This window comes from Budorcas taxicolor, chromosome 21 (genome assembly GCF_023091745.1).
Source record: "Budorcas taxicolor isolate Tak-1 chromosome 21, Takin1.1, whole genome shotgun sequence".
Taxonomy (NCBI): Eukaryota; Metazoa; Chordata; class Mammalia; order Artiodactyla; family Bovidae; genus Budorcas; species Budorcas taxicolor.
In genome coordinates this window covers 11,281,703-11,425,881 of record NC_068930.1, presented here as the reverse complement: position 1 = coordinate 11,425,881, position 144,179 = coordinate 11,281,703, and the positions used below count along the sequence as shown (strand labels likewise).

Genomic DNA, 144,179 nt, shown 5'->3' with positions numbered 1-144,179 from the left:
GGTTGGATCTCCTTGCAGTCCAAGGGACTCTCAAGAGTCTTCTCCAACACCACAGTTCAAAAGCATCAATTCTTCAGCGCTCAGCCTTCTTCACAGTCCAACTCCCACATCCATACATGACCACTGGAAAAACCACAGCCTTAACTAGACAGACCTTTGTTGGCAAAGTAATGTCTCTGCTTTGCAATATGCTATCTAGGTTGGTCATAACTTTTCTTCCAAGGAGTAAGCGTCTTTTAATTTCATGGCTGCAATCACCATCTGCAGTGATTTTGGAGCCCCCAAAATAAAGTCTGACACTGTTTCCACCGTTTCCCCATCTATTTCCCATGAAGTGATGGGATCAGATGCCATATCTTTGTTTTCTGAATGTTGAGCTTTAAGCCAACTTTTTCACTCTCCTCTTTCACTTTCATCAAGAGGCTTTTTAGCTCCTCTTCACTTTCTGCCATAAGGGTGGTGTCATTTGCATATCTGAGGTTCTTGATATTTCTCCCGGCCATCTTGATTCCAGCTTGTGCTTCTTCCAGTCCAGCGTTTCTCATGCTGTACTCTGCATAGAAGTTAAATAAGTAGGGTGACAATATACAGCCTTGATGTACTCCTTTTCCTATTTGGAAAAGTCTGCTGTTCCATGTCCAGTTCTAACTGTTGCTTCCTGACCTGCATACAGATTTCTCAAGAGGCAGGTCAAGCGGTCTGGTATTCCCATCTCTTTCAGAATTTTCCACAGTTTATAGTGATCCACACAGTCAAAGGCTTTGGCATAGTCAAAAAAGCAGAAATAGATGTTTTTCTGGAACTCTCTTGCTTTTTCCATGATCCAGCGGATGTTGGCAATTTGATCTCTGGTTCCTCTACCTTTTCTAAAACCAGCTTGAACATCTGGAAGTTCACCATTCACATATTGCTGAAGCCTGACTTGGAGGATTTTGAGCATTACTTTACTAGTGTGTGAGATGAGTGCAATTGTGCAGTAGTTTGAGCATTCTTTGGCATTGCCTTTCTTTGGGATTGGAATGAAAACTGACCTTTTCCAGTCTCATGGCCACTGCTGAGTTTTCCAAATTTGCTGGCATATTGAGTGCAGCACTTTCACAGCATCATCTTTCAGGATTTGAAATAGCTCAACTGGAATTCCATCACCTCCACTAGCTTTGTTCATAGTGATGCTTTCTAAGGCCCCCTTGACTTCACATTCCAGGATGTCTGGCTCTAGGTGAGTGATCACACCATCATGATTATCTGGGTCGTGAAGATCTTTTTTGTACAGTTCTTCTGTGTATTCTTGCCACCTTAAACTTTTGCTAAATGAATGCATCTGCATTAAGCCCCATGTTGAGATATTCTCTTCTTTTCCATTGATCCACTCCATTGATTCTCATGCCAATGCCCCTTTTCAAAGAACTATCAACTTTAAAAAAATTAATATTTACTAGGGCAAGGCCTCCTTAATTATTCTTTCTTCGGTGTGTTGTATTATTCAAGCTCTTCATTTATTCAGTGAACTTTGTAGTTGCACAAAGAAGTGCCAAAACAATACCACTGGACTTTTGATGACTTTGTTAAAACTGTAAATAAATAAGCATGACACTGCAATAGCATGTCTTTTTTTTTTTTTTTTAATGGCTCCTCATTTACTCAGGGCTTTGTGTGCCCTTCAATTAATTCTCCCTTTTGAATTAGATGTTTCCATTATATTTCCAAATGTTTATTTGGAAATGTATTGCTTATATGTAGACAAAGTTTGGGGGTTTCACCTCTATTTCCTTGGTATTCAACTACCTTAATGAACTATCTTATTAATGTTAATGTTATTTCTAAATAATTGCTTCTGGTTTTGTGGGTTAAAAGTTATTATCTGAAAAATTAAATCTGCATTTCTCATTTCTCTTTAAAACTTACTTATTTACTTATTTGGCTGCAGCACGCAGAGTCGCTGACCTTCACTGCAGCACGTGGGGTCTTTTTAGCTCTGACCTGCGAACGCTTAGTAGCACCATGTGGGACCTAGTTCCCTGACCAGAGGTTGAACATGGGTCCCCTGCACTGGAGCATGATTAGCCTCTGGGCCATCAGGGAAGTCCCTCCTATTTCTGAGTTACCCTTAGACTTCTAATGCCTTTTGTATAATACATTAAACCATTAATGTCTGTCTTATTTTTCATTCTCATGCAAGTACATGAATTATGTTGTCTATAAGAATAGGTCTATTAGTCATTTAAAATATGTAGCCCCAGTTTAATTATCAATTGCATCTGAAATTGACAGTATGTATTCTTTTTGCATTCTTGGGCTAAGCTCTATGCTGTATTCTTTATTTTTCTTAATGTATAAGTATTTACTTCTGCTTTTATATGTAAGCACAACAGGTCAATTATTCATCTCAAACTAATAGCAGTATTTTATATTTTCTGAGAAACAAAATTATTTATTGTTCTAAGTGCTTCAGTTTGTTTAGCAAACTTATAGAGAAAGGTTTTATAATTTTTATCATTATATTTGTTGTTAGACCACTTATCGATTCTAGTTTTGTTTACTTCCACTATTTTATTGCCTTGAGGAGAATTCTAGAGGTATGTCAGGAATTGCTTTCCTCAAAGAGTCTTTTAGATTTATTCATCCATTTATTTATGGATTCTGCTCTTACCAATATTGTTCCTTGATAATTATGTTTTTATCTATTTTTTTATTTCAATGATCATCTCTTTTCATTTTGTCTCATTAATAACACTATGAATTTGCTTTCTACTACAGTTTTGGAAGCATCCAACACTTTTATAACAGTATTGTATTTTGGCTTTTAAAATGAGGGTATTTATAATTTTTCTTGATTTAATTTTCTAAATGGATTGTTTTAATTTTTTTTTTTCACCCATGTAAGATTTTTGGAATTTTGTGGAAGGAATCATTTCTAAGACTTAGGATATGATTTTTTTTCCTCTTAATTTTTCGATAGATACCTAGAAAGGAAGTATCTTTACTGGCAGAGTAAAAACATTTGCGCTTGAATAGTGTTTTAGTGTTATCCCTAATGATACTCTAAGCCTAGCAGGGCTAAATGATTAACAGCTAAGACACTTTAAGTGGTTTGGGCATTTTACATGCCAAGGTAGCCTTATTTCTCTTTGTCTTTCTTAAATTACATTTTTCTGTAGTTTCACGTACAAACACTAGTAATTAGTGCCTGGTGGAATATTTGTCTTGTTGCTTTCATACACAGCTCTGTTTTGTGGGAAACCGTATTCATTCACTGCAGAGAGATCAAACTAGTCAATCTCAATGAAAATCAACCCTGAATACTCATCTGAAGGACTGATGATGAAGCTGAAACCCAGATATTTTGGCCACCTAGTGCCGAGAGACAACTCTTTGAAAAAGATCCTGATGCTGAGAAAGATTGATGGCAGGAGGAGAAGGGGGCAGCAGAGGATGAGATGGCTGGATGGCGTCACTGACTCAGTGGCCATGACTATGAGCAAAGTCCAGGAGACACTGAAGGGCAAAGGAGCCTGGCATGCCGCAGTCTATGGGGTCGCAAAGAGTTGGACTTGACTTAGCAACTGAACAACAGCCACAATATTCATGTACGGAAATCACAAAACTGTTTAGACTCCCCTTAGTTTATCTGCAACCTTAAAGACCCTCATTAGCACCACTTCCACCTGATAGTCATTCTCAGAATTACAAACAGAAGGTCTCAACATGAAAATCAACATCTGTAGGTTTCAGGTCTTTCAAATGTAAACTGATTCATAAATGGAAAGAATCACAGTAACGCTTTAGGGAAATAATTCTCTACATTAGAAGGATTGCAATTACTTAAGCCTATCACAGTATGTTCGGAGAAGTCAATGGCAACCCACTCCAGTACTCTTGCCTGGAAAATCCCATGGACGAAGGAGCCTGGTAGGCTACAGTCCATGGGGTCGCAAAGAGTCCGACACGACTGAGCAATTTCACTTTCACTTTTCACTTTCATGCATTGGAGAAGGAAATGGCAACCCACTCCAGTGTTCTTGCCTGGAGAATCCCAGGGACGGGGGAGCCTGGTGGGCTGCCATCTATGGGGTTGCACAGAGTCGGACACGACTGAAGCGACTTAGCAGTATCATAGTATGTTAGGCTGAAGTACATTCTAACACTCAAATTCCAGAATAGTTTTTTTTTGTTTTTTTGTTTTTTGTTCCCTGCAGGGTTAGGAGAAATAAAATCACCTACTTGAGACGAGATATATCATAATAAAACAACCGGATGTAGCTCAAATATTTGTGTTAGAAATCCTCAGGAGCAATCTTTTTTTTTTTTTTTTTTGGTTTGTTTGTTGTTGTTATTGTTGTTTTTAGGTTCATCTAAATTTCAGTATGCTCCCTGTCTGGTTTCTCCCGATCACCAGATTATGGTTGAGAACTGGCACATCCGGCAAGGCACGTAACAGCAGAAGTGGTTCCACACGTGGATCATGTGTGAAGAATCATGAAGGGAAACGGCAGTTTTTATAATATTGCAGCAGCCATCAAAACATAATAATGAATCCCATTTATAAGACTGATGGTGATAATGTGATGATATCTGTCTGAGACAACTGGAAAGGAATATTTTAATGTTGAAAAGTGATTTGGACACAACTGCGATGGATGTCCAATAGAAGAAATAGCTTAAAGTATTTCTTCCAAGTTTGTACAATCAGCTTGACAACTTGAAAAATCACTTCTATCCTTTCCATTAGCCTCCTAACATCTATCTACCAATAAGTTAACTTTTCAACTAAAATCATTCCTTATACCATAAAACTTATAGAATAAAATTATCTAACGTTCTAAACTCCCCTGCTGCGTCTGCTGCTACGTCGCTTCAGTCGTGTCCAACTCTGTGCGACCCCATAGAAGGCAGCCCACCAGGCTCTGCCGTCCCTGGGATTCTCCAGGCAAGAACACTGGAGTGGGTTGCCATTTCCTATGAATTCCTAAATAGAGACAGTTTTGTATAGTAAGGCCCTCCAACGTAAGAAACGCTTTTGACAAGCTAATGTTTTAATTCTTCTTCAAAAGAGCATATTCTCACCTGGGCTGTATCCTGCCTTCCTTCAGTATTCATCTCAAAAGAAGTACAACAGCCTGCCCCAATTGTACCTTAAATATATAAACAAAGGCAAGAATGTGAGGTTCTACTCATGGCAAAGTTATCATCTTAAAATGGAAATACTGAAACATAAACAATTTTTTAAATTGCTTTTCATGTTATATAAGAAAGCAGAGTGGCCCTTTTGGTGTTTTTGTTTGCTCAGTTTAGTTTTTTTTCCCCTGTAGTGGGAAAATCTAGGTTGGATCTAAACAAAGAAACAATTAAACAAGACGCATGCCCATGGTTCAGTTTTAAAATGGGAATCAACAGAGAGCAACAGAAATTTAAAAACATAATAATACAGAGACATCAAGCAGATAAATGGTCAGAGTTGGCCACCTGTCATCACCAAATTCTAAGGCATTCTAATAACTCTCCAGATCCCAGCTGTAACAAATTGTTCTAAATAAAGATATTCACTTAGCCATCTAACTCTAGCAAATGAGCACATCATATTAACTGTATTTATGGACGCATTCCATAGCATAAAACAATAATAAAGTTTTTGATGGATGCAGATACACACATGCAATATACAAATTGATAAAGCATTAACTAAAGCTAAGAAGCTGCTGTTGGCATTTTTGGCTCCCAGCATCCCTCCTTGGAAGCCTGGGGACAAGCTCACTGGCAGGCCACAGACCCAGCAATTAGAGAGAGGCCAGGTCCCATTCCCACACAGCAGGGGCCCAGGTGACCTCACTAGGGTTGTGACATGTGGGGGAAACAAGTTGCACGTGTGAGCTAAGTGACTTCAGTCATGTCCGACTCTTTGTGGCCCCACGGACTATAGCCCACCAGGCTCCTCTGTCCATGGGATTCTCCAGGCAAGAATACTGGAGTGGGTAGCCATCCGCTTCTCCTGGGGATCTTCCCGACCCAGGGACTGAGCCTGCGTCTCATGTCTCTTGCTTCGGCAGAGGGATTCTCTACAAGCTGCACACACAACTTTAAATGCACTCAAGCCTCCTGTGGAATGAACAAAGAACTCCCCGATGTGTGTGACTACTTCCCTGGGCAGGCTGGGGAGGGGGTGCATCTTAAAGGCCTGAGCCAGACCCAAGAGGCCTCACTGATCCACCCTCACCTAAACTCCCAATGAAAAATTGCCCCAGAGTCTTCTACAGCTTTTTAATCATTATTGCTAATATTATTAATATTTCTCTATCACCCCAAAGTATTACATTTCAAAAGTATGAACATTGCAAATAAACCAACATGTGGGGAGAAGATTCTGTGGACTCTTAACCCGTCTGAAGGAAAAGAGCAGCAATTTCTCAAGGAGCCCACTCCTTCTGTTTACCAGTTGAAATACTGCAGTCTTTCAAATAATTTAATCTTAGCGTTAGGTAATAGAGTGGGACCAGGACAACAAGCCAGGCATCAAGTCCCTTTAGAATATTAGAGTTTGCAAGGGAAAAAGGCCGTAAAACCGTGAATCAGGCTCTGGCTCCGAAAGCAGAGCCCCCTGCCCCCCTCTGTCTGGTCCCCAACACAGCGCTGTCCTGAAAAGCCCCCAGAGTCCTCACACCCCCACCCTACTACCTCCCTCCCCCTCCTCCCGGGATGGAAAACAAATTGTTTTCAGCTACAATACCGCAGGGCTTCACTCTGACCTGCGTGGTACAGTGACACTGTGCGGCTTGAATTCTTACATACAGCTGCATAAAGCAATTTTCATGTAAATTTCTAGGTAAATCAGCCTGCAGTTGGTCTATTACATGGACGCATACACAGAAACCATTAAGACAGACAGATTAGAAGTTGCCCTCGTTTCTTCAAATGCCTTTCCCTGGGCCTTCAACAGTGCCTGAATTTGGGGAAAAAAAAAAAAAAAAGAGGAGTGAGAGAAAAAATGCCTCAACTCCACACACAAACAGGGTGCTCGGAGGCGCCTGTAACACCCCAAGGCTTGGAGCCAGTCAAGTCAGAAAGGGCCTCTCCAGGAGAGAAAGAAACCTGGCGTGAAAATCAGCCCTCAAATGAGCAGAGAGAGAGTCAGGTAATTCCCTCACCCTGCCAGGGTACTACCAGGCCAGCGCCGGTACCTTGACTTTTTCTTCGAAGATGCAGGAGATGCAAGCAAACGGCGCCCGCGGTTCCCTGCATCCGCGCCACTCCTGTGGGGCAGGCAGGCTGGCTCAATTAGCTAACAGCAGGGGGAGAGGTTTCCAGGGTCAGAGGACCAGATCAGTCCTCCAGAGGCATCTTTCCCTGGGAACCGGTAGCCAGGGCCCTACCCACCCAGCCTGCAACAGGAGTTCAGCAGCACTCCAGCCATCTGGCAACAGTCAGTCTACCTGGGCCTTCCCTCTAAATGCATTCTTGCCCAGAGGAGGCATTTCTTGAGCATGTTCTTTTAAGGCAACAGCCTCCACAGAGCACAAAGGGAAAGATGTCACTGACGCCTTGCCCGGGATGTTTGTTTATGCAATCTTTAAATAATTCATCTTTATCCCTATTGAGCCCATCACAGCACGTCAAAAATAAACGTGTCGCCTTGGCCTATTGTTTGCAGCTCAGGATTGTCAAGCGAGAAGAAAATATTACAGAGACGGAGGGAGATACACGCAGGAGTGTGACCTTTACCTGCACTACCTCTAACCAATCTCATCAAATTAAAGCACTGTATATTTTCCTTAATAATCTCTGATTAGGCTGGGGCTATGAGTGGACACGAACACCCGCCATTGCTATGCAGCGGGATGTCTGCTTAGCACCAGCAAAGCGTTTGGGAATAAGTGAGCAAAATGCTTTAATTTGATAGGGTTAGAATCCTGCAGGCTCTGGGGTGAAAGGTCCCCAACAGCTCCGCTCACACTGAATATGCAGAAATAAAAAAGTAAATTGCTTACATCTGCTGCAGGCGGCAGGGAAAACGATCTGATTGGACAGTGCAAGGGCTCTCCATCTCTTTTGGGTTAGAGAGAGGGTTTCAGAGCATCAAAAGCTTGTAATTGGAGTAATTCTGAATTAATGGACACACACACACACACACACACACACACACACACAACATTTTGAGGCAGCTGTTTGCAGAAGCCTGCCTGTTCAGGAATGCTTACAGATTACAAAGAAGCAACTTTCAGAATAATCCTGCCCGCCCCAAAAGAATCCTAAGTACAGGTTTGAATGTGACAACAGGTAACAAGTATAACATTCTTATCTGGCTCGTCCTTCTGCCACGAAGCCTGGGAGCTATCAGACCTACATATCTCCTCGCCCACTTTGTACATCTTCCTGAAGTGTGTGTGCACCCTGGTTCTCCTTCATGCATAAAAAGATGACTCGGAAAGGGCTGCACCGGGATTCCTAGAAGTTGACACAGAAAGCTCAGGTTTTGCCTTGCTCTGTGATGTGGGATTTCATCTGCGTATTTGATCAATACGAATCAAAGGCAGGACTCAAGGGCTTTGGGGCACAAGCCGGCTCAGTTTCACTTGGGAAGTCAGGAGGCAGCCTGCCATGTCACCTTGATGCGTTTGCAGGACCGCATTCAAGACCCCGCTTCCCTGATCCTGTTAAACCCGGCTCGATCTGCAGCTCTGTCTAGGGTTTCATGCTAGGCCGAGGGTGCCGTTTGAACTTTGTTTTCACGTTTTATTTTATTTTTCTTGATTAGCTCCCACCAGCTTACAGATCTAAATACCCCCTCTCAGTCCCATTGTCGGCAGACTCCTGTCACGCGCTGAAAGCAATCGTGGCCTCTGCTGGTGGAGCTAAGTCCCCCCAAGGAGAGGAATTACTGAAAGTGAACCGACTGAGGGAATGCGTCTTGCGAGGCCAACTTTCAAGAGCTATTTCTCAGCCAGGCATTGATCTGGGAAGGCAGCCTTGGCCAGACGAGCACGGAAGCTGAGATGGAGGTTCCCGAATGCCCTTGGATGCCCCCACCTTATAGGAACAGCCCCAGGCCCCTCTGATATCCTAGGAGTAAATGGGGCTGATGGCCAAACACAATTTTTTTTTTCCATATTCCTATCACTGTTCTCTGAAATCAACAATAGCCTATTGTTTGCTGTGGAAATGAGGTTGATAGGTTGTATAATGCCATGAAACTAAAAACAGTATGAATATCAAAATGTATCTATGTGCATGTGTATATATGTATATTTTATATACATATATATGTATGTACGTACACACACACCTAATTTTTTAAGGTAGGGAAATCAATAGATGTGACTCCAAGCCACACAGAAAGAGGTCTAGGTTTATCCCTCCCCAGCAAACTCCGTGATCCACAGAGACAATGAGTCTTTTTCGTTTCTCGATTGAGGCAGGATGGCTCAGGGTCTGTCATGGAGATGCCGGGAACTGCTTCCTCTTAGAAAGCTTCTCTATAAGCAAAAGTCCTTTCCAAATCTGAGCTTCTGCCTATACCAAATGGCTGGCTCTGGTCTCTATCATCCTGAAACCTTCTTTGTCTGCTGCGCGCTGCCACAGTCTATTGGAAGGTATTTGTCAACAATTATATGTCTATTAAGGAGTAGTCAATCAGTGTGGGCCCAAACAGCCAGGCCTCCAGGGCCCAGCTATTGATAGGAAACTGTCAATATCCCATGCCTTCTTTTCTCAACAAAACACACAGTCACCTCACCCAAATCATTGTCTGTGAAACATCACAGACATGGCTTTCCTTGCGCATGTCTGATTTCTCTACTTTCTAAACTAATATTCAGTTTGAATGAATAAAAGCTGCTTAAAAAATCTGAATAAAGGATACTGATTAAAATGCTATATCAGCTGGGTGGGGGGTAGATATTTAATATAATTAAGAACATTATGGGAGGACTGTGCACGTAGGTGGCTGCAATTACTACTGAAAATTGGAAAACCGGAAGAAAATTAATAAGGGATAGTTTATATTAGTTTGATGGTAATTAATATCTATAAATACTTTCCATTCCACCAACACCAAGTTTAGAGTTATTTACTCAATCTAGGACAAAAGGTTGTGATATCAGTCAATATATTTATTCAATTTACAAATCTTTCCGGGGATATTGTAATTATCATGGAGGATTTGTCTTTTTCTGAAAGAAGAAAAACTGGGAGTTCCATGTGAATGCTTTAAACTGCAGCCCCCAGCCCCTTGCCATCCCAGGAAAAACCACCATGTGGGGGTGGGGGAAGGGAGAAGAAAAGAAAGAAAGAAAAGAAGCCCTAAGTAAGGCTGCATCCTTTGAACAGGCGACCCTCCTGCATCACAGAATACGCTAGTCACCCTACAACAAAAGACGGCGTCAAACCCGCTCCACAAAGACCTCAGACACCCAACGATATTTAAAGCAGATGTAATATTTAGTGTGGCCGCACTATGGAAGATGCACTTTTAAGATTTGTTACAGCCAAGTCTTGTTAAGTTTACAAAAACGAATGTTTTCTTCCTTCCTTCCAATGTGTTTCTGTGGTTCTTTGATTCCTCAATCAGATGGAGAAATTACCATGAGGCACACATGAGAGCTCAGGGTTCAGGTAACAGGCAAATGAATCCAGGGATAATGCATGATTAAACTTGCCCTCCAAGTCGAGCCTTCTCTCATTCCACCCCACCTATTTCCACCAAAGCCAAATAATTCAGACAGAGCAAAGAAAGGTCCAAAAGAAACACAAATGTCAAGAGAAAGTTTTTTGGGAGGGAATGGAGTCAAAGAGACAAGAAAATTTCAAAGCGCTGAAATGAACAGAGATGGTTCAGGTCTTAGGTAGAAAGGCCTTTTTGTTTTTTTTTTTCTTTTTACAGTCAAAACAGAGTGGATTCGAGGTACACTAATCAAATTACTTATCTTCAGTCTTAAGAGTGTTCCCCACAACAGAGGAAGCTTTTTTGTTGTTGTTGCATTTTATGGCTACGAACTAATGGCTTTTAATGCATATTCAGTTTTACAGGTGCTGGTGATGTTCAAATCTACTTATAGATATTCAAATCTCATCTGCCATATAGATTTAAAGGAGACCTGCAGTTCATTTTGGATGCTCGCTCCAGGAAATTATAGATGGCCTTAACAAAATGTTCCACGAGCATAAATAGTGAAACGGACCAGGTCAGGAACTCACGTATCCTAAGGTCCGTGAGCCGTTACTTCCACAGCAGACAGTCATAGTTGCAAGGGGCAGCTGATCCCGCTTTCGAAAGGTCCATTATGTGTATTTACAAAATAAACAATGCATGCAAGTTCATGATTGTCATCATTAATAATATGCCTCATAGCAAGCCGTTAAATACGTATACGTGCCATAGATGTCTACCGGACCCATCACGCCTTTTTTCTATATCAGATCCAAAGCTTTGTCTCTGTTTTGTTTTAAAAAAATTACTCTTCATGAGGCTGCAGCGACAACAGAAAGAAATTAGTATTTAAAATAACTCACCAGTGTTCAGATGCTCCGATTTTAAATCAAAGAAGTAGGCAAATGCAGAGTTAGGGCAAGAACTTGGTCTCATTAGACCCAGGTTTGCAAAGCACAATCACAAACCAGGATACAAAAATGTTCTCCATGCTTCAATAATGAACTACGTCTCACAGGAAAAGGCAAATAAATAAACAAACAAATAAAAAATGCTTCTATCATAACATTATCCTCAAATTTTTATTTTATGAGCATGAAAATATTTGCTTATTGACAAATGCTTTTACATCAAGATATTGCTAAAAAATGACAGGGATTATCTTTATGAGTTTCAACTCCACAATCTAGAAATCAGTATACAAGTGCGCAGCAGTCTTAGCAATATCCGTAAGTTAAAGCAAGTTTCTAAGATTTTTAAATAACATATTTTTTAAAGGAGGCATTACTCCATCCTCTCATTAAGTAATGTTCAGTTCAAAAAACTGAAAGCAAAAATAAAAGTATCACCTTCAAGCAATACTCTAATTATAGAAGAATTATATAATAAAAAATTAATGCTTGTCAGAAAAAGCTTGAATTCTACTTGGCTAATTTTTCTAACAAGCAGAAACATTGAAGCAGGAAAAATATGAGGCATATTATTTATATGTTGTATCTACGCATGTAGAAGGAATGTATATATTTCATGGAGAAAATATTACCACTATTTGCTAAAATAAAGATCATTTAGTCTGCTTTGATTTTTCTCCTTTAAAAGGGTGGCATAAAGGCTTAATAGGGAAAATACATGGATGGCCATTAACTATGCTTATTTTATGGGCCAAAAAGAAACTCTTTGGCAGTTGTAGATTAAGTGCATATTATTCTGATGTAGAGCTTTTTGTTGAGTCATAACAAAACTTTTCAGACGTTTATTTCATAAATCTTTGTCAAATTTTGATCAGCAGGCCAACAGTTATGCTGATCAGTAGGCTGGCTCAGAAAGTCGAGGGTCCTGGCAAAGGTCACACAGCCTCTGTGCTGGGAGCCGAGCTTCCAGTTCCCACTGACTGCACAGAGGACTGTGACTTTGTCTATGATTCCCACCAGTTAAAATAAAAATGAGAATCAGAAGAGAGAGAAAGAGAGAGTGAATGAGAAATTTCACGTGTAGTAGAGATATTCATTTTTTTGCTTGGTTTTTGTCTAGAAGAGTCATCTTAGAAAACATCTGGCTGAGACACTATCAGGGGCCTCTCAATACTTTGAAATTATCTCCCAGTCCTGAAGAGTCCCAAAATGTTAGCAAATTACAACAGTTTGTCTCCCTGGGAGCCCAGGGTATGTTTCACCACTTTGAATAAGAGAGGAATAAGGGAAGCCACGTGTGCTTTAGGACTAACTGCTCTGGAACTCTTTTTGGACATGGAACCAGCCTAGAATATGTAAAATTGACAGAGTATAAATACACTGTTCAGAGGTAGGTAGTTATAAGGTGTTGCTATGTTACATACATGTGAATAGCGTGAATGCTATGTTTTTTTAAAAAACCAAAAATTAAACACACACACACACATACGAAAAGGGAGGGAGTGAAATGACGTTATCTTCCTCTTCCCAGATTAAAGACTAGTATGCTTTATTTTCCACATGCTTTGAACACATATCCATTTCGTGCCTAAAAATCCAGCCCCTTTATTACGGAGCTTCCAAAGGTGTCCAGAGGTGGGACAAATTCTTGCAGATGAAAATCTCCCAAGATGAACAATCTGTAACAAAATATATTTTTTAAAAATCCTAGGAAAATTGGCTTGATTCAGTGTGCTTATGAAGAACACTTACTTTGTTTTAAAATGCAGAGACATCCAAGTACACAAATGTGCCTGTAGAAGGAAGGGAAGATTTTTCAACAAATGATTTGTACAAACACTTTCAATCCTGTAAGGTGTTTTTTTAAGTTTTGTGAAAATTTACATTAAATTTTGGAACTATTTAAAAACAAACTATACCTTTTATCCTTGCATTCACATACCCATACACATGTGCGCGCATGCACACACACACACACACACACACACACTACGCACACTTCCTTCCATGAATTTTTTGAGGCCAATAAAGAAACATTGGTAGTGTAATATGAAAGTATTTGCTAATTATTCCTCTCCATTTAATTAGAAATTATTATTTCCTGCTTTTCAAATCAGCGATTTTTCTCTGAACAATGGATTAGGACACACCTTCAAACAATAATTAGAAAAAAAATCATCGACTTCCAGAATATTGAAGGGTGAAATTCCAGATGCTACTGGCAAAATTCATGGTATCTTACCGCCATCTACTGGCCATTGTTTAAATACAACGATTTAAAGGTACAGGTTTAAATTTATAGAATTAAAAGAAATTTAAAACCAAAAGCTTTGAAAAGAACTTTGAAAACTCTACTGGAACCACTCATTACTTTGAAGCTTGCTCCAAATGTCTGAAAATATTTTCCTAATTTGAGCAGAACTCTATCTACTTATAACTACCACCTCCCACGCTTCCCTTTAACTTCTGAAGCTCTAATGAGATTGTCTATTCAGTTCCCTTTAACCCTTCAGAATTCTGAAGGCAGGACTTGAGTCCTTTCTTCCCCTCACCACCCCAACAAACACACTCAATCTCGTCTCCAAACTTCTTTCCTTTACCGGCTCCAAGCATGAACAGTTTCAAGTTCCACTGCAAGCCAAAGGAGCATCCTCTAAACATACATCTCATCATGTATTTTCCTCTTTAAAGGTCACATCTGCAAGAAACCCCTATGCAACACAGGCTGATCGCCTCACTTGCTCTGCATGCTGCCTTTGTCAGGGCCACCAAAGATCTGGTAAGATATTCCGGCAGCCACAAACACCACGGAATGATTTGTCCTCCAGAAATCTCCCAGATCTTTTCTGTCTGTGCTGCTTGCCGCTAAGCCAGGCCTTCCTAGATGGCTTTGCAGTGGTTTTCTTAACTAACAAGACATCCTTACATTCATCCATGACATATATTCATCTTAAAAACGGCCCATGGTTCCAGCCTGCCAAAGTATTTTTGTATCCTTTTACCAGTATATTTTCCAATGTTGTTATGGTCAAGCATTTGTTATTTAGCAATCTTATTATTTAATTAGCATAACATCAACTGCTCCCTCTCAATCCGTTTCTATATTTCTATAGATGCCTTCCAGTTTGATCAGGTATCTTATGGAAAAGTTTCAAGGATGTCATTCATGTGCTTAGCACGGTGCCTAGCATATTATAAAACCTTAACACGTGATAGCTATTCTTATGATGATCGTTAATAAAAATAATTAGTACAGACGTACGATATAAATGTAACCCTTCACATAAATACCCATTATGTTCTTATCTGTTATAATGGTAAAGTCATTCAGTTAGTTACAATTCCTAACTTGAAGCCCATCTTTTTCCTTTTCTAATCTTCACCATTCCTTACAAATAGGCAAATGATTAAACCTCTCCTCCAGCAGGAGACTCAACTCCTAGAGGATAATTCGTCTTCAGGAGCCTCAGCACCTTGGGAGGGATTCACTCACAGAGCCCCCTTCCTACTGCACCCCAGCCTGGCTTCCTATACAGTCCCCACATGTATTCTTTCTATTGAAAAAAAAAAAAGGAAGGTTCTAAATCAAATAGAAGGTGAAGCAAAAGAGCAGGGATTGGCCCATAGCGTCTCCCTCGGCTCTGTGCCGGTTGCTGGGACCACGCGCACTGGGCCAGAGCGGCTACTCACTGTGGTCCCCACTCTTGATCTGACTGTAACCAGAGCATGTCAGTGACACTTGTGTCCCTGAGCCTGGCGAGTTTCAGGTCATTCTGGGACTGGCATGGACTGACACAGTTCCCGTATCCATCCCCGGCTTTCTGCTCCTTAGAATGACCCAGAATGGATCTATTTAGGCCAGGACTATTCCATTTTAATAGAGCCCTGTACGTACTGGGGGTCTAATAACCCACTTTCTAAATCCTGAAAATTGGGCCAAAATAGTATCTACTAAACCACAACATCTCTAAAGATTTTATTGGAGAAGAGACTAAAAAACTGTAATATATATATATATATATCAAACCATTTACCAAAAGTTAAATCTTGTATACTCTTTAAACACTAGCTTTCAAATATTGAAAACAATTCAATTTTTAAAATTCATTAAGAACTGAAAACCTGAAAAATGACCCAGTGAGTACAACAACCATCCAGATAAATGTCACAGGGAGCATCTAAATCATTCAACTTCTTGCCAAAAAATGTTAGGCTCTGGAATGTCAAACTTTTATGGCAAAGTTGTAGAAGATGATGGAGACAGAACTTAGCTAAACAGACACCAAGATAGATTAATCCAAAGAGCTTCCTTGTCTGTGGTTAGGAGTTTTGTTAGAACCATCACCCGTTCTCCTGATTTCTAGGTTTCTAAACCACTGAAACTGGGAGTCTATATGGAAATTGTGACTCTGACCAATTAGACGGCAGGATGCTGCAGACCAGATACACGGGACCCTGCTGACAGCAATGCGGTGCTGAGATTAGAGTAGAAAGGGGAGCAGAGGCATCTGAGCAGTCCCACCGAGTGCGCTCTCCTGCTTTGATCTCCCACCACAAGGGCACGCATCTAAGCACAATCGTTCTGCATGATTCTCCTCGACCACCGCTTCTCTTTTCTTCATCTAGAAGCTTCTCAAAACCACAGCCTCGTCCACGGCCTCCAGTCTCTTCTCTCTCCATTTTCTCTCTCTGCCTGTTCCTCCTCAGGTTTTCTTTCATTGAAGTTTCATTTTTAAATAAATGTTTAATGATATCAAGGTATAAATTGAAATATATTTTTAAAAAGCAACTAGTATAAAGGGCTCACAGTGTAATCAAGATCTGAGCACCCTGGCTCACCCCCAGTCTATTTCCCAGAACTCTTCCAGACCCTTTCCTTCTTTACTTTTTGTGATGATTTCTATAACTTCTAAAGAACTGCCTATACTGCTATTTATTATGTACTTAAAACCTTATCTATTGAATTGTGTGTCATTTTTTTTCTAATCTCCCATCTTCATTCAAACAGAAGCTTGGTGAGAGCAAGCCCTTGTCCATTGTGTTCCTTGTTCTGTTTGTGGATACATTTGCCACTGGAATTTCATTGTATCTTTTCCATTTTTCTCAGAGAAGTAGCAGCATGGAAAAGCTGATTGCCTTACTATCATCAGAATATCTAATGAAATATGAATCTTTTGCCTGAAGTGCTTATTAAACTAACCCTCTCCATCTCATCTCTCACCTTCACCCACTCCAGTATTCTCGGGCTTCCCTTGTGGCTCAGCTAGCAAAGAATTTGCCTGCAATGTGGGAAACCTGGGTTCGACTCCTGGGTTGGGAGGATCCCTGGAGAGGAGAAAGGCTACCACTCCAGTACTGCGGCCTGGAGAATTCCATGGACTTTATAGTCCATGGGGTCACAAAGAGTCAGACAGGACTGAGTGACTTTCACTTTCACTGCCCCTCATCAGCCATCAGGATCTCCATGTTTATTTCAGGGGAGAAAAAGTGAGCAAAGGCAATTTTTTCTACCATTACATCAATCATAACTGAGATTACTCAGTTTTTCTGGCTTCAAGTTAATTTTCTATGTTTTAATTTGTAGAAGAAAAAGTAGATTACTATGAGACCACATTTCAAGTTTCAAAAATATTAACTTGGATTACTGGAAATAAGCTAGTTCAGTTTATTTCAGTTCAGTTCAGTCGCTCAGTCATGTCCGACTCTTTGCGACCCCATGAATCGCAGCACGCCAGGCCTTCCTGTCCATCACCAACTCCCGGAGTTCACTCAGACTCACGTCCCTCGAGTCAGTGATACCATCCAGCCATCTCATGTTGTCCCCTTCTCCTCCTGCCTCCAATCCAATCCAGCATCAGAGTCTTTTCCAATGAGTCAACTCTTCCCATGAGCTGGCCAGAGTACTGGAGTTTCAGCTTTAGCGTCATTCCTTACAAAGAAATCCCAGGGCTGATCTCCTTCAGAATGGACTGGTTGGATCTCCTTGCAGTCCAAGGGACTCTGAAGAGTCTTCTCCAACACCATAGTTCAAAAGCACCAATTCTTCAGTGCTCAGCCTTCTTCACAGTCCAACTCTCACATCCATACATGACCACTGGAAAAACCATAGCCTTGACTAGACGGACCTTAGTTGGCAAAGTAATGTCTCTGCTTTTGAACATGCTATCTAGGAAATAAGCTACACAGGCATCAATCAAAGCTGATCCAAAGATCTTCCTTGCTCAAGGAGGATCTTTGTACAGAAATATTTTTTAAGAACTCCTTTTGAAATCAAAACCAAAAAGAGATTCCCATCAGCTCTGAACTGTGTAGGTGATTCTGTTGGGAAACACCGGCTTGCTCTCACACTGGCATGTTTGTGGGTGAAGAGACTCAGAGAAGGGGCCGGGGCACTGCTCATCCTTCACTTCTCCCTAATGTTCTTCCCTGCAGGACATGTAGCTTGCAGACCTCACACCTGCACTCTCGTGTGCCCCAGGCACACACCCAGATACAGGCAGGACCCCAAATACACATAGACAGGTGACATACACCGCATCTGTTTAAAAAGTCAGATTTGTTTTGTTTTAGTAAGAGTAAAGAGGACGAACCAGTGAGAAACAAGAGTATACACACAGAGACACAGGTTTACGCCTGCGTGCATATGCAGGCACAAACATGCACTCCTACGTCCAGTTTATGACTCAGCAGAAATTGCGGCTTGAGTAGGAGAAACCACGATCTGTGCGAAACATTTGAAAAAAATTAAGCACTTGAATCGTTAAGGGGGTTGTTTTCCTTATGACCATGCCTCACCCAGTGACTGGCACGTGACGGCTTCCCATGTATAGTTGCCTTCCCTGTATTTCTTTCTAGAAAAGTGACAGTGAAAATGTTAGTCGCTCATTGTGTCCAACTCTTTGTCACCCAAAGGACTGTAGCCCACTAGGCTCCTCTGTCCGTGGGATTCTCCGGGCAAGAATACTGGAGTGGGCTCCCACTTCCTTCTCCAGGGGATCTTTCTGTCCCAGAGATCGAACCTGCGTCCCCTGCATTGCAGGCACATTCTTTATTGTCTGAGCCATCAGAGAAACCCTTCTTTATAGAAAAGCCAGTTTCTTTCGTTCATGCTTTCAGGTATTACACACGTCTTGTTTTGTTATAGGGGGCCCAATATATTAAAATAAATCATGACTTTAGGAATAACTATCTAAACTTGAGATTTTTCCAAAATACAGTCTCCCTGACACGGATCTCAGCCTGTCCAGCAGGTGCCTTCAGCCCCTCGCAGAAGAGGCAGGAAGCACTGAGAGCAGCTGCAGAGGCCCTGAGCACCAGCCACGTGCTGGTACCCTGGCTCGGAGCACATGTGGGAGCCGGCAAGACCAGGGTTCAGGTTGCCCCTTGACACTGTGTCTGTGTCCTGGGGTGCCCTCTCTCTCTAAACCGTACTTGTGACGTCTCTGATAAAATGGTGAGGAGTAAATGAAATGTTGCGTGTGAAACAATACCCTGCCTCGCACTTGGTAACCTCACCAACAATATTAGCAGTCATGATCTTCTCAGGCCAACAGTTCATTTCTGGATGTTGTCACTGATTGATGTTCTTCTTTTTTTATGTCAGTATGAAGCTTGACTTACTTGGATCTAGGGAATTGACAAGAGGGGGGAAATCAAATGCCATAAGATGTGTGAAGGTGTTATTTCATCACATAGCAATGAGCAAACGTAACTATTTGGAATTAAAAGTAGAATTGTAAAGCAGATGTTTCCTGGAGTCCTTTATTTTCAAAACTTCTTTGAGACTGTGGGAAATATCTGATCTCTCATTATACAGGGGAGCAAGCTATGGGAAGAATTGCTGCTGGCTCATCATGACTCAGATGCTAAGTCGGAGGAGGCCGGTAAGATAGAGAAAGATGGAGGTGATCTTGTTCAGTCTCCCAATTTTCAGTAACAAAGAAATGAAGCCCAAAGATCTACAGATCCATCCACTTTGCTTGTCTGTTGAATGTTCAAAAATTTTTACATGGTAATTAAACTTCAATATAATTGTTCACCTTCAAGAACAATAATACCCAGTGTTAGCGAGGATTTAAGAATTTTCCTAGAAAACCATTCATTCTCATAGATCTTTAGTGGAAGGGAAATGCCACAGCTTTTCCTAAATGCAGTTTGGCAACATGTTCCAAGGACTCCAATGTATACTTCCCCTTGAGTCATATAATTTTAATATAAATTTATAGGAAAAGAATAATCAGACATAAACAAGGATTTGCATTCAAAGATGATTTCTATGGAATTATTGAAAAAATAGGAAAGGCAAGATACCTATCTAACACAAAGGGTATTTGTAGCACATCCTGATGATAAAATACTTCACAGCCAATATATAGCATGCAATATCTTTTTTAAATAATAGAATTTTATAGTATTTTGTCAACAGTGGAAAGGAAATCACAAAATAGTATGTCTCATATGATTTCTGTTTTGTTGAAAAATAATGTAATATTTTTATAAACACCAAAATGTGATCCTTTATAGAAAGTTTTAAAGACTTATTTCTTCTCTTTTGATATATGTTCCAGATCGTCTCTGATAAATTTATATAATTTTCAATCTGAAAAATATTACTAAATAGAAAATATAAACATACACTATTTAGGCTGAGAAGTCAATTGGGAACCAGCTTAAATATTACATGGGAAAATATCAGAGTGATGGGAAAAAGCTGGGTGGAGGCTTCACTTTAGATTTTTGGAATAAAGCCAACACAGTCCTCTACTTAAAATTATGGCCAAATTTTAAGAGCTCCTTATCCTTCTCAATCTCTCTTCCTTCATAGACTGCAGCTGTCTTCAGAAACCTATGAGCAATTAAAATGTGGCCTGTGGATGAGTTTCCACATTTTGATAAATACATGTTGATAAAAGCAGACAGCGACATGAATATGGGTTTCTTGTGAAAATAATCCTCTCCAAATACACTGTAGTGTTCCCTGTAACTATGCATTTATGGTAGATTGCTAATATACTTTTGATTAAGAACAATATTTGTACCATATATCATCCACTTAAAAAAAAAAAATCTGGCCCCAGAAGGCAAACCTACATAGAAACCTTGCCCTTGGTTGTTGTGGATTAGAAGCCCTATCTCCAACCCTGGGGGTGGAGTCAGCAGTGCTCAAAAAGTCAGAGCAAGAACAGCAGTTTCTAATGCATCAGGAATTCCAGAACCTCCAAATGAGTCACTATTTTAGCCTAAGCAATCCCTGTGAAATCTCTGTCTCCAAATTATCAAAGTAAAGTCTTTGATGAAATAACGAAGTCAAACTTAGCCCAACATGTCTGCCTGTGGCCTGGGGAGAGGTTGCTGCTGCTGCTGCTGCTAAATCGCTTCAGTCGTGTCCGACTCTGTGCGACCCCATAGATGGCAGCCCACCAGGCTCCCCCGTCCCTGCTGGAAAATGGTAAACAAAGGGCAGTTTGTCAAGGTAACAGGATATTTCAATGAAATATCAGGCGAAGCACTGAGTTAATAGGTCTTCCACAGGTATGTCCCAAGGATCTTCCCAAGTGACATCTCAGACTTGGATGCAACATTTTCCAAAAGGTAGTCAAAAACTGGTTATAAGAATATTGAACACCTCCCCTACAGGGAGTATATAAAAGGACCTGGAGCATTTCTGAATCTGACCAGCCCCGGGCTGGGGGATAAAAAGGAGGATGCCCAATTAACTTTGCACTTCAGACAAATATAGAATATTTATAGCATAGTCAGTCAGTTCAGTCACTCAGTCGTGTCCAGCTCTTTGTGACCCCATGAATTGCAGCACGCCAAGCCTCCCTGTTCATCACCAACTCCCAGAGTTCACTCAAACTCATGTCCATCGAGTCAGTGATGCCATCCAGCCATCTCATCCTCTGTCGTCCCCTTCTTCTCCTGCCCTCAGTCCCTCCAGCATCAGAGTCTTTTCCAATGAGTCAGCTCTTCGCATGAGGTGGCCAAAGTATTGGAGTTTCAGCTTTAGCATCATTCCTTCCAAAGAACACCCAGGGCTGATCTCCTTTAGGATGGACTGGTTGGATCTCCTTGCAGTCCAAGGGACTCTCAAGAGTCTTCTCCAACACCACACTTCAAAAGCATCATTTCTTCAGCGCTCAGCTTTCTTCACAGTCCAACTCTCACATCCATACATGACCACAGGGAAAACCATAGCCTTGACTAGACTGACCTTTGTTGGCAAACTAATGTCTCTGCTTTGCAATATGCTATCTAGGTTGGTCATTACTTTCCTCCCAAGGAGTAAGAGTCTTTTAATTTCATGGCTGCAGTCACCATCTGCAGTGATTTTGGAGTCCCCAGAAATAAAGTCTGACACTGTTTCCACTGTTTCCCCATCTATTTCCCATGAAGTGATGGGCCCAGATGCCATGATCTTTGTTTTCTAAATGTTGATATAAGTATGTCCCAAATATTGCATGGGATATACATAAACTAATTTCCCCTTGTTTATCTAAAATTCATTGTGAATGGGCATCTTCTTTTTCATTTTCCCTCTAGATTTGACAACTCTTTGTCAACACCTCAGGCAGAAAGGTATTCCAACAGCCGAACTCAGACACCTTACGTGTGTCCAGAGGACATAAATGCAGGCTGTCTGAGGGCACATAGCAGCTTCTCTGGTGGCAAAACCTGGAGGAGGCAGATGCTGCTTGCTACAGGCTTACACTCCCAGAGTTCATCCGGAGAAGGAGTGCTTGAATGTTTTCTGTGGTCCCGATGTGAACCGCACAGGAGAAAGAGCTGGGCTCACCTTACAGCCATCCCAGAGGACAGCCTGGGAAGACAGAGCTTCAGCAGAAGCTAGCGGGGGCTAGAAAGGAGTCACAAGTGTCCAGCGGGAACTGGGAGGGATTTGCTCATCAAGAGAACTTCAGGTGAGAGATGGCCAGGATCCTGGTGGGTACACACACACATGCACACGCACACACACACAAACACACACACACACACAGAGGCAGGAGAGAGAGAAAGAGAGGGAAGGACAGAGAGCAAAAGAGAAAGGGAGCAATCTCAGAAGAGAAGGTTAGTTTTCAAATAAATGTCAAGGTAAAGAGTACAGAGCTTGCCCTCTAGAACAACTCCAGGAAGCAAAGAGGCTTCCTGCTCTGGGGTTTCCCTTCAGTGTTTTCCTCGCCTGAACTTCATTCAGCCTTGTAGGTTTCGTATGCCAGGCTGAGAAAAATCAGGGAGGAAGCATCCGATGAAGAAGTCAGGCAGCAAGCCCCCATTCATCCTCCCAGCAGCCAGCATACAGAGGCATAGCTGGAAGCCAGAAGCAATGATGAAGAGAGGATATTTTCTTCTTATTAATAGGACTAGACATTTAAATTGTTCCACTGAAGCAGTGTTTTGTGACTTGAGTGGTGAATCTGATGGTGATGAGAAAAGCCGGGGATGAACCTTGGATCAACTATTGAGAGTGGATTTGAAGGTAAATGAAAGACAAAACAAATATAGCTGCTTTACAGTTGCACCCATGAGTCCTGCTTGTTAATGTCAGACTTCATTAATTTTTTTTATTAAGGTTTATGTGTATCATTGGGGCTTCCCAGGTGGTTAAGTGGGAAAGAATCTGCCTGCCAAAGCAGAAGACGCAGGTTCAATCCTGGGCCTGAAAAATCCCCTGGAGAAGGAAATGGCAAGCCACTACAGTATTCTTGCCTGGAAAATTCCATGGGCTGAGGCGCCTGGCTGGGCTACAGTCCATGGGGTCACAAAGAGTTGGACACCACTTAACAACAACAACATGTATCATTGGAAAAGTCATTATTTAGATGTTACTTTTTGTTATTACTTTAAGTGTCAAGCTCTGAGTAAACTAACCAGTGATTAAAAAAATATATATCTTGGGTTTGGATGATGCAGGTAACATGAACTTGGAAAAAAAAATGGTTGCATAAATACCAGATTGGTTAACACTGGGCTCTTCCCTGTTAGTGTAACTATCTGCATTTTACTTCAGGAAGGGTTTGCACTCAAAACTTCACCTAGAAATCTGAGGGGAAAGAAACTGAAAGTTCTTTGACCCGAGACTGTTTATGCTAAGTCTCAACTTATTACCACAACAACCTGTTGGGTTGGTCATGATTCCCAATTTACAGAGGCCAAAACTAAGGCCCTGAGAAGCTTACTCAGCTACTAGGGCACGAAGCCAAGATTCAAGGCCTGTGAAACTCTTTGAATGCTCTGTCCAACAGCCCTGCTCAGGCCATCTTTAGCTACAGGAACGGACCACTGTGGCCTGAGCACAGCTCCCCTGCAGGGACCAGCTGGAGAGGTTTCACCTGCACAACTTTCCATCTGTGTCTGGCTTTAGTGAGACTAACTCTCAGAAGTGCTGCTGTGTGGACGACCTTGCCTCCAGGTCACCCAGTCCGTGAATTTGCGGCATTGCACCCCACAAAGGGGTCCCTAAGAGGTCATAGCTCATGGCAGAGTAGGGTGAAGAATCTGTCCTGAGCTCTGGCTCCTGAACCTTGAAGAGCGGACACAAAGCAGTGGCCAAGACTAAACTGCCTTTATCCCACTCACCTTCTAACCAAGTGAGAAAGGGTGGTGGCTGAGGCCCCAGTGCTGTGGGGCCTCCACCTCTTCATCCAAGAATGAAGTGGTCAGGCTCCGTGTTCTCAAAGTCATTCCTGCCATAGAGCTTATGCTGTTCCTCTCCTCAGAGCACCGGAAAGATCCACTTACAACTCAGCGGAAATAGTATAACCCAAGGCCCAACATCTAAATCCTCTGATCTTTCTGGTAGGGAGAGGGTCAAGAGCAGGAAAATTGTCCTTGAGCCCCCGCCCCCAGGGCTCAGAAGCCCAGAGAGGCCTGGGACACTTTATTTTGATTTCTAGTCATTTTTTTTTTAATTTGAGAAATACCAAAATGGAGTTATAAAAATGAGTTTGGAATTAACACACTACTGTATATACAATAGATAAATAAGAACCTACTATATAGAATTTCCCTAGTAGCTCAGCTGGTAAATAATCTGCCTGCAATATGGGAGACCCCGGTTTGATTCCTGGGTTGGGAAGATCCTCTGGAGAAGGGATAGGCTACCCACTCCAGTATTTTTGGGCTTCCCTTGTGGCTCAGCTGGTAAAGAATCCACCTGCAATGCAGGAGACCTGGGTTCGATCCTTGGGTTGGGAAGATCCTCTGGAGAAGGGAATGGCAACCCACTCCAGCATTCTGGCCTGGAGAATTCCATGGACTGTATAGTCCATGGGGTCGCAAAGAGTTGGACACGACTGAGCGACTTTCACAATCACGTATAGCTATATAGCACAGCAAACAATATATTCAGCATCTTGTAGTAAAGAATCTAGGAGAAGGCAATGGCACTCTACTCCAGTGCTCTTGCCTGGCAAATCCCATGGACGGAGGGGCCTGGTGGGTTGTAGTCCATGGGCTTGCTGAGGGTCAGACACGACTGAGAGACTTCACTGTCACTTTTCACTTTCCTGCATTGGAGAAGGAAATGGCAACCCACTCCAGTGTTCTTGCCTGGAGAATCCCAGGGACGGGGGAGCCTGCTGGGCTGCCGTCTATGGGGTCACACAGAGCTGGACATGACTGAAGCGACTTAGCAGCAGCAGCAGCAGTAAAGAATCTGAAAAAGAATATATATATATATATATATATATATGAATTACTTTGCTGTGAACCTGAAACTAATAACCCCTGGACTGTAGTGTGCCAGGCTCCTCTCTCCATGGGGTTTCCCAGGCAAGAATACTAGAGTGAGTTGCCACTTCTTGCTCCAGGGCATCTTCCCAACCCAGGAATCAAACCCACATCTCCTGCACTGGCAGGCGGATTCTTTACTAAGAGCCACCAGGGAAGCCTGCTTCAACTACAATGACTAAAAGGAAAAGAAAAAAAGAATTGCATTCAGTTTGTAGGGTAATTTTGGAGATAACTGACATCTTTATATTCAGTCTTCCAATTCATGAATATGGCTTATCTCTTTTATTTAAACATTGCCAATATCTTTTAATAAAATTTTATAATTTCTTAAAAAATCTTAATAGTTAATATTTTAAAATTAAGTAGAATGCTGAATGCTTGTTTAGTCACTCAGTTATGTTCAACTCTTTGCAACCCTACGGGCTGTAGCCCACCAGGCTCCACTGTCCATGGGGATTCTCCAGGCAAGAATATTGGAGTGGGTTGCCAGGCCCACTACAGGGAATCTTCCCAACCCAGGGATCGAACCCAGGTTTCCCTCATTGCAGTCAGATTCTTCACCATCTGAGCTACTGCTAAGTTGCTTCAGTCATGTCCAACTCTGTGCAACCCCAGAGACAGCAGCCCACCAGGCTCCCCCATCCCTGGGATTCTCCAGGCAAGAACACTGGAGTGGGTTGCCATTTCCTTCCCAAATGATGACTAGTTATATCTGTGACTATAGGAATCGCCTTACTTGGACATGGACCCGCAAGTCTAAAGTTGAGACCCTGTCTAAATGAGAGTCTGTCATGACCCAGGGTCCTCTGTAACATACAGTAAAACATTTAAGGTGATGTCATCACCTCTCAAGATGAAAATGCCCCCTGCCATTCTGTGATTCTTCTATGTCCCACCAACACATTGTACAGTTTAAACATCCGGATTTTCATGGACCCATTCTCTTCCATCATTGGCCTGGATTCTTCAAGTAAGCCACAGAAGACATAGCATCAGGGTCTCAGTCCCATAGAATCTGGTTCTCAGTCCCAAAGAAGGGCTCATTTCCCTGGATTCAGAGGTCATTGTCTAGTATGACAGTATGAAATAAAAATAAGGGGTCGGAAGAAATCTATCTGCGTAAACTGTGAGGCCTGCAGAGAGGTGGAAAGGAGTGGTAGGAATTATGGCAACAGCAGTCTAACTGAATGTCCAGTATGGGTTAGTGAGTATATGTGATGGTTAAACCCACAGACTTTGAAGTCACGCAGATCTCAGCTAGATTCTTACTTGCCAGGGGTATGTAAGTATTTCCATTTTACTAATGACCTTTTTAAAAAAAAACAACAACAACTTTATTTCATATTGCAGTATAGCTGATTAATAATTTGATAGTTTCAGGTAGACAGCAAAGGGACTCAGCTACACTTACACGTATATTCACTCTCCCACAAACTCCTCTCCCATCCAGGCTGCCACATAACATTGACTAGCGTTCCATGTGTTATATGGTAGGTCTTTGTTGGCTTTCCATTTTAAATATGACAGTATGTACATGTCTATTCCAAACTCTCTAACTACTCCTCCCTCTCTGGCAATCGTAAGTTTGTTTTCTAAGTCCATGAGCCTGTTTCTGTTCTGTAAGTAAGTTCATTTGTATCATTTCTTTTTAGGTTCCACATATAAGGGATGCCATATGATATTTCTCCTTCTCTGTCTGACACACTTCACTCAGTGTGACAATAAATAGAGCTACCATTTACTAAGGACTTCCCTGGTGGCTCAGACGGTAAAGCATCTGTCTACAAAGTGGGAGACCTGGGTTCAAGCCCTGGGTTGGGAAGATCCCCTGGAGAAGGAAATGGCAATCCACTCCAGTACTGTTGCCCAGAAAATCCCATGGACAGAGGAGCCTGGTATGCTACATTCTATGGGATCACAAAGAGTCGGACACAACTGAGCGACTTCACTTCACTTCACCATTTACTAATGACCTTTTGTTATCTAAGAAGGGTTATTGGCAGGGTTAGAGATAATGTGGCATGGTACCTAGTACCTGAAAGTACTCAACAAATACTAGTCATACCTGTTTTTGTCACTGAGCACCTCCGTGGTTTTAGAAACAGTAGTAGTAATAATAGTGATGAGAAAAGTATAAGAAAAATGATGACCGTGTTTCTTTGATCATTTTATGTCTAAGGAAGCAGGTAAGAGTCAGACACAACTGAGCGACTGAACAAGTAGAGAAGGTTCACATGCAAAATAATTAGGGATTAAAGGGAGTTCTCCAAGAGGGCACAAAGTAGCTGAGAACATTTCAAGAGTGGTGAGAGGCTGAAGGGTGTGCAGAAACTGGATAAGCACAGAAATGATGGGAAGTATGGTAAACACAGGAAATGGCCGGCAAGAACTCAGGACAATTTGCTGAGGCAGTACCATGAGGCGTGAACGCATGAGTCAGTATCACCCTGCTTCTCAGTCCCAGCTTCAGAACCGGGAATGTGGTGGCCATGTCAGTGAGGGATCCTATCTGATCACAGGGATATGTACTCCTTACTCATCTGTTTGCTCACTCAGCAGAGGTGGATTTCCAGGATGTGCTGGTCCTTGTACTGATAGGAACTGTACAGAAGCAATCCAGTGAAAATGAGGTCATTAGGATGAGTCCTAATCCCATAAGACCGGTATCCTTATGAAAAGCGGAAATTTGGACACAAAGGCGCACATAGAGGGAAGAAGATGTGAAAACACACAGGGAGAAGACGGTGGCCAACCAGCCAAGGGGATAGATCTAGAACAGACCTTTTCTTCACTGCCGTCAAAAGGAATCCACTCTGCTGACGCTTTGATGGCCTCCAGAACTGGGAGACAATAAACTTCTGTTCTTTAAGTCACCCAGCTTGTTCTCCTTTGTAATGGCAGCCCTTAGGAGGCTGTATCTAAAAGACATTAACGGTGCTTATTTTAAATTTTAAGAAAGCCAGCATAGCTGTGACACAGAGGCTGCAGAGACACACGGCTCTAACTTGGAAGTTTTTTCTGGTTCTCTGCCTGGAATGTCCTAGTTCTCCTCTTCTCAAAGATCTTTTCTTCTTCAAAACCCAGTTCAGGCAGTCTTATGCGCTAGGAGACTTTCCTGGATGCCCTCACATCCCGTAAGTAAATCCCTTCCTCAATACCCAGATTCTATCAATATCTTATAGATTCCATTTATATATTTTCTCAGCTCAAGAACCTATTGAGGTCCTATTTCTTCATCCAGTTTGTACTTCCAACACAAGATCTGTTAACACACTAGGCACTTAATAAAGATGTGCTATCGAAGTTTATCTGTGAATGGACCATTAGAGACCTCCATTACCACAAGCCAAGCTACAGCTAGACCCCCAAAATTATAAAATAATAACCAGGACAGGATAAGTAAGCATATAGCTTCTCCACAAATTCCTGAACAATACAAATATGAAGACACCATCTAAACCATGACAGAGGTGGATCAAGAATACATGGAAAGAGTATAAGCAGTTACCTGCTATATTGTATAAGCAGTTACCTGTTGCGGCTGCTTCCCACTGAAATAGGAAGGTGAAGATTTTTAAGCAGCCAAGTATCCACACCTCTACTGCATATCTCCCTAAGGCAGCCAGACATCAAGTTTCCTTCCCAGTTCCTCCTGCCAGATGCCCCTCAGAAACTAAAATGCAATAAAATAATTGCTCCCTTGGGAGAGTGATTTTCACAAATAAAACGCAATAAGGAAGAACAGAGACAGAAAGAGCATATGGCCGAGTCTGTCATATTCCACGTAATTTATCTGTTTAGAATGCCAGATAACCAGGCAGTTGTGGTAAAAGCAATGCCGAGGTCAATGTCACAGCGTTCAAATACATCCTGGGAATTCAGATAGCCATTTGTCTAAGATGATACCAAGGAGTCATGTCTTGGATATTCTATAGAGTAGAGGTGGAAAATTTGACTTGCTTCTGACAAGTATGGAAATGATGCCACTACTATAATTACCTTACAAAATTATACACACACACACACACACACACACACACACACACACACACACACAATGTGTATAGTGAGAGCTCTGAGTAGACTAAAGTAAGAGGGACTCTCCTGCTGACCTTGAAGCAGCAAATTCTCATGCTTTGAACTGTGGGGAAAGTCACATGGCAAGAAACTCTGAGCAGGGGCTGGGGTCGGGGTAGGGGTTACTAGGAGCAGGGGAGACCTAGGACTTAAGGGATGCCTCTAGCCTCTGGTTAGTAATAAGATAGGGCTCTTTGCTATGTGCCTGAACTAACTTAGAAATTAATTCAGATTCTTCCCTACTCAAGCTTCCAGATGAGAATGGAGTCCAGCCATCAATTTGATTGCAACCCTTTGAGACCCTGAACAGAAAACCCAGTAAAGCCAAGCCCAGAATCATAAAAATTTGATTATAAAGTAATAAGTGTACCTGAACCACTAATTTGGTGGTAGGTTTCTATGTAGCCAAAGAAACTAATCTGTCACAGTGCATGTCAACCCATTTTTAAGCCGTAGATCTGAGAAGGCACCCAAGTTGCTGAGAGGGATCAAGCCTAATCACAATGCTTTTCTAAGCATAGTACTGAGAACCTAAAGAAAATTCTTCATTCTAACTGAGGGAACAAAGCAAATCATAAAACTCTTATCAGCCCTATAGGAAATGATTCATAACAGAGGACAGAGACTGGGGAAAAAGCAGATCTCTGAGGATAATTTTCTGTAACATCAGGACAATAAAGCTCAAGCAACTTGTCAGCAATCCTAAATACAATTTAAAAACAAAATGTCCTTTATAAAATGGAGCAGAAATCAAAGCAGAGATAGGAAATCAGGGGAGACAGGGAAAATAAGAAAGGATTGCAGGGAAAGCAAGTGTGCAAACACATTAATAACAGCCACATCACAGCAGTAAAGAGAACAAATCCTTTCATTTAGCACATATTTTTTGAGTATCTCCCATATATTAGATGCTAGGAAAACACAGAGAACAAAACTGAGAGGGCCCTTGCATTCATGGAGTCCACTTTCCAAAGTGAAAGATAGCAATGAGCAATTAAGTCAATAGATGAAATAATGGTGCCTGTGCTTATAATGAAAAATATGTTTCTGCGATAGAGAATGATGGGGAGGATCTACTTTGCATAGGCTATTTGGGGAGGAGTTATTTAAAGATGAAAGGAGCCAGTCATGCACAGAGCCTAGAAAAGAATGTTACAGATAGAAGGAAGAAATAGACAAACAGTAATAGTTCAGTCTTCAGTATAGCACTGTCAGTGATTAACAGAACATCTAGGAGAAGAACAGCAAGGAAAGAGAATATTTAAGCAACACAATAAACCAGACTTCAACAACGTCCAAATATGTGGGAATTAAGCAACACATCCTTAAACAACCAATGAGAAACTCTTAAGGGAGATTAGAAAATAATTTTAGATGAATTAAAATGAAAATACATATAAAAACTTATAGGATATAGCTAAAGTAATGCACACAGAGAAACGTATGCATTTCCCTGCAATATGTAGGGTAAACTCCTACAATATGTATACGTGAAGTAAGTGAAGTAAAGTTGCTCAGTTGTGTCCGACTCTTTGCAACCTCATGTACTGTAGCCTACCAGGCTCCTCCCATGGGATTTTCCACACAAGAGTACTGGAGTGGGTTGCCATTTCCTCCTCCAGAGGATCTTCCCCACCTGGGGATCGAACCCAGGTCTCCCGCATTGTAGGCAGACGCTTTACCATCTGAGCCATATACCCCTACAATAAAAAAGAAGAAAGATCTTGAATGAATAACCTAATTTTCCACCTTAAGAGACTGAAAGAGAGCAAACTATACCAAAGGAAACATGAAAAAAAGAAATATTTTTATTTTCATAAATATTTTTATATGGATATACATGAAGTGGGAATAGAAAAAGAGTAGGGAAAATTAATAGTATCAAAAGTTGGTTCTTTGGAAATATCAACAATACTGACAAACCTTAGCTAGACTGATCAGGAAAAAGGGAAAAGATTCAAATTACTAAAATTAGGAATGAAAAAGGGGGCATAACTTCCAACTTTACAGAAATAAAAGGAATTATAGAGAAATGTTATGAATAGTGTATATAAATACATTAAATAACCTAATGAAATAGAGAACTTCCCAGGGAGAAACAAATGACTCAATAAAAGAACAAAAATATATGAATAGGCCAAAGTGAGTTCAAGATAAAATTAGTAATTTTTAAAGTCTCTGGAAAAGAAGCCTTGTACCTTATGACTTGCCTTGATTCTAAAACTAGGCAAAGACATTACAAAATCAATGCACCCTATTAATATAGACACAAAAATCCTCAACAAAATCTCAGCCATCCAAGTTAAGAAACATATAATGGATTATACATAATGGCCAAGCAGGATTATCCAAGGAATGCAAAACTGGTTTAAATTAAAAAATAATAATAATAAATAAATAAATAAATATATCCACATGTTACTAAAAAGACAAAAGCACAAGATGATCCCAATAAAGTGAAAATATTGGACAAAATCCACATATGTTCATGATAAAAAGAAAGAAAAAATTAGGAGTAGAAAAATTACTAAACCTCATATGGAACATATTCAAAAACCTACAGATAATAGGTATGATAGAATTGTTTTCCCCTACAATCAAGGAGGAAAACAACAAGATAAGAACATCTGCTTCACTTCTATTCAACACTGTACTGCAGATTCTTGCAGAGCAGTTAGGAAAGAAAACAAAATAAATGGCATCCAGATTAGAAATGAAAACTTAAAAATCTCTCTATTCTCAGATGATGTATTCTTGTATATAACATTCTAAGGAATCCAGATACATACACATAGTTGCTTGTGTGTGAGCACACATGGGCACATGTGCACACACGCTACAGTATTAGAACTAAGAAACAATTTCAGCAAAGCCATGGGACACAAGGTCAATATTCCAAAAAAGATAATGTAGTTCTAAATGCCATCATTAAGCATTCAAACTAAATAAATAAAGCAATTCCTTACATTATCATAAAAATTTGAAGAAATTCAACCATGTAAGTTTGACTTATACATGGAAAACTACTAAACATTGCTAAAAGAAATAAAAGAAAAACAGAAGTGAGCAGAAAGATACATGGATGCGCTTGAAAACATTATGCTAAGTGAAAGCAGCCAGTCGCATGAATTTATACTCCATGATCCCAGACTCCATCTATATAGAATATCCAGAATAGGCTAGAGAAAGAGACAAAAAGCTTACCACTGTTGCCAGAGGCTAGGGACAGGGGTGATAACAAGCAATTGTTAATGGATATAGAGTTTCTTTGGGGGGTAATGAAAATGTTCTAGAATCAATGTCATAGCTCCACAACTATATGAGTATACTAAAAAAAATGAATTGTACAATTTAGAACAGGTGAACTTTATGATAATTGAATAATATCTCAGTAAAATTGTTCCTTTTAAAATGTGCTATGGAGTTTTTTTTTTTTTAAAGCTGAAGAGGCTGTATTATATCCAAGTTTATTTCAGTAAAGAGAATATTGCCAGGCATGAAAGTGATTTCATTGTATAAGCTCTCAGTTCATCTAGAGGACCCAACATGTCTAAATGATTATGTACTATCTTAATCTGTCGGACTGCTGTAACAAACTGCAATGACTGGTTAGCTTATAAGCAAGAGAAATTTATTCCTCACCATTCTGCAGTCTAGAAGTCCAAGATAAAGGCACCAACAGATTCTCTGCCTGGTGAGAACCTGCTTTCTGATTCATAGACAGTTTCATGTGTATGTCTTTATGTGGCAGAAGGGTCAAGAGACTTCTTTGGTGTCTCCTTTATAATAGCACTAAACCCACTCATAAGGCTCTGTCCTCAAAAGCTAAAGTTCTACCTCCAAATATCATCACATTAAGAATTAGGTTTCAACATACTAATTTTAGGGGGACACAGACGTTCAGACCATAGCATATCCTTAAGAAGAGATCTTCAGCATACAGGGAGCAAAACTGATAGCATGCCAGAGAAAAAGGCATTTACAGCCGTTATCAGAGATTATACTACTGCTCTCTCAATAATTTATAGAACAATAAAACATCAGTAGTACTACAGATTTGAATAACACAATCAACCACATAGACTTCATTGATATTTATAGAACACTCTGCCACAGAGCATAGAACATACATTCTTTTCAAGCACACAGTGGAACAATTACCAGGATATACCACACTCTGCAACATAAAACAAGTCTCAATAAATTTTAATGTTATCTTGCCAAAATGGAATTAACTTAAAAATCAGTAAGATAAAGATCTCTGGAATATCCCCACATATTTAATAAATAATATACTTGTAACTAACATAGTTCAAAAAATTCAAAAGGAATTTAGAAAATATTTTTAATGAAAATTAAAACACAACATACATTAATCTGCAAGTTGTCTTGAGGCATTACTTGCAGTTAAACTTACCATACTAAACGCCTGACTTAGAAAAGATGAAAGGTCTCATTTAGTGACCTCAACCTCCACCTTAAGGAATTAGATTAAAAAAAAAAAAAGAAATCCCAGCAAACAGGAAAAACAAATGAAATAATACTGACCAAAGTAGAAATCAATGAAATTGAAAACAGAAACAGTAGAGAATTTAAGAAGTCAGTAATTCGTTATTTAAGAAACTCAACAAAATTGATAAATCTCTAGCCATACTAGTTAGGAAATGAACATTTACTAAACTCAGGATTGAGAGAAGTGACACCTCTACAGATTATACAGTTATCAAATGGGTAACAAATGTGTTTTTTTGTTGTTGTCAAGTTTTTTGGTTTGGCAAAACAAACTGACAAATGTGATGAAATGGGAAATTTCCTTTAGAGACACAAATGATCAAAGTTCACTCAAGAAAAAATTGATTAATTGTAATAAAATTCTACAAAACAGTTAAGAAAGAAAGGATATCAATCCTAGAAAAATTCTTCTGAAAAACTGTAAAAGCAGAAATTAATCCCAAATTATTCTATGAGGCCAGAATGCTCTGCTATCAAAATATAATAGAAACATTAAAAGAAAACTATAGACTACCCTTCATTAATGCAGATGCAAATATTTTAAGAATTTTTTTTGGCAAAAGGACTATACCAATATATTAAAACTATAATATATCAAGACTAATTGGGATTTAGCCTAGGAATTGGGATTTAGCCTAGGAATACAAGACTGATTTATATTTGAAAATCAATCTATATAACTGACTATATTATCAAGCAAAAATGAAAAATCATGCAATCAACTCAAAAGGTGCAGAAAAACATTTGACAAAATTGAACATGCAGCCCTATTGAAAGACATCAGCAAATTAAGAATGCAAGGGAACTTTCTTCATGATAGAATACATCTGCCAAAACCTGCAGTTAACATCATATTCAACAGGAATTGCTGAATATGTTCCTGCAGGATCAGAAAGAAAACAAGAATATCCACTCACCCCACCTTTATTCAATATTTTACTGAAGGTTCTAGGCAGTTCGATAAGACAAAAATAATTAAATAAATTAAAACCACTAATATTGGAAAGCAATAATTGAATGTCTTTATTTGTAGACAACAGAATCTTTTACATTGAAAATCCAATAGAATCTACCAAAAGAGCTAACAGAACTATTTTTCATGAGTTTAATAAATGTCCAACATGTAAGATTAATGAATAAAATCAGTTATAGGTAAATACCATATCCCAATCATGAAAAATAAATTTGAACTTTAAACAAATCAGTAACATTTACAATATTAAAAATATGAAATAGTATGAGATAAATCTGACCAAGCATATGCAAGATCTGTGCACTGAAGTTTATAAAACAGTTCTAGGAGAAATTAAAAAGACCTAAATAGATGGAGGGATGCACCATATTCACAATTCAATAGATTTAATATTGTTAAGCAGTTAATTCTTCAAAATTTTCTGTAGAATAAATGCAAGCCCAATCCAAAGTCCATGATAATTTATTTTAAAAGTTGGCAAATTGATTCTAAAATTAATACAGAGATAAAACAGATAAAGAACAGCCAAAACAACTTTATATAAGAACCAAACTTGAGGAATAACACTATCTGATTCTCAACTTTATTATGATGTTACAGTAAAAAGATAGTGCAACTTTGGTGTCAGGTTATGATATAGAATAGAGAGTCCTGATATGTAGCCAACTGATTTTTGAAAAATGCACAAAATCAATTCCTTTGGAGACTACTGTCTTTTCAAGATATGGGGTTGGACAATAGACACATGAATAAATGTTCAACATTGCTAATTATTATGGAAATGCAAACCAAAGCTTCAATTAAGTATCACCTAATTTATCACCTAACAGTCAGAATGTCCACTATTAAAAAATCTACAAGTAATAGCTGCTAGAAAAGATGTGAAGGGAAAAAAAAAGAAACCTCTTACACTGTTGGTGGGATTATAAATGGCTGCAAGCAGTATGGAAAACAGTGTATAGGTTCTTTAAAAAACTGGAGTTATTATACAATCCGGCAATCTCACTCTTGGCATGTAACCAGAAAAGACAAAACCTGTAATTTGGAAAGACATGTGCTCCCCAGTATTCACAGCAGCACTATCTATAATAGCCAAGACATGGAATCAAACTAAAGATCCACCAATAGATGAATGAATGGGGGCATAGATGTATAATGGAATATTGCTGCTGCTGCTGCTGCTGCTGCTAAGTCACTTCAGTTGTGTTCAACTCTGTGTGACCCCATAGATGGCAGCCCAGCAGGCTCCCCGATCCCTGGGATTCTCCAGGCAAGAACACTGGAGTGAGTTGCCATTTCCTTCTCCAATGCATGAAAGTGAAAAGTGAAAGTGAAATCATTCAGTCGTGTCCAACTCTTAGCAACCCCAATGACTGCAGCCCATCAAGCTCCTCTGTCCATAGGATTCTCCAGGCAAGAGTACTGGAGTGGGGTGCCATCGCCTTTTCTGGTATAATGCCGTAAAAAAGAATGAAACAATGCCATCTGTAGTGACATGACTGGACCTAGAAATTATGTAAGTAAAGTAAGTCAAAGACAAATACCATACAATATCATTTACATGCGGGATCTAAAAAATGATACAAATTAACTTAGTTAATGCAAGACAAAAAAAGACTCACAGACATAGAACACAAATTTATGGTTACCAATAGGAAAAGGGGGAGGGGTAAATTAGGAGTTTGGGATTAGCAGATACACACTACTATATGTAAAATAGATAAGCAGAAAGGACCTACTATATAACACAGGGAACTATAGTCAATATCTTATAATAACTTATAAAGGAAAAGTATTTGGAAAAAAGCAAGGCTGTATATTGTCACCCTGCTTATTTAACTTATATGCAGAGTACATCATGAGAAATGCTGGACTGGAAGAAACATAAGCTGGAATCAAGATTGCTGGGAGAAATATCAATAACCTCAGATATGCAGATGACACCACCCTTGTGGCAGAAAGTGAAGAGGAGCTAAAAAGCCTCTTGATGAAAGTGAAAGAGGAGAGTGAAAAAGTTGGCTTAAAGCTCAACATTCAGAAAACTAAGATCATGGCATCTCATCCGATCACTTCATGGCAAATAGATGGGAAAACAGTGGCTGACTTAATTTTTTGGGCTCCAAAATCACTGCAGATGGTGATTGCAGCAATGAAATTAAAATATGCTTACTCCTTGGAAGGAAAGTCGTGACTAACCTAGACAGCATATTAAAAGGCAGAGACATTACTTTGCCAACAAAGGTCCGTCTAGTCAAGGCTATGGTTTTTCCAGTGGTCATGTATGGATATGAGAGTTGGACTATAAAAAAAGCTGAGCATGGAAGAACTGATGCTTTTGAGCTGTGGTGTTGGAGAAGACTCTTGAGAGTCCCTTGGACTGCAAGGAGATCCAACTAGTCCATCCTAAGGAAGATCAGTCCTGAGTGTTCATTGGAAGGGCTGATGTTGAAGCTGAAACTCCAATACTTTGGCCACCTGATGCAAAGAGCTGAGTCATTTGAAAAGACCCTGATGCTGGGAAAGATTGAGGGCATGAAGAGAAGGGGACAGCACAGGATGAGATAGTTGGATGGTATCACTGACTCGATGGATATGGATTTGGGTGGACTCTGGGAGTTGGTGATGGACAGGGAGGCCTGGCGTGCTGTGGTTCATGGGGTCACAAAGTCAGACACGACTGAGCAACTGAACTGAACTGAACTGATATATATATATACATGTATGTATAACTGAATCACTTTGCTGTACATCTGAAACTAACACAATATTGTAAATTAATTATTCTTCAATTTTAAAAAAGATATGGGGCTGGAACAATTTGATGTCCTTGTGCAAATAAATTTTATAAGATCTATATCTTATACCATGTAGAACTATTAACTCAGAACGGATCATAGGACTAAACTTAACTAAAAAGTCTAGGAAAAAACAAGAGAGAGGAATTCCCTGGTGGTTCATTGATTAAGACTCTACCTGCCAAACGGTGAAAACTACTAAAGGGGAAATTGACAGTAACACAATAACAATGGGGAACTTAACACCCCACTCACACCAGATCATTCAGACAGAAAATTAACCAGGAAACACAAGCTTTAAACGATACGTTGGACTAGCTGGACCTAATGGATATCTCTGTGGCATTTCATCCCCAAACAGCAGATTTCACATTTTTCTCAAGTGCACATGGAATATTCTCCGAATAGATCACATCTTGGTCATAAATTAAGCCTAGGTAAGTTTAAAAAAGTTGAAACATCTTAGAAAACATTCTAAACATCTTTTCTGACCACAACACTATAAGGTAAGCTAAGAACTACAGGGAAAAAAAAATTTATAAAAAATACAAACACATGGATGCTAATACACTTCTGAACAACCAAGAGGTAGCTGAAGAAATTAAAGAGGTAATCACAGACTACCTAGAGGCAAATGGCAATGAAAACGTGACAACTCAAAACCCATGGGATGCAGGAAAAGCGGTGCTAAGAGGGACGTTTATAGCAATACAAGCCTACCCTAAGATACAAGAGAAACTTCAAATAAACAACCTAACCCTAGACCTAAAGCAACTAAAAAAGAACAAAAAAAAAAACCCTGAAGTTGGCAAAAGGGAAAAAATCATAAATATCCGGGAAGAAATAAATGAGACGGTATCAAAGATCAATAAAATTAACAGTTGGTTCTTTGAGAAGATAAACAAAATTGACAAACCAATAGCCAGATTCATTGGGAGAGAAGGGAGAAGACTCAAATCAATAAAATTAGAAATTAAAGAGGAGAAGTTACAACAGAGAATGCAGAAATATAAAAGATATAAGAGACTAGTATGAGCAACCATACACCAATAAAATGGACAACTTTGAAGAAATGGACAAATTCTTAGTAAAGTGTGATCTTCCAAAACCTAACCAAGAAGCAACAGAAGACATGAGCAGACCAATCATAGCCATGGAAATCAAAACTACAATAATAAAAAAAAATCTTCCAGCAAACAAAAGTCCAGAACCAGACAGCTCCACAAGCAAATTCTATGAAAAGTTTAGAGAAGAGCTAAGACTTACCCAGATCAAACTCTTCCAGAAAATTGCAGAGGAAAGAAAACTCTCAAACTCATTCTATGAGGTCATCATCACCCTGATACCAAAACCAAAGATGCCAAAGAAAAAGAAAATTAGAGGCCAATATCACTGATGGACATAGATGCAAAAATCCTCAACAAAATTCTAGCAAACAGAATCCAGCAACACATTAAAAGGATTATACATCATGAGCAAGTGGGCTTTATCTCAGTGATACAAAAATTATTCAATATATGCAAATCAATGTGATACATCATATTATGGGTTGAAAGATAGAAACCATATGATCATCTCAATAGACACAGAGAAAGCTTTCAAGGAAAGTCAACACCCATGTATAATAAAAATTCTCCTTTAGGCACAGAAGCAAGATACCTCAACATTATAAGGACCATGTATGACAAACCCACATCAAATATTATTTTCAATGGTGAAAAACTGAAAGTATTCCTCTAAATTCAGGAACAAGACAAGGGTGTCCACCCTCACCACTATTATTCAACATAGTTTTGGAAGTCCTAGCCATAGCAATCAGAGAAGAAAACGAAAATAAGAGGAATCAAAATCAGAAAAAAAAGTAAAACTCTCATGCAGATGAAATGACATAGAAAACCCTAAAGATGCCACCAGAAATTACTATAGCTAATCAATGAATATAGTAAAGTTGACAGATATGAAATTAATACACAGAAACCTCTTGCATTCCTATACATTAATAATGAAAAATCAGAAAGAGAAATTAAGGAAGCTATCCCATTCACCATTGCAACAAAATGAATAAAATACCTAGGAATAAGCCTACCTAAAGAGACAAAAGACCTGTATGCAGAAAACTATAAGAAACTGATGAAATAAATAAAAAACAACACAAACAGTTAGAGAGATATACTATGCTTTTGGATTGGAAGAATCAACATTGTGAACATGATTATGCTACCCAAAGCAAACTACAGTTTGAGTACAATCACTATAAAACTACCAATGGTATTTTTCCCTGAAGCTCAAAATGGTAAAGAATCTACCTGCAATGCAGGAGACCAGGGTTCAATCCCTGGGTGGGGAAGATACTCTGGAGAAGGGAATGGCAAGCCATTCCAGTATTCTTGCCTGAAGAATCCCATGGACAGAGGAGCCTTTCAGGCTACAGTCTGTGGGTCTGCAAAGAGTCAGACACGACTGAGTGACTAACACACACAGAAAAAATAATTCACAGTTTGTATGGAAACACAGAAGACCCTGAATGGCCAAAACAATCCTGAGAAAGAAAAACAGCTGGAGGAATCAACCCTCCTGACTTCAGACTATACTACAAAGATACAGCATGGTACTGGCACAAAAACAGAAATATAGACCAATGGAAAAAGATAGAAAACCCAGGGATAAACCCATGCACCTATGGACACTTCATCTTTGACAAAGGAGGCGAGAACACACAATGGAGAAAAGACAGCCTATTCAATAAGTGATGCTGGGAAAACTGGACAGCTACATGTAGAAGAATGAAACTAGAACACCTCCTAACACCATACACAAAAATAAACTCAAAATGAATTAAAGACTTAAGTGTAAGGCCAGAAACTATAAAGCTCTTAGAGGAAAATGACAGACAGTACACTCCTTCACATAAATCACAGCAAGATCCTCTATGAACCACTTCACAGAGTAAGGGAAATAAGAATAGAAAACAAATGAGACCCAATTAAACTTAAAAGCCTTTGCACAGAAAAGGAAACTATAAGTAAGGTGAAAAAATAACTCAATACCAGAAAAAACAAACAACCCAATCAAAAAGTGGACAGAAGATATACACTGACATTTCTCCAAAGAAGACATACAGATGGCTAATAAACACATGAAAATATCCTCAACATGTCTCATCATTAGAAAAACGCAAATCAAAACTACAATGAGGTATCACCGCACACTGGTCAGAATGGCCATCATCAAACATTCCACAAACAATAAATGCTATAGAGGGTGTGGAGAAAAAAGAACCCTCTAGCATTGTGAGAATGTAAATCAATATAGCCACTATGGAGAACAGAATGGAGAGTCCTTCAAAAACTAGGAATAAAACTACCTTTTGTTGTGCTTGCTGTGTTTAGTCACTCAGTTGCATTCGTGTCTGACTCTTTGCAACTCCATGGACTGCCTGCCAGGCACGTCTGTCCACGGGGATTCTCCAGGCAAGAATACTGGAGTAGGTTGCCATGCCCTCCTCCAGAGGATATCCCCAAACCAGGGATCAAACCCATGTCTCCCCGATTGCAGATATATTCTTTACTGTCTGAGCTATTAGGGAAGCCCAAGAATACTGGAGTGGGTAGCCTATCCCTTCTCCAGGGAATCTTCCTGACCCAGGAATTGAACCAGGATCTCCTGAATTGCAGATGGATCCTTTACCAGCTGAGCTACCAGGGAAGCCCAATCCCACTACTGGGCATATACCCCGAGGAAATCATTATTGAAAAACATACACATATCTCAGTGTTCATTGCAGCACTGTTTGCAATAGCTAGGATATGGAAGCAACCTAGATGTCCACTGACAGATGAATAGATAAAGAAGTTGTGGTACATATATGTAATTGAATATTACTTAGCAATGAAAAGAAACATATTTCCTTCCGTTCTGAGGAGGTGGATGAACCTAGAGCTTATAAACAAAGTGAAGTTAGAAAGAGAAAAACGAATATCATATATTAACACATATATATAGACTCTAGAAAGATGATAGTGATGAACCTATTTGCAGGGCAGCAGTGGAGATGCAGATATAGAAAACAGATTTGTGAACACAGCGTGGGAAGGAGAGGGTGGGATGAATAAACAGGGTAGCATTGAAACATATACATCACCATATGTAAAATAGACAGCCAGTGGGAATTTGCTGTATGATGCAGGGAGTACAAATCTGGTGCTCTGTGACAACCTAGAGGGGTGGGAGGGATGATTCATGCTGAGGTATGGCAGAAACCAACACAATACTGTAAAGCAACTAATCTCCAGTTAAAAATAAATCAATTGAAAAAAAGAATCCACCTGCCAATGTAGGGGACACAAGTTTGATCCCTGGTCCAGGAATGTTCCACTCGCTGCGGGGTAACTAAAATGTGTATGCCACAAATACTGCCCTGTGCCCGAGAGCCTATGAGCCCCAACTACTGAGCCCAGGAGCAGCAACTACTGAAGGCCATGCACCCAATTGCGCACTCACTGCACCAAGGAAAGCCACCCCGATGAGAAGCCCCTGCTCTGAAACTTGAAAGCAGCCCCCGCTCATTGCAACTAGAGAAAACCCTTGAGCAGCAATGAAGATCCAGTGCAGCAAAAAAAAAAAAAAAATATTTAATTAATTAAAAAGACAAAACCTTTAAAAAAAAACGGAGAAAATATTTGGTAAAGTTGAGCAAAGATATCTTTGATATCATATCAAAAGAATGACTCATAAAATTTGATAATTTAAGTTCATCAAAATTAATAACATGCTCTTTTAAAAGACATAGCTGAATGAAAGATTAGTTGCGGAATGGGGGTAAAAATTTGCAAACTCATACTATTAAAGACTTGTATCCAGAATACATAAAGACCTTTCAAATCTTAATAATAAGGAAACCACATTTTTAAAACGGGCACATTTTAAAAGATATGTGGATGACAAATAAAAGTTACTCAACAACAGTAGTTGTTAGATTCATAATAATTGAAACGTCAGTGAAATATCCCTGTTATATTTATTAGATTGGCTAAAATTGGCCATTTCAAGTTTTGGCAATGATGTGAAGGATTGTTAACTTCAATACTGAGCAGAAGGCAGAATGGTGGAATTTGTTTGCAAAAACAGTTTGGCAAGTTCTTAAAATGCTAAACATTAACTTATCATATGATTCAGCAATTTCACTTTCTTGATTTCTTGAGATAAATTAAGTATATGTTCATAAAGGCCTGCATCTATTGTCAAAAACTGGAAATGACTCAAATGTTCATCAACAGATGAACAGATAAACAAATGTGGTAATATCCATAAAATAAGTGGTGGTTATTTTTAAGTCATGAGACTCTTTGTGACCCCATGGACTACAGCATGCAAGACTTTTCTGTCCTCCACTATCTCCTAGAGTTTGCTGAGATTCATGTCAGCTGAGTTGGTGATGCTATCTAAGTATCTCATCCTCTGCTGCCACCTTCTCCTTTTGGGTTCAATCTTCCCTAGCATCAGGGTCTTTTCCAATTTGTCAGCTCTTTGTATCATGTGGCCCAAGTACTGGAACTTCAACTTCAGCATCAGTACTTCTAATGAATATTCAGGGTTGATTTCTTGAAGACTGATGGGTTTCATCTCCTTGTAGTCCAAGGAACTCTCGAGGGTCTTCTCCAGTACTGCAGTTCAAAAGCATCAATTTTTGGTGCTCAGCCTTCCTTGTGGTCCAGCTATCACACTGATACATGACCACTGCAAAAACCATAGCTTTGGCTACACGAAATTTTGTCGCCAAAGTTATGTCTCTGCTTTTTAATATGCTGTCTAGGTTTATCTTACCTCTCCTTCCAAGAAGCAAGTGTCTTTCAATCGCATGGCTGCAGTCACCATCTGCGGCGACTTTGGAGCCCATGTAAAGAAAATCTGTCACTGCTTCCACTTTTTCCCCCTTCTGTTTGCCATGAAGTGATAGGAGTAGATGCCATGATCTTTGTTTTGCTTTCTTTTTAATGCTGAGTTTCAAGCCAGCTTTTTCACTCTCCTCTTTCACCCTCATCAAGAGGCTTTTTAGTTCCTCTTCGCTTTGGGCCATTGCTCTTTCTTTTGTTGTTGTTTAGTTGCTAAGTCCTAGCCACCTCTTTTTCTACCCATGGACTGTAGCCTACCAGGTGCCTCTGTCCATGGGATTCCCCAGGCAAGAATACTGGAGTGGGTTGTCATTTCTTTCTCCAGGGGATCTTCCTGACCCAGGGATCGAACCTGATTCTCCTGCACTGGCAAGATAATTCTTTACCACTGAGCCACCAGGGAAACCCAAAAGGCACCCCTATAGCAGAGGAGTGGTATAATCTTCACATCTAAGGTTGTTTATATTTTTCCTAGCAGCTGTGATTCCAGCTTGTTCCAGATTCATCCAGCCTGGCATTTCGCATGTTGTACTCTTCATATAAGTGAAATAAGCAAGGTGACAATATATAGCCTTGTCATCCTCCTTTCACAATTTTGAACCAGTCAGTCGTTCCATGTCTGGTTCTAACTGTTGCTTCTCAGGAGATAGATAAGTGGTCTGGTATGCCCACCTCTTTAAGAATTTTCCAGTTTGTTGTGATCCACACAGTCAAAGGCTTTAGTGTAGTTGATGAAGCAGATGTTTTTCTGAAACTCCCTTGCTTTCTCCATGATCCAACAAATGTTGACAATTTGATCCCTGGTTCCTCTGCCTTTTCTAAACTCCGTGTGTACATCTGGAAGTTCTTGGTTCACATACTGCTGAAGTCTAGCTTGAAGGATTATGAGCATAACCTTGCTAGCATGTGAGATGAGCGCAGTTGTATAGTAGTTTGAACATTCTTTGGCAATGCCTTTATGATTGGAATGAAAACCAACCTTTTCCGATCCTGTGGCCATAATATAAAACAAAATGAACATTTGGCACACAACGTGGATAAATAAAAAATATTATTCTGACTGAATGAACTGAGACCAAAAAAATATTAATAGCTCCTGCTATAAGATTTCATTTATAAAAAAACTGAGAAAATATGAACTAACCTATAGTAAGAAAATAAATTGATGCCTGTACGAGGGATGGAGGGTGGGAGCAGCAAGAAGAGAGGGAATTCAAAAGAGCATGAGCAGTCCTTTGGAGGTCACGGATATTTTCACTGTCTTTATAATACAATGGCTCCACAAATATATTTGCATGTCAAAAATTAACAAATAGTACACTCTAAATAGATGCAATCTATTGTTTGTCACTTATTTATCAGGAAAGCTGCTTAAATATAACAAAATTAGACACAAATATATAATTTTTTCGTATTAGAAATCATTTGTCCCACATGGCACTGCTTAACATGACATGCCATGGAAAATATGACTACGATATAAACGTCAAGTAAAGATTCAATGTGAATAGGATAAACGTGAGATTACAGGGGAACTATTTGTTTGCTTTTATTGTTAGAAAATACAGATTATTTACTATGAAAATCCATGACTTTCCTAATATAAAAAAATTAATAAAGTATTCTCTTCCTCCACCTTCGACAATAAACGTGTGGGATTTCATTGCCAATCACAGAGGGTTTTCACTACTGAAAGGCCATGGAAAGTGAAGATACAGTTTCAGGAAGACGAGGGCTGGGTTCAGCCCGAATCTGAGACGGTTCCGTGCTGTGCATTGCTGATGCTGTTCACAAGGTCCGCACTGTCCGCTGAACCGGGGGTTGGAAAGCAAGAGCGAAGAGGCTGCGAGGAGACTTGAGAAGCAGGAACTGTAGACACCTTTCATCTCTCCTGGCTGACACAGCAGCCGTAGCAGCAAACACGCTAAATTCTCTTACCGTGGCTGACCCAACAGACACGATGTGGCAGCAACGCCGCCACTTCCTAGCTGGAGCTCACATAACACAGCAGCCCAGGCCCAGGCGAGGGCCTCGTGATGCGCATGCGCGGCACTGCAAGTGCCTTCGCTGTTCCATAATCACCGTTCACAAAAGGTGCGGCAAGAGCGAGAGGCCGTGGGGCCAGAGCCTGACCACGCCACCTTGGCTAGTTGCTCTTTCCCTACGTACTGTATTCCTGATTTTCTGAACTTGAAGCCTTCTCTCACCTACGGCATGGAGAGGCAGCATAACTTGGCTCAGCCAGCAGGCAGCTGGGGCTATCTTACAAATTCTGATTTCTCCAAATTGAAAATGATTAAAAAAAAAAAAAGCAAGAAAAGCCAGATGGTAACAAATTTTCCCCTGTAATTCAGAGAAATTTGGTATCTTGGAAAGAACTCAGATTGGAGATACAGATCTGGCTTCCATAGAAACTGCTGTAGCCTGGTGGCATGACCATAAGCACTTCACCTTACCTGTCACAGCCCTAATTCTCTTGTGGGACGCACACATCAAGACTCTATTGTGAAGACCATGTAGCATTCAGGAAAGCACTGTGTATCCTGTAAGACAAAGTACAAGGTAGCTTAAGTTCCTGCTGTTTGCCAGCAAGCTAGATCTGAGGCTTTCACCGTGATGGAAGCAATAGATTGTAAGAGCAGAAAAAGAAAGCACAGACTCAGGACTCCTGCCAGGAACCCATAGGTTAGCATTCCTGTATACTCTTCTCATCCGACCATCAGCACCTGTGCCCTTCTTGCCTCTCAACCACAAATTTGGTTTGTTTCCCTTGCTATGCTCCAATGATCTCAGCTATTTTAAAAAGACACTTCAGCAATGCAGTTTTCATTGCCAACAGAAGCACTGATTTTTGACCATGAAGCAGAGCTTGATAAAGGAAGAATACAGAGATAACAGTGTGATGAGTTGTGTTCTCTAGAAAAAAAATTTCCCTCCAATATTTATTAATCCTATTTCTCTCCACTTTGATCTCAAGGTGATATGGAAGACAGATGGGTATTAAAAGATTTTTTAATCCTTCTACTGTTAATAATAAGGGTACTGAGTTTTATGGAACCATCAGATGTTGTCTGTAGGGCTTAATCCGCCAGTGAGAGAGAAAGCACCGTCATTTTGTGTATCCTATTTGTTAGTAATGAAACCCTTAAAACTGAAAATAAAATCAATTGCTTGTAGTTAAAGAATCTTCTCCCAGCTCTTCCAGAGTTCAGGCCACTCTGCTTTTCTATTATGAAAGCCCTTCTTCTCTTTCTCCAAGCCTGTAACTCGCTCATAAAATTTACATGTAGCTGAAGGCTGACCTGAGTGTGGGACGGCGGCTGAGAGAAAACGGCCTTGCTCCTGCAATCTCTGAAATACATTCTTTACGCAAATCATGCACTCCAGAAGAAGCAAAGCTGCCTCTGCTGTGAATATTTCCTTTTGCTTTTTCTCAAACATTTGCTATTCACAAAAATTCACATTGAGCTATTTGTGGGGGGCGGGGGGGCCTATTTATAAACATTGCAACAGCTTCTAAACTGAAAAAACAACAACAAAAATCAGAATTGGGAAATGTGCTGGTTTTTTCTGTGAGTATAAAAATACTGCCGCACATAACTCCAAAGAGTGAGCATCTATTTTGTGCATATGCTATACACGGAGAAAGATGTTCTAAATTTCTTATTTCTCTGCCCAATCTTCAGGCAATGTTTCCAAGTGCAGTCAGCATTATGGATCTAGGAGAGGAAATAAGTACACCGCACATGTGCACCCTGAGTCCTCACAAGAGGCAGAGGGGCTATTTGTTTCAGCCCTATCTTTAAACCATCCTCAGAAGAAAGGCTTCCACCTCAGAGTGCAATTAACAAGGTCCTTTGCAAGCCTGTCTCATTGGCTCAGGTGGGACAACTGCACAGCAAGACTGCACCCAACACTCAGTTCATCGTTCGTTATTGTTCTTCTTCACGGATGAAACCTTATGTTTCATGTGGCAAAAGAAAGGCTGGAAATTTGTTTTTAACAGAAACATAAATCAATGCAGGCTTTAACCGGCACCTCTAAGATGACTTAGATCAGAGGGAGCATCCGGCATGCTGGAAGGCCGCTATATTTATAGCCTATTTTCTTATTAGGTAGACTGACACTTAAGAACTAGTTCGAAACGGCTCAGCTCCCCATGTCTAAGCTGAGTGGTCCCTAATCTGGAGAACCATGATGGAAGGTGGAATCTACAGCTCAGTTTTAAAACTCTGGTCTAAAAGAGATTTCATTTCTAATTTACTATCTATAGACCAACATAACTAAAAGCTAAACCAAATACTACCCAACTCTAGAGCGTATCTCAATTAGTAGCTGGTATGCTGGGGGAAGTCCCAAAAGTTTCCCGAAGCAAAGACCAGGCTCATGCTACCATTCTAAGAGCTTTCCAGGTGATTTTATCACTGATTCTATCACTTTCCAGATGATTTTATCTGTTTTATCACTAAATAGTCCCTCCTATAGTCTACCTCCTAATACCTGAGAGAACATAAGACGAAGGATGGATTACTGGAAAACCCCAGCAAGTGTAGGAGGAGAGGATTTTTCAACTCAGCTTCCTACGGGCACATCACAGTTTTGGTCTTCATGCCTATGTGATCCCAAAACACTATGCAATGGGACAGGAAAGCCATCTCTCCAAATTCTGTTTTTCCTCTGTGATCCTCTCTGCAATCAACATGCATTCAGCCTGTACTGATTGAGCATTAATTCAATGCCCATGCTAGGTGCTGGCAAGATGCAGTGACAGGAATGCCTTGATTCCCTCCAGTATTTAAGCTAAATAAGAAAGGAAATTCATTGTTCCTTCTATGGTAACCTTTAAAAAGAAAGATTGTATATTATGAATAATGTACAATTCTTATGGTCATGCAAGATACTTACATGACAAAAGAGAGGGAAAGAATAGCCAGTCTTATGGAACAAAAAGAATTGGGGGAAACTCATGATTCAGTGTCTGAGGGTTACCGCAGTAGGAAATATTTTATAACCATTGATGGTATTGGTTATTTTCTACATTCATATGATGAATGAAGACATAGTCTTCCCACCTTGGAGAGGATTAACTTTTACCAAAGAAGAATGAACATTCTCTAGAACACTAACATGGAAGAAAGTTAAAAGCTTGAAGTTTCTATTCAAAGCATAAAGCATACACTCATTCCTTTCACTTCTTGAATATATCAACACCACCATAAGCAATGTGTAAACCCCATTTTAAAATACAACCCTAACCATTTTCATTTGATATATTGAATGATACATTTGTGAATTGATGATAAAGTGCTAAAATTCACAATTTAAAATGAAATTTATGTTAAGGTAATGTTAGTGTGATAGTCACTGCAGAATTGTTTGGAAAGGGGATGCCACAAGCAAAATTCTCAGAGGAATACTCTGAAGTAAAAACTCTATTAAAAATGCCACTCCTTTGCAGTTCTAAACAAAATGGCCTTTTCCGTAAGACTGGTCAGATACTCATGATGGAAAAGGAAAGCTAGTAACTATCAAGTTTAGAAAAGTAGAAATATGTTTCTAAAATGTATGAAAATGGTGGCAGTGTTAGTTGCTCAGTCATGTCCAATTCTTTGAGGCTCCGTGGACTGGGGCTCCCTAGGTTCTTCTGTCCGTGGGGATTCTGCAGGCAAGAATACTGGCGTGGGTAGCCATTCCCTTCTCCAGAGGATCTTCCCAGCCCACGGATTGAACCCAGGTCTTGCAGTCAGATTCTTTACTAACTGAGCCCCCAGAGAGCCCCATGGAGATAGCATCATAAGAAAAAGAATGTGATTCTGGGTAACACAGCTCTAAAGAATTGTATTGGAATTTTCCACATTCCTAGAATAAAGGATATTTTCTTCTTTTTTTCTCTCTGGAGATACTGTAAAACAGAGTTCTGGGGGAAATTTTTATTGCTTTGAATCAATTGGAAATAGGTTAAATGAATGATTTCTTCTTTAGAAAGAGGACAAAGTAAAACACTGCATATATTAACACAGATGTGAGTTCAGAATCATTAGGATCTGTTAAAAATGCCTTCAAAAATGGGAAAATCATGGCGGGTTGTGCTCTCATGGTGTCATTTATAACTGAATAAAGTTAGGAAAAGTAGAAAGTATTTCTGTACTCTAGTTTTTCCATCCACAAAGAACATGTATCCAACCCTAGGAATGGTGACGTAGAGTATAATTCATCAATATGATTATATCGTAGGTTTGTCTAAATTCAACAAACTCCAAGCACGCTTATAAAGTCTTCTCAGTGAACACACTTGCCCACAAGGTGAAAAAAGACATTTTTGAGTGTGCTTCTTGCCTGTTGATAAACAGTTTCCCTAACAGTCAGCCAATTCTATTCATCCAGGGTATAGGGGAGGCCCTCTAAATAGAGGAATTCTTCATCAAAACTTCAAAGGCTTTACCATAGGCAACACTCTCAGAATGAGACCTGTTCCTTGTGGAGAATACATGCCCTTAATCACTCTAGCAACTAGTTAACGTCATGAGCTGCATCAAGCTTTGGGGGCCAGAAAGGAAACCAGCAAATAAACAATTTGTTATGATGACCTAAGGCTTGACATTTAGAAGTTTCTGTTGCTGTTATTCTTTTGATGTGGCTCTTGGTTCTTCCTCTTCTAGAAGAAAGCTCTCATATATTCCTTCTCAAACTGCCTTCACATAGGATTGTATAAAGTCAAAGCTAAATGATGTTCTATTCAAGACGCAGTTGCTTACAGGTGACGGACCAACTCTCCAGAACCAACTGACACAGTCCTTAAAAACCTGACACTGTGAGTTGGCAAACAGTTCATCCATATAGTGAGTGACAGCTCTGATTTCATGATGGGAAATAGGTGAACAAAAACTGCTAAGTCAGTGAAATACCTAGGTATTGGGACTTCACTAATGATTAAATGGTACAGAAAATGGTTCCTTTTTTTTTTAAACAGTTGTATCTAACAATCCCTGATGACTCTGATGGTAAAGAATCTGCCTGAAACACTGGAGATCTGGGTTTGATCCCTGGGTCAGGAAGATCCCCTGGAGAAGGGAATGGGTACCCACTCCAGTATTTTTGCCTGGAGAATTCCATGGACAGAGGACCCTGGTAGGCTACAGTCTTTGGGGTCACAAAGAGTTGGACACAACTGAGGTACTAACACACGATATATAAACTCAAACTGATTCTAAATTTAATCTACAGAAGCTGGTGACCTGAAAAAATAATTTTGTAGCAGATATTTTGGGACAGAGAAGTCCACTGGCATGGGCATCTTCATGCCTAACCTCAGAGAATGCCCAGAGTGAGGAAGCCTCAGAGATTATGTATCTAAGTCCTTCGATTTCAGACGAGAGGACTAAAGCCAGGGAGCTCCTCCTCCCCGTGACACAGGTGGTCAGCAGCCAGTCTAGGACTAGAACCCAGACCTTCAGATAGGCCCAGTGTATCTCTCAGTCCACCTTGCTACCTTCAAAATGAGTGTGGCACTTAGCCAGTGTCCAAACAGCTATGCTCCAGTGCAAATCTGATAACCTTCAGTGCATTCAGAGGTCATGTCTGCATTATCCAACACTGAATCCCCAGTGCTTGGCACAGTGCAGGGTGTCAGTCAATAAGGCGTTAGTCAAATGGAGTTGAATTGAACTGGAGAACAGCTTCAGCAACCAATACTAACAGCAAACACCAATGATAACAGCACATAATTATAAAATGCCTCTTATGGGAAAGGTACTGTTTCATGTACAGGAATTCGCATGATACTCGTGAATTCTTGTTAGCAGTAACCCATGCTGCAAGTGCTAGGAAGAGTCCCAACCATAGTGAAATGGGAAGGGTGTTTATTTTTGCTGAGATCATGGCCAACACATTGCACAATCACAAGCTCAGTTGTGAAACGAACACTCTTGAGGGACCTGACCACTGCGTCCAGGCAGCCAGATTGGGCACACTGTGCAGGATTGGCTTGACCCACAGTAGAAGACTAACTGTGCCACATTTTGGAAAGCTAATTTGAAAGAACTCAACATTTTAATGTTTTTAAAAAGTATTTGGACAAAGCTGGAAGCCCCCTGAGCTATGAAAGCCCAACAAGCTAGAAGGAGGCCCCAGGGAGCATTGCTGGGCTAGTTTGTTAGCACTTGCAGTTTGGTGACTGTTATGCACAGAATGTCTGTGCCACTCCTGAAATCTGTATGTGAAACCCTAATACCCAGAGTGGCTGCATTTGCCTATGAAGCCTCTAAGGAAGCTAATAAGGTAAAATGAGGTCATAAAGGGTGGGCCCCTTATCTGCCAGGGCTAGCGTCCTTATAAGAAGAGCACTCTGTCATCAGAGCACTCTGTCTCTCTCTTTGTTTTTAATGCATACACAGGAAAGGCCATGCAGTGACATAGTGAGCAGCCAGCTGTCTACAAACCAGGAGGAGATTCTCAGCAGAACAGAATTTGCCTGCGCCTTGACCTTGGACTTCTCAACCTCCATCAGTTCAGTTCAGCCACTCAGTCGTGTCTGATCCTGTGCAACTTCATGGACTGCAGCGTGCCAGACTTCCCTGGTCCATCACCAACTCTTGGAGTTCACTCAAACTGAGTCAGTGATGCCATCCAACCATCTCATCCTCTGTCGTCCCCTTCTCCTCCTGCCTTCAACCTTTCCCAGCATCAGGGTCTTTTCCAATCAGTCAGTTCCTCCCATAGGTGGCCAAAGTATTGGAGCTTCAGTTTCAGCATCAGTCTTTTCAATGAGTATTCAGGACTAATTTCCTTTAGGATGGACTGGTTGGTTCTCTTTGCAGTCCCAGGGACTCTCAAGAGTCTTCTTCAACACCACTATTCAAAAGCATCAATTCTTCGGTGCTCAGCTTTCTTTATAGTCCAACTCTCACATCCATACATGACTACTGGGAAAACCATACTTTTGACTAGACAGACTTTTGTCGGCAAAGTAATGTCTCTGCTTTTTAAGATACTGTCTAGGTTGGTTATAGGTTTTCCTCCAAGGAGCAAGCTTCTTTTAATTTCATAGCTGCAGTCACCATCTGCAGTGATTTTGGAGCCCCCAAAAGTAAAGTCTCTCACTGTTTCCATTGTTTCCCCATCTGTTTGCCATGAAATGATGGGACTGGATGCCATAATCCTAGTTTTTTGAATGTTGAGTTTTAAACCAGCTTTTTCACTTTTCTCTTTCACTTTCATCAAGAGGCTTTTTAGTTCCTCCTCACTTTCTGCCATAAGGGTGGTGTCATCTGCATATCTGAGGTTATTAATATTCCTCCTGGCAATCTTGATGGGTGTGATGAAATAAGAATTTCACCGTGTGGTTGAGACACCTGGATCTGGGGCTGATGGCCTATATTTGAGGTCTTGGATGGAGTTGTGAGGAAAGGTGCTGTTACCTTCTGGGCCCCAAGAAAGGCTTGACTTTTAGGCCTGTGCCAGGCAACAGAGCAGGCAGATCTGAAGCTCAGCAAGCTTCCTAGGCTTGGGGGGCAGAGCATGGGCTGGCCTTTGGGGTCCTCAGGCAAATCACTACACTCTCCGAGACTCAGCTCCTTTCCCTTTAAAGAAGGTTGAAAACATTTCCCAGGGCTCCACTATCTTGTGATTTTGTAAATAGTTCCTTATCTTTTATTGGAGTTTACATTAGTCAAATGTGAGTACAGGGCAAATGTATTCTGCGAACTTGGTCAGAATGATTTGTATTCCACAGTCTCAGCCCCTCGCCGCGAGGTTGATGTGTGTTCAGAATGCAATAACCAAGTGTTTTATATTTCATAAAAGCCAAATTAACAGTGAAAACTCACTGAGGGTGCTTTTCCTCTTTTCAAATTCAAAGGAAATTGGATTCTTCATTGTATCAGAGTGGCAGCTCACCACTGTTAGGAAGGAAGGGATTATTTGAAATCCAGAGAAAGTATTCTAATCAGGGGAGATTTCTAATAGAAGAGACCAGATCACATTTCAAAGCTTGCATACAATGCACCTAGGCCAACTTCCTCAGGCTGTAGTCTTTCCGAAGTGAAAGTGTTCAGTCATATCTGATTCTTTGTGACCCCATGGACTGTAGCCCACCAGGCTCCTCTGTCCATGGAATTCTCCAGGCAAGAATCCTGGAGTGAGTTGCCATCCCCTTCTCCAGGAGATCTTCCCGACCCAGGGATCGGACCCGGGGGCTCCCACAGTACAGGTTATATTCTTTACCATCCAAGCCACCAGGGAAACCCAGTCTTCCTCCAAAGGAGCTACCAAATCCAGGCAAGGCCTCTTGAGTTCACCCTATGAGGATCTGGGCCTGAGGGGGAAACCCCCTAATGGGGTATGCTCTGTGGTCCAGGCAGACACCCCACACTCGGGTCAACTGTCCTTCCTGCAAAGTTGTTTTTATCCTATGAGGGCCACTGTCCTCAGCAAAATGTACCTGAGACCTCCCTCGCAGTAAGAATAAACTCTGAGCTTTTTCTGAAGCTCCCCAAGCCTTGAGAAGTGGAGAGGAAGGGTAAGAGGGAAGGTATAAAGTAGACCCCCAAATCCATGCCCAACCAAATAAATCCACAGGAAAATGATCCTTCACTAGGACGAATGAAATCAAATCCTCCTCAAAAGGAGGAAAAGAAACAAATAATAGGTGATGAAATAAAGTTGAACCACTGAATCCTATATTGTGCGTTTTGCTTCTTTCTCAGTGATAGATGGATAGATATACAGACAGAGAGATGGATAGATAGATATAATAGTTAGATGATGGATAAAATAGAGTTAGATGATAGATAAATATAATAGATAAATGATAGATTCAGTGATTCGATTCTTGATGAACAGGCATAAAATTATAAATTGTTCTTCTCTTTAGGTAGTGGAGAATTCAGATCATTTTCCATTCATTCAACATGCCAATAACTTAGTCTTTGAGTTGTTGGGACTTGGCAGTAAACAAAAAAGAAAATATCCTGACCTCCAAGAAGCATATAGACTGGTGAGTAGTTATTGAACTAAGAAGTTTATCTTATTATTTTGCAGTTAAAAAAAATTTTTTTAATGTTGTATGTTATGTTATGGTCAGTAACAAGTATTAGTTAAGAAAAATGCGTGAAACCTCCCTGCTTGTAATTGTTTTTGCTTTCCCTGACCAAGCACTTTCCAGCCTTCATTTACAAAATCATAGCTTTGAGTTAAAGGGATTTAAATTTAAATTCTTTCCCTCCCACTGGGCAGTCTCCTTGGTCTCTGAACTTTAATGCCCTCATGCCATGAAGCTGAAAGACGAGCAAGAGACATTGCCTTCAGGGCAGACCTGCCGAAAGGATGCAGGGTTCTCTTCTGCAAATGGCAAGCTCAGAGCTCCTTAATTTGAGTGATGGGCTGATCTACTGTACAAAACCAACAGCCATAGCTAGAGAGCTCCATCTCTTCTCCCACAGAGGCCATGTGGGAAAGGGAATGTCAGGTTACTCTGCGTTTTCCTTCCTAATAGAAGTCGAAAGACCACAGAAGGATTCTGAGATCAAGGCTGCTTGAAGCCAGCTCCACCACTTACCAGCTGCTGATCTTGGCGAATCATTTGCTCTCTCCAGCCTTGGTTTCTTCATCTGTGAAATGACATGGCCTGCTCACCTCCCAGATAACATAAGTGGTGGGAAACTGAGCCAGTTTTCCAGACTGAAAAGTATGCATAAATACTGTACAGATGCGTTGAAAAAGCAAATGTATATTCATGATTTCAGCAGAAGTGTCCAAGTACCAGAAATGCAACATTCTGCCAAATACGTGATAGAGAAAGATCAGGAAAAATAGGGTGTGTATAAGGGAAGGACGGGCTGCGATGGTCATGGGGAGGGACGATTAATGTCTGGGATTGATGAGGTGGGTGTAGAAACTCTGCTCTTCTAAAGACTTTTGACCCAGACCCGTTTGAGCTGCCTAGCTCTAAGTTCCTTGGAAACCATTCCAGCTGTGGTCAACTGAACAATCTGCTCCTAAACAGCTTGGCATTATTCCTCTACACCATTAAACTAGGGCCTATACCTCAACAGCAACACCAGTGAATAACTTAGGAAGGGCTGATAACATACATGGGACAGATCAGAAAGGCCTTGGAGGCAACCCCAGGGCTATTGCTTGTCCTTCTGAGCCAAGACCGAATCCATGACTGACGCAAAGACTGGGGACTCAAAACCTGCTTCTTTCTAATCCAAACCCTCTCTGCTTTCAGTCTCTTCTTTCTTACAAGCCTAGGTCTTACCCTGAAGGGTCATTAACAACCCCTTGACTCTTCTTACTTGAGCAGAGATGTTAACCCAGGGGTCTTGGCTGTACCTCAGCCTGGGTAATCACACTCTGCCCGCCAAAGTCATTTCTTGGAAAGACAGTCATTACAGCAGCTTGGACACTCCCTCCCACCATCTCTTTCCACCTCCAATAAAAAGTAAGTATTGTTCTTGGGGTCTTGGCCAGATGCCAGTTCTGGTCAATTTGATTCCACCCACCAGAACAAGAGCTTTTCCAGGAGGCTGGGCAGTGGGGCTGCTTCCTGTTTCATAGGTCACAGGTTCAAATCCTATAGAGGAGCTGCTTTCAATAAGACTTCTGTTAACGTTCAAGGGGTGGGAAATGGCCCTGGGAATGCTTTCCTCACTTTTCTTTCTTTGCCTCAATAACTGTCCTACTGGGAAAGGTAACAGGAGGTTATCTTTCATTTCCCTTATTCTAATATGAGGTCGGTGCCCAGAGCCAAGTTGGCCCTCCACCATCCCATAGGGAATCAGGCTCCATTTCCAAGATCTGCTGTGGTATCACTCTTTCGGCTGCCTGGGGAGAAAAAAAGATGGACTTTCATTTCCTATCCAGACTTATGATTTATGCAACAGTATAAATTACTATGACTCAACATAGTGAAGTTGTATAACAAGTACATTAAATTCAGGTGCTCAGTATAAAATAATACAAAATGTCCAATCAACACTTTCTGATATGGCGGCTAATGCTTAAAAATGCTTATCTCTTGTGAGTTTGTTCATGCCTCCTGATAGAGAAAAGAAATCCTAGCACGAAAAATCACAGGGTGAGAGCTGCACATATCCAGCACTTATTATGCGCCAGGCATGGGTCTGGATTCCCTGCATGAACCATCTCATCTGTTAAATTTGAAAGGTCCAACTCATCACTATGTGGGGCTTCCAGGAGGTTCGAGTGGTAAAGAGCCTGCCTGCCAGTGCAGGAGCCTTAAGAGATGCGGGTTTGATCCCTGGGTGGGGAAGATCCCCTGGAGGAGGGCATGACTACCCACTCCAGTATTCTTGCCTGGGGAATCCCATGGACAGAGGTGCCTGGCAGGATACAGCCCATGGGGCCACACAGAGTTGGACACAGTGGAAGTGACTTAGCACAGCACAGGATCACCAGTGTGATCCCCGAAATATGGCAGATCACACAGCCAGTGAAGAGTGGCGCCTACACTCACACTTCTAACCCCTGGGGCCAGAGTCTGCAGCTCTGAACACTAGAATGCTATTTCTTCCAAAACACAGAGGCTGACAATACAGCAACCTCTGAGAGGTGAGGCTGTGGACCAGTTGTATTTGCCTATTTATGCTTTCCTAAGTTACCCCCATTCTCTATGATGAGCAGATATTATATTTCTAATCAGGAAAAAAAAATGATCTTTTAAACCTTGCTTTTGTAGCATCCCATTTCAGACAAGGTAAAAAAAAATCTATATTTATATCTATTATCTATATCTTAGTACCAAAGAGTCTTTTTCATAGAGTTCTCTTTTCAGTTTCCAGAACTAGACAAAAATGTTAGAATAAAGCAATTTGGCAAGCTTCTCCATAGAGATGGCATCTTTTTATAAACTTATTTTCACTTCTTCTCAAGCACCATGTCTCCTTCCCTCCCCCCAGATTACAGGTCCTCTTGACCCACAGACCAAAGAAGGCGCAAGAAATTGAGGGGCAAAAAGTCATGCCTAAGTACCCATTCCTTCCTGGTTTCACAGGGAGGAACTTGCCCTCTGGGTACTGCCATTGTAAGGGCCTCAGAAACTTGGCAGCATTTTAAAAGCATGAGATAATTCCCCATCTAAACGGTAAGAAATATGGACTTGAGATCAATACAGGGTGAATTAGTAGTCAACAGCAATCAAGTACAACAGAGAAAATATGATTCATTTCTTAGAAGGGCTAAGATCTCAAACAGTTTATCGAGAAACATTGAAGACTGGGAAGCTGAGCTGGGAGGAATGTTTTAATTTAATCGGCGAGTGGGTTTGTGGAGGAAGGGCAGACACTGGAAGGCTTTTGAGACTGTATTTTGTATTTTATTTTACTTTTTGCTGTGGCTGCAGGAATTCTATGGCTGCACTGCTTCCTGCAGTTTCTTAAGCCCCAAGATCAGTCCCTGGTAAGGGAAGCAACCAACCTCACACATTATTGCATGGAAGTTTTCAGCTCAAGGTACCAAACAGTAATTAATCTAATTCACAATTACTCAGTAGCAATGAAGTTAAGAATGTCACATTTCGTGACATACTTTTCATTTCAGATGGGCTTTTCAATGTGATTTTTCCTGACATTTAACTACCCTGCTGTGTCTTTCCTCTCACAGAGAAACGAAATTTATTCATCAAGGATGCAGTTTCCTGTTCCTTGGGTGCTGGAGATATGAACAAATGTGGATTACCTTAATATGAAAAGTGATGGCCCTTGGCATCTGCCTGACAATGAATGTTGAAAAGAATGGAGTAGCCATTTTCTTCGGTGTATTTTGCTATTAAGTTTGAATAGCTAAAGGATTGGTTCTAAGTCTCAGTGACACTAGACAGCATTTTGATAAGTAAATATTGATTTTTAAATAGTTTTAAACAGTGTTTACCAAATACATTTCCCTCTAAATATGTGTTTCTCTGCCTGCATAGGAGAGGATGAAGAATTTGCACAAGAAGCATTTATAAATCCCCAACCCTCCCTTCTGGAGAATGAAATGGCAATCTGCTCCAGGATGCTTATCTGGAAAATTCCATGGACAGAAGAGCCTGGTGGGCTTCAGTCCATAGGGTCGCAAAGCATTAAACAGGACTGCGTGACTGAGCATGCACGCAACCCACTCTTTCCTGCCATTTCGGCCATCCAGGGATAGGAGAAGGCGTGTGGTAGCGCAGAAGTTCTCCAGCAAGGCTATTTAGGTTACAGGCTCTGAAGAGAAACGCGGACGTCCAAATGCCCCTCCCCAGTGAATATTCTGAATCTGGTGCCTTTCAAACCAATGCTTATCAGAGCCACTAAGCACAGAACTAAACTCATTTTGAAGCATCATCCCCCAAACACTACCAAGTCATAAAATGTTTCCTCGGGACAGAGTGTTAAAGAGAGAAGCTGGGTTTGGAGGCTAAGAAGGGAACTGGGGACTGACTTTGAGCTTACAAGGGCAAGGACAGACTGATCCCAAAGTACCCAAGGAGGTCACCCCAAACTCTGTAACTCTAAGAAGAGTTCAGAGCTGACCCACAAACTGACTTAAGGGAGTCTGTACAGATGAACTCCCAGTAATGAATCGCAAATTCTGAAATCTCTGAGTGTTTTTCTATCCTGCCCAAAGCTTAGACTTTTCATCAGGACTCTACGGGCAGAATGGACAGTCACCAAGAGGGTCCATGCTAAAGCATTGCTCAGCTTTCAAGTGTCCCAGAACCAGGAGCCTGGCCCCCAGACTCATCACTGATGGACGCTTCTCCCCTGCACGTGTGGCAGGGACAAGGGGACTATGTTGGACATGAAGCTAGGGGCAGAGAGCATGGAGTCACAAGTCTGTGAAAGAAACGGCATTTCCCTATTTCAGACAAGTTCGATGTCCTAGTAAAAGCAACCACCCAGCTGAGAAATAGTACACACAGGATCCTAACCCAAACGTGGCTGACTGGACCACATCTTTTTCTTACTTTACCAAGTTACATGCAGTCAGCATAAACTTTGCCTTGAGCATCATCTTGACCATTTCTGATCTTTTGGGGTGCTTCAATAATAGCTCAGTTATCCAAAATATTTAGGAAATGGGGCATCCAAGTAAACTGAAATTCTACCTTAGCAAATGTGTTTGTGTGTGTGCGTGTGTGTGTGTGTGTGTGCACGCACACATGTTCAGTCGCTCAGCCGTGTCCAACTACTTGTGATCCCATGGATTGTAGCCCACCATGCCTCTCTGTTCATGGGATTTCCCAGGTAAGAATACTGGAGTGGTTTCCATTTCCTTCTCCAGGGAATCTTCCTAACCCGTCTCTCTTGTGTCTCCTGCATTGGCGGGTGGATTCTTTACCTCTGTGCCACCTAGCAAATGTGGTCCAATGGAAATAACCAGGTTTTTCCATCATACAGCAAGTAGCTGCCCATACTCCTTCATCAAAAATGCCTACTTTATTTGCGACCTGCACTGCCCTTGATCAGAGTAGTTAGCAGGCTTCCTTCTAATTGTTGCTGTAGCTTGTCCTCCTTGTTCAGTTATAACCCAGTCCCCTAGGACAGGGTCTTTCTTGCCACAGCTTATTTCCAGTGTATGGCAAGAGTAAGTCCTCCTTACATATATGTATAGATATCTGTGTACATGCACATATTTGTACATGCATACATGCATGGGTATGTATATGTATCAGTTCAATTCAGTTCAGTCGCTCAGTCATGTCCGACTCTTTGTGGCCCCATGAATCGCAGCACGCCAGGACTCCCTGTTCATCACCATCTCGCATCCATCGAGTCCGTGATGCCATCCAGCCATCTCATCCTTGGTTGTCCCCTTCTCCTCCTGCCCCCATCTCCTCCTGCCCCCAATCCCTCCCAGCATCAGAGTCTTTTCCAATGAGTCAACACTTCTCATGAGGTGGCCAAAGTACTGGAGTTTCAGCTTTAGCGTCATTCCTTCCAAAGAAATCCCAGGGCTGATCTCCTTCAAAATGGACCGGTTGGATCTCCTTGTAGTCCAAGGGACTCTCAAGAGTCTTCTCCAACACCACAGTTCAAAAGCATCAATTCTTCGGTGCTCAGCCTTCTTCACCGTCCAACTCTCACATCCATACATGACCACAGGAAAAACCATAGCCTTGACTAGATGGACCTTAGTCGGCAAAGTAATGTCTCTGCTTTTGAATATGCTGTCTAGGTTGGTCATAACTTTCCTTCCAAGGAGTAAGCATCTTTTAATTTCATGGCTGCAGTCACCATCTGCAGTGATTCTGGAGCCCCCCCAAAATAAAGTCTGACACTGTTTCCACTGTTTCCCCATCTATTTCCCATCAAGTGATGGGACCAGATGCCATGATCTTCATTTTCTGAATGTTGAGCTTTAAGCCAACTTTTTCGCTCTCCTCTTTCACTTTCATCAAGAGGCTTTTTAGCTCCTCTTCACTTTCTGCCACAAGGGTGGTGTCATCTGCATATCTGAGGTTATTGATCTTTCTCCCGGCAATCTTGATTCCAGCTTGTGTTTCTTCCAGTCCAGCGTTTCTCATGATGTACTCTGCATAGAAGTTTAACAAGCAGGGTGACAATATACAGCCTTGACGCACTCCTTTTCCTATTTGGAACCAGTCTGTTGCTCCATGTCCAGTTCTAACTGTTGCTTCCTGACCTGCATACAGATTTCTCAAGAGGCAGGTCAGGTGGTCTGGTATTCCCATCTCTTTCAGAATTTTCCACAGTTTATTGTGATCCACACAGTCAAAGGCTTTGGCATAGTCAATAAAGCAGAAATAGATGTTTTTCTGGAACTCTCTTGCTTTTTCCATGATCCAGTGGATGTTGGCAATTTGATATACATGCATGGATATCATATATTACATAGTAAATACACTACATTTTGTAATAATAAGGTAAAATTATATAGTAAATATATAATATGCATTGTATGTAGTATAATGTGACACATAATATAGAATATAAATATATATATGAGATATAATGTGTATATTATAATATGAAATATAATTTATTTAAGCTTCATATTATATATGGAATATATTACACAATAGTGTATAGTTTAGTGCATACTGTATTATGTTACTGTTGCTAAGTCACTCAGTCGTGTCCCACTCTTTGCAACCCCACGCACTGCAGCATACCAGGTTTCCCTGTCCTTCCCCATCTCCCAGAGCTTGCTCAAACTCATGTCCATTGAGTCAGTGATGCCATCCAACCATCTCATTCTCTGTTGCCCCCTTCTCCTCCTGCCTTCAATCTTTCCCAGCATCAGGGTCTTTTCTAATGAGTTGGCTCCTCACATCAGGTGGCCAAAGTATTGGAGCTTCAGCTTCAGCATCAGTGCTTCCAATGACTATTCAGGACTGATTTCCTTTAGGATTGTCTGGTTTGATCTCCTTGCAGTCCAAGGGACTCTCAAGAGTCTTCTCCAACACCACAGTTTAAAAGCATCAATTCTTCAGCCCTCAGCCTTATAACATACCATAATTTATGTATATACTTCATTATATATTGCACACTATAGCTATATAATGGAGAAGGCAATGGCAACCCACTCCAGTACTCTTGCCTGGAAAATCCCATGGACGGAGGAGCCTGGTGGGCAGCAATCCATGGGGTCACTAGGAGTCAGACACGACTGAGCGACTTCACTTTCACTTTTCACTTTCATGCATTGGAGAAGGAAATGGCAACCCACTCCGATATTCTTGCCTGGAGAATCCCAGGGACGGCGGAGACTAGTGGGCTGCCATCTATGGGGTTGCACAGAGTCGGACACGACTGAAGTGACTTAGCAGCTTAGCAGCTATATAACATACATACATACATATATATATATACATACATTTATATATAATATGATTCAGTGAATGAACAAAAGTACAACAGAGTCTGAGATGAAGGTGGGGAAGAGCTTTACTGTAAATGTGCACATCTCTGAGGATACCCCAAATACAGCCAACACCCAGGGTCTGAGTCCGGGCTCTGTCTCTAACCAGATATTTATGTGGCGGAAAATCTCTTAGTCATCTGAGCCAAGGGAAAATGAGGACAACCCTGCTAGCTGTTGTCAGTACTCTCTATGTACCAGGTCCAGGGCCAAGCACATTGCAGCTCCAAACTCAACTAACCTCCCAGTAACCCTATTAGTCAGATACTACTATCCGCCCCATTCATAGGTGAGGCAGTTAAGGCTCAGTGAGGGTGAGTACTTTGCTGAAGGCCACACAGCATTCTGGACCCAGGACTAACTTGCTTAACATCTTCAGCAGGGACTAAATGACAGAGTGTACATAAACCATTTCACACAGCACCCAGCGCTAAGTGCTCAGTAAATGCCAGCCAGCCTTCACCTCCCTCTTTGAATGATGACAATCTCTGGTTAACCATATGTGCTGTTAAAAGTTGACAATATATTTATTTGCCTTATAAAGAATGGAAGGAGAAATCAGCTTGCATAGATTTTATTTTCAAACTATCTATAAATAATAAGTTAAGGAAAAGTTGCCTTTCTTATTTAAAGGTCTAATTTAAATTCTTTATCAAAATGATTTAAGTGCCCTTCACTGGGAAACCATAATTCAAAGACTTTATTTATTAGACTTCTTGAAAGTGTGTTTTTAATGCACATTCTGACTTTTTGCCAAACCTCTTCTCTGAAACAGTAAAATTAGAGCAGCCCCCTTTTTAAAGAGTTATATTTATTAGATTTTTACATATTGATAATGTATAATTTATCAAAATAAATCTGAAAATTGGCACATCAATCTCTCTCTCTTCTAATATTCTTTATATCCAGAACCTTGACCTTAATTTTTTCTGATATGCACTCAGAGAAGTCTCATGACATGGAATTTCTTTTCTAAAGAGTTGGAGCTCTATCTTTAAGTGTAACTTTTCTGTGACCAACCTCACTTTCCTCTCTACTGTGGTTCCACGTGGCAGTGTGTGTTTTATCTGACACTGATAAGTAAATGCAATTACCTTTTAAATCTAAAGAGTGGTGAACTCTGAAAAATATGCAGGACCTGTAAGCCAAGTCCTAAAACAATGTTTAAATCTCTTGGGAAAACACAGGAAGAAAGTCACTGTTTTTCATTTATTTTGTGCTGTAGCCTCTCTTTGTTGTTTCAGTTAGAGACAAAACTTCAAAAGAAGATAACTACTTCCAAAACGGCAGTGATCAGATTCTGGGTGATTGCAGGTAGCACAGGTGTTACATAAATCGCTGGAGTATTTTGGACATGAGTCTCTCTCTTCTAGAATTCTCAGGTATCAATTGTGAAATGTAGCAGACACCAATATGGATACCCAGGAATGCCAGCAGGATCACACATTTGATACCTGATTGACAGTAAAGCAGGAAGAAATTCTAATGGAAAATAAAAGCCCAAGACCCCTTTCCCAGGATAAAAACATCTTAATCTTCAAATTACTGAGCATTATAAATAAAGATATTATACCCTCTTTCCCCAAATCCATTAAACAGTGCATTACTTGGGGCTCCAAATGCCCTTAACAAATGATAACAGATTTTAAAATTGACAACTTCTATACCCTAATTTGACCCTCTCTGATGACGGGGAGATACGAAGAGTCTGAGTCCATTCTTGTTACACCATTAGTAATGGACCAAATATTTGTGTTTGCCCAATTTCTGTCTTGAAGTCTTAACCCCTGATGTGGTGGTGCTTGGAGACGGGCACTTTGAGAAGTACTTGCGTTTAGATGAGGTCATTAGGGATTCCTCCTAATGGTACAAGTGCCCTTATAAGAAGAGGAAGAGAGAGATCTCTCTCTCCATACGCATGCACGCCCCCCCAAAAAGGCCATGTGAGGATACAAGAAGATGCCATCCATAACTCACCAAGAGAATTGTCACCAGAACCCAACCATACTGGCACCCTGAACTTGGGTTTCTCAGCCTCTTCTTTGCTGATGTTCAGTTGCTAAGTTATGTCTGACTCTGTGACCCCAAGAACTATAGCACACCAGACTCTTCTGTCCTCCACTATCTCCCTGAGTTTGCTCAAATTCATTTCTACTGAGTTGGTGATGCTATCAAACCATCTCATCCTCTGCCATCTCCTTCTCAATTTTCCTTTGAACTTTCCAGCATCAGGGTCTTTTCCAGTGAGTGGACTCTTTGCGACGTGTGGCCAAAGTATTGGAGGTTCAGCCTCAGCATCTGTTCTTCCAATGAAATGAAGGTTCACTATTTAAGCCACCCAATCTATGGCATATTATTACAGCAGTCTGAACGAACACAACCAACAAAACTAGTGTTCTTTGAAAAACGAAAACATAGCTTCACCAGAATCCATGCCTTGATGAATACCCACAGTCTCCCCTCTCCTGTTTCAGTATCCTCTCCCATCTCCAACATCTGTGCTCCACAGACTGCTCTGTGACAGAGTCCATATATCCCAAGGCAGCATCCCAAACATTTTCTCATCAGGCCCCACTGATTTCTCCAGCTGCTTCTCTGGGGGATCACACCTGTACCCGATAAGCCTCCCATCAGCCAGCTCACCATCCATTTCTCTTCTCTAGCAAAAAAGCATCCTGGTGTCCACTGTTTCCTGCCCCATCCATGCACCCTGATTCTGGCCCTCCCCTTAATGCATATGTTTGATTAATGCAGACTCTTCTTCAGGTCCAGGGTGAAGTATGACCCTTAGGTTGCATATAAGAATCTGGTCTCATCAACTGGGTAGGTGCCTTTGGGAGGAAGAAAGCAGGAGGGCAGGCAGGAGGGACAGAGAAGGGAAGAATAGGGGAGGGCGGGCTTATAGGGCTGGCTCCTGCCTCATACACATTTCATCTGCTGCCTCCACTCACATGCCCCTTGGCACTTGGAGGGACCTCACCAAGGCCACCAAGAACTGGAGCATAGCTGAAGGAATCTTGCCATAAAAGGAAGCAGGAAACTGATATTTCTTATGAGCATACTATGTACCAGATGTATGCTAAGTACTTCAATATTCATTTTCCATTGTAACCCTAAAAGGCAGATTTTCTTCAAAAAAAAAAGTGTAGACGTAAGAAAAAAAGAGACCCAGAAGTATTAGCCCTCTTGGTCACAGAGTAGTTCAAATCAGGATTTAAATGTAGACTTTCTTTCAATCAACTCTTTTTTTTCTTTTTTTTGGTCTGTTTTTCTTTAATTTTAAACCTTACTTGGAGGGTAATTATTTTGCAATGTTGTGGTGGTTTCTGCTGTATGACAAGTGAATCAGCTATAAGTGTACATATAGCCCCTCCCTCTTGGGTCTTCCTCCAACCCCCTACATCTCAACCCTCTAGGTCATCACAGAGAACGAGGCTGTGTGCTGTGCTTAGTTGTGTTTTTGTGACCCCATGGACTGTAGCCCACCAGGCTCCTCTGTCCATGGGGTTCTCCAGGCAAGAATACTGGATTTGGTTGCCACACCCTTCTCCAGGGGATCTTCCCAACCCAGGGATTGAACCCAGGTCTCCCGCATCACAGGCAGATTCTTTACCATCTGAGCCACCAGGGAAGCCCCAGAGCACCAGGCTCGTCACTGTGTAAACTACTCAACCAGGCCCTGAGGTGCTGAGAATGACTTGACATGGGGAGTGGCCTCCGGTCTGAGGGAAAGCAGCACACCTACAAACACAATGAAGTCATGAAGAGGAGATCATTTGCAATGACAGGCACATGGAAAGATGCTCAATGGCACTAATTATCAGGGAAACACAGATTAAAATTATAATGAGATATCATATCACACTCTTTAGAATGGCCATCATCAAAACGAACACAAATAGCAAGTGTTGGCAAGGATGTGGAGAAAAGGGAATCCTCGTCCACCGTTGGTAAGAATATAAATCAGTGCTGCCACTGTGGGAAACAGTATGGAGGTTTGTCAAAAAACTGAAAATAGAACTACCAAATGGCCCAGCAACTCCACTCCTGAGCATATACCCTATAAACAACAAAAACACTATTTTGAAAAGATGCATGCACTCCCCTGTTCATAAGCAGCATTATTTATAGTCACCAAGGTATTGAGGGTCTTCCCTGGTGGCTGAGTGGTAAAGAATCTGCAGGAGACCTGCATTTGATCCCTGGGTTTGAGATGACCCCCTGGAGAAGGAAATGGTAACCCACTCTAGTATTCTTGTCTAGGAAATCCCATGGACAGAGGAGCCTGGAGGGCTATAGTCCATGGGTCACAAACGAGTCAGACGTGACTTAGTGACTAAACAGCAACAAGATAAGGAAGCAACCTAAGGGGCCGTCAACAGATGAATATAAAGAAGAGGTGTTACATACACGGAGAATGGAATACCGTGCTGTTCAGTTACCAAGTTGTGTCTGACTCATCGCGACCCCATCACGCCAGGTCCCTATTCCTCACCATCTCCTGAAGTTTGCCCAAGTTCATGTCCACTGAATCTGTGATGCCCTCCAACCATCTCATCCTCTGTTACCCTCTTCCCCTTCTGCCTTCAATCTTTTCCAGCATCAAGGTCTTTTCCAATGAGTCAGCTGTTGGCATCAGGTGGCCAAAGTTTTGGAGCTTCAGCTTTAGCATCAGCCCTTCCAAAGAGTATTCAGGGTTGATTTCCTTTAAGATTGGCTGGTTTGATCTCTTTGCTTTCCAAGAGGCTATCAAGAGTCTTCTCCAGCACCACAATTTGGAAGCATGGAATACTACTCAACTATAAAAGAGAATGAAATTTTGCCACCTACAGTGACATGGACAAGCTTGGAGGGCATTATGCTAAGTGAAATGAATCAGGAAGGAAAGACAAAATACTGTATGATATCACTTATATGTGCAATCTAAAAAATATAACAAACTGGTGAATATAACAAAAAACATCAGATTCACAGATACAGAAAGCAAACCAGTGGTTACCAGTGGGAAAGGGGAATTATGAGGGCAGGGGAAGTAAGAGATACAAACCATTGTGTGTACTGCACAACACTGGGAATATAACCAATATTTTGTACTAACTGTAAATGTGGTGTATTCTCTAATAAGTTGATAAAAAAGGATGAGCAAAACTTTAATGTAAAGAAAAGAGGTCTGTATCATTCATTTTCCTACCATGCCTGAGGCACAAACATTTATTGGGCTCCACTAAATGCCAAGTACTCTCTAGTGACTTTCCTGTTTATATTTTTAGACCCTATAGAACCAATACCACCAGTCTTATATACACGGTGTACAGGGGAGTTTAATTAACATCTCCCTGTTTCCCCAGCTGGTACAAATAGGAAGGCTTAACCTCACGTATTATATGAGTATAATAACTCATACTGCAAACAAGCTATTTGCAGTACCTCATTCAAAATCTAGCACAATGTAAGAATGTTTTGTTCACAGATTCAGGGATACATAAATTCATTGAAAAAGCTCTATAGGCAGGGAGCTGGGACAAAACTTAAATCAACAAGACACATCCAGTGTCTCCAAGGAGCTTCCGAGTTACGGAGTCCTTGGCCGTCAAGAGTGGAAGGACTCAGTAAATCTAGCCCCTGTGAGCCCATGACCTTGGGGCAACAGCTGGGCTAAATGTCACCACCACCTGCTGCCTGAACAATCCTGTTGCTTGACGGTTTATTACATGGATCAGTCACACAGTCCAAGAGTTACTACGAGACACGTTTAGCGTGTCTATGTAAAACCTCATTTAGCACTGTTCTTTCCTTCTGAAAAAAGAGATCACAGTTTAGAGATCTGTATTTCGAAGTTCTGAGAAACAGACCTGAAGACCAGGAGTGCAGGCACTCCGAGGTAGGGGTTTTGATGGTGGAAGCCCTGAGAGAATCCAATAAAATAAGAGGGACAGAGCCTAGCTTTTCCTCACTTGGCATGGCCCCAGGGGAAGGTGTGCAGAGGGAAAATAAGTGGTTGGACTCTCAGGGAGAAAACTGCTCCTGGCTCACTACCTGGCTTCTTATATTATTGATAGCCTCTCATCTTTTTGCTGTTTCAAAGGGATCGAAACTGCATAACCCTAGTATATAGTTAGGTTCTCTTTCTGCTCTCTGTCCTCTCTCTCGGTCTCTCTCAGTCTCTGACAGGCACTAGAATGGATTCGGTGTCAAAAGGTTATCATTAGCCTGGCCTGGTGGCTCAGATGGTAAAGCATCTGTCTACAGTGTGAGAGAACTGGGTTCAATCCCTGGGTTGGGAAGATTCCCTGGAGAAGGAAATGGCAACCCACTCCAGTACTCTTGTGTTGAAAATCCCATGGATGGAGGAGCTTGGGGCAGGCTACTATCCATGGGGTCGCAAAGAGTCGGGCACGACTGCGCGGCTTCACAAGAATGTTCCCAGTGTTGCTGTATTATCTCATCCTTATTTTTTCTCTCTGTTTGTTCTGTAAACCAAAAAGGAAAACTGTCAGTACTAGATTTTCATTTTTAAGTTCTATAGATGCCATCGGGCTTCCCAGGTGGTGCTAGTGGTAAAGAAACCGCCTGCCAATGCAGGAGATGTACGAGCTGTGGGTTCGATCCCTGGGTTGGGAAGATCCCCTGGAGGAGGGCATGGCAACCCACTCCAGTATCCTTGCCTGCAGAATCCCATGGACAGAGGAGCCTGGTGGGCTACAGCCCATAGCGTCACAAGAGTCGGACACGACTGATGCGACTTAGTCCGCAAGCACAGATGCCGTTAAAGGAACTATTTCCCTGAGGGGATGATTTCCATCAGAGCAGTCTGTGTCTTCCTTGATTTTTGAGAACCATCCTGTTATGCCTCAGGCCACATTTCCAAGCCAAAGTGCTGATTCTGGACTCAACATGAAGTGACTTAATGCTGGACCTACCTGGGTTAAGAGGCTCTGATGTAGAAATTACTCATAAGACCTGGTTTGTTAGAGAGGAAAGACTCACAGCGGTCTATGGACAGTACTCGCCACACACCATATGGCAGATACTGTGTCCTGACAAGGAATCAGGGCTTTGCTTCCTGTTTTGATGTTTCCATCAAACACCGTACCAAGGATATATCTCTCCAGCAAATTTTCTTTAATACTAAAGCCACCCAGATCTACAGAAGGAAAATTTTGCCTCATCCTTAAAATACAGTTTTGAAGCTAAATTGGTACTTATGGTGGCCTATATGACGGCCTCCAGTCATTCCCCAGCTCCTCATATACATACTCTTGTGTAAACCCTTCTCTTGAGTGTGAGCTGGCCCTAGTGACTCACTTCTAAAGGAGAACGCATGCCAGAGGTGATGGAGGTGATTTGTGAGATTATTGCCACTCACATGGCTATTGGCAGACATCATCAATTTCTCTCTGGCAGCTAGAGAGGGTGGGGGTCACACACCCAAGATAATGTCAATAACCTAACATTGGAAAGTCATCTGCCACAGACTATTCACTGGAAATGAGACACCATGTAAAATCCACACTCAAGAGAAAGGAAACAAACTGCACTTTTTGAAAGGAGAAATGTCAAAAAATGTTGTGGACCAAAAAGCTACCCTAGGCCCCACCTAACTGGGTTGTGAGGAAATTCTGCCAGTATTTGCGCCATATTCCTTCTCCCAAGTTCACCCTAAAATCCATGGAACTAACTTGGATCCATGGAAAGATAAGGAAAGCCTCTAATCTCTAAAACTGTGTTTAGGATAAACCAATATAATCATGGCTAAAGCCTGAAAGGTGCTTTGCAATCTGACTGATCTCTGATGTGGACCTCAGAGTGGTCCAGGCAGGCAAGACCAGTGCCTCGTCAGATGCTAGCTTCATCCTTCTCTGAGCCCCATTTCCTTCCCAGAGGGCTACCACTGAGCAGTTCAAGCACCACCTAAAGCAGAAAAAGTTGTGTGTTGGCCTTAACACATCTCTTCTCAGTAACCTTCTTCAACCAAAACCCATACTCAAAAGTTCTTGTTTATTTTTATTCTCTACTTCTTTAAGCCCTCTCCAAGAAAAGCCAAGTGCACAAAGTATCTATTTCAAAGGATTGGAAAGATATTTTAAAGGGCAATTTAGCCAATTATTATTTTAAAGTACATCCTTTCTTAGAGCTTCCCAGGTGACTAGTGGTAAAGAACCCACCTGCCAATGCAGGAGAAAAAAGATGTGGGTTTGATCCCTGGGTTGGGAAGATCCCCTGGAGGAGGGCATGGCAACCCACTCCAGTATTCCTGCCTGGAGAATCCCATGGACAGAGGAGACTGGTGGGCTACAGTCCACGGAGTCACAAAGAATCAGACACGACTGAAACAACTTATTGTGCATGCATGCACACACATTCTTTCTTGGAGAAATATCAGTCTCACAGAGAATTTCCTCTGAGAAATGCAAACATGAAAAAGGATTTTCTTTTCTTCAAACCTGAAGGTTTTGAATCATTTTAAAATAAAGCGTAGACATGTGGTTTGTAATCAAGAGTTACTAGTCTTGGTTTGCCATGGCTCACATGAATTTGATGAACTTGAACTTTTCTACAGACAGTCAGTTCATTCAAACACGATCGTGTCTAAGCCTCAAAGGTAGACTTCCGCAGTTGACTCCTTGTAAACCATATAGTTTAAAACTCTCATTTGACTATCTGAGAAAGGTAATTCAGAAATAAAACGTTCGGGATTTGAACAGAGGGAGGGTATTTTTTAAAGTATGGGTCATTGCATTAAAAAATTAGAAATGGACCTGAAAGCATGCATGATGATATGCTAATTTCAACGATAAATAGGGCAAGTCCAATTTGGTTGCTGTGCTAATATAGATCTCCTTTGCAGTCACTTCTCTTACATAAATGTGTATGCTGGTGGGGTATATGCCTTTATTCTTAATTTTTTTTAAATTTGCAACTAATTTTTAACTGGCTGAAAGGAGCCCCTGAATTATATTCTTAAACAACTGAGAAAAAGTGTTCAGGCTGCTTAAAGCACATGAGAATAATATGTTACTAGATATTTTAAAGAATAACTGAAGCAAATGTACCAGAACTAGACTTACTGCTTTTTCATAATGGGATGGACTAAATTATCCATTATACAGGAATCACACATAAAAGCCTTTCTCCACATCAACTGATAGATCAAAGGAAGGGAGGATGAGTGGTCTACAGGCACGAACCACACCTCCCGAATTCTGAGCCCAGGAGTGAGTGGTCTGCACTTTGACTGCCTCTCCTTGACATGAAACAGGATTCCTGTGTCTCCCACTGAGGAAAGTCAGGTAGGCTCAGCTACAAAGATTTCCCTTCCGTCCGCGCCCCTCCCCTTTCCATTCCATCGGCAGGATGACAGCTCCCTGATGGGCCTCAGGTGAATCTCATTTAGAATCTGGACTTGGTGAGTCCCTCCCGTCTGAGCCTTGCAGGGAGGGCACCTGTCAGCATCACAGCGTGGGTCCCTGGCATATTTACAGTTCCAGGGACGGCCTGCTCCTCCCCACCGCAGCTGCGCTGGCTTCCTTGGCCACCCCTGTCTGCAGAAAACTACCCGACCAGATATTCTGACTCCCAGTGACAGATGAAAGCACACCGCATCCTCTTGTCATCTGCCTGCCCCCAGTTCCCTCTTCAGAGTATTCAGGGGCCATTCAAGTGTCATCCCAATAATCATCTTGCCACTGTACTCCCAATTTATCAATATTCCAAGAAATCATTCATTCATCCCCTCGCTCTTTCAACAGACATTACTCAGAGTCTCCCAGGGACCGGTCACTCACCCAGTCATTGCAGCTCCATCACAAGCACGCAGCCCGATCCGTGACCTCATGGCGTTCACTTCTCTCACACTTTCCATATGAGTAGCTTCTTGATCTACTGGCAACCTCTGGGCCTGTTAATTTCCTAGAAATCGACAGGAAATGACAGCTAACCTCTGTCGAGGATTTCTCTTGCAGAGATTCCTAAGCGCTAAAAGAAAAAGAGGGCAACCCAGCAGGACTTTCCCAGGGTACACTCGCTACCCCCGAAACAGGGAGAGATAGAGGAACAGCAAAACCTCCAGACTAGGTCAGGTCAAGACAGGCATTGGACACATCACTCACAGGGCACTCATCAGGCCCAATTCTGTGTGAGCACCGCCCACCACTCTGTGCACAAGGAGATGAACCAGTCAATCAGGTTGCAGCTTCCAGGGGGCTGACCATCTGGGGAGGATTAGAGTAATGTGTAGGGGAGGTGAGAGTAGATAAACAGCAAACAAATTCATAGAAGAAATATTTGCAGGTGACAATAAACTCAGCTAAAGTCATGAAAGTAGAGAAGAAAGTCTGAGAGCTAACTAAGCCCAACCCTTCACCCTTCTGGCCTCAGTGTCCCCATCTATAAAATGGGTATGATTCTGAAAACTCTTCAAGGTCTCTTCCCCTGCACCTAGAACACTTAGTTCAGTTAGTGCCAGCCACTTAAATCTACCTGTCCACTCCCTTTCTGCACTTTCTCGAAACACTCCTAACCTGTCCACGTGTTTGATCACTCATGATCCACGCATGACCCACCAGGAACATACAAATGACTGCTCACATTTGGGAAGCACTCAAGAGTTACAAAGAGCTTACAGAGACCCTGGCTCATTAATCACATCGTCTTTACACACACCAGGATCAGGGAAGATGTTGTTCTTTCCCTTTTATGGATAAAAACCTTCAAGGCTCAGGGAAGGGAAATAGGTTAATAAAGATCAGAGAAGAAGAAACAGCAATTAAATTGATTTTAAAAGCAGGCTTTCTAACGCTAAGCTCCATATCTGTATAGACTACTGATCAGGAGGTAAATGTGAAAGGGAAGTCCTGAGGAGAGAGAAGGAAGGAAGCAAGAGCCCTCGTGGTTAAGGGAATGTCACCATGGGTGACCACGAGCGTCATCACCACGGAGCGGGCTCCTGACAGATGCAGCCGAGGTGAAGGACCCGGGAAGCCGCCCTCCGCTGGGGACCTCAGCACGCCAGGAAGCGGACTCAGGCACGTCTATTTCTACCGCCGACGTCTGGACTCTCGGTTGGCCCTGTGGCCTGTGGAGTCCTTCTCCAGCTCCTGTTTGTGAACCAGCAAAACCTCCCGTGTGTTAGGGGATGGATTAGAGAGAGAAAGACATCATTTGCCAGTAAGTTTAAGAAACTTCTGAGGAACACCACATGAACTGGAAGGGAAATCAAATGCAAAATTGAGCCCTCCTGTCATCAGAGTGTGGCTTCTTGCTCTGTTGACGACTTCTGTGCAAGGGACTCTGAGAAGCCATGTCCACATATGGAGAGGCAAGGAGACCCAACTGACCCATATTCTGCCTAGTCCAAGGTTTCCTTTCCATGCAGGGTAAACTCAAAATAAAGTCCTCTGGAAATCATTGACCTGGTTACTTTTCTTACCCCAGAGCCATGTTCAGAGATGCAAAATTATCACAAGTTTGTCTATGATGTTCACAAGCCAGTAGATGCTGTGTATTGGACATTTATTAACAAAAAAAAGAAAAGGAGAGAATGTGTATGAATGAAAATCAATTGAGTTACATCTTGATAAACTGGCTATTAGATAACCAGCGAAAGTTACTTTTTTATTTCATTTCACTTGAATTGACTTTACTTCAATACTTTTTATTAATATGTGAAAAGTAAAAGTGTTAGTCACTCAGTTGTATCTAACTGCAATCCAATGGACTGTAGCCTGCCAGGCTCCACTGTTCATGAAATTCTCCAGGAAAGAATACTGGAGTGTATAGCCATTCCCTGCTCCAGAGGATCTTCCCAAACCAGGGATCGAACCCAGGTCTCCTGCATTGCAGGTGGATTTTTTACTGTCTGAACCACCAGAGAAGCCTTTTTATCAATATCAGTTCAGTCAGTTCAGTCACTCAGGCGTGTCTGGCTCTTTGTGACCCCATGGACTGCAGCACACCAGGCTTCCCTGTCCATCGCCAACTCCCGGAGCTTGCTCAAACTCATGTCCATTGAGTCAGTGATGCCATCCAATCATCTCATCCTCTGTTATCCCCTTCTCTTCCCGCCTTTAATCCATCTCAGCATCAGGGCCTTTTCCAATGAGTTAGTTCTTCACATCAGGTAGCCAAAGTATTGGAGTTTCAGCTTCAACATCAGTCCTTCCAATGAATATTCAGGACTGATCTCCTTTATGATGGACTGGTTGGATCTCCTTGCAGTCCAAGGGACTCTCAAGGGTCTTCTCCAGCACGACAGTTCAAAAGCATCAATTCTTCAGTGCTCAGCTTTCTTTATAGTCCAACTCTCACATCCATACATGACTACTTGAAAACCCATAGCTTTAACTAGATGGACCTTTGTTGGCAAAGTAATGTCTCTGCTTTTTAACATGCTGTCTAGGTTGGTCATAGCTTTTCGTCCAAGGAGCAGTTCAGTTCAGTTCAGTTCAGTCGTATCCAACTCTTTGCAACCCCATGAATCACAGCACGCCAGGCCTCCCTGTCCATCACCAGCTCCCGGAGTTCACTCAAACTCATGTCCATCAAGTCGGTGACGCCATCCCGCCATCTCATCCTCTGTCATCCCCTTCTCCTCCTGCCCCCAATCCCTCCCAGCATTACAGTCTTTTCCAATGAGTCAACTCTTTGCATGAGGTAGTTCAGTAAGCGTCTTTCAATTTCATGGCTGCAGTCACCATCTGCAATGATTCTGGAGCCCCAAAAAATAAAGTCTGTCACTATTTCCATTGCTTCCCCATCTATTTTCCATGAAGTGAGGGGACTGGATGCCATAATCTTAGGTTTCTGAATGTTGAGTTTTAAGCCAACGTTTTCATTCTCTTCTTTCACTTTCATCAAGAGGCTTTTTAGTTCCTCTTCACTTTCTGCCATAAGGGTGGTGTCATCTGCATATCTGAGGCTACTGATATTTCTCAATATTTATCAATATAAACCCTGGTAAATGAATAGGTCACAATATCACACCTTCCTCCTCATCACTGTCATCAGTGTTAACCTCACGCCCACCATAGGAGTTTAGCCTTATTTTCTGCATTTTACAGAGGAGGCACGCCCAAGGTCTCAGAGCTGCCAGAAGTGCAGAGCACGAGTGTGGGTCTGTCTTCCTGCAAAGCCCACTCCCTTCAAAGTTGCATGTCCTTGGCAATAATCTGCTCTTTGCAGGCCTCATATAGCAAAGGAGGAAGTGGCCTGCATGTCGGGACTTGGAAAACACCAGTAAACCACCCTTGCTCTTGCTCCCTCAAAAATGTTTTTCATACCAGGCTGTGAATTTGAATTAAAGTTTGAAAAAGCTGACTGAGAAAGAACTCTTTGCGGAGTGAAATGAACCACCCAACTATTATTGTGTTTTATTTACCTTTTCATTCTAAGGGGCCGGGCTTACTTACAGGCTCTACTCTGGGGAGCCTGTCTACTAAGCAGGGTCATGTGTGGGGCTGCAGGGAGAAAGCCTCCAGAAATAATGTAGTTCCGGGAGAAGCGAGGTCAGCTGGTGAGGTGCCTTGTGGCCAACCATTGCTCTAAAGAGCCACATTTCTTGGCTGGTACCCACGTGAAGACCCCTTGCTCACTGAATCTTGGCTGGACCTGTGATGTACAGCAATCAGCAGGGTGGGGCAAAGGCCAGCCTGGGCCAGTTCTGGGTCTAACAAATGTGACCACTCCCACTTCCTCTCTGAGTCTTGCTTTTTGGCATCATGGTGAGTGAATGAGGCTTCCCTAAAAAAAAGATGTCCATGTTCTAAGTCCCAGAACCTCTGAATGCAAATTTCTTTGGAAAAAAAAACCAAGGTTCTTGTAAATATAATTCAATTACTGATTTGAGGTGAGATCGTCTGGAATTACCCAGGTGATCCCTAAATCCAACAACAGGATTATAACAGGCAGGCAGAGGGAGATTCAAGACCCAGAGGAGGAAAGTCCACCTGGAGAAAGAAGCAGAGGCAAGACTGACGCTGCCCCCAGCAAATGAACGTTTGAAACCACCAGATCCAGAAGGGGCTTCTCCGGCACTCTCTCCCACAGCCTCTGGAGGGAGTCTGGCCCTGCCTACACCTTGATTCCAACTGCTAGGAGCTAAGTCACTTCAGTCACTTCCAACTCTTTTTGACCCTATGGGCTATAGTCTGCCAGGCTCCTTTGTCCATGGGATTCTCCAAGAAAGAATACTGGAGTGGATTGCCATGCCCCTTCTCCACGGGATCTTCCTGAACCAGGAATCAAACTCGCATCTCTAATGTCCCCTGCATTGGCAGGCAGGTTCTTTACCACAAGCACCACCTAGGAAGCCTGATTTCCAACTTCTGGCCTCCAAAACTGAGAATAAATTTCTGACATTTTAAGCCATACAATGTGTAGTAAAAATGTGTTATGGCAGCCGCAGGAAATTAGGATTGGCATTGTGAGAGTCCACATAGAAAGTGCCCCTTCCTATTGGGAAGGTCATGTGGAAAGGAAAGGCCCTGAGTACAAACAGGGAGGAAGAGGGGCCCAGTTTCCTGGTCAAGGCTCTGTGACCCTAGCTCACATAGCTGCGTGACTATAACCTCCAAGAGGTCACTAGAACACCAGCCATTCATGGGCTCACTGACTGGTGGGAGATAATCAAGTAAGTGTTCTTTAAAGTGGCTAAGTGGAAGGGGGTGTTTGATGGAGCATTAGATTACTGAGAAGGAAACTAAGGACCACTTCAAAGAAAGATAAGTCTGAGGGCCCTGAGGACTAAAATTCAGCTCCAAAGTGGAAGGGAAAATGTCATCAGAAAATGAAAAAAAATCACACTGACCATCCTGTCACAATCCTGACCTGGCCTATGAAATGGAAGTCAATTGGGACCCTGTACTCACATTGAGTCCCCACCCAGACAAAGCCCAGAAGATGTGTCTGGCCAGGTTGGGAGTTGAAGAGGCTATAGTAACCTGGATGTGTAGGCAATGGAAACAGGCTGAATGACAAGTGGGTGCATGGTGATACCACGGGTGTTAGTATCGCCACCTTAGTAGACTACCACCAACATACACCAACATGTTATGCTTTGGAGGTCAGAACTCCGAGATGAGTCTCACAAGATGAAAATTAAGGTGTCAGCAGGATGGGTTTCTCTGGAGGCTCAGAGAACATCCATTCCCTTGCTTCTTCCAGTTCCTTGTTGCCACCTGCACCCTTTGGCTTGTGATCTCTCCCTCCATCTGCAAAACTCACGGCTCCAACCTCTGGTTCCATCCTTATATCTTCTCTCTCTAACTCTGATCCTTCTTCCTCCCTCCTATAGGACTTACAAGGTCCTGAATCACAGATAATTCAGGGTCCTGGATTACAGATAATCCACAATGAGCTCAAGATCCTTACTTTAATCACATCTACAAGTCTCTTTTTGGCATAAACTAACAGATTCACAAGTGCTTGTGTTAGAGTGCAGGCATCTGCAGAGGCCATCATTCAGCCTTACATGTAATGAGCACCAACTATGTGTAAAGCACTGAGTGCTTTCCTATCTTATTTAATCCTCCCAACACCCCTCTGAGAGAAGTACTATTGTTTTCCCCTTTTAAAACCCAAAACTCAAAAGTGAGAATGCATCCATGTTTACACAGCGTACAGAGGCTAAGGCAGGATTCCTGTTAGTGTGTCTAACCCCAGGGCCCGGGCTCTCACTCAAGTGTGAGAGCTCTAGGGCCCTAGCCCACGTGCCCCACCCCTATGGGCAGCACTCCCCAAGCACTAGCGGTAGATTCATTGTCAGCCAGTCCAGTTCTAACGCTGCCACTGCACAGAAACCCAGAGAGGTAAAGTGACCTGGTGTGCCAGCAAGAAGCCAATAAGACCAGCTTCATTCATTCATTTGCCAAATATTTACCCAGGTCCTGCTAAGTGCCTGACACTGGGGACTCCACAATGAGTGAAACAGAGACCTTGCAGAGACACAGCATGTGTAATTGTACAGTGAAAATTTATAACATGAGCCACGGATGAGTGCTATAAAAAAAAGTAAATCTAGACAAGAGGGTGATTGCAGGGGATTTTAGAGGGAATGGTCAAGGCCTTTCTGATGAAGTACAATGTGAATAGAGATCAAATCCCACCTCCAGTGAGCAAAGCCCATACTTCCTCCCTCTAAGAAACAAAATACAAAAGAAAAATCTCTCCCTGGAGAAATTTAAAACTGAATTATGTGCATTTGTTTTAAACAAAGACTCAGTGGTAACTGCATACATTACATCTCAGGCATGAGTTCCTGGTTGGATCTTGTCATACCAGCCAGGGGATGGATGCTACATCATCACAGCGGGGAACAGAATTCTGCTACCAGGCCGCAAAACACCGTGTGTGGTTTTCTACTTGTGCACCACACAAATCATATAAAATGCTATTTCTTTCACTATGAAACTCCTAATTAGTTCCCACCAGGTTCCCAGTAATGCAAGAGATGTCAAAGAGATTTCAAAGACTGCATAAGAGCCCAGGCCAAATAAGGAGCAATGTTTGTTGTGCCCAAAAGCTGCATGAGATCTCAGTTGACTGGGCTTAGAAGGTCTTGAGAGAGAAGGTAGAATTTTAGTTGGTCTCTAAAGTAGCTAGGTCAGGGGAGGCGGCCAAGAGGAGCAACCCCACGTCCAAGGAGTGGCGGCTGCGAAGGTGCAGGAGGGCCAAGAGGAGATACTCCACCTTCAAGGTCATGAGGGGCAGCTGTGAAGAGATACTCCTCGTCCAAGGTAAGGAGCAGCAGCTGGGCTTTGCTGGAGCAGCCGTGAAGAGATACCCCACATCCAAGGTAAAAGAAATCCAAGCAAGATGGTAGGTGTTGCGAGAGGGCAGACACACTGAAACCTTAATCAAAGAAAACTAGCCAATCTGATCACATGGACCACAGCCTTGTCTAACTCAATGAAACTAAGCCATGCCGTGTGGGGCCACCCAAGATGGGAGGGTCATGGTGGAGAGGCCAGACAGAATGTGGTCCACTGGAGAAGGGAATGGTAAACCACTTCAGTACTCTTGCCTTGAGAACCCCACGAACAGTATGAAAAGGCAAAATGATAGGATACTGAAAAGGGAACTCCCCGGGTCGGTAGGTGACCAATATGCTACTGGAGATCAGTGGAGAAATAACTCCAGAAAGAATGAAGGGATGGAGCCAAAACAAAAACAGTACCCAGCTGTGGATGTGACTGGTGATAGAAGCAAGGTCCGATGCTGTAAAGAGCAATATTGCATAGGAACCTGGAATGTCAGGTCCATGAATCAAGGCAAATTGGAAGTGGTCAAACAGGAGATGGCAAGAGTGAACGTTGACATTCTAGGATTCAGTGAACTAAAATGGACTGGAATGGGTGAATTTAACTCAGATGACCATTATATCTACTACTGTGAGCAGGAATCCCTTAGAAGAAAGGGAGTAGCCATCATGGTCAACAAAAGAGTCCGAAATGCAGTACTTAGAAGCAATCTCAAAAACGACAGAATGATCTCTGTTCGTCTCCAAGGCAAACCTCTCAATATCACAGTAATCCAAGCATATGCCCCAACCAGTAATGCTGAAGAAGCTGAAGTTGAACCGTTCTATGAAGACCTACAAGACCTTTTAGAACTAACACCCAAAAAAGATGTCCTTTTCATTTTAGGGGACTGGAATGCAAAAGTAGGAAGTCAAGAAACACCTGGAGTAACAGGCAAATTTGGCCTTGGAATACAGAATGAAGCAGGGCAAAGGTTAATAGAGTTTTGCCAAGAGAACACGCTGGTCATAGTAAACACCCTCTTCCAACAACACAAGAGAAGACTCTACACATGGACATCACCCGATGGTCAACACCAAAATCAGATTGATTATATTCTTTGCAGCCAAAGATGGAGAAGCTCTATACAATCAGCAAAAACAAGACCAGGAGCTGACTGTGGCTCAGACCATGAGCTCCTTATTACCAGATTCAGACTCAAATTGAAGATAATAGGAAAAACCGCTAGACCATTCAGGTCTGACCTAAATCAAATCCCTTATGATTATACAGTGGAAGTGAGAAATAGGTTTAAGGGACTAGATCTGATAGATAGAGTGCCTGATGAACTATGGACAAAGGTTTGTGACATTGTACAGGAGCCAGGGATCAAGACCATCCCCATGGAAAAGAAATGCAAAAAAGCAAAATGGCTGTCTGAGGAAGCCTTACAAATAGCTGTGAAAAGAAGAGAAGTGAAAAGCAAAGGAGAACAGGAAAGATATAAGCATCTGAATGCAGAGTTCCAAAGAATAGCAAGGAGAGATAAGAAAGCCTTCTTCAGCAATCAATGCAAAGAAATAGAGGAAAAGAACAGAATGGGAAAGACTAGAAATCTCTTCAAGAGAATTAGAGATACCAAGGGGACATTTCATGCAAAGATGGGCTCGATAAAGGACAGAAATGGTATGGACCTAACAGAAGCAGAAGATATTAAGAGGTGACAAGAATACACAGAAGAACTGTACAAAAAAGATCTTCACGACCCAGATAATCATGATGGTGTGATCACTTACCTAGAGCCAGACATCCTGGAATGTGAAGTCAAGGGGGCCTTGGAAAGCATCACTACGAACAAAGCTAATGGAGGTGATGGAACTCCAGTTGAGCTGTTTCAAATCCTGAAAGATGATGCTGTGAAAGCGCTGCACTCAATATGCCAACAAATTTGGAATACTCAGCAGTGGCCACAGGACTGGAAAAGGTCAGTGTTCATTCCAGTCCCAAAGAAAGACAATGCCAAAGAATAGTCAAACTGCCGCACAGTTGCGCTCATCTCACACACTAGTAAAGTAATGCTCAAATTTCTCCAAGCCAGGTTTCAGTAGTACGTGAACCGTGATTTTGAAGCTGGTTTTAGATAAGGCAGAGAAACCAAAGGTCAAATTGCCAACATCCACTGGATCATAGAAAAAGCAAGAGAGTTCCAGAAAAACATCTATTTCTGCTTTATTGATGATGCCAAAGCCTTTGACTGTGTGGATCACAATAAACTGTGGAAAATTCTGAAGGAGATGGGAATACCAGACCACCTGACCTGCCTCTTGAGAAACCTATATGCAGGTCAGGAAGCAACAGTTAGAACTGGACATGGAATAATAGACTGGCTCCAAATAGGAAAAGACGTATGTCAAGGCTGTATATTGTCACCCTGCTTAATGCTGGGCTGGAAGAAGCACAAGCTGGAGTCAAGATTGCCGGGAGAAATATCAATAACCTCAGATATGCAGATGACACCACCCTTATGGCAGAAAGTGAAGAGGAACTAAAAAGCCTCTTGATGAAAGTGAAAGAGGAGAGTGAAAAAGTTGGCTTAAAGCTCAACATTCAGAAAACGAAGATCATGGCATCCTGTCCCATCACTTCATGGGAAATAGATGGGGAAACAGTGGAAACAGTGTCAGACTTTATTTTTTGGGGCTCCAAAATCACTGCAGATGGTGACTGCAGCCATGAAATTAAAAGACACCTACTCCTTGTAAGGAAAATTGTGACCAACTTAGATAGCATATTGAAAAGCAGAGACATTACTTTGCCAACAAAGGTCCGTCTTGTCAAGGCTATGGCTTTTCCAGTAGTTATGTACGGATGTGAGAGTTGGACTGTGAAGAAGGCTGAGTGCCGAAGAATTGTTGCTTTTGAACTGTTGTGTTGGAGAAGACTCTTGAGAGTCCCTTGGACTGCAAGGAGATCCAACCAGTCCATCCTAAAGGAGATCAGTCCTGGCTGTTCATCGGAAGGACTGATGCTGAAGCTGAAAATCCAATACTTGGCCACCTCATGCAAAGAGTTGACTCATTGGAAAAGACCCTGATGCCAGGAGGGATTGGGGGCAGGAGGTAAAGGGGACGACAGAGGATGAGATTGCTGGATGGCATTACCGACCTGATGGACATGAGTTTGAGTGAACTCCAGGAGATGCTGATGGACAGGGAGGCCTGGCATGCTGCGATTCATGGGGTCGCAAAGAGTCAGACACGACTGAGCGACTGAACTGAACTGAGCTGAATGAAAGTAGCTAGGGCTGCCTAGGTGGCACGAGCAGTAAAAGAACACTCTTGCCAATGCTGAAGATACAAAAGACCCAGGTTCAATCCCTGGATCAGGAAGATCCTCAGAAGAGGGCATGGCAACCCATATTAGTACTCTTGCCTGGAGAATCCCATGGACAGAAGATCCTGGTGGGTTACAGTCCAAGGCGTCACAAACAGTTGGACACAACTGAAACAGCTTGCACACTAAAGTTGCTAAATTATAGATAACAAAGTCAAAGGAAAGAGGGGAATGAAGAGTGATTTCCCAGTGGGAGCACTGCAGAAACAGCCCAGTGTGCTTTGGGAAGAGAAAGGAGACCCATCCAGCCATCCCAAGCACTTACAAGGGGAAGAACTAGTGTGCTCATCTTGGGCAGAACCTTCAAGGGCATCAGATTAGGAATGGTGGTGTGATAAAAGCAACATTCTTTGGAGAGCAATCTAGAAAGAGAACCAATGGAAATGGAAATGGGAGGAAAATTAAAAACTGGAGAACCACTTAGAGGCCAATGCTCTGATGGAAACTGGAGAATGAAGCCCTGGAGACATATTTGAAAGGAAGGCCTGGTGGCTCCATAGTTGATCCACAGGGCCAGGAGTGTCCAGGTTGTCCAGGTTCTTCCTCCATGTACGCTTCTGGTTTGGGTAGACCACAAAGGAGATTGGGGGCACAAGGGAAGCAGGAGGTATTGTGTGGCTGATCTGCTGGTTGTCCTCCTTTGTGTGACACAGCACCTGGGCCCCAAACTGCTCCATCTTCCCCTGGATCTTCCCTCAGCTTTTCCAACTCCTAAGCTAGGGTCTACAGGACACACCTACCACCAAAGTCCGAGGAAGTAAGAACTGACACTTCATTCCATCTTCTTTGTAGATTCCAGTTTTCTCTCGTTGTCCTGCACTTTACATCCTTCTTACCTTTCTCACTGCATGCCCTGTGGGCTGGAAACTCTAGCATCAAGTCTGACATAACAGCCTTGCACTCACAGAGCCTGTTAACCAGCTCCCATGATTACATAATACCAAATCCTTCTAGGACTTCCCAGGTGGTGCTAGTGATAAACAACCCACCTGTCAGAAGACAGAAGACAGGAGACAGAAGACACGTGGGTTGGATCCCTGGGTCAGGAAGATCTCCTGGAGGAGAGTATAGCAACTGACTCCAGTATTCTTGCCTGGAGAATTCCATGGACACAGAAGCCTGGCAGGCTATAGTCCATAGGGGAACAGAAAGAAAGACAGAACTGAAGCAACTTAGATGCACACAGGCAAATCCTTCTAAGAAGTAAATATACATATATATATATACACACACACATATATACATTAAATATGTAGACATGTACATATTCAATATGTATAATTTATGTATTATATATTATATAATCACACAATGGTTCTACTTTTCTGGTTTAACGCTCACTGATACAGAAAGGCAATGAGATATGATATTAAAGATTAGTAAGAATCATAGTCATTAATGAGATTAAAGCAAATAATTAACATTTTTTGAACACTTCCTATTTTCCTAGTGCTATGCAAGATATTTATATAATCTCACTGATAGTTATAATAACCCTATAAATGACTCCTACTCTCCACAGTTATCAGCTAGAGATCATCTTCAGTTCAGTTCAGTCACTCAGTCGTGTGACTGAGTCGTTGCTCTCCAACTCTTTGCGACCCCATGAATCGCAGCACGCCAGGCCCCCCCGTCCATCACCAACTCCCGGAGTTCACTCAGATTCATGTCCATCGAGTCAGTGATGCCAACCAGCCATCTCATCCTCTGTCGTCAGCTTCTCCTCTTGCCCCCAATCCCTCCCAGCATCAGAGTCTTTTCCAATGAGTCAACTTTTCGCATGAGGTGGCCAAAATACTGGAGTTTCAGCTTTAGCATCATTCCTTCCAAAGAAATCCCAGGGTTGATCTCCTTCAGAAAGGACTGGTTGGATCTCCTTGAAGTCCAAGGGACTCTCAAGAGTCTTCTCCAACACCATAGTTCAAAAGCTTCAATTCTTCAGCACTCAGCCCTCTTCACAGTCCAACTCTCACATCCATACATGACCACAGGAAAAACCATAGCCTTGACTAGACAGACCTTAGTCGGCAAAGTAATGTCTCTGCTTTTCAATATGCTATCTAGGTTGGTCATAACTTTCCTTACAAGCAGTGAGCGTCTTGTAATTTCATGGCTGCAGTCACCATCTGCAGTGATTTTGGAGCCCAAAAAAATAGTCTGACACTGTTTCCACTGTTTCCCCATGTATTTCCCATCAAGTGATGGGACCAGATGCCCTGATCTTCGTTTTCTGAATGTTGAGCTTTAAGCCAACTTTTTCACTCTCCTCTTTCACTTTCATCAAGAGGCTTTTTAGTTCCTCTTCACTTTCTGCCATCTTAGCTGTTCACAAATCTACGAAGTTTCAGCACTTCATTCAAAGCTGTAATTCATCTTACTCTGGGTGGTTGGCCACCACTAATACACTCTCTCTCTATAGCAGAGAGGGAGACGCAGGGGCCCACTGAGTGAGGGTCCAGTGATGGATGGACCTTGGTGCTATGGTCAGAGATGGGACACACCAAGAAAAAGGGTTAATGAAGCATTGGGTGAAGGGAGGGAAAGGACAAACGGAGGTGAAGGTTATCTGGGACATGTTGAGGTGGAGATGATGAGAATTCTTAGGGTTTTTATACTAATATTCAGGTTAGAAATAGTGTATTTATTGTGTTTCATGAAGAAAATGAGTGGTTTTGGCTTAGAAGTAGGTGCCCTACTCTCATAGACAATCTACCTGCGGATGGGAATCACATGGAAAGTTGCCTGGTGAGGTACCATTCTAAGTCTGTTATTCAGTATGGGAAGCAATGTTTCACTTCCCTAGTGGGAAAGAAAAGGAAATCTCCCTCAAGCAGTCAAGCCCTCTAAGTAGCTGGTAGAAGGAGGCCTAGTGTTAGAGAAAGATTCGATGCCTGGTGGAGGTGGGGGGTGAGGGGGTAGACAGCAACTCCAGGGGCAGAAAAGGACTAGAGGCAGCATGGCCAGCCGGTCAACTCTGGGTAACCTGGTTGAAACCAGAAACCAGAGAGGATCCAGGGGCTGGGAGCTGCTTGATGGCCAGGTGTACGGCTTATAAAGAAAGAGGCCAAGAGGCCAGACCATGGGAAATGAAATGGGCTCGTGACAGGTCAGGGAGCAGGCGGAGTAGTAAAAGTTGAGTGATTTCTTGTGTGATTAAGGGTTTATTTGGTGTTATCTGGAGTTAGAGGGAAATACGATAGGGAAACCCAGTGTCTAGGACTGCACATATGCCCACCCCAGTTTGACAGAAAAAAGGCAACTCAAAACAAGCTGTTTGTAGAGATTATTGTTTTAACCTCTCGATCTCCCCCTCCAACAAATAAAAGGCCCCCACTTTCAGGCACTTTCTGTAACACAGCCATTTGGAGAAGTGTTTCCTAAATCTTCTCAGAGAGATATATTGATAGATAAAAGATAGTTGTTGCTGCCTTCATACAAGCAAAAGCAATCATTTACCACTGAAACTTTCCCAGATAAAGTTGCATATTTTTATAAAGACATCTGAGTTCTAAAGCCTAAACTTCTTTCATACTCTAATTTTCATTTTTTCTTAAACACAGACATTTATTTCCAGTAATCATACACACACACACACAAACTCCAGAATTAACAAATTTTCCCTCTATAGAACATGTTTTGATTGGTAACTTCATTAATGTGAGATATACACTTAGCTTTAAAAATAAGTAAATATGGGAGAATCATTTCATACAGGATAGTAGAGTAATTTTAGCCACATTTTCTGGTGCAGTAAATTTACCTATAATCCCCTCCCACTGGAAATGGATATAGTTATTATTTTTCAAGAGATTTGAAATTTTCCTATGTTCTCAGATTTTTAACAAATGTAATCAAATTAAAAGGTCTCGACTCTATTTAAAATCTTAATTACACTTTTTTATATTATTAACTAAAATTTTGACTAGTTCATGCTGGGATGTTAATGCAGTTAATGTTTATGCCAGAATTTCTAGATAGTCACAGATTTGGTTTTAGCATTACAGAAAATATTCAGAGTTAAGTTTAATATCACAAACTCATTTACACATATAGCGAACTATAGGGATAGTTGGAATCTTTCCTCATTATCTTCCAAAATCAAGATTTGAAACCACAAGTTTCACAGGTTTCCAAGATCTTGTGAACCACAGATTTTTGTCTCCAAAACAGCATCAACAAAACCTTGAGAGAAACCTAAGACAGAAATAAAATTCACAATGCAATTGAAGCTAGTATCCTTTACTTCCAAGAAAGGATGGCCTCAGGCTGAGCAAAGAAAACTTGATACTTTAAAAAAAAAAGACTGAGTGCTTCTAATGCATTTGGGAGCAGGTGTTGAGGTGGCCAAACGGAACTTTGGGGTCACTGGGTAGGAATGTCAAAGCTGAGTTATTAAGTTTAAGCGGAAAATACGGCCTGAAAGTTTAGCTTCGAACAAATTAAGGATGTGCCGAGAAACGAGTGAAGTATTTTCTCTGCGAGTCGCGGGGTTTGCAGGTTAGGATCCAGCATCTGGGGCTGATTACGTATGCTTTAAGGTGACAGGTGGCTTTAGGAAATGGAGCCCTAGTGCAGCTTTTAAAATATTTTCCTGGGAAGGGTAAATAATTTGATGCCTTGCTGATTTGGTTTCCCCTCTGCGGGCTGTTTGAAATACAAAAATACATCTTAAGCCACATCAAAGTTGTTTCGTGTGCAGACAAAGACAGACATCCTTAGCTCTGACACTTGGCCACATCAGTTTCACTTCCGGCATTTTGAAATCTGTTCCATGCACAACTGTTAGAGATCAGTTACCAAACCTTATTATACTTATAAAACTAATATTTATCGGTCATCTTTTTAATACTTGATTTTCATGAGCCTGAAAACTTTTATTGCCCAATTAGTTCCTAGGGGCAGCCACAGATGTTGAGCCAGAGAAAATAAACTCAGTTCTGGCATCAACAATTACATGATGAGGAATCATCGCAACTTCTATATAAATAAAAGAAATGTTCTTTAGAGCATTTGCCAAGTCAGCGGTCATTTTGCTGAGATCAAAGATGATGGATGATTTATTCATAAGAAATTTCCCTTGCCTTTCTTTCTTAGTTTTCAACTGTTTGGTTGCTGCTGTTTGTTTTAATTTCTGCTTCTCCTTGCATTTGGTTCAAAACGATGTTTAGTTTAATGTTATGAATCACCTAGAGGTTCCACTTTGCCCTGTGGGGTGCATCTCAATAAAAGATTTATCCATGACTCTAGTACTAAATATTGAATTCTGAATATTCATCTGGATCTAGAAGTGTAGCGTTACTAAGATATTATATTTGCTATTAAAATGCAACTAAAAGTAATTTGTTTTAATTTTAACATTATAGTGTTTATAAAGCACTCAGTTCTTTACAGCCAAATGGATTTTTACATACATACACACTCTGTAATCACCGCCATGCTATTCAAGATAGAGATTATTTCAAGATCCTAAAAGTAAAGAGCCAAGAGCTTTTTAAATGGAATTTTTAACTGACATTTTATTTCTAATAGAAAGTGAGCAAAAGAAACGTTTTCAAAAGTTTTTCCACATGATTGGTCAACCATTTTTTTCTCAATCATCCCATTCTTCCAAGCTAGTCTTTTTTTTTTTTTTTTGCAACACAAAGTCATTCTTCTTTTCCAAATATATACATATATATACATATATATACACATATATACATATATATATACATATATACACACATATATACATATATATACACACACATATATATACATATATACATACACACATATATATACATATATATATATATATGTATATATATATACTGGCTTCCCTTGTGGCGCTAGTGGTAAAGAACCTGCCGGCCAATGCAGGAGACAAAAGAGACCCAGGTTCGATCCCTGGCTTGGGAAGATCCCCTGGAGAAGGAAATGGCAACCCACTCCAGTGTTCTTGCCTGGAGAATCCCATGGACAGAGGAGCCTGGTGGGCTGCAGTCCGAGAGGTTGCAAAGAGTCGGACACGACTGAAGTGACCTAGCACTATATATATGTACACACACATAAAGAGATGATATAAAATAAATATGATATTTATATACACAAATTTCAGAAGTACATATAGCAAGAGATAGATGATAGAAAACATATATATATAAATATATATGTAATTTATATAGCACTTAATGAGTCCAGTTCCCCATTCTTCTGGCAAAAACTCAGATGGAAAAAAGCCTCCACATATCTACTCAAGAAGAAAAGGAAGAGAAAGTCTCCCTCGGAGCCACCTCCCAACAGTTCCCATGGAGTTTCCTGTTCTGCAACCTGGATCCCTGAACTCCCATATTCTTAGATGCTTGTTACCAAACCCATAATTAACATTGGCCTCAAAACACATGTGCTCCAGTGAATGTTTCCCCATTTAACCAGGCACAAACCCAGCTTTAAAGAAAGACTGAAATGAGTGATGAGCATAGAAACAATTTCAATCTCACATGGCGCTTGAATAAAAGGGAAATCATGTAAGTGAATATGAGAATAAGGCAAGATCAGTTCAGTTCAGTCGCTCAGTGGTGTCCGACTCTTTGCAACCCCATGAATCACAGCACGCCAGGCCTCCCTGTCCATCAGCAACTCCCGGAGTTCACTCAGACTCACGTCCATCGAGTCCGTGATGCCATCCAGCCATCTCATCCTCAGTCGTCCCCGTCTCCTCCTGCCCCCAATCCCTCCCAGCATCAGAGTCTTTTCCAATGAGTCAACTCTTCGCATGAGGTGGGCAAAGGACTGGAGTTTCAGCTTTAGCATCATTCCTTCCAAAGAAACCCCAGGGCTGATCTCCTTCAGAATGGACTGGTTGGATCAGTTGTCTTTATTCTGTAGCTCTGCAATAAGATCATTATTCGGTGTCTCAGAGTCACACCAGATAAATTAAATGCCCTTGGCACTTATCCCCCTGGGTTTGTATGTTTGTTTCTTTGTTTTTGTCTTCTTTGAATATATCCAGCACATTCTATATTTAGAAATTTTTAATTGACTTTTTGACAAAATAACATGAATTTAATTGTTTTTAAGATATTACTCCCTGAAGTTATTTTCCTATTTTGATAGAACTGCATAGTGTTTAGTTATACCTGCATAAAGAGCTTCATGATGGAGTGGATGCATTTGCAATTTGAATAGTGTATGTACCTTTTTAACACTGAAGTTCTTGAGGACAGGTTGTCTTTATTTTAGTGCACTGACATTTGCATGAAGTTCTGGACAAGGTACTTAAAAAATTATTAATGAACATCAGAGATGCTCAAAATTGTCTGAAACCTTGCAGATCACCTAAAGCAGAGATTTTCATACTCAAGTCCTTGGATTTGTTGCATCAAAATCAAGAGTTTTAAAGACAATGAGAGAGTTTTGGGACACAGAATCCTGAACCTTCTCACCAGAGAGCACAGTTTCAGTTCAGTTCAGTTCAGTCGCTCAGTCATGTCTGACTCTTTGTGAACCCATGAATAGCAGCACACCAGGCCTCAATGTCCATTACCAACTTCCGGAGTTCACTCAAACTCACATCCATCGAGTTAGTGATGCCATCCAGCCATCTCATCCTTGGTCGTCCCCTTCTCCTCCTGCCCCCAATCCCTCCCAGCATCAGAGTCTTTTCCAATGAGTCAACTCTTCGCATGAGGTGGCCAAAGTACTAGAGTTTCAGCTTTAGCATCCATTCCTTCCAAAGAACACCCAGGACTGATCTCCTTTAGAATGGACTGGTTGGACCTCCTTGCAGTCCAAGGGACCCTCAAGAGTCTTCTCCAACACCACAGTTCAAAAGCATCAGTTCTTCAGCGCTCAGCTTTCTTCACAGTCCAACTCTCACATCCATACATGACCACTGGAAAAAACCATAGCCTTGACTAGACGGACATTTGTTGGCAAAGTAATATCTCTGCTTTTCAATATGCTATCTGGGTTGGTCATAACTTTCCTTACAAGCAGTAAGCATCTTTTAATTTCATGGCTGCAGTCACCAACTGCAGTGATTTTGGAGCCCCCCAAAATAAAGTCTGACACTGTTTCCACTGTTTCCCCATCTATTTCCCATGAAGTGATGGGACCAGATACCATGATCTTCGTTTTCTGAATGTTGAGCTTTAAGCCAACTTTTTCACTCTCCTCTTTCACTTCCATCAAGAGGCTTTTTAGTTCCTCTTCACTTTCTGCCATAAGGGTGGTATCATCTGCATATCTGAGGTTATTGATATTTCTCCCGGCAATCTTGATTCCAGCTTGTGCTTCTTCCAGACCAGCACTTCACGGTTTAGAAGGTCATAATTGGGGTTCAGAAATTTCAGTGTTTTAATTATTCAGATCATTTTCATTTGTAGCTGTGTTTAAGAGTTATTGATTTAGGCTCATCTCTCCCTGATGTAGGGCTTTCCTAGTAGTTCAGTTGGTAAAGAATACGCCTGCAATGAAGGAGACTCCAGTTCAATTCCTGGGTCAGGAGGATCCCCTGGAGAAGGGATAGGCTACCCACTCCTCAGATACGCAGATGATACTACCCTTATGGCAGAAAGCAAAGAACTAAAGAGACTCTTAGTGAAAGTAAAGAGGAGAGTGGAAAAGTTGTCTAAAAAGTCAACATTCAGAAAACTAAGATCATGACATCTGGTCCCATCACATCATGGCAAATATATGGGGAAACAATGGAAACAGTGACAGACTTTATTTTTTTGAGGGGGGGGGGATTCCAAAATCACTGCAGATGGTGACTGGAGTCATGAAATTAAAAGACGCTTGCTCTTTGGAAGAAAAGTTATGACCAACCTAGACAGCATATTAAAAAGCACAGACATTACTTTACCAACAAAGGTCTGTCTAGTCAAAGCTATGGTTTTTCCAGTAGTCATGTATGGATGTGAGAGTTGAACTATAAAGAAAGCTGAGTGCTGAAGAATTGATGCTTTTGAACTGTGGTGTTGGAGAAGACTCTTGAGCATCCCTTGGACTGCAGGGAGATCCAACCAGTCAATCCTAAAGGAAATCATTCATTGGAAGGACTGATGCTGAAGCTGAAACTCCAATACTTCAGCCATCTCATGCGAAGAACCGACTCAATGGAAAAGACCCTGATGCTGAGAAAAAGTGAGGGCAGGAGGAGAAGGGGACGACAGAGGATGAGATGGTTGGATGGCATCACCGCCGTGATGGACATGAATTTTAGCAGGCTCTGGGAGTTGGTGATGGATAGGGAGGCCTGGCGTGCTGTAGTCCATGGGGTCGCAGAGTCAGACATGACTGAGCAGCTGAACTGAACTGACCTGAACTGACCCACTCCAGTATTCCTGGGCTTTCCTGGTGGCTCATACAGTAAAGAATCTGCCTGCAATGCAGGAGACCTCAGTTTGATCCCTGGGTTGGGAATATCCCCTGAAGGAGGAACTGGCAACCCACTCCAGTATTCTTGCCTGGAGAATTCCACAGACAGAGAAGCCTGGAGGGCTACAGTCCATGGGGTTGCAAAAAGCCACGACTGAGCAACTAACTTGCACGCACATACACACACACACACACACACACAGTTAACTTACAATGCTGTGTTAGTTTCAGATATACAGCAAAATGATTCAATATATCCATTCTTTCTTAGTATTTTCCCATATAGGTATTACAGAATATTGAGTAGAGTACCCTGTGCTATACAGCAGGCCCTTGTTAATTATCTGTTTGTTTGTTTTTTTTTTACAGAGTAGTACACATATTTGTTAATCCCAAACTCCTAAATTATCCATCTCCACCCCCAGGTTTCCACTTTGGTAACCATAAATTTGTTTTCAAAACCTGTGTCTGCTTTGTAAATAAGTTCATTTGTATCATTTTTTAGATTCCACATGTAAGTGATATCGTGTGATATGTGTCTCTTCCTTACACAACCCAGCTAGCAGACCACCCCGTGGCTATAAGGCTAGTGGTGACAGAAAGGACAACAGCAGATCCCGCAGGGTGTGGAAGCTGAGGGAGAGGGACTTCTCCATCACAGGAACCATGGTCCAAGAGGGGGCCCCAACCACCGCCCCTGTCCTCATCTGCATGCGTGGCAGCGGGGTCCTCTCAGCTGGCTCTCCAGCCACCAGGCACCAGCCATTCCAGCACACCTTGGGCGAGTCGGCAGCTGGCTTCTAGTTTGTTTCCCTCTTGGAGATCATTTATGGAGCCTCCAAGTCTGGAGCAACTCAGACATGGGGAGAGTTTGGTCAGTTCTCTGGTATTAGTTTGCATTTAAAATTTTATTTTGTAAAAGTGGCACCCAAAAGGAAAAGTTACAGTAAATGTAACAAAAGGATGGTTTTCTGCATACCTAAACATCGTCTTTAGTGAGAAACACAAAGTAAGACAGGGACACAGAAATGACCAATTTATTTCTCCATCGCATGGAAAACTATCAAGCTGCAAGAAAACGTCTGTTCTAGCTGTCATAGAATTTCACCTTGGCCTTGCTTTCTCCTTTGACCCACAGCTCAGAAGAGGGGGGCTAGTCATGATCAAGTTATTCTGTTCCAGCATGAGCTTGTGTTTCCCAGAAGGAGAACCAGAGGGACAGCTAACAGAGATGACAGTTTGATGCTATAGAAAAAACTGTAGCAAAAAGTGAAAATGCAAAAAGGCTCACTTTTTTTTATAGAGACAATAATAGCTCAAAAAATACTTAAGTTGATCAAGCTAGATATCATTCTATCTGGCTTTTAGACTGGAATTTCCCTGGAGAGGTCCTGAAGCCTTAGGATCACAATCTCATCTGGTTAGGGTTAAGGTTAGGGCTAATGTTAGGTTTAAGCTTTTGGAGAACTTGGCCATCTTGCTGGGCACCATTCTGTCACCACAAGGCCAGATTTCACCTTGGGTAACTTCAAACCCCATGCAGGTGACCATCCAATACCCCGTCTTCACCAGTCCTTAACCTTCTCACCTCTAATGACCGTGACCCAGATTCCATATAGTCACACCCTAGGATGTGCTCTCACTGCAAAGAAGATACATTCCACTTTTCGAGCATAATTTCTGGCCTTTGTGGCACATTCACTTACTTGCTGGGTAAATCATAGCCTCATTCTTGGGTTCCTTCACCATCACCCTGTTTAACTGTCCTTGACTTCTGGCATCTTTCTTGACCCTATTAGAAGCACGGAGCTGATGGTCAGAACCTGCCTGGAAACAGCCCTCTCCAGGCCTGGACCCCGTCCTCCTACTCCTCTCTCCACCAGAGTTGGAAGTATTCTCTTCACTGGTTCTGTCTTGTGTCTAAACATTGCATAATGAGAGTCACACCAACTGTATGGGTTGGGCTAAGACACACTCAAGATTTCTAAGCTCAGCTGGGTCATTAGCATCAGAAACTTCTACCCAAACACATCATCCTCACTCTCGGCAGGCAAACTGGTTTCCAACTTTACTGAAGCTCTAGATTACTGCCCTTTCAGCTGAATTAAATGTTCCTCCCTCCAAAAGATGTCCCCTTGTTTATGCCAAACTCCTCCACCCGTTTTACTCTCCTGCAGCCAATGCTTATCTACTTCTAATCAACCTGTCTACCTCCCCACCTCCTATCACTTGACCCCAGGCCCTGTCAAACTCCCATCCCAAAGTTTTTTCTTCCTGTTTCCTCGAAGAATCTAGACATTCTATGTCCTTTCTTCACTACAAATTCACTTTCCACCCATGCAAGTCATAGGCACTAGCTTCCTAATACCAAAGGGGTAAATTTTTCAGTTTTCATTTAACAAGAGCTTTGCGACATTTGACACTTTGCCTCACTCTGTCATTTGTTTTACTTAATGCCACAGCACTTAGGTTTAGTTTTTACTATTTAACTTATAGTTAAGTCAGTTCAGTTCAGTTCAGTCGCTCAGTCGTGTCTGACTCTTTGCAACCCCATGAATCGCAGCACTCCAGGCCTGCCTGTCCATCAGCAACTCCCAGAGTTCACTCAAACTCATGTCCATAGAGTCAATGGTGCCATCCAGCCATCTCATCCTTGGTTGTCCCCTTCTCCTCCTGCCCCCAATCCCTCCCAGCATCAGAGCCTTTTCCAATGAGTCAACTCTTCACATGAGGTGGCCAAAGTATTGGAGTTTCAGCTTTAGCATCAGTCCTTCCAATGAACACCCAGGACTGATCTCCTTTTGAGTGGTCTGGTTGGATCTCCTTGCAGTCCAAGGGAGTCTCAAGAGTCTTCTCCAACACCACACTTCAAAAGCATTAATTCGGCACTTAAATTCCAAAAAATTCAAATATATATAAAAATCGAGAAACTAATATAACGAACTCCCACATGTCCATTCCCCAGCTTTAAAAACTCTCAAGTTGTCATCAATATTGTTTCACCTATTCCTTCTCCCACCAACTCACCCCGGGTTGTTTGAAGCAAAGCACATACATGGTGTCATCAATAAATATCTCTCTGTAAACCTCAAAAGATAAAGAATGCCTTTGAAAACCATTTTTAAATACTGCTGTCAAATCAAAATATTAATAAGTCCTTCAGTTCAGTTCAGTTCAGTTCAGTTCAGTCACTCAGTCGTGTCCGATTCTTTGCGACCCCATGAATCGTAGCACGCCAGGCCTCCCTGTCCATCACCAACTCCTGGAGTTCACTCAGATTCATGTCCATCGAGTCAGTGATGCCATCCAGCCATCTCATCCTCTGTCATCCCCTCCAATAAGTCTTTAATAGCCTCAAATATCCAAGTAGTGTTTAAATTCTCATAATCACAGAGATATTTTATAATAACCTTATTTTATAAATAAGGTCAATACATTGCAAGTAATTAAATACATCTCCCTTTTTTTCTTGTAATTTATTGAACAAAGAAACAATTAAAGAACAAACAAACCAAGGGCGATTTGTCCTGCAGTTGCCCACAATCTGAATTCTGACGACTGTAAAATTTAGTGTCACTTACTTCTCTCTTTCTTTTATTTCTTGAACTTTGTAGTTAGATCTAGAGAGTTGATCACACACACACGCTCCATAGTCTATAATATGCTCACCACCAGGAGGTGCTTAAATGCCAGACTGTCTCTCATTTTAGATGTTAGCAGATATTGTTGTACACTGCCTTGATCCATTAGTTCACCTGAGACTTCAAAATGATAATATTCTAGTTCAATCATTACTTCTCACCCTTTTTCTCGCTCCCTTGAAACTAAACTTTCTCAGCTACAACCAGAGACTCTTCTAGACACCAGTGAACTCCTTAGACAAGAGTCCCCGCTTTCTTGGGGCGTATATTTGAGTGGCACACCGTTTCTGCACATAGTAAGTGCTCAACTAACATCAGCTATTGGAATATCCATGGTTTTTGTTCTGGGTGGCCTCTTGAATGTTAATATCCCCATAGTTTTACCTAGAACACATGGCTCGTCTTACTATACTTTTATTAGATGGTCTTATCCACTCTGTTTCAAAGATGATTACTAATAATAGTAAATATTTTAGTGGGGATTTTATCAGAAAATGCTCCAGACACAGTGTGTATACATGTATAATAATTTAATTCTCAGAACAATCAAATGAGGCATTTACTATTGGTATCAGTTAGAATTTTTGATGGCCATAAGAATTCTTTTCTCTAATCTATGCTATTGACTAACAGCCCAACTTCTGGGCCCTGAAATCTGTCACAGCTCTTGTCTCAGAGCTGAACGTTTGAATGTTGGTGGGATACCAGGGTAAGTCTGATACTTGGAGACCTGAGACTCCCCCAAAACCTTGCTGAACTTTCACTAGAAATGTTCAGATCTGCCCAAACTTCCCTCTTTCTTCTCTTTCTCTTTCCCTAGGGACCAGACAGTCACCATGGCCTGATGGCTCTCCATCATGGCTCTCCTGGTTTATTTATACTTTCCATTTCAGGCATTTCCTCTAATAAGCATCTTGAAATTTAATCCTTTTTGGGTGTCTGCTTCTCAGATGACCCAGACTGATGCACTACTTCTGTGTAACAAATTTTCTCAAGTTCATTGAGATAATTATTTTATGATTTCCGTGAATCCTGAACTCAGTTAAAATGGCTTTTTTCTGCTCCACGATGTCTAGGGCCTCAACTGGGAAGAGGGACAGCAAGGGCTAACTCGACAGCAGGGGGCTGGACTCACCTGGAAGCATCTTCACAGATGTGTGGCAGGTGCTGCTGACTGTGGTCTGGGGCTTCATTTAGGGCTATTAATCAGAGAACTTACAGCTATCCCATGCTCTGGGCTTCCACGCAACATGGAAGCCTCAGGGTCTCCTGGTTTCTCCCATGGACTTTCAGGGCTCCAAATGTGAGTCTTCCTGCAGACAAAGTAGATGCCACGTTGCCTTTTATGCAGCAGCCTCTCAAGTCCCATCCTGTCACTTGGGCCTTACTGTATTGGTCAAAGCAGTCATAAACTTGCCCAGGTTCAAGGATAGGAGAAATATACCCAACCTCTCGATAGAAAGAGTGCCAAAGGACCAGTTAGCCAATTTAAAAGCCACCATCCTCTTTGGATATTGATGCTCCAAATGAAGAAACTGAGGCACAGAGAGAGGTTATTGACCCGGGATCAAATACTTGACACTTTTCACTTCCAAACACTGCTGCCTCCAGGTTTACGTGAATCCACTGTGCGCCTCACATTAATGCTCTCAAACCAAACTTCCACCAAACTGAGTTTTCAAAAGAAAACTCACATTTTCTTTTGCATTATTTTCCAATGGCATATAATTTCACCTAACCATTGACTCAAGCTAAAAACATGAAAGTAATCTTTGACTCACCCCCATTCATGGATCTAATCGATCACCCAGGCATGAACTGTTGTTCACAGCATTTGAAACACTTGTACAGTTGCATCTCTTCTGTGTCCATCGATGATATTAGCATCAGCATAAACTTCCATTTGCTTTTTGGGTAGAAAATCCACTATCGCTCCCCTTTCACTGCCCACCTTCTGGATCTTCTAAAACACTAAGAGGGGACGTCTGCTCAAGCACTGAGCAATGGCCAGTTCCATTCAGGGACAGGCCCCGGTGGTGGCCAGCCTAAGATCTGGTCACTGCCTTCACTCCTCATCACCAAATGATGGAGTCGTGAATACATATCTCCCCTCTTCCTGAGCAGTTCTTGCCGTGACAAAATTTCCATTACTGAGACCCTAGAAAGAGCCAACACTGTCCCTGGTCTCAAGTGCTGAGTTCTTTCAGTTACACACAGGAAGGACTCTCTGGGGCCCCTCTGCCAACACAGTCTTCAGAGTTTAACTCGAGTCATATAAAGTCATGGCCCCTCATTCCAATTTGAGGAAGTAGCTTTCTTTATCCACCTTCTAATCACAAAGCATTTGTTCCCTTCCCTTTCACACCTGAGAGAGTCTGAGCTCTTCTAAGAAGAGTCCAGAATTCAGGAACACTATAAAGTTTCTTTTCCGTCTCTGGAAGGAAAATACTGTGTCTGCCTCATGGTAGCACACAATAAATCTCCAACCCAGGGTCAAGCAGTAGGACTCTTGTTTCTCAATTGTTGAAGTAATAGAATCAAGCACAGGGAAAGTCTTCCTAAGGTCCCCTGCTGCACCTATCAACTTTTCCTTCCTAACATTTCTCAGATCATCCCCTCACCCTGGCCCTGCTCTTATCACTCCAATCCAGGTCCTCATCACCTCCCCTCACCCAAACAGCTCCAGGTCCCCAGACAGTGGCCCAGGATCTCAGGGACAGGTGAGATGGACAAGATTTCCTGGGCAGCTCACCACAAATAACCCTGCCTCAAACCCTAACCTCTACTTCTATCCGCTTCATTGGGTAGATCTCCTGCTAAAATTGTCCCTGGGAAGCAAAACAGACAAGTTCTGTAGGCAAAAAAGAGGAGTTACAGGAAACTCCAATTGGAAACAAAAATTTGATCATGAGGCTACAGCTTAAAGCCTTATAATGGTCTTCATAGGCTCAAAATGAAGTTCAGTGTCTTTATGTGATACAAAGACCTGTATCACTCACCCCCTCCAAAGCCCCAGCATCTTCCTCTTGTGCATCGTCTCCCAGCCTCACTCACAGTTTCCTCACTCATAGACACTGTGTGGTGTCATGGCCCTGGATTTTTACTCATCCTCTCCTCTCTGCCAGGTCCTCTCCACTCTACACAGCTCCCATTCAAGATTTTACCATCACGTTAAGCACTATCCCTACCAGCATCTGCCAGTCTAGGTGCTCATTCTGAGTGCTTCAAAAGCACTCAGTGAATCACAATCAATACTTCACAACCATCAGGGCATAAGCCTGTTTCATCTCTAGCCTGAGGGTCTCTTCGAGGTATGACCTGAGTTTCATCCATCTTTATATGTCTGGCACCTAGCAGAGCCCTTGAGAAATCTACATTCTCGAAAACGTGTGCTGGATGCATGCATAAAAGATGGAGAAATGTGAGCGAACAAGGAGAACGTCTATAAGCTGCAGTTTGCCCCACCAGACATGGCTGTGACTCTCACACCACTGCTCTTTCAGGACCCTGGAGACTTCCTCACTCTCAACCCTCCAAAATGGAACGCAATCCTGCATGATTCACGAAGCATCTGAGTTGTGTCCCGCTCATTATTATGAACATCAATTATCCCAACAGCAGCAAAGAACAGATGCAAAAGTTAATAGAGTTTTCTGGATGACAGAATGCTGAATAAACACCTTTTTGCTGCATTATATGCAGAAAGATGCCAAAATATGGAGACAAGAAAAAAGTTGTGTCCAAGCTGCAAGTGCCACAGTTGGAGGAGACAGAGAAGTCCCCCACAATTCCTATTCTGATCGTGAAAAAAAAGAAGAAGAAGAAAAAAAAGACAGAAGAATTTGCCACTGAACGACTGCAAATAAATCCAAATAAACACTCCATTAGATGAAGATCCAAACACTCAGCTAGCATTCCAGAACAAACCCTGGGAGTCCCAAAGAGCCTAGCACGACATGTCATGACAAGAAGGTGAATCTTATCCCCACCAGCCTCTTTCCCTTGATGTGGAATGGCCTTCAGGAGGTCCTGGGAAACACCCCACCTCCCCAGGCATCATAATCTATTTCCAGCCAAGAGTCACCCTGCGTTTCTCTGAGTTCTTTAGAAATCTCTTCACAGAGCTCTTCTCCTTGCCCTTCAGAGAGACTTCCGTGACCCTTTGATATATAAATTTTCATTACAAGTGATTTACTCATTTATATTTTTGTTTAAAAAACAGATTTCAGGGAGAAGCCTGAGCACAACCACAGAGGGTTCATCTTATGCATTCTGACACATCTGTTGTCTTCGGTAACTATGCAAACACTGTGAATGAAATGCGGAGACCAGTAACATATCTTTACCATGAGCTTAGGGAGCTGTGCCCCAGCTTCTGCTCTGACAAAGAGAATTCACCTGCAAATTTCCTGCTTATAATAGGTATTTGGATATAGATGATGGATATTCAGGCAGTGGATTTTGCAAAGCTTCATAGTTGAATAAAAGTAAAACAATAAATCTAGCCACTAAAGTAAACAAAGGGAGCCTTTTGGGGATAATGAAATTAAATTTAAAATGGGGAGGAAAACTGTACACACTGTGCACGCACGTGTATGCAGGCACCTGTATTTCTTCATGCATTTCCAAACATCAGTGAAACCACGTTCATGTGCAGCCCGAGTAGCCGATAGGAACAAAGTCCTTTGCGTGGGTTTAATTTGCTTTGCAAACACAAGTATAATTGGTATTTAAGGGGCCGTTATAAATGGCTGTCACCCCCTCCACATGAGCATGAGTAATCTAATTTTTCTGCAGAGCGTGTTGCAGTTTGACAGACAGGTCTCGAAGGACTGTCTCGCATGTCAGCTTCCGTGAAAATGAGTTCTGAAGTATAGTCACACCCCCACGCACGCGTGGAATCCCAATCACCCACGACTCATAGATCCATTTGCCCTGTGTCTTACTGCTGATGGATAATATATTCATTTGCTTCTGGCTAAAAAAAAAAAAAAAATAGTGAGAAAGCGTTGGTGCATATTGATGGCAACCTGAAGGAGCTGTAATTGGGAGGAGTGATAGGCAGCTGCTATACACACCACTGTCCTCCTTCACTCTGCAGCCAACTGGAAAAAAATGAACCCCAAACTGTCAGGTGACGGAACCATTCTCGCTTGTTAGAACTGGAAAATTAAAATCTATCTCCCTGACCAAAAGGGAATGTGCTTGCAAATGCCTCTGAGTATTTTAGCTGCACACTAAATATTACCTGATTAGAACTACTCCCTGAAGGAAAAGTGTTTAGTGCCTAATTCTGTTGTGTTTAAATAATACACAATACATATATATTCTTCCATATTTAAATATTTAACATTGTAGTTGAAAAAGCAAAATCACGTGATGAGGCTTCAGTGTGTAAAGCGTAGGATTAAATCTGCTCAGTGGAGAAGTTAGTCATAAGCAAATCTGAACTCCAGCCTATAGAAAAGCACAAGGCAATGTACCCTAGGTTCCAGTCAACGTACCCTATCTTCCCTGCTTGTGAGGTGATTTAAGGGGGCAGCCAGTCCTGTAGGAATTCAAGCAGCTACCTGCATTCAGTGCTGATAAGCTTTTCCTGCTAATCCATAATTGGGTGTTTGGTATTGTGGCATCCATGCAGAAAAGCCAAGGATTTTATTAAGACAACAAGAATCATGCTGGATAAAATGTTTCACTAGGATACACTGATTTTGTTTTCTATGGGTAAGAACAGTTCATATATTTGGGTAACTATTTTATATACAACAGCTATTTCTGTTGGATAATTTCAGCTTTCAGAAATCTCTAGGAATGGATTGCTTTGTGTGATGAAGTGCACCTGCTCCATGTATAATGAAATTTTTACCCATTAAAGAAAAAATCGCCTCAACCTATCTAGTATATAATTGGTGCCCAATAAACTAGCAGTCAAAATGGTGAATGAATCAAATTAGGTAGGGGAGATAAGATGCTTCACTACATGGACTACTTTAAGATGTCACAGAATATACTTGAAGCAACATGATTAAGTTATGATTTACTGGACATTGACACTGAATTCTTTAAACAGAACTCGCTTTCTGCGCTATGTCGTCAAATACCAAAGAACAGACTTTCCAGCAGCCAAATGTTTTCCAAAAGGGATGAGTCACCACATGTCTTAGCTGCTTTCCCTAGGGGTCCAATTTGCCTGCTCTCATAAAGCCGGTCAGTCACCATCCTCCCCACTTACTCAGCCACCTGCTCCAGACTGGAGCCTAGAACCTGGAGCCATCAGTAGCATCTAACAGCATAGAAACACGTCTGCAGCCCTTTAGGGACAGAGCTGGGTGAGTGTGCTCGCTCCAGGAGAGGCCACTCACAAGGCGTTGCACACATGCCCCCTAGTTTCCCTTCTAATACATCCCCCATTCCCGTCATCACCCCGACATATAACCACACATTATAGACATGCAGGTATAAATATGCATAAGTGCACATATACTTGCACATATCCTAAATTGCTCCTTTTTGCAATTTCAGATTTCATAAGATGAACAAAGTTGTATAAAAATGCCACATCATCGTATTAAAAGGGCCCAAGTACAATACCATGGCAGACGTAACAATTTAGCACAGAGATGATGGAAGAGTGAAAGAAAATTAAGTTTACATATTTTTTATGGATGTGAAGTTCATATAACAAAATTAACCATTTTAGAGTGTACAGTTCAGTGGTATACAATACGTTCACAATGTTGCAAAAACCTATCTGGTTCCAAAATATTTGCATTATTCCAAAGTCAACCCTGAGCCCATTAGACAGACAGTCACTCCTCACTTTCCTTTCCCCCTCTCCCTTGGCAATCATTAACCTGCTTCCTGTCTCTAAGGATTTGCCTATTCTGGACATTTCATGGAAATGGGTAATACGGGATGTGGCCTTTTGTGTCTGGCTTCTTTCACTTAGCACAATGTTTTCAAGGTCTATCCATGTTGTAGCACATTTCAGTACTTCATTCTTTTTTGTGGTTTAATAATATTCCATTTATGGATGTACCACTGTTTGCTTATTTATTCATCCATGAATACCACATGTTCTTATGAACCCACAACTTGACAGTGGTTAAGGGAAAGGGCTTTGATATCATATCTGTGATCTGAACTTCAGTTCTACTGACCATCAGCAGCAAAACCACTGGGCCCCCAAGGACAACAGTGTTACAAGGATGGCCCAAAGACTAAATGAGATAGTATGTTCAAAGCCTCAGTAGTTCCTTGAGGCACAGTGAAACACTGTTACTATTTAAAATTGCCTAAAGCACAAAAATGGGATTAAAAATAATATTTGGTGAAAAAATATCCTTTATTATTTCAACATTTACTTCCCTCATATTCAGTTCAGTTCAGTTCAGTCATTCAGTCGTGTCTGACTCTTTGCGACCCCATGAATCACAGCACGCCAGGCCTCCCTGTTCATCACCATCTCCCGGAGTTCACTCAGATTCATGTCCATCAAGTCCGTGATGCCATCCAGCCATCTCATCCCCGGTCATCCCCTTCTCCTCCTGCCCCCAATCTCTCCCAGCATCAGAGTCTTTTCCAATGAGTCAACTCTTCGCATGAGGTGGCCAAAGGACTGGAGCTTCAGCTTTAGCATCATTCCTTCCAAAGAAATCCCAGGGCTGATCTCCTTCAGAATGGACTGGTTGGATCTCCTTGCAGTCCAAGGGACTCTCAAGAGTCTTCTCCAACACCACAGTTCAAAAGCATCAATTCTTCGGCGCTCAGCCTTCTTCACAGTCCAACTCTCACATCCATACATGACCACAGGAAAAACCATAGCCTGGACTAGACGGACCTTAGTTGGCAAAGTAATGTCTCTGCTTTTGAATATGCTATCTAGGTTGGTCATAACTTTTCTTCCAAGGAGTAAGCGTCTTTTAATTTCATGGCTGCAGTCACCATCTGCAGTGATTTGGGAGCCCAAAAAAATAAAATCTGATACTGTTTCCACTGTTTCCCCATCTATTTCCCATGAAGTGATGGGACCAGATGCCATGATCTTCATTTTCTGAATGTTGAGCTTTAAGCCAACTTTTTCACTCTCCTCTTTCACTTTCATCAAGAGGCTTTTTAGCTCCTCTTCACTTTCTGCCATAAGGGTGGTGTCATCTGCATATCTGAGGTTATTGATATTTCTCCCGGCAATCTTGATTCCAGCTTGTGTTTCTTCCAGTCCAGCGTTTCTCATGATGTACTCTGCATATAAGTTAAATAAGCAGGGTGACAATATACCGCCTTGATGTACTACTCCTTTTCCTAAAGTTGATTAAGTAATACTTTAAATTGGTATAGCTACTATGGAAAACACAAGGGAGGTTCTTGAAATATTAAAAATAGAACTACCATATTGTTCAGTAATTCCACTTCTGGTATTTATCCAGAGGAAATAAAAACATTAACTTTAAGAGATAAAGGCACCCCCACTTCCTCACCCCCTCACTGAAATAACATTTCAGTGTTATTTACAATAATCAAGACATAGACATACAAACAACAGAGCTTTCCATCAGTGAATGAGTAGGTAAAGAAAATGTGGCCTATCTACCTATCTATCTATCTGTCTGTCTCTCTCTCTCTCTCTCTCTCTCTCTCTCTCTATATATATATATATATATATATATATATATATAATGGAATATTATTCAGTCATAAAAATGATGAAATCTTGCCATTTGTGGCAACACAGAAGAACCTCGAAGTCATTATGTTAAGTGAAATGTCATATAAAGACAAATACCGCATGTCACTCCTATGTAGAATCTAAAACAAACGAAAAACTGGAATGATAGAAACAGAGGTCAGACTGGTGCTTGCTAGAGGCGGGGGTGAGGAATGGGCAAAATGGGTGAAGGTGATCCAAAGGTACAAATCTTCAGTTACAAAATGAACTTGTCCTGGGAATAATATGTAGAGTATGGTGACTCTAGTTAATTAGTACTGTATTGTGTATTTGAAACGTGCTGAAAGAATAAATCTTGAAAGTTCTCACCACAAGAAAGAAAGTGTGACTTTGTGGTGATGAATGCTAATCAAGATAGGTGATCATTTTGCAATGTATATGCATATGGGAACCATTATGTTTTACACCTGAAACTAATATGTTGCATGCCAGTTATACCTAAATGTTTAAAATAAATAGAAACAGGATGAGATACTACTTCACCTCCATTAGAATGATCATAATCCAAAATAAAGATAATAACAAACATTGGTAAGACATGGAGAAATTGAACCCCTCATACCTATGGGAAAAGGAAATGGTGAAGCCACTTTGGAAAACAGTTTTGTGGCTTCTTATGAAGTTAAACATGTATTTACAATATAGTTTTAAACATAAGAAAAACACAAACTTAGTTCATAGAAAGACATACATTCAGACTCATAGAAGAGTTATTCATAATAGCCCAAACTGGAAACAACCCATGTAAATCAACTGATGAAAGGATAAACTGTGGTATGTCCATGCAAAGGAATACTATTCAGCAACAAAAAACAGCAAACTACCAATACACCCTACAAAAAAAAAAAGAAAAGTACCACAATTTTCTTCTTTTGCTTGGATAGGCTGCCTGGAATGACCTAGAATGACCAGCTCAAGACTTGTGACTCATTTTCCAAGATCTTGGGAAATCAAATAAGCTTAAATGTACTTCAGTTATTTTTAATAGTACCATGTTTAGGCCTCGCAAGAGGTGCCCTTACACTGGACCACTGGCTTTAGATCCACAAATCACAAACACAAAGGTATACGTTTATTAGGGAACACACAGGTGCCTCTGTTACTTGGTATTGAAAATAGCATGGCCTGTCATCTAAATATCAGGGCTGGTGACAAACATCTCTGGAGGCCATACCTTTTATACTCTGTCCCTGTATAAAGGTGACTGATCTCGAGACGTATAGGCAAACGGGTTGTGAAGTACATTTGGAGAATGCATATGGCTTGGAAGGGAGGAAAGGGTTTGAACAGCAAAAAGTACTTGGGAAAGTGAATAAACAAATTTAACTTGTCAGGATTTTCTGAATAAAATAAATGTAAGATAGTTTTTTTTAAATTTTATTTAAAGGATTTAATTAAAGGATAATTGCTTTGCGGTATTGTGTTGGTTTCTACTAAACATTTTGCCTATCATTTCCCCACAGTGGCCAGAGCCATTTCTAAATTCTCATCCTATTCCAATTTGTGTTTCTAGAGTGAAACTGAATACAAGTTAATAAGGTATTCACAATAGTTGCCCTGGTGCTGAGGTCCATTTTGCAGCATTAAAAAATATATACATTAAGCTGTAACATCTCAATACCTATGGATACAGTTCAGCTCAGTTCAGTCACTCAGTCGTGTCTGACTCCTTGTGACCACATGAATCACAGTACGCCAGGCCTCCCTGTCCATCACCAACTCCTGGAGTTCACTCAAACTCACGTCCGTCGAGTCGGTGAGGCCATCCAGCCATCTCATCCTCTGTCGTCCTCTTCTCCTCCTGCCCTCAATCCCTCCCAGCATCAAAGTCTTCTTCAGTGAGTCAACTCTTTGCATGAGGTGGCCAAAGGACTGGAGTTTCAGCTTTAGCATCATTCCTTCAAAGTACACCCAGGGCTGATCTCCTTCAGAATGGACTGATTGGATCTCCTTGCAGTCCAAGGGACTCTCAAGAGTCTTCTCCAACACCACAGTTCAAAAGCATCAATTCTTCGGCACTCAGCTTTCTTCACAGTTCAACTCTCACATCCATACATGACCACTGGAAAAACCATAGCCTTGACTAGATAGACCTTTGTTGGCAAAGTAATGTCTCTGCTTTTGAATATGCTATCTAGGTTGGTCATACCTTTCCTTCCAAGGAGTAAGCATCTTTTAATTTCATGGCTGCAGTCACCATCTGCAGTGATTTTGGAGCCCCCCAAAATAAAGTCTGACACTGTTTCCACTGTTTCCCCATCTATTTCCCATGAAGTGATGGCACCAGATGCCATGATCTTCGTTTTCTGAATGTTGAGCTTTAAGCCAACTTTTTCACTCTTCTCTTTCACTTTCATCAAGAGGCTTTTTAGTTCCTCTTCACTTTCTGCATAAGGGTGGTGTCATCTGCATATCTGAGGTTATTGATATTTCTCCCAGCAATCTTGATTCCAGCTTGTGCTTCTTCCAGCCCAGCATTTCTCATGATGTACTCTGCATATAAGTTAAATAAGCAGGGGGACAGTATACAGGCTTGAAGTACTCCTTTTCCTATTTGGAACTAGTCTGTTGTTCCATGTCCAGTTCTAACTATTGCTTCCTGACTTGCATACAGGTTTCTCAAGAGGCAGGTCAGGGGGTCTGGTATTCCCATCTCTTTCAGAATTTTCCACAATTTATTGTGTTCCACACAGTCAAAGGCTTTGGCATAGTCAATAAAGCAGAAATAGATGTTTTTCTGGAACTCTCTTGTTTTTTTCATGATCCAGAGGATGTTGGCAATTTGATCTCTGGTTCCTCTGCCTTTTCTAAAACCAGCTTGAACATCTGGAAGTTCACAGTTCACATACTGCTGAAGTTTGGAGAATTTTGAGCATTACTTTACTAGCATGTGAGATGAGTGCAATTGTGTGGTAGTTTGAGGATTCTTTGGCATTGCCTTTCTTTGGGATTGGAATGAAAACTGACCTTTTCCAGTCCTGTGGCCACTGCTGAGTTTTCCAAATTTGCTGGCATATTGAGTGTAGCACTTTCACAGCATCATCTTTCAGGATTTGAAATAGCTCAACTGGAATGCCATCACCTCCACTAGCTTTGTTCATAGTGATGCTTTCTAAGGCCCACTTGACTTCACATTCCAGGATGTCTGGCTCTAGGTGAGTGATCACACCATCATGATTATGTGGGTCATGGAGATCTTTTTTGTACAGTTCTTCTGTGTACTCTTGCCACCTCTTCTGAATATCTTCTGCTTCTGTTAGGTCCAGACCATTTCTGTCCTTTCTTGAGCCCATCTTTACATGAAACGTTCCCTTGGTATCTCTAATTTTCTTGAAGAGATCTCTAGTCTTTCCCATTCTGTTGTTTTCCTCTATTTCTTTCCATTGATTGCTGAAGAAGGCCTTCTTATCTCTTCTTGCTATTCTTTGGAACTCTGCATTCAGATGCTTCTATCTTTCCTTTTCTCCTTGGCTTTTTGCTTCTCTTCTTTTCACAGCTATTTGTAAGGCCTCCCCAGACAGCCATTCTTCTTTTTTGCATTTCTTTTCCATGGGGATGGTCTTGATCCCTGTCTCCTGTACAATGTCACGAATGTCATTCCATAGTTCATCAGGCATTCTATCTATCAGATCTAGGCCCTTAAATCTATTTCTCACTTCCACTGTATAATCATAACGGATTTGATTTAAGTCATACCTGAATGGTCTAGTGGTTTCCCCTACTTTCTTCAATTTAAATCTGAATTTGGCAATAAGGAGTTCATGATCTGAGCCACAGTCAGCTCCTGGTCTTGTTTTTGCTGATTGTATAGAGCTTCTCCATTTTTGGCTGCAAAGAATATAATCAATCTGATTTTGGTGTTGACCATCGGGTGATGTCCATGTGTAGAGTCTTCTCTTGTGTTGTTGGAAGAGGGTGTTTGCTTTGACCAGTGCATTCTTTTGGTAAAACTCTATTAGCCTTTGCCCTGCTTCATTCTGTATTCCAAGGTCAAATTTGCATGTTATTCCAGGTGTTTTTTGACCTCCTACTTTTGCATTCCAGTCCCCTATAATGAAAAGGACATCGTTTTTGGGTGTTAGTTCTAAAAGGTCTTGTAGGTCTTCATAGAACAGTTCAACTTCAGCTTCTTCAGCATTACTGGTTGGGGCATAAACTTGGATTACTATGATATTGAATGGTTTGCCTTGGAAACGAACGGAGATCATTCTGTCGTTTTTGAGATTGCATCCAAGTACTGCATTTCGGACTCTTTTGTTGATCATGATGGCTACTCCATTTCTTCTAAAGGATTCTTGCCCACAGTAGTAGATATAATGGTCATCTGAGTTAAATTCACCCATTCCAGTCCCTTTTAGTTTGCTGATTCTTAGATGTCGACGTTCACTCTTGCCATCTCCTGTTTGACCACTTCCAATTTGCCTTGATTCATGGACCTGACATTCCAGGTTCCTATGCAATATTACTCTTTACAGCATCGGACCTTGCTTCTATCACCAGTCACATCCACAACTGGATACAGGTTAACTATAAAGTGTGAGGCTCTTTTTCAGATTGGCAGAAAGGAAAATTGAGAAAAGTTTTATTTTTATAAAACTAATTATCACAGTTTAGTGAACTTTTTAAGTGGCAATAAATCATTCTAGTTTTACGTATATATTTTAGCTTTGATATTATAATTTGTATTTTTTATTTCTAATTAAAAAATAAATATTTTAAAAGAAAAGAACCATTTGATTTTTAAATTTTTGCATTAACTTTTAATTATGTTTTGATGAAAATATAATAAAATTTTGCTCACTTTGAATATGATTACATTTTATTTTTCAGTTTTCTGGCTCATTATTTCAAGAGAACAAAAAATATTATACTTTGTATATAGAATTATAGAATTTTATTACATAAATAGAGATTTTGGAAAAATGATGGCAAGAAAAATTATTTCTGGAATAATACTTGTTAAGTTCTGAAAAACACAAGCTGGAATCAAGATTGCTGGGAGAAATATCAATAACCTCAGATATGCAGATGACACCACCCTTATGGCAGAAAGTGAAGAGGAACTAAAAAGCCTCTTGATGAAAGTGAAAGAGGAGAATGAAAAAGTTGGCTTAAAGCTCAACATTTAGAAAACAAAGATCATGGCATCCGGTCCCAGCACTTGATGGGAAATAGATGGGGAAACAGTGGAAACAGTGTCAGACTTTATTTTTGGGGGCTCCAAAATCACTGCAGATGGTGACTGCAGCCATGAAATTACAAGACGCTTACTCCTTGGAAGAAAAGTTATGACCAGCCTAGACAGCATATTCAAAAGCAGAGACATTACTTTGCCGACTAAGGTCTGTCTAGTCAAGGCTATGGTTTTTTCCAGTGGTCATGTATGGATGTGAGAGTTGGACTGTGAAGAAAGCTGAGTGCCGAAGAATTGATGCTTTTGAACTGTGGTGTTGGAGAAGACTCTTGAGAGTCCCTTGGACTGCAAGGAGATCCAACCAGTCCATTCTGAAGGAGATCAACCCTGGGATTTCTTTGGAAGGAATGATGCTAAAGCTGAAACTCCAGTACTTTGGCCAACTCATGCGAAGAGTTGACTCATTGGAAAAGACTCTGATGCTGGGAGGGATTGGGGGCAGGAGGAGAAGGGGATGACAGAGGATGAGATGGCTGGATGGCATCACTGACTCGCTGGAAGCAACTCTGAGTGAACTCCAGGAGTTGGTGATGGACAGGGAGGCCTGGCGTGCTGAATTCATGGGATCACAAAGAGTCGGACATGACTGAGCAACTGAACTGAACTTGTTTTGTTACTTACATCCAAATATCACCACCTATCATACTGAATACCAAAGACCTTGATGTTGGGAGGGATTGGGGGCAGGAGGAGAAGGGGATGACAGAGGATGAGATGGCTGGATGGCATCACTGACTCGATGGACGTGAATCTGAGTGAATTCCGGGAGTTGGTGATGGACAGGGAGGCCTGGTGTGCTGCAGTTCATGGGGTTGCAAAGAGTCGACACGACTGAGCAACTGAACTGAACTGAACTGAACTGAAAGGTGACTGAAAGTCACTCAGTTGTGTCCAACTCTTTGTAACCCCATGGACTATACAATTCATGGAATTCTCCAGGCCAGAATACTGGAGTGGGTAGTCGTTCCCTTCTCCAGGGCAACTCTCCAACCCAGGGATTGAACCCAGGTTTCCAGCATTGTAGGTGGATTCTTTACCAGCTGAGCCACCAGGGAAGCCCACCGGATCCCTGAGCCTGCACAATTTCCACATCACCGGAGGACCACACAGCTTGTGATGGGGCCGTAAAGAGGCACCGCTGTGGCTGTTTTCTTCCTCTCGTCTTTGACTCTCATGCCAGCGCTTTCTATTGAAGAACATGATTAGAACCACTGTCAAAAGCCTAAGAAACGTAGTTTGTAGGTTTTTATCCCCCTAAGTACAGAAAAGCAGGACTGAATTTAAGGGCAAACAGATGTCCAAAGCACCAAATAACCTATTATTTTTTCCTCTGGAAACTTTTAGGATCTCATATCTGACATTTGGAAATGTCATAATGATGTGCCTTAGTGTAGCACTTATTGTAACAGCTATTTGGTGAAACTGAAAGTCACTCAGTCGTGTCTGACTCTTTGTGACTCCATGGACTATACAGTCCATGGAATTCTCCCTGTCAGAATACTAGAGTGGGTAGCCTGTACCTTCTCCAGGGGACCTTCCCAACCCAGGGATCAAACCCTGGTCTCTCACATTGCAGGTGGGTTATTTACCATCTGAGCCACCAGGGAAACCCATATATATATATACACAAACACATACATATGAATAGTGAAAGTGAAAGTCATTCAGTTGTGTCTGACTTATTGCGACCCCATGGGCTATACAGTCCATGGAATTCTCTAGGCCAGAATACTGGAGTGGTTAGCCTTTCCCTTCTCCAGGGGATCTTCCCAACCCAGGGATCAAACCCAGGTCTCCTGCATTGCAGGCGGATTCTTTACCAGCTGAGCTGGTGGGCCATTATGATGTGGAAACTCAAGTCCTTTTATTAAATAGAAAAATTAACTAAGTAGAACTACTTGGGTCAGCACAAGTAAATATTATAAACATAATGGGCAAAAAGCCTCAGAACATTATATATAACATAATACTATTTATATAAAGTTTGAATACATGCAAATTAATACTATACATTGTGTATTGATACATTATTGCATAATAAAGTTTTAAAGTCATAAAACATTAAAACACCAGTTAAGATTGCCTTTGCAAAGGAAAAAGGGAAATGAGATTAGGAATTTCAGTTTCTACTCTGGATTGTACTTTTTTTAAGCTCAGTAGTAAAAACATGGACATTTTCATCTATTATCCATTACATTTAGTATATCTGGTATATTTTATAGGAGAGAAAAAAAAATTGAAAAAAACCAAGCCAGTTTCAAAAAAATTAGGAATCCAGAATGGCAACAGATTTTTTAAAATGAGCACTAGAAGCTAAAATATCACGGAAGAATGCCTTCTAATATCATGAGAAACTGAATTCCAACCTAAAATTCTGTACCCACATAAGCCATTAAACAGGTGGAAGAGGAAAATCCAGACATTTAAATTCAACCAATGTTTGAAAATATTATCAGAAATCTACTGAAAAATTAAGTTTGACTAAAACAAGAAACCAGAAATAAGAAGAAATAAACTTTAGAAATGGATAATCCAATACAGGAGGGAAATGAATGGCCTTCCACAATCTATGGTGAGAAAAAGTCCATGATAATAGTTGAAACTGGGCCCAGGGCTGAAGTCCACGAACTCTGGTAGCAGAGCACTCTGTGTAAATAAATCGTTATTGGTACAGAGCTATGCTCTTTAATTCATTTATGGTCTAGAGCTGTTTTTTGTTTGTTTGTTTCGTTGCTCTAACAATAGTATTGAGCTGTTACAACAAAAATCTAAAACATTTATCATCTGGTCCATAGCAGAAAATGTCTGCAGATCCCGAGCTTAAAGTACAAACTTCCCAGTTTGAAGCAGGAAGATGGAGGGAAGCTCTTCAAGAGAAAAAAAAAAAAAAAGAAAAAAATAACTGGAATTGATATATTACTGGAATGTGTTTAATCTTATTAAGATGGACATTACAGCCTTGTAGGAGAATTTAAGAACAAATAAACAATGGGTGCATAGAAATTTAAGCAAATAAAAAATAACTCACAAGAAAACCAAAAATTTCACAAAAGAGTATTTATTTTAATTCTGGAACTCTAGGTAGTTTGTGAAAAATATTTTATAGACATAATAATGTAAACACCAGATTCTGATTTCACAATATTAGGAAGATTGGAGGACATGAATGCAATTGAGGGAGAGAGAGAAAGTGAAAGAGAATTAAATTCTAATCCTTCAGAGTGGGATATTAATAGATGATATATAAAAAATTTGTAATCAATACATGAAGTATAATGTTTTTAGAAATATGGAGGAAAATATCAGAATAAAGAGCCATTTTCATTTTAAGACTTGTAGAACTATTTGCCTTTGCTAACTCTATAAGTTTTATTAATATAAAACATATAATTTACAATAAGATGACAATTATAACTCTATTAATTTGTTAGGTCATTTTTTTTTTAAATATGGTGACTTTATTCCTATCTCCTTACAGTCCCCATTATCACATCTGTAAGAATCTTCATCTCTATAACACAAAAATATCTCAAGAAAGCATGTCACAAGATAGTATATATAAGCAACAGTTTGGCAGAATTATAGTTTATATTTCCCCCCAAAAGAACAGATTTTAAAATTCAAAAATAACCATTAGTTTTATTTAACATGTTACTTTACTATTTAAAATACCATGCTCTAGTTAAATAAGTCAACAACACTGTATACAAATAAAATATTACACAAAATATATTTAAGAAAATGTTTGGTATTTGATCTGAACAATAAATAAAAACACAGGTACTTCTACACTGAAACAGGAAAGCAGTCACTACTTAGGACAATAATTTTGTATAAGTAATATGTAACCATACGGCAAGAATAGAATCCTGCAGTTTCAAACTGACAAACCATTCATGACAAGGTCTGCAATTTCAATCTTTTCACTTAAAGTTCAAAAATGACATATGCTTTCCTGGTCCACAATGAAAAATTATAAATACAATATGGTGGCCAGGGACAATTCAATCTTCAGTTTGAAGATTATGGAATCATACTCATTATTTTCAAATACTAAAAAAGAGAACTATCATGATACCACGCAGGAGACCAAATGCAAGATAGTTAAGCTTTCTCATGATGATCATAAGACCACAACATGATACACTGGTAAAATGTCATCCAGCAATGCTCATTTTGCAGAACTGATTGATTTGGTTAACACAAGGAAATACTGTTGGGGTGGCAGGGCAATTCTGACAAAAGTCAATTTTTTCTAGATGATTTTAAAACTTCATCTAAATTTCATGAAAACAAATGTAATTGCATTTCACTAAAACCATTGAGTCATATACAGCAATGTCTTTTTTGCCAATAGGTTTATGAATACCTAAACTGATAATGTACTCATTATAGTGGGAAACAGGATTATCATCATATGAGGGCTAAACAAAAATATGGTCAAATTCTAGAAACATGATTTCAGATGATGAGGGGGACAAGTTAGAAAATAATGACCACTGGCTAACAGGAAGGGTCAGAACCATTCATTTTGTCTTATTCTACATAAAAAATTAGCATCTTCTGCTTTCCCTCTTCAGGAAGTACCACACTAAAGAGTTTAGGGGCCGTCAAATGGACATGACCTATAAAGGCAATTTTGATGGTTTTACATAGAAATGACCTCTAATGGAAGAGAACACAAATGGGAACTATTTGAGATACATTTCTATGTAAAATGTAGTTTGCACATAATTCAGCATTTTAAATGAGCACTCTGCAACCGAGACCAAATATCAATCATCTCTTGAGGTTTTCTACTATGTACCAACATCAAATCTACATAGGAACAAATGTTACTCCTGCTTTTCTCTTCTATATCAGATGTCCTGAAGCCTTTGTGTCTCTCTGGAGCGAGGCCGAGTTTCTGAAGGCACATTCCAGTATAAACATCATCAATGGGGTAGAGAAGGACCCGGTCAGTTACATTGTACAGTCTCAGGGCCAGGTGGCCGGAGTACAGGAATCCACCTCCTCCTGCATAAGGCGGGTAGACGCCAGTGTAAACAACTTCCGGGATGTAGTACTTGAGTTTCTTATCCCGATGAGGTCCAGCATTATGAATCACGTCACCAATAAATAAATCTTTGGCTTTGTTCCCGGATAAGCTATTCAAGTAATTCAGGAGATGATGGGTGTTCACAAAAACATCATCATCGCCCTTGAACACGAACTCAGCATTTGGGCAGGAAGTGCTCACCCACCTGAGAAAGAGTACTTCTTTCAGAGACAAGTTGAAGAATGTATCTCTGTAGTTCCACAAAAGAATGTCTTGGTGCTTCTCACTCTCAAATTTCAGCGTATCTGAAAGGTCAGGATGGTTGTCCTCTGCGGGGGTCTGGCCCAGTAAGAAAACTCGCACCACCGTTTGGTTCCCCACATTGGTTTCTTTGCCCCAAGATTCCCGAATCGCTTGCCTTCTATCGAAATGTGAAGTTAGGGACTTAATCGCCAGCAATAAGAAGGGCTTCTTTGCACACTTATCTGGGTGGTCTATAAGCAGTGAATAATTTCGACATCTCAAATATAGCAGAAAATCTTTAAATCTGTCTGGCAAACTGTTGAAATCTGAAACTGCTGACATGACCCTCAGGTCAGGTTCACAGTAATTTAGATGGCTTATATTGGAGAATCCGTATGCTTCTCCTGTCTGGTTGGCTAACGTGTTCAAAATGGGATTGAACCTCCTGTTCAGTTTTTCTTGTTCCTTGTTCCAATATGCCCGAGGAGGGTCAGATATCTCCCAGAACCTTTCTTTAGGTATTATTACTTCCCCCTTTGCATTTTTTTCTTGGCTATTGCTTTTGGAGACTTCCAGGATCAAATAAATGAAGACATTTACCATCATCAGGATTCCCAACAACTTTATTCTTCGACGTCCAACACTCATTTCTCATATCTTGTCCGGGAGCAGCTCCTGCTCGGCGGGGCGGGGGCGGGAGATCGCGGCTGCATCCACGTCCCGGCCGCTCCGAGCGGCTCAGCCCGGCGACCACCGCCGCCCTCGCTCCATGCGTGGCGCCCGCTATGGGGCAGCCCGGCGGCGGGGTGGCTCCGCCTCTGCTCGGCTCGGCCCCAGCCTCGGCTCAGCTCCGGCACTTGTTGCCGCCTCTGCCGCCGCCTGGCTCCCGGCTCCGGCCCCGTGTTAGGTCATTTTAAATGAATAGGCAAAAAACAATGAATCAATACCTAGATTTTCCATGCACTATTATCTGGTATCTACCTGCCTCCAATTTTAAACAATGTACAAATGAAAAGCAGGTTAAGAAAGGGAGGGGAAAAAAGAGGGTGTGGGACAGAGGGTGCAGAAGAGTGGAGAAAAGTAAGAAGCTTTATTTAGACAAATTATTTTTTTAATATTTTCTTATAGGTGTGATTCTGTAAATTTTCTGTCCCTTCCCTTTACAGTTTTTAAGCTGCTTTTTAATGGTTAATATTCACCTACTATATACCAATCACTGTTCTTTGATCTGACAATATAGAATTTTATTTTTTTATTTTTATTTTTTGATCTGACAATATAGAATTTTAAAAGACAGACTAGGGGGAGGGGGTTCAGGATTGGGAACACATGTACACCCGTGGCGGTTTCATGTTGATGTATGGCAAAACCAATACAGTACTGTAAAGTAAAATAAAATAAAATAAAATCTGAAAAAAAAATTAAAAGACAGACTAAGTTTGGGCTCCCAAGAAAACTACTTTCTATTGAGAACAGGGGCAAAGCATTTCCAAGCAGAAGGATATTTTGTGCACATATTCTAGAGGGCCAAAAGCCTTGTGGGTTCAAGGAGTAGGAAAGAAAGCGTGCTAACAGCATAGCTAATGAGCAGGAAAAGTAGGGTAGCTGGCTGACCAACAATGTCCAGATGCAGCCAAAGCATACAAGTACCACCTGAAGACCCGGAACTGGAGGAGCCCAGGGTACCACACCCATGGCCAAGAAAGACACTGAAGAGATGGGCTACCTGCTTACAAAAGCCCTGGTGTTTTCTGCAGCCATCTGCATCAACAACACCTTCCTCACAGCCTCAGAATAATGGCCACCAGGACTTTGGACAATAGAATCCTGATAGCAAACTGATTCCACTTGGATAAAGCATCATAAACAGAACTGGCCCCTGCAGGCTGGCTAAGTCCCTGAATTCTTACACAAAGACTGGTCCCTGAAGAAGCTCCAGACCCTGTTTATCTGAACTTGGAAGCTGCTGCTGCTAAGTCACTTCAGTCGTGTCTGACTCTGTGCGACCCCATAGACGGCAGCCCACCAGGCTCCCCCGTCCCTGGGATTCTCCAGGCAAGAACACTGGAATGGGTTGTCATTTCCTTCTCCAATGCATGAAAGTGAAAAGTGAAACTGAAGTCGCTCAGTCGTATCCAACTCTTAGCAACCCCATGGACCACAGCCTACCAGGCTCCTCCGTCCATGGGATTTTCCAGGCAAGAGTACTGGAGTGAGCTGTCATTGCCTTCTCCAGAACTTGGAAGCTAGTAGGGGCTAATTTGAGAACTTTAAAACAAACTGACCTGTTACACTCTAACCAGTTGAAGTGGGTCACGGCATCACTGAAAAGATGAAAAGATAAAGTCAGAACTGTTACCTTCTTCTGTACATTAATTGCTTGGATATTGCTTTATCAGAAATAATCATTCATTGTGAATAGCTAAGAGATATTTTCCACAGTATAGAAGCCTCTTATAGCATAAGTAAACTTAGGAAGGAGACAAATGCTCAGTAACTATTTCACAATACATGATTTTATAAAGAGTTTGTTCAAGATTATGTTAATCAAGTTCCATGACTTTGTCTGTTTTCTTGAGAAAATAATAAATCAAAGTAGTACGATCCTGTGGTAAAGAATCCACCTTCCAAGTAGGAGATGCAGGTTCAATCCCTGGAGTAGGAAATGGCAACCTACTCCAATATTCTTGCTTGGGAAATCCCATGGACAGAGGAGCCTAGCAGGCTACAGTCCATAGGGTTGCAAAAGAAACCCGACATGACCTGGCTACTAAACAACAAGGTTTTCCTACTGATTTATGACTCCCGTTTCTGAAGAGAAGCGTGCAAGTGATTGATAGAGGGAAGTGGAGAGTAATCAGATATGAAGACTCTTTGAGAGCAAGTTGGGAGACTAAGGAAAGAGATATTAGGAAAGAGGGAGATGGTATATCCATACATGTGTATGTGTGATGATAATATACGTTTAGATGAAGATGGAGACCTAGACAACATATGGCCCCCAAAATTCCAAGAAAGTGAGAATTTCTTCATTGCGTGTAGTCTGAGATGTTTAACGTTAGTTTCATTGAGTGTTGCATGAGAAGGTTAATGTTAGTTTCATTAAGTCAAAATTTGTTTCTCCTTTATGATTACCAGACTCTGCTTTCATCTTGGTTGATCTCCAACAAGAGCTCAGTTTTGGTAAGGTTTCAAGAAGAGGATGGCGTATTTCTGATCACCAGTGTTCTTGCCTGGAGAATCCCAGGGACGGGGGAGCCTGGTGAGCTGCCGTCTATGGGGTCACACAAAGTGAGACACGACTGAAGCGACTTAGCAGCAGCATAGGGTCTAGCTTTTTGAGGATCACTGAATGAAGAGGACAAAGGGGCAGCAGACGACCTCCAAGGCATGAGACTTTAGTCTTTTTCTGTCCCTGTTTGCCCCCCACACCTCCACCATGGTGTGAGGCGTACCCCCTGCAGCACAGAAAGGGCCAGTCATGCTGCAGGTCCAGGGACACATGCTAAATTCCACTTAATCGCAGAGCAAGCCCATCAGAACAGTTACCAACACTGAAATACTGTATTTGATCACTTCCTACAATGCAGCCTGTTTATAAACATATAAACTTCATAGTGTATTTAAATTAAGCCTACTTAAACATAGTGAATAACCTTTCAAGAACCCACATTCAGCTTAAGGTAGGGTTTCATAGTAGTTTTTTCAGTGATTAGATATTCCTAGATCTAAGAGCCTGCCTGCCGTGCAGGAGACCCGGGTTTGATCCTGGGTCAGGAAGATCCCCTGGAGAAGGAAATGGCAACCCACTCCAATGTTCTGGACTGGGAAATCTCATGGACAGAAGAGCCTGGCAGGCTATAGTCCATGGGGTCGCAAGAGTCGGACACGACTCAGTGACTAAGCCACCACATTCCTGGATCTAGCATTGAGTGATTAATTACCTCCAGTCATCTTCATATGGGTATTGTTGATGCAAATCAACATGTAGACGCAATTTCAAGTTCTTTTAAGGAGAGAAATGTCAATGACCTAAAAGAATTCAGGCCAGAAGTATGAATAATCACTACCATTTATTTTTCTGTTCCATCTTGATTTGATTTTCATGAGCATCCTGTTTCAAGGGAATTCTGAGTGTACTAGTTGTAGATCAGTGCAAAAAAGAGAGGAATGGTAAGCCACAAGGGGAGGAGGGTGGTATGGTAGTAATTTGAGCAGGAAAAGGTCTTTCTGATTACGTTCACTGTCTTTGCTTTTATTTGCCATTTTTCTATCTTTATGAAAGATGAAAATTTTATTGTCTCTGAGGAAAAAAAAAACAGGAATTATATAACACAACGTATTTAATTGCTTTCACATACATTTAGCAATATGATGGCAATTTTAGCAATTACAACTATTTGTCCCTTTCTGGAGTGCGGGAATTTCACATGAGCGTGATGGTGGAGCGTATTCTTACCGCCCGTCTCTAAAGAATGTTCAAGGTTTGCCAGCGAGGAAAGAAGTAATCACACAAAACAGTGGAAATTTTATCAATGGAATAGAATTTGACTGACCTAATGCTTTTTAATAGCCTATATTTTCCCTGAAGAGCTAAAACGTTTGCATGAATCATCTCACTGGATTCCACAAGGTTTCTCTGGAATTTTAGCCACATATATATTTCTCTGTGGAATGTTCCCACTGAAAAGTGAGACAGCCAAACAAGTAGGGAAGCAAAATTACAAAAGTGGGAATGTCATACATTAGGCTTATAATTTAGGTAGAAACTTAGAACACTATTTATTATTAGGATCCTGCTTATATTAGGATGTTATTCATTTTAGGTAATTTTGGATGATGAGCAGACACAAAGTGAGAAAAAGAAGTTTGTAGAGAAACTGTCCTGAAAGTCTCTGGGTAGCTACACACTCAACTAAGGAAACAAGTACTTAAAAGAAATTAGTACAAGGAAAGTTCCAAACATTATGTCAACATGTATATTTGTTTAATTTTCAAAAGCCAGACTGAATTGTACTTATTTCACACAGTTAATTCTATTCTCATTTTCACATATGAAAAAATACTGTTTTCACAAAAGAACAAGTGCTTTCAAGCAGATCAGAGTAAATGAAGAAAGTCATGACTTTCAAATACATTGTCTGACAGATGCTGAAGGCCTATTTCAAAGGAAGGATATAGCAGGCAGGCCTGCACACCTGTGCTCTGCTCACTTCAGGAGATGTCAGTAAAATACACATAAGGAATAAATAGGGTCTTCCAAGGTGGCAGGAGGAGAAGGGGGAGACAGAGGATGAGATGGTTAGATGGCATCACAACTCAACGGACATGAGTTCGAGCAAACCCCAGGAGACAGTGAGGGCCAGGGAAGCCCGGCATGCTGAAGTCCTTAGAGCTGCAAAGAACTCGGCAGGATTTAGTGCCTGAACAACAACAGCAAAGCAGCCCTAGTAGCAGAGAATCTGCTGCCAAGGCAGGAGACACAGGCTGGGGTTTGACCCCTGGGTCAGGAAGATCCCCTGGAGTAAGAAATGGCAACCAGCTGCAGGATTCTTGCCAGGAACATTTCATGGACAGAGGTGCCTGTGAGCGCCTGGTGAACTACAGTCTGTGGAGTCATAAAAGGTCAAACACAACTGACTACACACACACACACACACACACAAACACACACTCACTTGATTTGAATATACATAGAATAAACGATTCATGTATATTAAAATCAAATTTTTTCCTGTATTAGAAAATCATATGTTACCAGCTGGAAGTTTTCTTTGGGAGCTTGTTCTGTTGCCAATTGATACAAGAAACCATTTCCCTCACCTCAACCCCACCCTGCCTCTAAATATTGCAGTGAAGAATGTCAGCACTGTTTCATGCCATCCAAGAGACACTTCCTGGATCCGTTTGAAAGTATCAACAGCTCGACTTCTCACGTAAATAGACATTACAAGAAGAAATGCCACTTGCGGGGAAAGAGCTGTGGCTGCCACACTGTGCAGAGTCCTATGTCCTGTTACTTCCCAGCATCTTAGCCCACACCCAGTGGCCTCAAACACTTCTCATCAAACAACGCAGAGATACTTGCAAAGAACATAGCTGATGAAAGACTTATCCACAGCTTACAAAGCATACCCACAACTTAATAGTGAGAAGCCAAACAAAAAATGAACAAAAACTTGAAGAGACACTTATTCAAAGATACACAAATGTCTAATAAGCACACAAAATGAAACTCAACGTTATTAGTCATTAAAGAAATTCAAATTAAAATCACAGTTAAATGCCACTTCGTGCAAACTAGCATGGCAATAATAAATAAGACAGGTAATAACATATGTTGGAGAGGATGTGGAGAAATGAGAACTTGATACGTTGCTGATGAAATTGCAAAATAGTGCAGCTAGATTGTAAAACAATTTGGCAACATTTCAGAAAGTTAAACATAAACTTTCACATGACCTAGCAATTCTACTTTCGTGTATACACCCAAGAGAAATGAAAACATGTGCACAACAAATACTTGTACACAAATGTTTACAGCAGCGTAATTCCCAATAACCTAAACTGGAAACAATCCAGATGTCCATCACCTGACGAATGGATAGGTATAATGTAGTATAGCCATCTAATGGAACAGTATTCAGTAATAAAAATAAATTACTGACGTGTGCTGTGTCATAGACAAACATCACCATCACCGAAGATGAAAGAAATTAGACACGAGAGATCACATATTGTATAATTACATTTCAAATGCTCCCCAAAGGAAAATCTATAGAGATAGAAACCAGATTATCGGTTGCCTGGAATGGCGGCAAGAACTGGGTAGGTGCGGGGAAGGGGTTAACTATAAATGGGTCAGAGCAATCATGTTGGAGGAATGAAAATATTCTGCACCTTATTTATAGTGATGATTGCACCCTTAGGTAAAGACAGCTAAAATTCTCTGGATTGAACACTTTACGTGGATGAATACCATGGTATTAAAATTACACTTCAATAAAAGTGTTGGAAGAAGACGGAGAGGGAGAGGGCAAGGAGGAAGAAGAGGAGGCGGTGAGGAGGAGTGTACAAGCCTTCATAAATCACGTATGCAACCACCGCCCCCAGCCACTTACAAAGCTGGCTCATCATCTCAGAAACCCCGTTCACGTCAAACAATAAATCGCCATCCTCTTCTCATCCAGCTCCTGGTAAACTCTAATCTGCTTTAGGTTTCTGTGAATCTGCATATTTTAGATATTTCGTGTAAGTGGAACCATACAATATTTGTACTTTTGTAACTGGCTTATCTCACCTGCTGCTGCTCCTGCTAAGTCGCTTCAATCGTGTCCGACTCTGCACGACCCCATAAACGGCAGCCCACCAGGCTCCCCCGTCCCTGGGATTCTCCAGGCAAGAACCCTGGAGTGGGTTGCCATTGCCTTCTCCAGTGCATGAAAGTGGAAAGTGGAAGGGAAGTCGCTCAGTCATGTCCGACTCTTAGCAACCCCTGGACTGCAGCCCACCAGGCTCCTCTGCCCCTGGGATTCTCCAGGCAAGAGTGCTGGAGTGGGGGGCCATCGCCTTCTCCATTATCTCACCTAGCAGAGTACTTTAAAAACTCATCCTTGATGTGACTTTAGCATTTTTTCTCATTTTTCTGCTGAATAATGCTCCATTACATACATATGATGCATTTTATTTATCCATTTATCTGTCTATTCTTATGCTTGTACCACATTGTTTTAATTACTAGAGTTTTGTGGTAAGTTTTGAATTCAGAATGTATAGTTCTTCAAACTTTGTTTTTCGTTTTCAAGAACTCATTAAAATTTCATATGCAATTGAAGACTGGCTTTTCCATTCATTAAAAAAAATAGTATAATTTTTAGATCACAGTGATCTGTAGATCATTTTGGGTAATGTTGACACAATTTTATCCTTTGATCTGTGATATGGGGATGTCTTTCCATTTATTTGGGCCTATTCTTTCTAATACACTTTATAGTTTTCAGTGTATAAGTCTTTTTCTTCCTTTGTCAAATTTATTCCCAATTATTTCCTTCTTTCAGTTGCTATTGAAAATGGGATGGTTTTCTTAATTTCCATTCACATTGTTCATTGCTCAAATATAAAAATGTAAGTTATTTTTGGTATCTTGCTCCTATATCCCAGTTCTTCTGAGTCTTTAATAAAGTCTAGGAGCCATTTTGTGGATTTTTCTGCATTTTCTATGTATTCGATCATGTCATCCATGAAAAGACATGATTTTACTTCCTCCTTTCCAATAAGACATCTTTTATTTCCTTTTCTTGCTTAATTCCTTTGGCTACAATTACAAGAAAAATTTTGTATAGTAGAAGTGGGAACTGGTATCTTTGTCTTGATCTTAGGGAGAAAGAAAACCATCCACCTTTCATCGTGATGTTAGCTGTGGGCTTTTCATAGACGCCCTTTATCACATTAATGAAGTTCCTTTCTTTGCCTAGTTTGTAGAGTGTGTTTATAATGAAAGGTCATTGACTTGTGTCAATTGCTTCCTCTGAATCAACTGATATCAATCATAATGTGAATTTTTTTCTTTTGTTCTATTAACGTGATGTATTACACACACATATATATTTTTTCTTATATTGAACCACCTTTAAATTCCTGGGATAAACCCCATTTAGTCATAATGGATAACTTCAATAAATTGTTGCTTTGATTTGCTGGTATTTTCTTGAGGATTTTTTGCATCTGTATTCATAAGACGTTTTGGTATGCAATTTTCTTATTTATTTTTATCTGGCTTTGTAATGAAAACAGTAATGGATCATGAGTTAGGAAGTGTTCCATCCTCTTGTGTTGTTGGTTTTTTTTTTTTTTTTTTTTGAAAAGATTGAGAAGGATTAGTGTTAACTATTCTTTAAATGTTTGGTTTAATTCATCAGTGAAGCCTCTGGTCTTGCACCTTCCTTTGTTGGGAGGTTTTTGATTACTTATTGAACGTCTTGTTATATTTCTGCTGAAATGTTCTATTTATTCTTGAGTCAGTTTGTTAATTTTTGTCTTTCTAGAAATGTTTCCATTTCATAAAGTTCATCTAATTTATTGAACACATAATAAGGTTTGTGTGAGAATTGGACTGTGACACACATCATTAATATTATTCAAAACCCACAGAATATACAACATAAAAAAAAAACAAGGTAAACTAGGAGTTTAGTTAATAATAGTGTATCAATATTTGAGTCATCAGTTGTAACAAATGTACATTTTAACACAAGCTGTCACTAATAGGAGAAATCATCTGAGTGTGGTAACAGAGTTCATGGGAACTCTTTGCACTTTCTGTATAATTTTTCTGTAAACCTAATTATGAAAGAGGAAAGAAACAGAAAAAATATTTGAAATAATGTCAGGTTTTTCACAAAATTAATGCTAGGCACCAAACCACAGATAAGGAAGCTCAAAGAACACTGAGCAGAATAAATAGCAAAAATTTCAAACCTCAGTGTATCATATTCAAACTGGAAACATCAAAAATGCAAAGAAAATCCAGAAAGAAGTCAGAGGAAAAATTATCTTACTTGCAGAGTGACAATAAATAATAAGAATTACATAAGAGTTCTCTTCAGAAACCATGAACACACAAAAAGAACAGAAGGAAATAAAATGCTGATTTTTTAAAATCAAAATCAGAATTATGTATCCAAAGAAAGTGAAAGTGAAGTCATGTCCTACTCTTTGCGACCCCATGGACTGTAGCCTATCAGGATCCCCATTCCATCAGATTTTCCAGGCAAGAATATTGGAATGGGTAGCCAATTCCTTCTCCAGGGGATCTTCCCAACCCAGCGATCGAACCCAGGTCTCCCGCATTGCAGGCAGATGCTTTACCCACTGATCCACAAGGGAAGCTCCATATCCAGGGAAATTATCCTTCAAACATGAAGAATAAAGATTTTTTTTCATAAAAGCAAAAATTAAGGAAATTGGTTGTCAGTAGATGTTGCTTGCAAGAATGTTAAAAGAAGTTTATCATAGAAAAGTAAAATGATATGTCATAAACTCAGATCTACAGAAAGAAAATAAAAGTGCTGGAGGAGGAATCTATAAAAGCAAAATATATATAAAGGCAAAATCTTAGTTTTCTTATTGTAAATTAATATGTCTAACATTAAAACTCAATACAGATTAAACTCTTAAAACTCAACAATGAGAAAAGAAACAATGCAAATAAAAATGGGTAAATGATATGAACAGACCCCTCACTAAAGAAGATATGTAGATGGTATTAGGGAATTTCACATAAACACAACAATGACATGGTACCGCACACCTGCTAGGACTAAAATCCTAAACACCGATAATGTCAAATGCTTGTGAAAATGTGAATCAACTCCTGTTGGAGTGGGAATGAGAATGCAAAATGGTACAGCAGCATTAGAAGATAGCTTGGCAGTTTCTTACAAAGATAAACATTGACTTATCAGGTGATCGAGCTATTTCACTCCCAAATATGTACCCAAATGAGCTGAAAAGTTATATCTACACGCACACACACACACCCCACACACATCTCTGCACATGAATGTTCATAGCAGCTCTCTTGTAAATTGTCAAAAATTGTAATCAACCAAGGAGTCCTTCAGTGAATAAATCAAAAAACAAATTGGTTTATCTATTCCACCGAACATTATTCAGCAATAAAAGAAAATTAATTATCAAGCCACAAAAAATTCATGCTCAGTTCAGTTCAGTCGCTCAGTCGTGTTTGACTCTTTGTGACCCCATGAATCGCAGCACATCAGGCCTCCCTGTCCATCCCCAACTCCCAGGGTTTACCCAAACTCATGTCCATCAAGCTGGTGATGCCATCCAACCATCTCATCTTCTGTCATCCCCTTCTCCTGCCCCCAATCCCTCCCAGCATCAGAGTCTTTTCCAATGAGTCAACTCTTCACATGAGGTGGCCAAAGTACTGGAGTTTCAGCTTTAGCATCATTCCTTCCAAAGAATACCCAGGACAGATCTCCTTCAGAATGGGCTGGTTGGATCTCCTTGCAGTCCAAGGGACTTTGAAGAGTCTTCTCCAACACCACAGTTCAAAAGCATCAGTTCTTTGGCACTCAGCTTTCTTCACAGTCCAACTCTCACATCCATACATGACCACAGGAAAAACCATAGCCTTGACACACATCATTAACATTATTCAAAACTCAAAGAATATACAACATAAAAAACCCAGTGTAAACTAGGAATTTAATAACAGTGTGTCAATATTTGAGTCATCAATTGTAACAAATGTACACTTTAACACAAGCTGTCACTAATAGGAGAAGTCATCTGAGTGTGGTAACAGGGCTCATGGGAACTCTTTGTACTTTCTGTATAATTTCTCTGTAAACCTAAAAATGTTCTAAAATAAAGTTTATCTAAAATGATAGTCTTCTTATTCAAAAGAAATCTTATATAAACACTAATATTTACACCAGGCAAAGTGGACCTATTGACCCAAAGACTTGGCCATTTAACTCATTTTGTCCCAAACTTCGTCAGTCTGTACCCTGCCCTGTCCTACCCCTGGAGGTAATGATGAGAATTCTGGGGCTCGAGGTGCATAGTTTGAAGACTCCTGAATAGTAACCTTTTAGGGTCTTACCTATATCAGTACTCCATGACTCTAGTTTTTTTTTTTTTTTTTTTTTTCCTTGCTTCATGATTAAATAGGAGCCGGAAGAGAAACATTAGCTTTAATAAATCTGAACTCAATAATAGCTACATTTATAACCTAGGCACGAGCCAGTCTAGTCTGCCTTCTTCACCACGGGGATATTTCAGTGGTTCTATTGTTAATAGAGCCTTTTAAACATGCAAAATACTCATTTCAAAGCAACTTGATGAAATTGCAAATCCTTAACTTAAACAGCATCTTTCTTCCTCCTCATCCGTTTTCCTGAAATGCAGATGGCAGGTGTCCTCATCTGGATGTGCTGCACCAACAACATCCTTTGGTTGGGGGTGGGGGGGTGGCGGTCCTTACCAAATGACTGCAGTCTTGAAATAGATGTGGAATCTACTGATACAGCACTCAGGGAACTGTCACGGAAATCCTGCTCAAAGGGGAATGTGAGCTCCAGAATTTCTGAGTGTGTTCATTACAACCACTCAACTTTGTCAAACTCTAAGGCCGAAAATGAATGGTGTGTCTAGAGGTATTCACATTAACCAAATGGTGGGGGCCTCAGAGGCAGAACCAAGTCACCTCAAAGATGTTTTAACAAAGGTAAAGTTGTCTCTAACTAGTCACTGGGTCTGCACAAATTCAAAAATAAATTTTTAAGTTGCATGTGGGTTTCTTTAATGTATGATTTGGGCTTCCCTGGTGGCTCAGAGGGTAAAGAATCTGCCTGCAGTACAAGAGACCTGGGTTTGATCTCTGGGTTGGGAAGATCACCTGGAGATGGGAATGGCAACCCACTCCAGTATTCTTGCTGGAGAGTTCCATCGACAGAGCAGCCTGGCTGGCTACAGTCCAAGGGGTCACAAAGACTCTGACACAATTGAACAATGAACGCAATAATGTATGGTGTACTTTCTGACATGCTTGCCTGATGAGTTAAGAAACAGTTGATTATAGAAGGACAGGGTAGATTGAATTAAAGCCTAAAACTGTATCTGCTTTTAAAGTAATATAGGGATAGATGTCAGGAGTACAAACTTTAGAAACTAACTAGTAATAAGGAAACATTCAGCTAGAAAAGTATTTATTAGTCACTTGTTCATGTTCGACTCTATGTGACCCCATGGACCATAGCCAGCCAAGCTCCTCTGCCCATGAAATTCTCCAGGCAAGAGTACAGGAGTGGATAGCCATTCCCTTCTCCAGGGGATCTTCCTGACCCAAGGATTGAACCTGTCTCCTGCATTGCAGGCAGACCCTTTACCATCTGAGCCACGAAGCCAGATTTAGAACCCCAAACTAAAATTTACAGAATCAAGTCACATTCCAGGGAAACAATTGTTACAGGATTTAAAGTCCAGAAGTAGCTCATGTGGGAGAGATCAGGATGGCAGGCAACATAGAGCAAGAAGAAGGAAGTCCAACAGCAGCCGTCTGGGTGCTGCCCTCAGAGGATATCCCAGGATGCATGTGTGTGTGTGTATGTGTGTGTGTTGGGTGGTAGGAAAAGAAGGGGGCTCAGTTTGAAAGAACAAGAGCTAACATCCTTGGCAAAGGACACAAGCAGAAGATATAAGACTAGTATCCAGAAACTCGTGGAGAAGCTGTTTTAAGACCGGGGTTCTGACCATGAAAAGCATAGTTCCTCGCACATAACCACAGCAGAATCCCACCAAGAATGACCTGCAGTGAAATTACCCTGTGGTGCAAGGCTGACAGTTGGACCTGGATCAGAACTAGTCTTAGTGGTCAAGTGAAACTTTCTTTACTTTGTCAAAAGAAGGCTATAGGAGAAGAAAAGACAAATAGATCACGCATTCACTCTTATTCTAAGCATGACAGTATACAAGGAAGAAAAAAGCTGAGTTTACAGAGGAGAAACACACATCTCCACCCTCAGGTAGCTTGCATCAGCATAGCATTGGCCTTCATGATAAAAGTGAACTTCTTTTCTCTGTGACATTTGTTTCATCCACCAAAGAGCCAAACTCACTTCTCCAGAACCAAGCACCATGAAGAAGTATCTTTAAGAAATCACTCTTGGTGAGGTGTGTGTCTTAATTCAGAAAACACTGAAATATAACAGCTTAATGACATTACCACTCTAAGCAGCAGCTGTTAGGATGTCCAGAACGGAGTATCAGTTGGTATTCAGCGCTTCTGTTGTTGCTGTTCACTCGCTCAGACATGTCCGCCTATTTGCAGCCCCATGGACTGCAGCACGCCAGCCTTCCCTGTCTTTCACTGTCTCCTGGAGTTTGCTGAAACTCATGTCCATCGAGTCAGTGAAGTCATCCAGCCATCTCATCCTCTGTCATACCCTTCTCCTCCTGCCTTCAATCTTGCCCAGCATCAGGGTCTTTTCTAATGTATTGGCTCTTCATCAGGTGGCCAAAGTATTAGAGCTTCAGTTTCACCAACAGTCCTTCCAATGAATATTGAGGACTAATCTCCTTTAGGATTGACCGGTTGGATCTCCTTGCTGTTCAAGAGACTCTCAAGAGTCTTCTCCAACAACACAGTTCAAAAGCATCAATTCTTCAGCGTTCAGTCTTCTTTATGGTCCAACTCTCACATCCATACATGACCACTGGAACAGCCAGAGCTTTGACTACATGGACCTTTGTTGGCAAAGTAATGTCTCTGCTTTTTAATATGCTGTCTAGGATTGTCATAGCTGCTTCCAAGGAGCAAGTGTATTTTAATTTCATGGCTGCAGTCACCATCTGCGGTGATTTTGGAGCCCCCCCCCCCCCAAAATATAAAGTCTCTCACTGCTTCCGTTGTTTCCCCGTCAATTTGCCATGAAGCAATGGGATAGGATGCTATGATCTTTGTTTTTTGAATGTTGAGTTTTAAGCCAACTTTTTCACTCCCCTTTTTCACCTTTGTCAAGAGGCTCTTTAGTTTCTCTTGCCTCCTGCCTTAAGAGTGGTGTTATCTACATATCTGAGATTATTGATATTTCTCCCAGAAATTTTGATTTCAGTTGTGCTTCATCCAGTCTGGGATTTCGCATGATGTACACTGCATAAAAGTTAAATAAGCAGGGTGACAATATACAACCTTGATGTACTCCTTTCCCAATTTGGAACCAGTCCATTGTTCCATGTCCGGTTCTAACTGTTGCTTCTTGACCTATGTACAGGTTTCACAGGAGGCAGGTAAGGTGGTTTGGTATTCCCATCTCTTTAAGAATTTTGTGTGATCCACACAATCAAAGATTTTAGTATAGTCAGTGAAGGAGAAGTAGACGTTTTTCTGGAATTCTCTTGCTTTTTCTATGATCCAACAAATGTTGGCAATTTGATCTCTGGTTCCTCTGCCTTTTGTAAATCCAGCTAGAACATCTGAAAATTCTCAGTTCACATTACTGTTGAAGCCTGGCTTTGAAAATTTTGAGCATCACTTTTTTAGCAAGTGAAAAGAGTGCAATTGTGCGGTAGTTTTGAACCCTCTTTGGCATTGACTTTCTTTGGGATTGAAATGAAAATTGATCTTTTCCAGTCCGGTGGCCACTGCTGAGTTTTCTATACTTGCTGGCATATTGAGTGCAGCACTTTCACAGCATCATCTTTTAGGATTTGAATTAGCTCAACTGGAATTTCATCACCTCCACTAGCTCTGTTCGTAGTGATGTTTCCAAATGCCCTCTTGACTTTGCACTCCAAGATGTCTGACTCTAGGGGAGTGATCACTCCTTTGTGGTTATCCAGGTCATTAAGATCTTTTTTGTACAGTTCTTCTGTGTATTCTTGCCACCTCTTCCTAATATCTTCTGCTTCTATTAGGTCCATACAATTTATGTCCTTTATTGTGCCCATCTTTGCATGAAATGTTCCCTTGGTATCTCTAATTTTCTTGAAGAGATCTCTAGTCTTTCCCATTCTATTGTTTTCCTCTATTTCTTTGCATTGTTCACTTAGGAAGACTTTCTTATCTCTCCTTGCTATTCCTTGGAACTAGGCATTCAGATGGGTATACCTTTACTTTTCTCCTTTGCCTTTTACTTCTCGTCTTTTCTCAGCTATTTGTAAGGCCTCCTTGGACAGCAAATTTGCGTTTTTGCATTTCTTTTTCTTGGGGATGGTTTTGATCATCACCTCCTGTATAATGTCACGAACCTCTGTCCATAGTTCTTCAGGCACTCTGTCTATCAGATCTAATCCCTTGAATCTATTTGTCACTGCCACAGTATAATTTCAAGTGATTTGATCTGGGTCATACCTTAATGGCCTAGTGTTTTTCCCTACTTTCTTCAATTCAGTCTGAATTTTGCAATAAGAAGTTCATGATCTGAGCCACAGTCAGCTCCTGGTCCTGTTTTTGCTGACTGTATAGAACTTCTTCATCTTCAATTGCAAAGAATATAATCAATCTGATTTCAGTATTGACCATCTAGTGAAGTCCATGTGTAGCATTGTCTCTTGTGTTGTCAGAAGAGGGTATTTGCTACGACCAGTGCAATCTCTTGGCAAAACTCTGTTAGCCTTTGCCCTGCTTCATTTTGTACTCTGAGCCCAAACTTGCCTGTTACTCCAGATATCTCTTGACTTCCTACTTTTGCATTCTAGTCCCCTATGATGAAAAGGACATCCTTTTTTGGTGTTAATTCTAGAAAGTGTTGTAGGTCTTCATAGAACCATTCAACTTCGGCTTCCTCTGCATTAGTTGTTAGGGCATAGACTTGGATTTCTGTGATATTGAATTGTCTTGGAAATGAACAGAGATCATTCTGTCATTTTTGAGATTGCACTCAAGTGCTGCATTTCAGATTCTTCTGTTGACTATGATGGCTACTCCATTTCTTCTAAGGGATTCTTGCCCACAGCTGTAGATATAATGGTCATCTGAATTAAATTTACCCATTTTTGTCCATTTTAGTTCACTGATTCCTAAAACTCAACTCTTTAGTGTTGATACAATCATCATTTATTGAAAAGCCTATTATATGACAGGCACCATTATAGCTTCTTGGTCTGCATTAGTGAACAAAACAGACATCTTGGAGCTGATGTGGCATAGAAGTGACACCACGAACCTGATAAACAGCTGCATCACTATAGGACACTATGAGATGGTAAGATCTGTGGAGAAAACAGGTCAGAGTGAGAGGGGTCAGGAAATAAATGGACCACATTCTGCAATCCCACTCCCATGCATTTATCCAGAGAACACTATAATTTGGAAAGATACACACACCTTAATGTTCGCTGCAGCACGATTTACAATAGTGAAGATGAGGAAGCAACCTAAAACGTCCATTGATAGGAGAATGGATAAATATGTGATACACATACAATGGAACGTTAGTCATAAAAAAGAATGAAATAACGCCATTTGCAGCAACATGGATGGACCTAGAGATTATCATATTAAGTAAGTCAAGCAAATATCATAGGATATTGCTTATATGCGGAGTCAATAGACTATGATATTTGTTTGACTTGTTTAATATGATAATCTCTAGGTCCATCCATGTTGCTGCAAATGGCGTTATTTCATTCTTTTTTATGACTAACGTTCCATTGTATGTATATCACATATTTATCCATTCTCCTATCAATGGACGTTTAGAAACAGTGTCAGACTTTATTTTTCTGGGCTCCAAAATCACTGCAGATGATGACTGCAGCCATGAAATTAAAAGACGCTTACTCCTTGGAAGAAAAGTTATGACCAACCTAGGTAGGATATTCAAAAGCAGAGATATTACTTTGCCAACTAAGGTCCATCTAGTCAAGGCTATTTTTTTTTCCAGTAGTCATGTATGGATGGTAGAGTTGGACTGTAAAGAAGGCTGAGCACCGAAGAATTGATGCTTTTGAACTGTGGTGTTGGAGAAGATTCTTGAGAGTCCCTTGGACTGCAAAGAGATCCAACCAGTCCATTCTGAAGGAGATCAGCCCTGGGATTTCTTTGGAAGGAATGATGCTTAAGCTGAAACTCCAGTACTTTGGCCGCCTCATGTGAAGAATTGACTCATTGGAAAAGACTCTGATGTTGGGAGGGATTGGGGGCAGGAGGAGAAGGGGACGACCAAGGATGAGATGTCTGGATGGCATCACGGACTCGATGGATGTGAGTCTGGGTGAACTCCAGGAGATGGTGATGGACAGGGAGGCCTGGCGTGCTGCGATTCATGGGGTCACAAAGAGTCGGACACGACTGAGTGACTGAACTGAACTGAATATATATACACATGAACTTGCTTACAGAACAGAAATAGACTCACAGACATAAAAAGCAAAAAGCAAACTTATGGTTACCAATGGGGAAAGGAGAGGGGAGAGAGAAATTAGGAAGTTGGGATTAATATGTACACAGTACTATACATAAAATAGACAACCAACAGGGACCTATTGTATAGCACAGGTAACTACGCTTAATATTTTGTAGTAACTTATAAGGTAGAAGAATATATCTGTATGTATATCTATCACCTTCCCAGGTGGCACTAGTGGTAAAAATCTTGCCTGCCAAAGCAGGAGACATAAGAAATGCAGGTTTGATCCCTGGGTAGGGGAGATCCCCTGGAGAAGGAAACAGCAACCCACTCCAGTATTCTTGCCTAGAGAATCCAATGGACAGAGGAGCCTAGTGCGATGCTACAGTTCATAGGGTCGCACAGAGTCAGACATGACTGGAGTGACTTAGAGTGATAGTTACCATGGCTACCCTAGTCCAGACTAACCTTGGCTTTCCTGCATTATCTCTTTGGTGTACTATCTCATGACCATAAAAGCATTTTATCTAAAATTAAAAAGTCAATACCATCATGTCAACTCTTTGATGAACATCCTTTCAGTCTACCATCTGATAGGACCAAGTTCCAGATTCCAAGCACAGATCCTTTACTTCCGTAAAGCCACAACCCCTTCCCTCCTGCTTCTGCATCAACTTCCCGCCCTCACACCTCTCTTTTCCACCCCATGCCTCTGCAGGTACTGAACCACCCCTCCTCCCACCCTGCCTCCCCTTTGCTACTTAGATCACCTTAACTACTACTTCCTAAACCCTAGGACACAATGGGAGGTCGCTATCTTTATCAAGACCCCTACCCCATTGTATGATTATCCTGCTTAAGGTCTGTCTCTCCCTTGGACTCTGGTGTCCCTGAGGTCAGGAACTAACTTTTTACCTTTATGGCTCTGGTTCCTAAATTAATGTTTGACACATTGTAGGAAATGAATAGCACTGCTAACAGTGGGAGATCAATGCTGACAACAAGCCTACATAGTAGGTACTCAGTCCTCTCTTTTCTTTTTTTTTTTTTTTTTCTACTTTTTTTTTTTTAATTTTATTTTACTTCACAATACTGTATTGGTTTTGCCATACATTGACATGAATCCACCACGAGTGTATACAAGCTCCCAATCCTGAATCCCCCTCCTACCTCCCACCCCATATCATCTCTCTGGATCATCCCCATGCACCAGTCCCAAGCATCCTGTATCCTGTATCGAACTAGACTGGCACTTCGTTTCTTACATGATAGTATACATGTTTCAATGCCATTCTCCCGAATCATCCCACCCTCTCCCTCTCCCTCAGAGTCCAAAAGTCCATTCTATACATCTGTGTCTCTTTTGCTGTCTCACATACAGGGTCATCATTACCATCTTTCTAAATTCCGTATATATGTGTCAGTATACTGCATTGGTGTTTTTCTTTCTGGCTTACTTCACTCTGTATAATCGGCTCCAGTTTCATCCATCTCATTAGAACTGATTCAAATGTATTCTTTTTAATGGCTGAGTAATACTCCATTGTGTATATGTACCACAGCTTTCTTATCCATTCATCTGCTGATGGACATCTAGGTTGTTTCCATGTCCTGGCTATTATAAACTGTGCTGCGATGAACATTGGGGTACATGTGTCTCTTTCAATTCTGGTTTCCTTGGTGTGTATGCCCAGCAGTGGGATTGCTGGGTCATAAGGCAGCTCTGTTTGCAATTTTTTAAGGAATCTCCACACAGTTTTCCATAGTGGCTGTACTAGTTTGCATTCCCACCAACAGTGTAAGAGGATTCCCTTTTCTCCACATCCTCTCCAGCATTTATTGCTTGTAGACTTTCGGATCGCAGCCATTCTGACTGGTGTGAAATGGTACCTCATTGTGGTCTTGATTTGCATTTCTCTGATAATGAGTGATGTTGAGCATCTTTGCATGTGTTTGTTAGCCATCCGTATGTCTTCTTTGGAGAAATGCCTATTTATTTCTTTGGCCCATTTTTTGATTGGGTCATTTATTTTTCTGGAATTGAGCTGCATAAGTTGCTTGTATATTTTTGAGATTAGTTGTTTGTCAGTTGCTTCATTTGCTATTGTTTTCTCCCATTCAGAAGGCTGTCTTTTCAGCTTGCTTATAGTTTCCTTTGTTGTGCAGAAGCTTTTAATTTTAATTAGATCCCATTTGTTTATTTTTGCTTTTATTTCCAGTATTCTGGGAGGTGGATCATAGAGGATCCTGCTGTGATTTATGTCAGAGAGTGTTTTGCCTATGTTCTCCTCTAGGAGTTTTATAGTTTCTGGTCTTACATTTAGATCTTTAATCCATTTTGAGTTTATTTTTGTGTGTGGTGTTAGAAAGTGATCTAGTTTCATTCTTTTACAAGTGGTTGACCAGTTTTCCCAGCACCACTTGTTAAAGAGATTGTCTTTACTCCATTGTATATTCTTGCCTCCTTTATCGAAGATAAGGTGTCCATAGGCGTGTGGATTGATCTCTGGGCTTTCTATTTTGTTCCATTGATCTATATTTCTGTCTTTGTGCCAGTACCATACTGTCTTGATGACTGTGGCTTTGTAGTAGAGCCTGAAGTCAGGCAAGTTGATTCCTCCAGTTCCATTCTTCTTTCTCAAGATAGCTTTGGCTATTTGAGGTTTTTTGTATTTCCATACAAATCTTGAAATTATTTGTTCTAGTTCTGTGAAAAATACCGCTGGTAGCTTGATAGGGATTGCATTGAATCTGTAGATTGCTTTGGGTAGTATACTCATTTTCACTATATTGATTCTTCTGATCCATGAACATGGTATACTTTTCCATCTATTAGTGTCCTCTTTGATTTCTTTCATCAGTGTTTTATAGTTTTCGATATATAGGTCTTTTGTTTCTTTAGGTAGGTATATTCCTAAGTATTTTATTCTTTTCATTGCAATGGTGAATGGAATTGTTTCCTTAATTTCTTTTTCTACTTTCTCATTATTAGCGTATAGGAATGCAAGGGATTTCTGAGTGTTGATTTTATATCCTGCAACTTTACTATATTCATTGATTAGCTCTAGTAATTTTCTGGTGGAGTCTTTAGGATTTTCTATGTAGAGGATCATGTCATCTGCAAACAGTGAGAGTTTGACTTCTTCTTTTCCAATTTGGATTCCTTTTATTTCTTTTTCTGCTCTGATTGCTGTGGCCAAAACTTCCAGAACTATGTTGAATAGTAGCGGTGAAAGTGGGCACCCTTGTCTTGTTCCTGATTTTAGGGGAAATGCTTTCAATTTTTCACCATTGAGGATAATGTTTGCTGTGGGTTTGTCATATATAGCTTTTATTATGTTGAGGTATGTTCCTTCTATTCCTGCTTTCTGAAGAGTTTTTATCATAAATGGATGTTGAACTTTGTCAAAGGCCTTCTCTGCATCTATTGAGATAATCATATGGCTTTTATTTTTCAATTTGTTAATGTGGTGAATTACATTGATTGATTTGCGGATATTGAAGAATCCTTGCATCCCTGGGATAAAGCCCACTTGGTCATGGTGTATGATCTTTTTAATGTGTGGTTGGATTCTGATTGCTAGAATTTTGTTGAGGATTTTTGCATCTATGTTCATCAGTGATATTGGCCTGTAGTTTTCTTATTTTGTGGCGTCTTTGTTAGGTTTTGGTATTAGGGTGATGGTGGCCTCATAGAATGAGTTTGGAAGTTTACCCTTTTCTGCAATTTTCTGGAAGAGTTTCAGTAGGATAGGTGTTAGCTCTTCTAGAAATTTTTGGTAGAATTCAGCTGTGAAGCCGTCTGGACCTGGGCTTTGGTTTGCTGGAAGATTTCTGATTACAGTTTCAATTTCCATGCTTGTGATGGGTCTGTTAAGATTTTCTATTTCTTCCTGGTTCAGTTTTGGAAAGTTGTACTTTTCTAAGAATTTGTCCATTTCTTCCACACTGTCCATTTTATTGGCATATAATTGCTGATAGTAGTCTCTTATGATCCTTTGTATTTCTGTGTTGTCTGTTGTGATCTCTCCATTTTCATTTCAAATTTTATTGATTTTATTCTTCTCCCTTTGTTTCTTGATGAGTCTAGCTAATGGTTTGTCAATTTTATTTATCCTTTCAAAGAACCAGCTTTTGGCTTTGTTGATTTTTGCTATGGTCTCTTTTGTTTCTTTTGCATTTATTTCTTCCCTAATTTTTAAGATTTCTTTCCTTCTACTAACCCTGGGGTTCTCCATTTCTTCCTTTTCTAGTTGCTTTAGGTGTAGAGTTAGGTTATTTATTTGACTTCTTTCTTGTTTCTTGAGGTATGCCTGTATTGCTATGAACTTTCCTCTAAGCACTGCTTTGATAGTGTCCCACAGATTTTGGGTTGTTGTGTTTTCATTTTCATTCGTTTCTATGCATAATTTGATTTCTTTTTTTATTTCTTCTGTGATTAGTTGGTTATTCAGGAGCGTGTTGTTCAGCCTCCATATATTGGGATTTTTACTATTTTTTCTCCTGTAATTGAGATCTAATCTTAATGCATTATGGTCAGAAAAGATGCTTGGGATGATTTCGATTTTTTTGAATTTATCAAGGTTGGATTTATGGCCCAGGATGTGATCTATCCTAGAAAAGGTTCCATGAGCACTTGAGAAAAAGGTGAAATTCATTGTTTTGGGGTGAAATGTCCTATAGCTATCAATTAGGTCTAACTGGTCTGTTGTATCATTTAAAGTTTGCATTTCTTTGTTAATCTTCTGTTTAGTTGATCTGTTCATAGGTGTGAGTGGGATATTAAAGTCTCCCACTATTATTGTGTTATTGTTAATTTCCCCTTTCATACTTGTTAGCATTTGTCTTACATATTGTGGTGCTCCTATGTTGGGTGCATATATATTTATAATTGTTATATCTTCTTCTTGGATTGATCCTTTGATCATTATGTAGTGGCCTTCTTTGTCTCTTTTCACAGCCTTTGTTTTAAAGTCTATTTTATCGGAGATGATTATTGCTACTCCTGCTTTCTTTTGGTCTCTATTTGCGTGAAATATCTTTTTCCAGCCCTTCACTTTCAGTCTGTATGTGTCCATTGTTTTGAGGTGGGTCTCTTGTAGGCAGCATATATAGGGATCTTGTTTTTGTATCCATTCAGCCAGTCTTTGTCTTTTGGTTGGGGCATTCAACCCATTTACGTTTAAGGTAATTATTGATAAGTGTGATCCCGTTGCCATTTACTTTATTGTTTTGGGTTTGGGTTTATACGCCCTTTTTGTGTTTCCTGTCTAGAGAATATCCTTTAGTATTTGTTGGAGAGCTGGTTTGGTGGTGCTGAAATCTCTCAGCTTTTGCTTGTCTGTAAAGCTTTTTATTTCTCCTTCATATTTGAATGAGATCCTTGCTGGGTACAGTAATCTGGGCTGTAGGTTATTTTCTTTCATCACTTTAAGTATGTCTTGCCATTCCTTCCTGGCCTGAAGAGTTTCTATTGAAAGATCTGCAGCTATTCTTATGGGAATGCCCTTGTGTGTTATTTGTTGTTTTTCCCTTGCTGCTTTTAATATCTGTTCTTTGTGTTTGGTCTTTGTTAATTTGATTAATATATGTCTTGGGGTGTTTCGCCTTGGGTTTATCCTGTTTGGAATTCTCTGGGTTTCTTGGACTTGGGTGATTATTTCCTTCCCCATTTAGGGAAGTTTTCAACTATTATCTCCTCAAGAATTTTCTCATGGTCTTTCTTTTTGTCTTCTTCTTCTGGGACTCCTATAATTTGAATGTTGGAGCGTTTAATATTGTCCTGGAGGTCTCTGAGGTTGTCCTCATTTCTTTTAATTTGTTTTTCTTTTTTCCTCTCTGATTCATTTATTTCTACCATTCTATCTTCTATTTCACTAATCCTATCTTCTGCCTCCGTTATTCTGCTATTTGTTGCCTCCAGAGTGTTTCTGATCTCATTTATTGCGTTATTCATTATATTTTGACTCTTTTTTATTTCTTCTAGGTCCTTGTTAAACCTTTCTTGCATCTTCTCAATCCTTGTCTCCAGGCTATTTATCTGTGATTCCATTTTGATTTCAAGATTTTGGATCATTTTCACTATCAATATTCGGAATTCCTTCTCAGGTAGATTCCCTACCTCCTCCTCTTTGGTTTGGTTTGGTGGGCAACTCTCCTGTTCCTTTACCTGCTGAGTATTCCTTTGTCTCTTCATCTTGGTTATATTGCTGCATTTGGGGTGGCCTTTCTATATTCTGGGGATTTGTGGAGTTCTCTTTAATATGGACTTTCCTCACTGTGGGTGGGTTTGTATCAGTGGCTTGTCAAGGTTTCCTGGTTAGGGAGGCTTGTGTTGGAGTTCTGGTGGGTGGAGCTGGATTTCTTCTCTCTGGAGTGCTATGAACTGTCCAGTAATGGGTTGTGAGACGTCAATGGTTTTGGAGTAGTTTTGAGCTGCCTGTATATTGAAGCTCAGGGGTGTGTTCCTGTGTTGCTGGAGAATTAGCGTGGTATGTCTTGCTCTGGAACTTGTTGGCCCTTGGGTGGTGCTTGGTTTCAGCGTAGGTATGGAGGCATTTGATGAGCTCCTATTGATTAATGTTCCCTGGATTCAGGATTTCTCTGATGTTCTTAGGATTTGGACTTGAGCCTCCTGTTTCTGGTTTTCAGTTTTATTTTTACCCTAGCCTCAGGACTTCACTATCAATACAGCACTGATGATAAAGCATCTAGGTTAAAGATGAAAGGTTTCTCCACATTGAGGGTCACCCATAGAGGTTCGCTGAGTTACACGGAGAAGAGAAGAGGGAGGGGGTAGTTAGAGGTGACTGGAATGAGATGAGGTAGTATCAAAAGAGGAGATAGCAAGCTAGCCAGTAGTCACTTCCTTATGTACGCTCCACAGTCGGGACCACTCAGAGGTGTTCACGGAGTTATACAGGGAAGAGGAGAGGGAGGAAGTAGACAGAGGTGGCCAGGAGGATAAAAGAGGGAAATGAAAGGGAGAGAGAGAGATCCGGCCAGTAACCCATTCCCTGAGTGTTCTCCACCGTCTGGAACACACAGAGATTCGCAGGGTTGGGTAGAGAAAAGAAGGGGGAGGGAGGAGACAGAGGCCACCTGGTGGAGAAAAAGGAGAGTCCAAAGGCGGGGAGGAGTGGTCAAGCCAGTAATCTTGCTCTCAGATAAAATTGGGAACTGAAGATTGGGTTTTTACATGTACAAAATTGACAACAAATACCAAAAAGCAAAGATTAAAAATCTGGAGTAGAGATTGGATTTTCAAAAATACAATATTAAAGAAAAGAAGAAGAAGTGGAAAAAAAGAAAGAAAAAACAAGCAAACAAACAGAACAAACAAAATAAACAACAACAAAAAAGAAAACAAAGCCACAAGAATTATTAAAAATAATAATTAGAGAAATAGAGTACTTAAAAATTTATGAAAGTTAAAAAAAAGAAAAACAAAGAAAGAAGAAAAAACAATCATGCAACCCCATCAACTCCAAAAAAAAAAAAAAAAAAAAAAAACAGAGAAAAAAAAATGATTGTATAAGTACTAAAGGTATATCTGGCCCTTTCTCTGGTGTTGTGGGTTGTGTGGGGTCCCTTCCAAGGCGGTTCCCTCTGTTTAACTTCCTCTGTTTGGTGGTCTCTTCCGTGTCTGATTTCCGTCTTGACACAGGGAGGCGGTGGTGGACACACTAGGCTCACTATTCAGTCGCGCTGTGGGGAAGGAGGGATGCTGCAAACAAATATTACTGGCGTGTGCTTGCAGTATCTCATCCACTCTGGGCTTGCCCCTGCTCGCGGCACACAACGCTCAGGCTCTCCGTAGCTCTGCTGGGGAACCATCTGAGGCCGGCCCTAGGCTGCATGCACCTCCCCGGTCTAAGCCGCTCAAGCTCGGCGCTCAGGAAGCCCTCAGAGGCGCAGATTTGGTTGGGCCTGCATTTTGTCCCCTTCCCAGGTCCGAGTGGCTCAGGAGTTTGGCAAGCACAATCGCTGCGACTATGGCCTTTCCCTGCTGCTCAGCTTTCTGGGTATACCGCTGGCGTTCCTTCTCAGGCAGATGATGACTGTCCAGAACCCCCAGGAGTCTTAGTTAACAAAGAAACCTGCTTGCATTTTGGTAGGTAATGTCTCTCTTGGGCTGCGAATGCCCCCTTCAAGCCCTTAAGGCTCTGGCTGCCTGTCACCGGAGGGGGATGGTCTGCAGCCGGCTATTTCCGATCCGCCCTTTGTTCTGTGCGCGGTCCTGGCGGTGTCTTATGTTCGAGTGTTTCGCGTGGTAGCTATCCCACAGTCTGGTTTGCTAGCCCAATTTAGCTCGCTCTGTCCGCGCACAGGGCGTTCCAGCCCGATTCTCAAAAAAACACTGCAGCCCATGCCTCCCGTGGCCCGATTCTTAAAAAGCACTGCCAGCTGCACCTCCCGTTCCTCCCTGCCCAGCCTCCACTTGCTAGTGGCGGATGCAGGCGTCTGCGCTGCTTTTCCACTGGGGGAGTTACTGTTGGGCTCGTAATCTGTTAGTTTTAATTATTTATTTATTTTTCCTTCCTGTTATGTTGCCCTCTGTGCTTCCAAAGCTCGCCACAGACTCGGTAGCGAGAATGTTTCCTGGTGTTTGGAAACCTCTCTTTTTAAGAGTCTCTTCCCGGGACGGGATTCCCTTCCTGGGACGGAGCTCCCTCCCTACCTCCTTTGTCTCTTTTTTTGTCTAATTATATTTTTTCCTACCTGTTTTTGAAGCCAATGATCTGCTTTGCTGGGTGCCTGATGTCCTCTGCCAGCATTCAGAAGTTGTTTTGTGGAATTTACTCAGCTTTGAAATGTTGTTTTGATGAATTTTTGAGGGAGAAAGTGGTCTCCCCGTCCTATTCCTCCACCATCTTAGGACCCATCTCAGTCCTCTCTTTTCAAAGAAGAGGCAACTGAGTCCTTGAGAAACTGATAATTTGCTAAAGTTCAAGCTAGTGAGTTGGCCTACAGCAGACTCCTGAAAATAGGCTTTTTCCTTATAAAGTGATTATATTAGGATCTGCCTAAAGGCTGGAGTATGGTGGTGCACAGGGGCTGCGTTGCGCTGTGCCCCCATGGAAGCTCTTCCCCAGACTCCCTATACACCCTCCCTGAACCCTTGATGGTGAGTTACAGCTTATTACAGCAAGGAAATGCAGAGACTCAGGGCCTTTCTGCATCACCCACTTGAAACTCTACAACCTGCTGTTGGAATTAGGTCATAGTTCCCTAGAGATAAGACCTTTTGCTTCTCCCCTTCTGCTGTGATGGATTTAGGTGCCTAACTTGAGCAGGTTGTTGGTGATATCCTTGGCATGCAGATGTACACCAGCCATGGATCAGTTCTTTTTCTAGACTTTGTCTTATTCTTTCATTGGATTATATTCCTCCATCTCTTCATTTAAACATACTTTGGCATTGCCTTTCATTGGGACTGGAATGAAAACTGACGTTTTCCAATCCTGTGGCCACTGCTGAGTTTTCCAGATAGCAGAGGAACCAGAGATCAAATTGCCAACATACATTGGATCATCAAAAGAGCAATAGAGTTTCAGAAAAACATCTACTTTTGCTTTATTGACTATACCAAAGCCTTTGACTGTGTGGATGACAACAAACTGTGGAAAATTCTTAAAGAGAATGGGAAGACCAGACACCTGACCTGCCTCCTGAGAAATCTGTATGCAGGTCAAGAAGCAACAGTTAGAACTGGACATGGAACAACAGACTGGTTTCAAATCAGGAAAGGAGTACATCAAGGCTGTATATTGTCACCTGCTTATTTAACTTATATGCAGAGTACATCATGCGAAATGCCAGGCTGAATGAAGCACAAGCTGGAAGCAAGATTGCCAGAAGAAATATCAATAACCACAGATACACAGATGACACTACCCTCATGGCTGAGTGAAGAAGAGCTAAAGAGTCTCTTGAAGAAAGTGAAAGAGGAGAGTGAAAAAGTTGCCTTAAAGCTCAACATTCAGCAAATGAAGATCATGGCATTTGGTCCCATCACTTCATGGCATATAGATGGGGAAACAGTGGAAACAGTGACAAACTATTTTGGGGGGCTCCAAAATCACTGCAGCCATGAAATTAAAAGATGCTTGCTCCTTGGAAGAAAAGCTATGATCAACCTAGACAGCGTATTAAAAAGCAGAGACATTACTTTACCAACAAAGGTCCATCCAGTCAAAGCTATGGTTTTTCCAGTAGTCATGTATGGATGTGAGAGTTGGACCATAAACAAAGCTGAGTACAGAAGAATTTATGCTTTTGAATTGTGGTGTTGAAGACTTTTGAGAGTCCCTTGGACAGCAAGGAGATCCAGCCAGTCCATCCCAAAGGAGATCAGTTCTGAATATTCATTGGAAGGACTGATGCTGAAGCTGAAACTCCAATACTGTGGTCACCTGTTGCGAAGAACCAACCCACTGGAAAAGGCCCTGATGCTGGGAAAGATTAAAGGCGGAAAGAGAAGATGATAGAGGATGAGATGGTTGGATGGCATCCCCGACACAATGGACCTGAGTTTGAGTAAACTCCAGGAGTTGGTGATGGACAGGGAAGCCTGGCGTGCTGCAGTCCATGGGGTCGCAAAGAGTCAGACATGACTGAGTGACTGAACTGAACTGATCTCTTCCTTTGGCCTAATTCTCTGTGTTTCTTTCTTTTATTAGGTAGGTCAGTTGTGTCTCTTGATTTTGGAGAAGTAGTCCCATGTAGATGTCCTGCGGGGCACCGCGTGTTTCCCTCTGGCCAGCAGAGCCTCTGGGCCCAGCAGTGCTCCCTAAGGGGATGCATGTGTCTTTCTCTTTGATCAGCTGACTGCTGTTCGCATGCTGGTACTGAAGGCTGACCCTTGGCCTCGCTGGCTCAAGACCCTGCCTCATGTAGTTGCCGTGGATGTGTTGGCAGGTAAGGCACATCCCAGGAAGTTAGCGGAGAGGCCTAGTTGCCCATGACTGCTGAAGGCAAACTGCTGGGCAGGGCAGGGCCCCAGCGTGGCTGGATTTGAGACCCAGTGGTGCAAGTCTGCTATGAGGCCACTGGCAGGGCGGGGAGGCCTCCAGCATTTAATTTCTTTATAATCTCAATTTCCATTTCTTTATTGCTAGTATGAGAAAATTGAAAATGTTAGTCTCTCAGTTGTGTCTGACTCTTTGCGACCCCAAGGACTGTAGCCACCAGGCTCCTCTGTCCATGGGATTCTCCAGGTAAGAATACTGGAGTGCGTAGCCCTTCCCTTCTCCAGGGGATCTTCCCAACCCAGGGGTTGAACCCAGGTATTCTTCACTGCAGGCACATTCTTTACTGTCTGAGCCACTAGGTTACAATTATATTCTGTATATTGATTTATGTCTTATAACTTTGCCAAATTAACTTCTCACAGCTGTTTTAAAGACTCCATTGGATTTTTTACACATACAGATGTGATTACATCTGTAAATAAAGAAAATTATATTTCTTCTTTTCTAATATGGATGCCTTTACCCCCCAATTGCTGTGACAAGAAATTATAGTATAATATTGATTAAAATTTGTAAAAGCAAATATCCTTTTCTTGTTCCT

At 41.2% G+C, this 144,179-nt stretch overlaps 1 protein-coding gene across 1 annotated transcript; it reads right to left on the bottom strand.

The window, feature by feature from the left end:
• Positions 1-114,136: 114,136 nt before the first annotated feature.
• Positions 114,137-115,374, bottom strand: LOC128066924 (N-acetyllactosaminide beta-1,3-N-acetylglucosaminyltransferase 2-like). Its single transcript, XM_052660050.1, has one exon. It carries the CDS (start codon positions 115,372-115,374, stop codon positions 114,181-114,183), a length of 1,194 nt encoding a protein of 397 aa, XP_052516010.1. The 3' UTR covers positions 114,137-114,180.
• Between the last annotated feature and the right edge of the window lie 28,805 nt (positions 115,375-144,179).

Coding starts and splice junctions, on each gene's coding strand:
- LOC128066924 (XM_052660050.1), bottom strand. CDS start 115,374: ATGAGTGTTGGACGTCGAAGAATAAAGTTGTTGGGAATCCTGATGATG.